This window comes from Chiloscyllium plagiosum, unplaced genomic scaffold (assembly GCF_037043375.1).
Source record: "Chiloscyllium plagiosum isolate Xiang-an unplaced genomic scaffold, Cpla_swu_hap1 HiC_scaffold_9, whole genome shotgun sequence".
Classification (NCBI taxonomy): domain Eukaryota; kingdom Metazoa; phylum Chordata; class Chondrichthyes; order Orectolobiformes; family Hemiscylliidae; genus Chiloscyllium; species Chiloscyllium plagiosum.
The window spans coordinates 44,518,038-44,662,216 of record NW_028270147.1 but is presented as its reverse complement, the minus strand read 5'-3'; the positions used below and the strand labels follow the sequence as shown (position 1 = coordinate 44,662,216).

The window sequence follows — 144,179 nt, the reverse complement described above, 5'->3', positions numbered from 1 at the left end:
ACAGTTTGATGAATGCATGTCATAGAAATCTGACATGATTAGTAATAAAGTCAAAGATTTTTTGAAGGGTGGATTTGCAAACAAAATCACAATTCTTTAATGTGTTCAGTTTTGGTTAGTTTTACTGGCAAGCTATCCCAAATTGCTAACTTACTAAAATTGCCAACTTGTTAATGGTGAGGTGGTGCACTGAGCAGTAAATTGCCATTGATGTCTCACTTGGGATCCAATTCCAGATAAAGTGCTAGAATTAAGATTTCTTTCTGATCACCACAAAGACCTTAAACAAAATGACCCAGTAATTTCTTGAATCTCTTGCCAGATTTCTTTAACTTTGTCCGAACTTACTAGAAGCAAAACAGGAACACAGCTAGACTGAGACTGTGGACTGGATTTTATGCGCTGAAATTGACAGCCCACTCACCGCTCAAACAAGAATTAAACAGCCAGTCTGGCTGCCAACATGAGAAATTACAGCATAATATTAGCATCTTGTTGCAAATAGCGAGGCAAACAGGTTTCATGCCTTCTTAAATGACCTTCAAATCTCAGGGTCGGTGTTTTTAACAAGCCAATTGATCCAAACCTTATACTGCCCGTGCACAAGTAAGGTTGGCACATAAGTAGGAGTTGGATTTCAGCTTTTTTTGACCCACTGGTTAAAAGATTGGAACAAAAGGACATGGTAGTGTTATATCATTTGGGGAATTTTCTGTGTCAACTGCGGGCACTCATTCCCCCAACTTCCAAAAAGATGTTACTTTTCCCTTTGTCACCTCCCACCTGCTCACTAAAACCGATCTCCCCACAGCCCACACATATCCCACCCACAAATCTTGGGAGTCACCTGGGTCCTGGATCTAACTGATCTCCATGGACTCCACATGAAGTCTCCATGCAATGAAGTCTGGAGAGACTTGGACTGCTAGAGTTTCTGGCCAATCAAATTGGCTGGCAGAACTGTCTCCCACTAAGGGATAAAACTCTGCCCTCCATCTTCTCATGATCCTCACAATGTGTTACGGCTGAAGGACAGTCTTGTTTAGTGTTTTGTTTTGTGACCAACTATTTACTGGTGGAGAGGGCAAGATCTTGTCAAATTCAGTCCTGTGTCAACTCAGATATTTTAAAGTCACCCTAGGAAGGGGTGAACCCTCTGTATGGCCTTCCATTTGCAAATTTTTCACAGCGGACAACGCTATAATCATCCCAAAGATATTAGATAAACAACACAGTATTGGGAGGACAAGTCTTATAACAGTCTCTATCACTAGGAATAAAATATTTGACAAACTAATGGGGCTGAAGGCAAACAAATCACAAGGACCTGATGGCTTACATCCAATGGGTTTCAAGGGAAGTGTCTACAGAGATAGTGGAGGCATTGGTTGAAATATTCCAGAACTCACTGGACTCCAGACGGGTTCGAGTTGATTGCAAAACCACTAATGTGAACGCTCCCTGTTCAAGAAGGCAAGGAGACAAAAAGCTTGCAACTATTGGCCAGTTAGCCAGCAATCTGTTGTTTTTAAAAATGTTCAAGTCTATTATTAAAGAAGCAACAGCAAGACATTTCGAAAAGCTTAATACAACAGGATCAGCAACATTTGGTGAAAAAGAAATCATGGTTGACAAATTTGCTAGAGTTTTTTGAGAATGTAACAAGCAGAGTTGGTAAAGGGGAAACCAGTTGAGGTTTTGTGTTTGGATTTTCAAAGGGTATGTGATAATGAGCCACACAAAAAGAGATTGCACAAAATAAGAGCCCATAGTATTAAATGTGATGTGTTAGCATGGATTAAGGATTGGTTAACAGAAGAGAGAGTTGTGATTAACATGTTATTTCAGTTGGAGGAGGAGGCAGAATGTGATATAGCCAAATTTTCTGATAACAGAAAAGTAGGTGTGAGGGCAAATTGTGATGATGGCATAAGAACCTGCAAGAGAACACAGGCTGGGGGAATAGGCAAACCACTTGGTACATGGAGTTAATGTAGGAAGATGTATGTTTATAATGTACTTTGAGTTGTCTAAAGGCAGATTATTATTTCAGTGGGGAAAGCCTCCAAAAATGTGTAACGCTAATGGTTCTGGGTGTTCTTGAAATTTCAAGAGTTAGTGTGCAGGTGCTACAAGTAATTAAGAAGGCAAAGGTATTTTGGCCTTTATTGATAAGGGGTTGCTGTTTAAAAATAGGAAAGTTTTATTACAACCATATAGGGTGTTGGTGAAGCCACACCTGGAGTACTGTATACAGTTTGGTCCCCGTAATTAATAATGGTGAGTTATTCAAGAGTAAGTCATTTGGCTGATTCCTGGGTGACAGGATTGACTAATCAAGAATGGCAACACAGGTTAGGTCTTTACTCATTAGAGTTTACAAGAATGAAAGGTGATCTTACTGGAACATACAAGATTTCGAAGGGTCTGGGGGGATATAGTTACAGGATAAGTGGGTGTACATTTAAAACTGAGATGCAAAAGAATTTCATCACTTAGAGGATAGTGAACATAAGGAATTCTCTATTCCTGAAAGTGGTGGAGCCCAGATCATTGAAAACATTTTAAAAGGAGAATCTTGAAATATCAGAGATATGAGGTCTATGGAGAACAAAAGTGGTGAGCACTGCTGCCTCAGAGCACCAGGTATATGGGTTCAATTCCACCCTCAGGCAACTGTCTGTCTGAAGTTTGCACATTCTCCCCATATCTGCACCAGTTTCCTCCAGGTGCTCCAGTTTCCTCCCACAGTCCAAAGATGTGCAGGTTAAGTGGATTGGCCATGCTAAATTGCTCATGGTGTTCAGGGATATGCAGGACAGGTGGGGTAGCCATGGAAATGCAGGGTTACAGGGATAGGGTAGGGGTTGGGTCTCAATGGATCCTCTTTGGAGAGTCAATGTGGACTTGATGGACTGAATGGCCTGATCCCACACTATAGGGATTCTATGAAAGAGTACAGAAGAGGAGTTGAGTCCTAAGGCAGGTTAGACATGATATTATGGAATGGTGGGACAGGCTGAGTCCAAATAGCCTACTCCTTCTCCTATTTCTTGTGTTTTCTTTCCCAACTCAGATTACACCTGGAGTATTATTAGAGGCAGCATACCATGGCCTTTAAATGAGTAGAAAATAGGTCTCACTGATGGAAATGAGGAAAGTACAAAGAAGAAAAGTTAGAGCTTTTTAACCGATTCATTTCCACTCATAGAAACCTACTCCATCATTCACACTGTACAATCTGGGAGAGGCAGTCTGTCAAATGTAAGAGTTCGCATTTCACACAATGACCTCAAAGAAAATTAAATTGCAAAGGAACATGTCTTCATTCACCATGAGTTGTAAACATAAATGTTGTTAGAATTAAACAGCTTTGCATGTAGATCTTGTTTATACAACATGACAATAACAAGAGTGGATGTTAGCTGATGGTTTATTTGCAGTGGAAAGCGGAAGTAGGACAGTTAATATCTTATCAAGAAGGGGTAGTCACAGAAAGGTCGCAGGTTGGAACCAGTGTGTTTTTCAGATGAAGTCAGGTTGACCTTGCATCCTCTTTAGGCTGTTGTTACCAATGGTTTGATCTTATTCCTTGTTTGTGAGTTCCTTTCCTCTTTGGAAGCACAATGATACCCCTTTGTGATGTAAAATTCTGCGACAGACATTACGTCAATACAGACCAAAGCCTGGCGATACTGATATTGGACATGAATCCTCAGAATTCTTGATATTTGCTCTGAGTCTCTGAGTAAAGACACCTCATTTCAGTGATGTGCAGTTAGTGTCCTGGTAAAACCACAGACATTATTAGTCAAAATTATTATTTGTAGAAACCACTCAGTGACTGGACTCAGTGGAATAATGATGGCTTGATTGAATATAGCTGTCAGAAAAGTGAAAATTCATTTCCAGGGGAATGGAGCTATTCACATTGAGAGAATGGAATCCCTTTTATTGACATCATGATGATTTTTAACAGTGGGCCATAATATTAAATCTGTGGCTCCTTGGGAGTTCTCTGGAACATTGCTATTATGTTGCCACTGGGCGCAGGGAAGCTGGTGAACTGACAAACAGGAGGAGAAAGTGAGGTCTGCAGATGCTGGAGATCAAAGTTGAAACTTTATTGCTGGAACAGCACAGCAGGTCAGGCAGCATCCAGGGAACAGGAGATTCGACGTTTCGGGCACAGGCCCTTCTTCAGGAATGAGCAGAGAGTGTTCAGCAGGAGAAGATAAAAGGTAGGGAGGAGGGACTTGGAGGAGGGGCGTTGGAAATGTGATAGGTGGAAAGAGGTCAAGGTGAGGGTGATAGGTCGGAGTAGGATGGAGGCGGAGAGGTCAAGAAGAAGACTGCAGGTCAGGAAGGCGGTGCCGGGCTGGAGGGATCCGGCTGAGACAAGGTGGGGGGAGGGGGGATGAAGAAACTGGTGAAGTCCAAGTTCATCCCCTGCGGTTGGAGGGTTCCCAGTCGGAAGATAAGACGCTCCTCCTCCGACCGTCGGGTTGTTGTGGTTTGGCGGTGGATGAGTCCAATGACCTGCATATCCTCGGTGGAGTGGGAGGGGGAGTTGAAATGCTGTGCTACAGGTTGGTTGGGTTGGTTCGTCCGGGTGGCCCAGAGGTGCTCTCTGAATCGCTCCGCAAGTAGGCGGCCTGTTTCCCCAATATAGAGGAGGCCACACCGGCTGCAGCGGATGCAGTAGATGATGTGGGTGGAGGTGCAGGTGAATCTGTGGCGGATATGGAAGTTTCCTTTGGGGCCTTGGAGAGAAGTGAGGGGGGAGGTGTGGGCGCAAGTGTTGCACCTCCTGCGGTTGCAAGGGAAGGTGCCGGGAGTGGAGGTTGGGTCGGTGGGGGGTGTGGATCTGACAAGGGAGTCGCGGAGGGAGTGGTCTCTACGGAAAGCTGATAGGGGAGGGGAGGGAAATATATCCTTGGTGCTGGGGTCTGTTTGGAGGTGGCGGAAGTGACGGCGGATGATGCGCTGTACATGGAGATTGGTGGGGTGGTAGGTGAGGACCAGTGGGGTTCTGTCCTGGTGGCGGTTGGAGGGGCGGGGCTCAAGGGCGGAGGAGCGGGAAGTGGAGGAGATGCGGTGGAGGGCACCGTCGACCACGTCGGGGGGGAAATTGCGGTCCTTGAAGAAGGAGGCCATCTGTGTTGTACGTATTTTGAACTGGTCCTCCTGGGAGCAGATGCGGCGGAGACGAAGGAATTGGGAGAATGGGATGGCGTTTTTACAGGGGGCAGGATGGGAGGAGGTGTAGTCCAGGTAGCTGTGGGAGTCGGTTGGTTTGTAGTAGATGTCCGTGTTGATTCGGTCGCCTGAGATAGAAACAGAAAGGTCTAGGAAGGGGAGGGAGGAGTCCGAGACTGTCCAGGTGAAAAACTGACAAACAGAGCATCTCCAATTGCGGTGTGAAATCAATGCACAACTGTTTATTGCATTCACTCATGGGATGTGGGCATTGCTGGCTGGGACAACATTTGTTACCCAGCCTTGGTTGCCTTTGAGAAAGTAGTGGTCACTAACATCTCAGTGACAACTTGGATTGGCACTGTACTGCACACATTCAGGAGGTAGGGAATCAGCTGTGTTGAGATATGTGGCATAATAGCCCCTGGAAGCATGTACCTCAATCCGTTGGAGTTAGGAGCCAGCTGTTCCTTTCTTCATCCTCCTTTCTAAATAAAAATGACCACAATGGCTGAAAAATAAACATTTAATGGATCTTTTAATCATATCTGCCAGGTCCTTTAGTCCTTTTCTGGCTTTGCATCAGAGTCCACCAAAACTGGATGTGCATTTCAGATGGAAATGATGAATGGTCAGTGTAACCGTGGTGGTAATGATGGAAAATGTTTTCTGCACCATGTCATTAATGCCTCTTCCACCAAATGTTTCCTACAAAGTACCTTGAATATTTTTATTTTGTTAAATCCAAGTTTTGTGGTGTCCTTTAAATGCCACCACCCTCATCCCACTCCCCTCCCCGCCCTCCCCCACCCCCCACAGCTATCAGTTTAGGGCTGCCACTTTACCCTCTCAAAATGATGGGGGAAACATTGTTGGACATAAAATGGAATGTGAACCAATCTCGCAACCCTGTACCTGACAGCAGGCATCCTCCAGGCGGGTGCCTGCCCTCTGTCCCTCAGCAACTCTCAGCTCAATCTCATATTATTTTTAATCTTCTCATATTTTTGAAGATATTTCTCCACATTTTTGCTCCCTATTCTGTTCCATTAAAATCTTCTGCATCATCTGAAATTATTTAAGCAGTATCTACAGATCCTTGTCAATTATCGAGTATTGAATTTGTAGAAAAAAATTAATGGTTTATTTGTTTAAGGTGAGAAATTTCCAAATTCTAGCTCTTGTTCCCTCATTATATTTTCCTTTTAAAAAATCAGATTTTTTGTTTTCTTGTGCAACAGGGTAGATTTTAGAGAACTGTGTTGCAGAATGTCCCCAGACTTCTATTGAAAATCTCTACAAAGCATACCAAAATATTTTTATCATTATCTTTATTCAGGATCCATAATGAATCCTTTTAATTGCTAATCTTTTCCCATTTTAGGTTTCTGATTCATTCTGTTTGTCAGATCCCCATGTACATTTAAGAGTTCAGTACGGTTAGCAGTGAATATTCCCATCACCATCGTCAATTCGACACTGTTGTCATATTCTGAAAATGCTTGAGTACAGGACTTGCAAGTCTGCACCTTTCTTCATGTCACTTTTCAAAGCAGAGCATTAATGGTTATGAAATATTCCACTGAATGAGCCGACAGATCATCTATGTGTCATTGAAATCTCTCTGTTAACTTGAAATTTTGCGACTGGAGGTCCAGTAGCTATGAGGCTACTAGAAACTGCACTTTTTTTTATTATGAATAATGGGATAACTCAACTTGTGTTCCAATGTAATAAAACTCAAAGGAAAAACCACATTGTGTTCTCAACCGACAGTGTTAATCAGTAGCAAACTAGAACTGTAGATTGCATCAGTTGCCTAGTTGATTAACACAAACCTATTTATCAAAAATACAAGGTGAACATTGATTGAAAAAGCCCCATAAGATATGCAGTGTTTAGAAATCATTGATGTAATTAAAGACTTATTGTAATCTGCTTTTTCTTATGAAACAACATGACCTAGACTGTGTGTTGTATATTGAACCTGTGTGAATGATGTAATCAGTTTCATCCCAAATGATTACATCAGTTGCACCACAAGCCTGGCCAAAATTCCACAGTCATGAGCAATACAGAAAAGGGAAAATATATTTTTTAAAGATCATGGCGAAAGTGATACAAATCAATGGAATCTGAAAGGTAATTAAATCCAACTTTAGTGCTGGAAATTTCTGGTCTATAACTTAAAGGTGCTGTAAAAAACAGTGCTAGTCTGATGTTTTGACCATGCCTGCATGGGAGTCGTAGAGCAATTCATGCTAAAGAAAATCCAATTAAGTTAAATGTAGCTCCAAGGGTTTAAATTTGTAGAACAGGAAGACTGGTATATCCAGGTTAGGATTCGAGCAAAATGTTTGAATCAGTACTCTTTAGACAATGAAGTTTATGTTACAGATACCGCATATACTCCCAGTTATTGAGATGGAAATATTTACAATCATATGAGCCTATCATGAGGTGGGAATACAATCCAGGTGTAGGAGATATCCAAATTGATTGCTGTAATTTAGATATTTTTTGGTTGAATGATTTGGTGTGATTCTCAGATTGGGGAAAGAATTGAAGGCACTTCCTTTCCCTCAATACATCTGTACCTTTGTAACTTTCTCTTCTCAGATATTCAACATCTGCCACCCATCTACCATTTCCCACTGACAGTAGCATGGGGGAGATGAAGTCCAACAGGAGTAGGAGATTGTTGATGATTGCAAACTCACAGCTACCAGGTCAGATTCTGGCACAGTATGTTCTTTAGAGGACAGTATAGAGGCAGGATCTGCACTTAGTGGGATATTGGGCACAAAGTGCTTACACCCAAGGGGAAGGGAAAAGAATCATGCTAGGACCACATCCCATGGGGATAAGGTCATTCACATATTCAGCTGCAGGGGACTCTGATGAGGACTTCGATGAGGTAGTAAACTGAGTAAGATTGAAGGGCAATCACAGTGAAATGCTTAATGCATTGGCAAGCCTGTCAGGAAGTCTATTGTTAATATTAAGGAGCACAGAGGACACTAGCACCAATTTGGCATGGGCTTAGAGCCCATCCTTTTCAGTGTGGAAGCGGAGACCAATTCCATGGCACCACTTCCAGACTCGGTCATGCTACATCATGTGAATGCTGATGTTTCATTTTCTATTAAAGCATGTGGAACCCACCCATCTGCTGCTGTTTGGTGGAACATGAGATGTAGGTCATGGAAGCTTAACCTGCTACCATGTGGGCTCAGGCTGCTGTTGCATGGCTCCATACATCAGAGGACCCTGAAGCAAGGAACTTCATGGCCACAGTCACCTTTGCATTCATTGGTCGAGCTGCCCATGCCATGTGCTCAAAGTGGAGGCCTGCCTGCTAGAGGTGATGCATCTCTGTGAGCACAACAGAGAAGATGTGCACACTGCTCTTTACTTGATTTGGAGGAAAGAGGTATGTTCCCTTGTGATGCTGGTTGGTGTATGCTTCTTTTGAGAATGCCAATACTCCTCCACTTCCCTCCCACTTTGACAGCAGCTCCCAGTTACCCAATTGCCCATTTCCCTCTTGCACTACAGACCATGCAGGCTAGTAACCACAACACCCATCTCTGGGAGTAAGTGGTCTGACCAGAAACCTTGCAATCAAAACCAAGGACCTCACTACATGCAACACCATTCACAGCATCAGCTTTTTCAACTTCAAACAGCAAGAGAAAATTTGCAACACTTATGCAAACTCAGCTAACAGCCAATGCAAATCAAACAGCAACTGACCTGTGGCTAGTTGGTGATCCCTTTATATTGTATTTGTTGTCAGAATTGGGGAGACCATTCTTGTTGCCACTGAATTATATTAGCCAGAGTAGTGAGGTTAAAAAGAGCCGCAGTGCATTAAATTTAGCATTACCAAAATTGACTCATGTCTAAAACTGAAGTTACATGCTTCTGGTATGCCCTCCTAACAACTGGGCATAGTCTTCAAAGAGGAATTTCAATTTAGATGTAGCATGGATGCCATTTTGCAACAGAAATAGCACCCATAGCACTGAAGCTGGCCACCACTGGGTTGAATTTTGCCATTGAGGAGAAAGTGAGGTCTGCAGATGCTGGAGATCAGAGCTGAAAATGTGTTGCTGGAAAAGCGCAGCAGGTCAGGCAGCATCTAGGGAACAGGAGAATCGACGTTTCGGGCATAAGCCCTTCTTCAGGAATGAAGAAGCCCTGTTCCCTGGATGCTGCCTGACCTGCTGCGCTTTTCCAGCAACACATTTTCAGCTCTGAATTTTGCCATTGTCCTTTTGTTGTGGAAGGTAGTGATTGTTACTATTGTTGTTACATGTATTCATTTACAGTGTAACATCTGGATCCAGGTAATGATTCTTCTCATGTTTTGCTGAAATATTTCAGTCTGCCTTAGAATGGCTGGAGAAGGGCACCATATGGAATTCAGATCATAAAGGATTAAGAGATGTTATCACACACTTCTGGAGCAGGTGGGACTTGAACCCAGGCTTATCTGGTCTAGGTGGTAGGGACAAGAGGGCCCTACCATAAAAGGATTATTGGTCTATCTGGAGCCATTTGATTGGATAATTAGACATTGGATAACATGGGAACTCTCTTAATGCTTGGACCATTCATAGAAATGACCAGTTATAATCGAGCAAATATCTAAAGAAGGTCTAAAACCTGTAACAGTTATCTTTGTACAAACTATCTCAAGTATTAGTTATTGAAGGGGAAAGTCACTTTTGCCAACATTGTCATTAATCACCATTACTTAATGCTCATGATAACTCTTACACTTCAAATGGATTAATGACTGTATTAAAATAAGGAGGATTGAGAAAAATGCCACCAATTATCCCACTCAAAGTATATATTAAGATGTAACAAAAATTGAGTGTAGTGAGAGGGATTTTAGTCCTATTCACAGACCTATGTTAGCGAATATAAGTAGATTTGAAATATTTTTAAAAATGATTTTATTAAGTCCTGGATTTTTTCCACACAAATTAACTGCCAATGAGGTCATCTTAATGCACACACTCTCGAAACCAGCATCGGCGTGAACAGTAACTGTTTAACCTTTACACTATATACAGTTTTCCAGAACTATTAGGAACAACAAAGGACACACACGCTCAAAACATGTATTTATATTATTTTGCTTCAAATTGCTTTGATGGGAATCTTAATAGTGGCTTATAATGTTCAAGATTTCATCGCACAACTATGTTAGCTACCCTGTCTCAACATACTTCAATTTCAGTTTCAGTTGGCTGCGACCAGATCCATTTGGAGTTGGTCACTGAATCCACTTTGTAATCTATTAAATTCTATATAATATTTTGTCAGTTTCCAAAAAGATGGTTAGATTTTTTAAATTACCTTTTTAGTTACTGAGATAGTGTGGGACATGAGGATGATTTTAAATTGTACACTGTGCAGTCCCCTTTGCTACACAAATGGTATAAACCATTGAATATCACCCAAGCTTGACTTCATACCCCAGATAATCCTAATGTAAAGTTATACCAGCCTGTAATTGATATGAATGGAATGTGGGAGCTAAAACTAATTTTGGCAGGTCTGTCTTTTCTGAAACAACATGCGCAAGAGAAATCTTCAGATATTCAAGCAAAATCAAATCTTTAGAAATCAGATTTAAAAGGGAATTGGTTATATATTTGACAAGGAGCAATTTGCTGGGCTTTGGGGAGTGTGTAGGAATGTGCAATAACTCATCACAGAGCTGGCACAGACAAAATGGACCAAAGGCTTCATTCTGCTCAGCATGTTTGAATACATTGAACGGAATTTTTCCAGCTCTGTGATATAGCCAGGATGGCAAGCTGGGAACATTAGCAGGGAACTGTGCCACGCTGGCTGCCTCATGCATTCCTGCGGTTGGAGAGCCTTCCCAGGAGCAGCCTGGGAAGTGGGTTGGCTGCCTGCTTCATGGAGGCAGGTGGCTAATTCACATTGTTAAGGCCCAATTAAGGGTAAGTTTGCAGCCTCCCCACAATTTTGCCAGTAAGCTGAGTGGGCCTGGCATGTGTGAAGGCTGGCAGCTTTGTGGGGGTGGCATGCCTCAAAGAAGGAACTGCCAAGATTCTTCTAGCTAAGGGATTTTCCCTCCAGTTTGATTCACTGACCAGTCTATATTTTAATGGTTGATTTTCAGGCCAGCTCTAGGAGGTCCAGAAGTACAAAAGAAAATTCTACCTAATTTCTAAATGTAATTATTTTCTAAATACATATGACTTGCAATCGGTTACCAATCAAATTGAATGACTAAACTCCTTCATTCATAATCAAGTATACTTAGGTAAATAAATGGCTTTAGATAAATGTTTGTTTGCCTAAGATATTATTGGAACATCAGCGTCGGCTCAGTGAAAATAGCACTGTTGACTGAAAGGCCATGGATTGAAACCCAACTCTGATCACCTGAGATGATGCAGGCTATGTTTAGTTATTTGTGACCCCTGTTTTGATTGCTTTGCATATGATTAAGTTCAGGGCAAAGTAAATGTTAACTTTCATCCTTAAAGTGCCTTGTATGACTGGTTGAAATGCTGAATATGTCTGTTGGGAGAATTTGCCATTTTGGCTGAGGATTTGTCAGATGGATTTCATTGTCAAATTTAGATGAAATTTGTAAAAGCTTATATTGATGCAAGTGTCAGAATTTTCTTCCATATGTCATATTCCAATGGGCATGAATATAGAAGTGAATTCCTACAGTGTGGAAACAGGCCCTTAGGCCCACAAACCCATACCGACCCTCCAACAAATAAATCCACCCAGACCCATTCTCCTATTACTCTACATTTACCCCTGACTATAATTTCCCTAACCTACACATCCCTGAACACTATGGGTAATTTAGCATGGCCACTTCACCCATCCTGCACATATTTGGATTGTGGGAGGAAACCGGAGCACCCAGAGAAAACCCACACAGACACAGGGAGAATGTGCAAGCTCCACACAGACAGTCAGCTGAGTTTGGAATCGAACCCAGGACCTTCATGCTGTGAGGCAGCAGTGCTAATCACTGAGCCACTGTGTTGCCAATGTTGAAGTTGCCTAACTGGAGTGGAAATTGCAGGGGCACTTGCCATAACCTTTCAAATCTCCCCAAACATAGGGATGGTGCCAGAGTACTGGGGGATTGCAAAAATCATGCCATTGTTCAAAACAGGTTGTAAGGATAAGCTCAACAATTACAAACCAGTCAGTTTAACCTTAGTGATGGGAAGGTTCCTAGAAACAATTATTCAGGATAGAATTAGGGGTCACATGGAAAAAACACGCTGAGTGGGAAGAACCAGCATGGACTTGTAAAGTGGAAATCATGTTTATCTAACTTTTTAAAGAAGTAACAGAGAGAATCGATGAGAATAATGCTGTTAGTATGGTGTATGTGGACTTTCAAATGGCATTTGATATAATGTCACACAGTAGACTTCTGAGGTAAGTTATGGTCTATGGAATACAGGGGACAGTAGCAACATGGCTACAAAATTGGCTAAGTAATAGGAAACAGAGAGTGCTGATCAACTGATTGTTTTTTGGACTGAATAAAGGTTTGTAGTGGAGCTCCTCAGGGTTTGGTATTGGGATCTTTGCTTTTCCTGATATCTATTAATGATCTGGACTTTGATGTTGCTGGTACAATTTCAAAGTTTATGGATGATGCAAAATTTGGATGCAATGTAAACTGTGAGAAGGACATTTAGAACTTCAAAAACACTGAAACAAGTTGGTGGAGTGAGAAGGAAAATGACTGATGAATTTCAATATGGAGAAGCATGAGGCGTTGAATTTTGGTAGAACATTATCAGATAAAATAAAACAAAGGGAACCATTCTTAACAGGGTACAAGAGCTGAGGGACTTTACTGTAAATGTGCGCAGACAAGTGGAGACCGACATAAACAGGGGCATGGAATACAAGAGCAAGGAGGGAAAAGGCAGGAGAATGGTACAAAGCCATGCTGCTCATTTGGAGAGCTAGTACAGACACAATAGGCTAAATGGTCTTCTTCTGCACATAAAAATTTGGGATTCTGTGCTGGACCCATCCACCAGCTGAAGAGTGAGTGGTCGCACTGGCACTGCCACTTGGCATCCCTTGGCTTATTTGATTGGAGTTGGGAGTATATTGTCTTCAGAGTAGATTTCCAATATCTTAGTGCTGCCAGCCACTCAGAGACTGGCAGATCTGCAGTACCTGCAGCGACAGACAGAAATATCCCAAAAAGGGCAGGTGTTGGTCATAACCCATGGGCAGCTCATTATTATTGCAGGTCTCTTAAGAGCCTCAGTTGGCTTCTTGGTCAAAAGGCTATCCTCAATCCATCCTGTCCTTGATTTTATGGGGATCTCCAAACTGATGTACCTGCCCATTGTAATGGACCTGCCAGCCTGCCTTCAAAAGAGACAAAAAAAGTAGACAGGCAGGAGGCTGGAAGAACACAACAGGCCAGGCAGCATCAGGAGGTGGAGAAGTCGACGTTTCAGGTGTAACCTGAAGAAAGGTTACACCCAAAATGTCGACTTCTCCGCCTCATGATGCTGCCTGGCCTGCTGTGTGCTTCCAGTGTCCTGCCTGCCTAGTCTGTCTTCAATAACATTTCGGCCCCAGGTTCATAGGATATCGGAGTAGAATTAGGTGATTTGACGTGCTGAGTCCATGCCAAAATTTGATCATGGCTAATATGCTCCTTACCCCCATTTTCCTGCCTTCCCTCCATATCCCTTCAACCCATTACCAATTAAAAATCTGTCTAACTGCTCCTTAAATTTATTCACTGTCCTAGCATCCACTGTGCTTTCAGATAGTGAATTCCATAGATTCACAACCCTTTGGCTCCTCAACTCTGTTTTAAATTTGCTACCCTTTATCCTAAGACTATGACGTCTTGTCCTAGAATGCCCCACAAGAGGTTGCATCCACTCCACATCCATTTTATCCATACCTTTTATCATCTTGAATACCTCAGTTTGATCTGCCATTATTTTTCTAAATTCCAGAGAGTATAGGCCAAAAATGATCAATCTCTCTTCATATGACAAACCACTCATCTCTGGGATCAATCTAGTCTGGACCAAACTTTTATTTACTGCTCATCATATCTGCTTCTTTGACATGAGTTTTGTTAGATTACACTTCTGCAAGTCACCTTGAAATATTATGTTATGTAAAGGCACTATGCTAGTGCTTCTTACTGTTCATATTGTAGTCAATTAGTTCTGATGACTACATTAAAAACAATATTTTGGAGTTTCAGCAACCATGAAAAGCAGAAATGAATGAATTACTCTATTTTCCTTATTCTTTATCTGAGTAAAATAAATGATACATTTTATTGACATTAAATCAATCAGTTCACAAAAAAATTCAAGTGAGTCATATAATAAAGTTCCAGTAAGTATATATTTTTTGCTTTAATGCCAAAACTGTCTGTTTTCCTTGTGTTCCTACTCAAGTTGTTTTCTGTTACAGTATTTGTATTTAGGGCAGTTTAATATTTATTTAAACAGATTTACTGATTTTACGATTTATAGTGTCTTCCCCTACTTAGATTTTTCTGACTTGTAAACATGGCTCCAGACCAATAAAAACTCACATGTTTTGGAAAACATTGGTTGAAACAATCAAACTACTTGAGAATTTGCAGGTTGTTATAATTATTAAAGCATAAACATTTTATAGAAGAAAAAGCCCCTGAAATTCTTTTATATACAAACATAAAATTTTGTTAGAACACTGACAGAAGCCTCTTGGACTATTCAGATCAAGAAAGCTTCCCAAATATTTACATTATTATCCTTCTGTTTCCAAACAATCATATTTAATGGTTATTAAATGAAGTGAGCTCTGATTTGTCACCACTAACACAAATACAGGGCAAAGTGGTGACTGTACTATTGGGATACCTGAGTCATCCTGAATACAGTATTCTTGTAACCTGCACGACTAATGAAGAAGAGAGAGTTTTTAAACTAAATAGTGGGAGATCAAATGTAGAAAGATGTAGTACATTAAAGACTAGGGAAAAGTTAAGAGACAAAAGCAGGAATATGGGAAATAAAGGTTGGAGAATGCCAGGAAGGGGCAGAGGAAAAGTACCAAGAAATATATAACAATCAGAACTACATGCCATAAAGATGACAGAGAGTTTTGAGAAGATTTGTAGCTCAGATTGAGGTTCTGGATGTGGGTTTGCTCGCTGAGCTGGAAGGTTCATTTCTAGATGTTTTGTCACCTTACTCGGTAACATCTTCAGTGGGCCTCAGGCGAAGCACTGCTGATAATTCCTGCTTTCTATTTATATGTTTGGGTTTCTTTGGGTTGGTGATGTCATTAACTGTGGTGATGTCATTTCCTGTGGTGAAAACACTTCCTGTTTTTTTTGTCAGGGGGTGGTAGATGGGGTCTAACTCTATGTGTTTGTTGATAGATAAAGATAACAAAATGACAATTCTGACAATCTGTATTTGAATGCGCATTGCATTCATAACAAAGTAGATTAATTGATGGTGTACATTGATGTAAATACTGTTAGGGAGACACAGCAAAGAGATGAAAGGATTGGGTCCTGAATATTGAGAAATAGATGACATATAATAAAACACAGGAAGCTAGGGAAGAGTGGAGAGCTGATATTGTTGAACAAAGATGGCACTTGTGCCGTTTTTAGAGATGACTTCAGGAGATCAGGATGTAGAATTGGTTTGAGCTAAGATGAGGAGAAAAAATTATGGGAGTGATCTACAGGCCCTTGAACGGTAATCGCTATCTATGATAAGGTATAAAGCAAAAAATATTGGTTGCTTTTGATAAAGGGACAGCATGAGTGATATTCATCTGTGTACATATACAGGAAGCTTCAGATCAGCATCAATTGTCTGGATAGCAGCTTGATAGAACACATTTGAGATGTTTTCTCAGAGCAGCACATTTTGGAATTGACCAGAGAGGTCATAGAGTCAGAGAGGATGTACAGCACGGAAACAGACCCTTCGGTCCAACTCGTCCATGCCGACCAAATATCCCAACCCAATCTAGTCCCACCTGCCAGCACCCGCCCATATCCCTCCAATCCCTTCCTATTCATATACCCATCCAAATGCCTCTTAAATGTTGCAATTGTACCAGCCTCCACCACTTCCTCTGGCAGCTCATTCAATACACGTACCAGTCTCTGCGTGAAAAAGTTGCCCTTTAGGTATCGTTTATATCTTTCCCCTCTCACCCCAGACCTATGTCCTCTAGTTCTGGACTCGCCCACCCCAGGGAAAAGACTTTGTCTATTTATCCTATCCATGCCCCTCATAATTTTGTAAACCTCTATAAGGTCACCCCTTAGCCTTCGATGCTCCAGAGAATACAGCCCCAGCCTGTTCAGCCTCTCCCTATAGCTCAAATCCTCCAACCCTGGCAACATCCTTGTAAATCTTTTCTGAACCCTTTCAAGTTTCACAACATCTTTCCAATAGGAAGGAGACCAGAATTGCATGCAATATTCCAACAGTGGCCTAACCAATGTCCTGTACAGCCGCAACATGACTTCCCAACTCCTGTACTCAATACTCTGACCAATAAAGGAAAGCATACCAAATGCCTTCTTCACTATCCTATCTACCTGCGACTCTCCTTTCAAGGAGCTATGAACCTGCACTGCAAGGTCTCTTTGTTCAGCAACACTCCCTAGGGCCTTACCATTAAGTGTATATGTCCTGCTAAGATTTGCTTTCCCAAAATGCAGCACCTTGCATTTATCTGAATTAAACTCCATCTGCCACTTCTCAGCCCATTGGCCCATTTGATCAAGATCCTGTTGTAATCTGAGGTAACCTTCTTTGCTGTCCACTACACCTCCAATTTTAGGGGTGTAATCTGCAAACGTACTAACTGTACCTCTTGTGCTCGCATCCAAATCATTTATGTAAATGACAAAATATAGTGGACCCAGCACCGATCCTTGTGGCACTCCACTGGTCACAGGCCTCCAGTCTGAAAAACAATCCTCCACTACCACCCTTTATCTTCTACCTTTGAGCCAGTTCTGTATCCAAATGGCTAGTTCTCCCTGTATTCCTGTGATCTAACCTTGCTCACTAGTGTCCCATGGGGAACCTTGTCGAACACCTTAGTGAAGTCCATATAGATCACATCTAACGCTCTGCCCACATCAATCCTCTTTGTTACTTCTTCAAAAAACTCAATCAAGTTTGTGAGACATGGTTTCCCATGCACAAAGCCATGTTGACGATCCCTAATCAGTCCTTGCCTTTCCAAATACATGTACATCCTGTCCCTCAGGATTCCCTCCAACAACTTGCCCACCACTGAGGTCAGACTCACTGGTCTATAAATCCTTGGCTTTTCCTTCCCATCTTTCTTTAACAATGGTAGGCAGCCTCTAGTCTTCTGGCACCTCACCTGTGACTATCGATGATACAAATATCTAAGCAAGAGGACCAGCAATCACTTCCCTACCTTCCCATAGAGTTTCAGGGTACACCTCATCAGGTCCTGGGTATTTATCCACTTCATGCATTTCAAGACATCTGGCACATCCTTCTCTGCAATGTGGAAATTTTTCAAGATGTCATCATCTATTTCCCTACATTCTATATCTCCCAAATCCTTTTCCACAGTAAATACTGATGCAAAATACTCATTTAGTATCTCCCCCATTTTCTGCGGCTCCACACAAAGGCCGCCTTGCTGATGTTTTGGGGCCCTATTCTCTCCCTAGTTACCCTTTTGTCCTTAATGTATTTGTAAAGACCCTTTGGATTCTCCTTAGCCCTATTTGCCAAAATTATCTCATGTCCCATTTTTGCCCTCCTGATTTCCTTCTTTAGTAGGTGCATCCACATACTGAATCAGAAAGTTTTCTTGTACATACTTAACAAATTCCTCTCCATCTAAACCTTCAACACTATGGCAATCTCAGTCTATGTTTGGAAAGTTAAAATCCCCTACTATTCCTACTAACCACCCTATTATTCTTACAGATAGCTGAGATCTCCTTACAAGTTTGTTTCTCAATTTCCCTCCGATTATTAGGGGGTCTATAATACAATCCCAGTAAGATGATCACCCCTTTCTTATTTCTCATTTCCACCCAAATAACTTCTCTGGATGTATTTCTGGGAATATCCTCCCTCAGCACAGCTGTAATGCTATCTCTTCTCAAAATCAACACTCCCCCTCCTCTCTTGCCTCCCTTTCTATCCTTCCTATTGTATTTGTATCCTAGAACATTAAGCTGCCAGTCCTGTCCATCCCTAAGCCATGTAATTGCTATGATATCCCAATCCCATGTTCCTAACCATGCCCTGAGTTCATCTGCCTTCCCTGTTTGGCCCCTTGCAGTGAAATAAATGCAGTTTAATTTATTAGTCCTACCTTGTCCCTGCCTGGCCTCACTGTTTGACTCGCTTCTGTTCTCAACTGTATCAGTCTCAGATTGATCTCTTTCCTCACTATCTCCCTGGGTTCCACTCCTTCTGCACTTTACAGTTTAAATCCTTCTGAGCAGCAGATTAGAATACAAAGAACAGAAGAGGATGACTAAAATATGAATCAGAAAGAAGATATTAGAGTATGTGAGGAAGCCAGAATGTTGAAACAGGTGGGAAGGGCTTTTACAGGTATTTACAAAGAGAAAATGTAATGTGGAAGATCACAAGGAAATGGTGAATAAAATGAATAAATATCTCATTCTGTCTTCATTACAAAGATCATTCCTATAATATCTGTAAATTAGGAGGTGGAAAGGAGAGGGAAACTTAGTGAAATTAAAATCATGAGTGATGTGGTTCTCCACATATCACATCTTAGCTAAACAAATGTCCATTTATGCATACTCTCCCTCTCTGCCTAGCACTTAGTGTTCTTTTCATGATAATGTTACCCCTATGCCATAAGCAAACTGATGGAAGTGCAGGCTGACAACGTTTTGGTTCAGAAGAGGGAAATTCTTAATGAGGGAGTAGATGTGCTGGTGTTAATTTTCCAAAATTTCCTAACTTCATGAAAAGTTTCAGCAGACTGTAAAGAAACAAATATTATCCCTCTATTCAAGAAGGGAGGAAACTGTGAAGAAAGAAATTAAAGGCCAATTAACTTAATGTCTGGGGCTACTGTTAGAATTGAGATTGTAGCTGTGCTCCTAGAAACACTTTTGGGAATATTCTGCACAATTTTGTCAAAGGGAAATCACATTTAACCCAATTTATTGGAATTCTTTGAAGGAATAACGTGCTATTGATGAAAGGGAAGCCTATAGATATATGTTAAGAATTCTAGAAGGCATTTGATGATGTTCCACATTAAAGGTTATTGCAAGAAATATTCATAGTGTAGGGATAACATATTGGCTTACAGAGAAGAATGAATGATGGGCAAAGAATGACAGTATGCATAAAGGGTTCTTTGTCTTTGGTAAGATATGATGATTGGAGTTCTACAGGGGTCTTTGCTGGGTCCTCAACCTTTTACAACTTGCATCAATGATTTAGATCAGGGAGTGAAGGCATAGTAGCCAAATTTGCAGAGAAGGCAAGTGAGTAAGAAAATATGTTGTCTGATTTCAGGATGACTGATCTATAATCCCTGGTTTTCTCCTTGTCTTCTTTTTTAGACAGTGGGGTTACATTAGTTACTGTCTAATCCATAGGAACTGTTCTAGAGTTTATAGCATCTTGAAACATGACCTTTAAATGCATCCAATGTTTCTAGGGCTGCTTCCTTCAGTAATCTGGGATATAGATTATCTGTTGCTGGGGATTTATCAGCCCTTAATCCAATCAATTTGCCCCAACACCATTTTCCTACCAATACAGATTTCCTTTAGTTTCTCTGTCTCACTAGACTCTATGTCCCATTAATTTTAGGATATTATTTGTGGCCTTCTTTGTGAGACAGAACCAAAGTATGTATTTAATTGGTCTGCCATTTCCATGTTTCGCATTATAAATTCTCCTGTTTCTGATTGTAAGGGATCTTTTCTCCACCAATCCTTTTCTCTTCACATATCTATCAGTTTACAATCAATTAGTATGTTTCCTGCAAACTTAATCTCATAGTCTATATGCCCCCTCTTAATCAATCCCTTTGTTCTCCTTTGCTGACAGTCCTCAGGTGCAATACTTTTTTTGTTCAATTCATATGTTCTTTTTTGGATCTAATACTATCCTTAATTATCCTTGTTAGCCACGGTTAGGCCACCTTTCCAGTTTTTTTTTATGATAGCGGAAAAGCAATTGACAATGCAGCTGAAAATGATCAGACTGCTACCCCAATGACCTCCTGCAGAGATGGAGCTGCGATAAATGCAGGGAGAGCTTTTTGTTTCTTTTTGTATCAAAACGATAAACAGTTTGTTTTTGATTTTACTTTAACTATTGCTTACAACTAATCGTCCTATATGAAGAATGACAAAGTGAAGCCAATATTTGTCACTCCATGTTGCAACCACTGCCAAATGGATCTCAACACAGTCTCTATACTTTACAAGCAGTGAAACAAACTGGAATTGGGCTTTGCCACTGCAGTTTCAACATTTGTCATAGCCACTTGACCCCCTCAGATAGGCTTTAGAATTAATTGTATCTTGGTTTTGGCATAATTACCGAAAATAAAATATTAATCTGTTTTACTAATCAATACGGAGACATGGCTAGAACAGGGACAGGATTGGCTGTTGCAGGTTCCAGGATTTAAATGTTTTAGTAGGGTCAGAGGTGGGGGTAAAAGAGGGGGAGGTGTGGCATTGCTTGTCAAAGATAGTATTACAGTGGTGGAAAGGACGATGGATGAGGACTTGCCATCTGAGGTAGTTTGGGCTGAGGTTAGGAATAGGAAAGGTGAGGTCACCCTGTTAGGAGTCTTTTACAGGCCTCCTAATAGTCCTAGAATCATTGAAGAAAGGATAGGGAAGGTGATTCAGGAGATGAGTGACAGTAATAGGGTGGTTGTTATGGGGGACTTTAACTTTCCTGATATTGATTGGGAAAGCTATAGCTCAAGTTCGTTAGATGGGTCAGTGTTTGTTCAATGTGTGCAGGAGAGTTTCCTGACACAATATGTAGACAGGCCAACAAGAGGTGAGGCCATACTGGATTTGGTTCTGGGTAACGAACCAGGCCAGGTGTTAGAATTAGAGGTAGGTGAGCACTTTGGGGATAGTGACCATAATTCGGTGATTTTTACTCTCGTGATGGAGAGGGATAAGTGTGTACTACAGGGCAAGAGTTATAGCTGGGGTCAGGGAAATTATGATGCGGTGAGGCATGACTTAGGATGTGTGGCTTGGAAAAGTAGACTCCAAGGCAAGAGTGTAAATGATATGTGTAGCTTGTTCAAGGAGCAACTATTGAGTGTCCTTGATAATTATGTACCTGTCAGGCAGGGAGGAAAGGGTCGTGTGAGGGAGCCGTGGTTTAATAAGGAATTGGAATCCCTTGTTAAATGGAAGAGGGCGGCCTATCTCAAGATGAGACGTGAAGGTTCAATTGGGGTGATTGAGAGTTATAGGGTAGCCAGGAAGGACCTGAAGAGAGAGCTAAGAGCAGCAAGGAGGGGACATGAAAGGTCCTTAGTCGGTAGGATTAGGGAAAACCCTAAGGCTTTCTATAGGTATGTTAGGAATAAAAGAATGACTAGGGTAGGAATAGGTCCAGTCAAGGATAGTAGTGGGAAGTTGCGTGTGGAGGCGGAAGAGATTGGGGAGACACTGAATGAATACTTTTCTTCAGTATTTACTCAGGAACAGGGCATTGTCGTCAATGTGAATACTGAGTCACAAATAAGTAGAATGGATGGCTTTGAGGTATGTAGAGAAGAGGTGTTGGAAATCCTGGAAAAGGTGAAAATAGATAAGTCCCCTGGGCCTGATGGCATTTATCCTAGGATTCTCTGGGAAGCAAGGGAGGAGATTGCAGAGCCATTGGCCTTGATTTTTATGTCCTCTTTGTCTACAGGAGTAGTGCCAGAAGACTGGAGGATAGCAAATGTGGTTCCCTTGTTCAAAAAGGGGAGTAGGGATAACCCTAGTAACTATAGGCCAGTGAGTCTCACTTCTGTTGTGGGCAAAGTCTTAGAGAGAATTGTAAGGGATAGGATTTATGCACATCTGGATAGGAATAATGTGATCAAGGATAGTCAGCATGGTTTTGTGAAGGGCAGGTCGTGCCTCACAAACCTTATTGAATTCTTTGAAAAGGTGACGAAGGAGGTTGATGAGGGGAAAGCGGTAGATGTGGTATATATGGATTTTAGTAAGGCATTTGATAAGGTTCCCCATGGTAGGCTACTGCAGAAAATACGGAGATATGGCATTGAGGGTGAGTTGGAGGTTTGGATTAGGAATTGGCTGGATGGAAGAAGACAGAGGGTAGTAGTTGATGGCAAAGTTTCTTCATGAAGTGCCGTCACTAGCGGTGTTCCGCAAGGATCTGTTTTGGGACCATTGCTGTTTGTCATTTTTATAAATGACCTGGAAGAGGGGTTAGAAGGTTGGGTGAGCAAGTTTGCGGATGATACGAAAGTCGGAGGAGTTGTTGACAGTGAGGAAGGATGTGGCAGGTTACAGCAGGATATAGAGAAGCTGCAGAGCTGGGCAGAAAGGTGGCAAATGGAATTCAATGTAGCTAAGTGTGAGGTGATTCACTTTGGGAAGAATAACAAAAAGATGGGGTACTGGGCTAATGGTCGGATACTTGGTAGTGTGGATGAGCAGAGGGATCTTGGTGTCCATGTACACAGATCTCTGAAAGTTGCCACCCAGGTAAATAGTGCGGTGAAGAAGGCATATGGCGTACTGGCTTTTATTGGTAGAGGAATTGAGTTCCGGAGTCCTGAGGTCATGATGCAGTTGTATAAGACTCTGGTGCGGCCGCATCTGGAATATTGTGTGCAGTTTTGGTCGCCATACTATAGGAAAGATGTGGAGGCACTGGAACGGGTGCAGAGGAGGTTTACCAGGATGTTGCCTGGTATGGAAGGAAGATCGTATGAGGAAAGACTGAGACACTTGGGGCTGTTTTCATTAGAGAAAAGAAGGTTTAGGGGTGACTTGATTGAGGTGTACAAGATGATTAGGGGGTTAGATAGGGTTGACAGTGTGAACCTTTTCCCGCGTATGGAGTCGGGTATTACAAGGGGGCATAGCTTTAAATTAAGGGGGGGTAGATATAAGACTGAAGTTAGGGGTAGGTTCTTCACTCAGCGAGTCGTAAGTTCATGGAATGCCCTGCCAGTAGCAGTGGTGGACTCTCCCTCTTTATGGGCATTTAAGCGGGCATTGGATAGGTATATGGAGGATAGTGGGTTAGTATAGGTTAGGTGGGCTTGGATCGGCGCAACATTGAGGGCCAAAGGGCCTGTACTGCGCTGTATTCTTCTATGTTCTATGTAATATATAATTCAAAAACGTTCAGTTGAACCTGCCTCCAGCATACTTCCAGGGAATGCATTTTTCACCCTAACTGCTCACTGTGTGAAGATGTTTTTTTCTCACATCACATTTGCTCCTTTGGCAAAACATTTGTGAATCTGTGCCCTCTTGTCTTTGATCAGCTTATGAATGGAACAATTTCCCCTTAACTACTCGAATAAGCAGACTTATGATTTTCAAAACCTCTATCAGATCTCTTCTTCGCCTTCTACTCTTCAATGAGAACAGTCTCAGCTTCTTCAATGTATTCTCATCAGTGAAATTTCTCATCCCTGGAACCACTCTCATAAATCAATCAATGTGCATAAATAATGTGCTGACCATGGAAAAGTAGTTTGCTGATTTTGATTTCTTGCTGCGACCTAGGTCCCATCTGAAAACTGTCATTCCAGCTCAAATATATCAACATGTTGAATAAATATTTAAGAAAAGAACAGTCAGAAGGCAAAATTGACAGAAACCCAGATGTGATGCAAGTGGAAGGTGACTTGTGAATTTTCATTTGTTGCATTGTCTGATCATTCTCATGACATGTCCATTTCATTTACGAACGTTTGTTGAAATTGGCGAGGAAGTAAAGAATTAAATTGATTTATTTGTTCAATATGAGATATCTATGGCCTTGAAATGTTGGGAATGTTCAAATTCCATGGACTTTGCTACAACTCCAGTTGAGCTGAAAGTGAAAGACTTTTGGTTTAAATCTCCAGGGCCCCAGACTGACTGAAATTGAAAACATTTCTTATCAACAGTGACTAAACTGAGCAGATCTATTAAATCTGAGAATTGGGGTATGGCCTTTTCCAGGTTATTGTGTGTTCTAATAAACTGGAACTGTTTTGATTAAAATCTTTCAGCACACAATAAGTGAACTTTTTGAATGATATATTGATAATTAAAACTGATTAATATTTTATTTTCAGTGATTATGCAAAAACCAAGATACAATTAATTCTACGGCCCATCTGAGGGGGGTCAAGTGGCTATGGCAAATGTTGAAACTGCAGTGGCAAAGCCCAATTCCAGTTTGTTTCACTGCTTGTAAAATATTGACACTGTGTTGAGATCCATTTGGCAGGCTTAACTCAATCATATTGGAGTAAGAGGGGGTTCTTGTTGAAGTGTTCGGGTCTACTGTATGCAAGCAGTTATGGGTTAGTAGCCAAATGACCATGAGATTGACCTGTAGAGTTCTTGCCCATTTATATATGCAATCTACAAGTTTGAGAGGGGTCAGTTTTAATCTGGCATAGACAGATTTCACATTAGAAGAACATCAACTGAAAATGTTGCTTTGTAAGTGTGCCGCCCATCTGTTTATTTAAGGTAAGTGTTTGCACCACGTTTCCATTATACCTGGACAAACAAATGAAAATAATAAATAAAGCAGGGGAGAAAGGTTGGCTAAACCAAGTGGATCAGTTCACTTTAACTATATATTAAAGTGTCTCAGTTTGCTATGATCTGCCATTCTCAATTGAACTTGTACTGTAACATCTCATCTGCCTTTTTCCTGGAGTTCTGCAAAGCTATACAATTTGGACAATTAATTAATTCTCTTTTGATGGCTGGATTTTAATCTACTTCCATCTCACTCTCATTTCACTTCAAATCTTAAGCGCAATGTACATATAAATGCTTTCCCTTGTGTCACCAGTGCCCCTTTTGTTGATCATTGTCCCCTGGTTCTTGACTCTACCATTGATGACAACAAGGTAAAAACAATGACTGCAGATGTTGGAAACCAGATTCTGGATCAGTGGTGCTGGAAGAGCACAGCAATTCAGGCAGCATCCGAGGACAGGCAAAATCGACGTTTCGGGCAAAAGCCCTTCATCAGGAAGGGCTTTTGCCCGAAACGTCGATTTTGCCTGTCCTCGGATGCTGCCTGAATTGCTGTGCTCTTCCAGCACCATTGATGACAACAGCTTCAATTGATTTGCTTTGTCCAGGTACTTCGTGACGTCTCAGTTAAAACTCCTCTAGACCTTCTCATCTCAAAGAAGAACTGCCCCACCTTTTCTAATTATTCCACATAACTGAAGTTCTTCACTTCTTGAATTATTTCTATCGGCTGAATCTTACTTCTTTTTGACCAGGTTCATATTACATGAATTCTTTAGTGGAATTCTTTAGAGGATCAAATATGAAGGTAGGCTAGCCAGTAATATTAGAAATAATAGTAAAAGTTTCTTTCAGTACATAAGAAACAAACGACAGGCAAAAGTAGACATTGGGCCACTTCAAACTGATGCAGGAAGCCTATTGATGGGAGATAAGGAAATAGCAGGAGAACTTAACAAGTACTTTGCGTCAGTATTCACAGTGGAAGACATGAGTAATATCCCAAAAATTAAAGGGTGTCACGGGGCTGAGTCGAGTATGGTTGCCATTACGAAAGAGATAGTGCTAGAAAAGTTAAAAAGTCTTAAAATTGATAAATCTCCTGGCCCCGATGGGATACACCCTAGAGTTCTGAGAGAGGTGGCTGAGGAAATAGCAGAGGCATTGGTTGAGATCTTCCAAGAGTCACTGGAGTCAGGAAAGGTCCCGGATGATTGGAAGATGGCTGTTGTAACCCCCTTGTTCAAGAAAGGATCAAGGCAAAAGATGGAAAATTATAGGCCAATCAGCTTAACCTTGGTTGTTGGTAAAATTCTAGAATCCATCATTAAGGATGAGGCTTCTAAATTCTTGGAAGAGCAGAGTCTGATTAGAACAAGTCAACATGAATTTAGTAAAGGGAGGTCATGCCTGACAAACCTGTTGGAATTTTTTGAAGAGGTAACAAGTAGGTTAGACCAGGGAAACCCAGTGGATGTGGTCTATCTAGACTTTCAAAAGGCCTTTGATAAGGTGCCACACGGGAGGCTGCTGAGCAAGGTGAGGGCCCATGGTGTTCGAGGTGAGCTGCTGGGATGGATTGAGGATTGGCTGTCTAACAGAAGGCAGAGAGTTGGGATAAAAGGTTCTTTTTCAGAATGGCAGCCGGTAACGAGCGGTGTCCCGCAGGGTTCGGTGCTGGGGCCACAGCTGTTTGCATTATATATTAATGATTTGGATGAGGGAACCGGGGGCATTCTAGCTAAGGTTGCCGATGATACGAAGTTAGGTGGACAGGCAGGTAGTACTGAGGAAGTGGGGAGGCTACAGAAGGATCTAGACAGGTTGGGAGAGTGGTCCAGGAAATGGCTGATGGAATTTAACGTGAGCAAGTGCGAGGTCTTGCACTTTGGCAAAAAGAATAAAAGCATAGACTACTTTCTAAATGGTGAGAAAATTAATAAAGCCAAAGCACAAAGGGATCTGGGAGTGCTAGTCGAGGATTCTCTAAAGGTAAACATGCAGGTTGAGTCCGTGATTAAGAAAGCGAATGCAATGTTGTCTCTTATCTCAAGAGGGTTGGAATATAAAAGCAGAGATGTACTACTAAGACTTTATAAAGCTCTGGTTAGGCCCCATTTGGAGTACTGTGTCCAGTTTTGGTCCCCACACCTCAGGAAGGACATACTGGCACTGGAACGTGTCCAGCGGAGATTCACACGGATGATCCCTGGAATGACAGGTCTAACATATGAGGAATGGCTGAGGATACTGGGATTGTATTCGTTGGAGTTTAGAAGATTAAGGGGAGACTTAATAGAGACGTACAAAATAATACATGGCTTGGAAAAGGTGGATGCTAGGAAATTGTTTCCGTTAGACGAGGAGACTAGGACCAGTGGACACAGCCTTAAAATTAGAGGGGGTCATTTCAGAACAGAAATGCGGAGACATTTCTTCAGCCAGAGAGTGGTGGGCCTGTGGAATTTATTGCCACGGAGTGCAGTGGAAGCCGGGACGCTAAATGTCTTCAAGGCCGAGATTGATAGATTCTTGTTGTCTAGAGGAATTAAGGGCTACGGGGAGAACGCTGGTAAGTGGAGCTGAAATGCGCATCAGCCATGATTGAATGGCGGAGTGGACTCGATGGGCCGAATGGCCTTACTTCCACTCCTATGTCTTATGGTCTTATGGTCTTATGGAATTTCTGCAGCCTCATGGGTTTTCTTGCCGTATCTTACCAAACATGACTTTACTACCTACTTACAGCACCTCAGTGGCATTCCTCAAGGCTGGTTCTGACCCTATAATTCCTGTCAAATTAATTAGAATTCTCTGAGGAGATAAGAAGGAGAGATAAAAGAGAACCAGAGGATGTAATATGTTTAGGTGTTCAGAAAGCATTTGATAAGAGATCACAGATTAGTTTACTTTATAAGATAAGAATGTGTGGTGTTGGATGTAGTACATGATCATAGGGGACTGACTAAGTGATAGAAGACAGAGAATTAGGATAATGGAGCCATTTTCAGGATAGCTATCTGTAATTAGTGGATTGTCTCAGTTTGTTGAAGACACTAAAGTAGATGGAAAGTCAAGTAGTCAGTGTAGTGATTATAACAAGGTCAGCCAGGTGGATGTCATAGAATATAAGTTCCTTGATTGGGGCTGTTAACCTGGTCAAATCAGGAAAGCCCTGGCTGACTGATATAAACAGGAGATTCAGAGTCCCCTCAGTTTTGGGGATTGACTCTGTCCTGGCTGGTATTATAGTCAGTATGTTACTGTTGGTTTCTGCTTTTTTTCCTGAGGTGGCAGTCCTGAACTGGCTGAATTATTTAGCCAGTTTGTTAACTGACATTCCTTTTAGTGAGAACTGATTGTGTACATCAGGAGTTTAACAATGTGTTTCAGGTGAAACTCAGTTCATCATTAGGGGATGTGCAGCAGGTCAGGCAGCACCCAAAGAGCAGGAGAATTGATGTTTTGGGCATTTGCTGTATCCTGGAGTTCTGGAGGAAATCTTGCCTTCAGGAGTGGACCAAAAACCCCTGAGTTAATTAGATTAGATTAGATTACATTACAGTGTGGAAACAGGCCCTTCGGCCCAACAAGTCCACACTGACCTGCCACCCACCCATACCCCTATATTTTACCCATTACCTAACTCTATGGGCAATTTAACATGGTCAATTCACCTGACCTGCACATCTTTGGGATTGTGGGAGGAAACCGGAGCACCTGGAGGAAACCCACGCAGACACGGGGAGAATGTGCAAACTCCACACAGTCAGTCGCCTGAGGCGGGAATTGAACCTGGGTCTCAGGCGCTGTGAGGCAGCAGTGCTAACCACTGTGCCACCGTGCCGCCCACGAGTTAACTGCACCTTTAAAATGTACTGTGTTCCTGTGAGTGGCCCTGGTTCCAAGGATGTGCCAGGACTCCATGGAGAATGAACACCTGTGCTGTGGGGTGTGCATTTTCTGCCTTCAGAAGTAGACTCTGCAGTTTGGAGTGGACTCAATTTTGGACAATGCACCTCAAAAACTGGAGTGGACTCAATTTCTGGGAATGGACTCTGTATTCTGAAGACTCTCCATTTGGACTGTGGACCAGAAAGGATGGTTTTTTACATAGTGGATGGTTTTTACGTAGTGGACGTCTATCACCTACACTGTCTTGTGTCCCTGGGTCTGGCAGGTCTTACTGTGAGCTGGGAGGCTCATGGGTCGTCCTGAAAGCTGTCACCCTGAGAGCCGGGGGGTGGGTAGGCCATCCTGTGAACCTGAAGGTCGGTAGGCTGTCCCAAAACCTAGAGGGTGGGTAGGCCACCCTGATGCCATTTGCCCTGAGAGCTGGATGGTGGGTAGGCTGTTCTGAGTGCTGTTGTCCTGAGAAGGGGTAATTGGGACAGGCTGTCCTAGAGGTGGTTGAAAGGTGTCCGAGCAGCTGAGCACCAGAAGGTGCATGGGGCAGACTGAGATCTGGAAGGATTGTGGGCTAGCCTGCATGCTGTGGTCCCAGGGAAGGGGACTGGCTGTCCTAGAGGTAGCAGGAAGGTGTGCGAGGATAGCCAACTGGCCAGATGGCACATCAGGGTGGGTGAGATCCCAATGGTACATAGGGGCAGACCAAGAGCCAAAAGGTGGGTAGCCATCCTCAGTGCTGTCACCCTGGGCAGGTACCAGGGCAGGTTGTCCGAGAGGTGGTCAAAAGGTGTCAGGGCGGACCAAGAACTGGAAGGGGTATGGGGTCCGAGAGTCGGAAGGTATGTAGGGGTGGGCTGCCTTAGTGGCTGAAAGGTGGGAGAGATGGGGGTTTGCTGGGTCTGTACTGTATGCACTTTTTTATGTAACTGGATTGTCCTTTTATGTACAAATGTTACTATCACTGTCTTTTATATGTGAAACTGGGAGATGAGGACAAACCTCAAATCCCTGTAAACTGGTTGAATGGTAGGGTTTGGGGCCTAGCTTTGCTGCTCCCCTCCCTTGTAAAATTGCTGTTGTATACAGCTGTAAGTGTTTACTGTTTTTTGTAAACTGTTTTTGTAATTTATTTAATAAAATATTATAAACAGGAGATTGTCTCCTCAGTTTAAAGTGTTGCCAGGGCTCTTGTGGTGCTGTGGTAGTATCCTTACATCTGAGCCAGGAGGCCTCAGGTCAAGTCTCTTCTGTTCTAGAAGTGTTATTACACCTGCGTAGGTTGGTTTTCTTTTTAAAAAAAATTATAAACAAGTGTCAAAGTTCTGTTCACTCTGAAAGCTAGCTCTGAGGGGGCTGGATCCGTGTCAGTGGCTTGCCATGTGTAAGTAAAGAGTAACTTAGTGATATACCGGCCTCTGTAGAGTGTCTTCACTGAAATAAGTGTCAAAAGGGAGATAGACTAAGTGAGTGGCCAAAGTCTCGACAGATGGACTGTCAGAAAATGTAAGGTTATGATGTACTTTGGCAGGAAGGGTAGAGGAGCTAAATTTTAGTTAAATGGAGAAAGTTTGCGAACAAAGATTTAGGAGATTTTGTGCATAAATCACAAAGCTAGCATTCAAGCTCAGCAGGTAGATTAGATTAGATTACTTAGTGTGGAAACAGGCCCTTCAGCCCAACAAGACCACACCGACACGCTGAAGCGCAACCCACCCATTCCCCTACATTTACCCCTTTACCTAACACTACGGGCAATTTAGCATAGCCAATTCACCTGACCTGCACATCTTTGGACTGTGGGAGGAAACCGGAGCACCCAGAGGAAACCCACAGACAGTGGGAGAATGTGCAAGCTCCACACAGTCAGTCGCCTGAGTTGGGAATTGACCCTGGGTCTCTGGCGCTGTGAGGCAGCAGTGCTAACCACTGTGCCACCATGCTGCCGACTAGGTAGTAGTCAGTCCTACAGCATGAAGACAGGCCCTTTGCCCAAACTGGTCCATGCTGCCCAAATGTCCATCTACGCTAACCACACTTCCCTGCACTTGGTCCATGTCCTTCTAATCCTTTCCTATCCATGTATTTGTCCAAATGCCTTTTAAATGTTAATGTATCCACCTCAAACACTTCTGCTGGCAGCTCATTCTGCATGTGTGCTACCCTCTGGAAAAGTTCTTAGGTTCTCCTTTATTCTTTCTCCTCTAACCTTAAACTGATGCCCTCTGGTCCTCGATTCCTCAACCCTGGGGAAAAAGACGGAGTGCATTCATGTTACCTCTCTTCCCACCTATTCATACCTCATGATCTTATACATCTCTATAAGATCCCTTCTCAGTCTCCTATGATCTAAAGGAAAAAGTTCTAGCTTGTCCAACCTTCCTCTATAATTCAGGCAACAGCATTGTCAAGTTCTTCTGTACTCTTTCCAGTTTAATAACATCCTTCCCTTAACAAAGTGACCAAAACTGAATGCCATACTCCCAAGTGCGGCCTCAGCAATCTCCTGTATAACTGCAACATAACTTCCCAACTTCCATACTCCATGCTCTGAGTGATAAAGGCCAGTGTGCCAAAAGCTGTCTTCACTGCCCTGTCTACCTATGCCTTTACTTTCAGAGATCTGGGAACCTGAACTCCAAGATCCTTCTGTTCCACTACAGTCCTTAAGGACCTACTATTCACCATGAAACTCCTACCTTGATTTGACTTTCCAAAATGCAACACCTCACACTTTATCTGTACTAAACTCCACGTGCCGTTTCTTGGCCCACTTCCCCATCTGATCAAGGTCCTGCTGCAATTTCTGATAACCTTCCTCACTGTCCACGTTACCACCTAGATGTTGCCACATCTCAAGCCAGGGCAGAGGTTGAGAAAGAGAGTCCTCCATAGTAACTTCAGGCGGTATAGGAACTGAACCCAAGCTGTTGGCATTACTTTGCATTGCAAACCAGCTGTCCAGCCATCTCTTGAGGGCTGGCATAGGCTTGATGGGCAGAATGTCCTCCTTCTACATTGTAACATTTTATAATTCCATGTGGCTATTAGAGTTCAAGTTTGCAGTTCCATGTTTGTAATGCTTGGCTGTAATTATAACAGATGTGCTGAAGGAGCTGTGTGTGCTCCTGGAAGGACAATGGACATTTGACAGCATTGAGCTCTCTCATGAGTGACCCATTTTCTTCCCCAGGCAGGTATCAGCCCACAATACTTCTGTGTGGGCTCTACACTTCAAATGTTTAACTTGACTAGCTTTCTGTGGGGTTGCAAACCAGAAAGCAACAATCTCGGTACACCAGAACTTACCAAAAGAAACATATACATCAAAATGTCTTGGGGACCTTGTATGAGAATTGCAAACCCCAAAACACAGTAAAATAAACTCACTGTTCCCTTTCCAGAAAAATCAAACAAACTAGAAATTGCACTTATTTACTGTAGTTATTTTCCCCTCATAATATAACTGATCATATTTGATAGTTAAGCAAATGTCATCAATTTTATTTTGATTTGAAAGGTCATATCTTGCTGAATTTCTATTGTAAGTAATTATTATCATATGTTATTTCATAGGTTTCAATTTTCACAGAAAAACAAACTGAACTGAAGAATGTGATCCCAAAACTCTTTTTAAAAAATCCTAAAATCTGTTGTAATAAAAAGGAATTAAATGCGGTGAGTTGTTTGAAGCAACAGCCTTGGTTAGAAGCCTGTATTTAAAGTTATCTTTCAGTGGTATGTTGTGTTTTGAGTTGTCTGCTTTTTTTGAATTTAGTAGGTTGACATCCATGATTAGAACAGAATGCCATGACTCTCAAAGGGGAATAGAACCGGATACCAATCATCAGTATGATAAGTTTACAAGCAGCATTTTGACCTTTTAACAGGATTTGTCAATAAAATCATCTATTTTTGGCAAATAAATTACATTATTTTGGCAGTCAGTGTGACAGCTGCCAATACCAATGGATGTTAATTTTTCCAGCTGTTGATTTTGCATAATGTATAATGCATGGAAATTTTTATTACCCAACCTATTTAGTTTGTGAAGGTAGTGGAATGCATTCTCCAACTACTACAATTCCTCTTGTTGTGATTTGTCCACAACTACTCTTGAATAAAGTGTCAGAATTTTAAAGATCTCAATCAGATCTGCTTTTGGTTCTCTCTTCATTCCAGAGTCCAGAATCCCCAAAGAGCTGTGAATGTGGGAAATCTGATACAAAGACAGAAATTGTTGGATGAGCTCAATAGGTTTGGCAACAATGGAGAGAACAACAGTGTTAGTGTTTAGTTCTTCAGAAGAGTTCTGAAGAAGGGTCACCTGACCTGACACATTAACTCTGCTTTCTCTCCACAGACCTGCTGAGTTTCTCCAGTAATTTCTGTTTTTGATCCCATTCTGTTCCAACTGTCTTGATGGTCATGTCCTCTCAATCCAGTTAACATCTGGGAAGTTCCTTTCTAACAGCACTATGGGAGTATCTTTGCCACACACATTGCAGTGGTTCAAGAAGGCAGCTGACTGCTCCCTTCCCAATTATGGAGTTGCCCGTGATGCTCAAAACCCATGAGCAAATAACAATAAGGGTTGTGGAGCTGTCAACATTTTTACTGGATGCAGCTTTAGTGTTGTCTCATTTCACGTTTGAAAAATCTGCAGAACTGTACTTAAATTTATGAGAAGTTACAAAATGCTGTGAAATGACAGGGTAGCCCTCAAGCCCTGTTATTACTGGATCAAAATCCTGGAACTCCCACCCTACGGCATTATGGGTCTACTTACAGCAAATGTCCTGGTTCAAGAAGGCTGCTCACCACTACCTTCTCCAGGGCAAATAGGGACGGGAAATAAATGCTGGCCTCAGCCAGGAACATCCTCATCTCCGAAATGAATAAAATAAACCCTAGTGGTAAATTACTCCTTTATCTTCAAGTGTTTACTTTTCCTCAAAACTCTGAAAGACCTGTCGTCAGAACTGATCAAATTTTGGCTATCATTGATTTTGATGAAGCTGTCAGTCTGCTTTGGTAGCTTTTCATATGGTTTATATGCAATTCTGCCCCCTAAATAAAATGGGAACTAGCAAACTATTTTTGACTGCCTGCAATTTTCCTTGTCTGTGAATACGTTATTCTCATGTTGATCCAAAGACCGCAAAAGTTTGTTTAACTTTGTCCCCTAAGTTTGAAAGTATGTGGGACTTATTTAACTGAATTAGAATGTCATTGGGATTTAGCTGATCCACCTCTCCATTTATACTGGAAGGTGAGCAGAAATGCCAGAGACACAAAATAAGGAGCTGGTAACCCTGTCATTTCAGCTCCTCACCAGTTCAATCCTCACACCTCAGCCTGTTCAAAACACTGTGTCCCATATTCTCCACTGCATCTGCTCTGCACCCATCATTGCTGTGCTTTTTCATACAGAGACTGTTGTTTCCCAGTCACTCCAGTTAAAGATTCTCAGCTTTGTCTTTTGCTGAGCCTGTGCCGTCACCCCCACATTCCTTACCTCATTGCCCTCACCAATACGACCTTTTCCCTCCTTGTCTCCTTAAACTCACCCAGTCCTAGTACCCACTGCCCTGCCAACATTTCATTCCTGAGACTTTAGCCTCTGGTGTATCCATTTCTGCTTCAGTCCACACTGGTCATTGCAATATCGGCTGAGACATCCCTCGGTGTCCTGTCCCTAAACTCCTCCTCCAGCTTTCTATTTCTTTTTTTCTCCTTTAAGAACATCCTTAAAGCAATCTCTTTGACTAAAGGTTGGGCACCCTGCCTAAACTCTCCCACTTTGGCTCAGCATCTATTTTTCTCATCCCAGTGAAGCTTCTTGGTATGTTTTTCCAAGTGTAAGATATGGCATTTTCTCAGAAGATCATTCCTGGTACCTTTTGGTATTTGCCGTCCTGTCAGTGTGTATTACTGAGCAAGCATAGTTTGAGTTACTTTGCTGCTATTGATTCTTCTTTATCTTTACCTTGTCTTGGCGCCATCCAGTGATTCATTATGGAGGACATAGCATTGTGGAGTATCTTCAAAAAGGCACTGTCCTTAGTTTTTTGTGTGATATCAATGTGTAGAACCACATTAGATTAGACAATTACCAGGGCCTTAGGGAGCTGGAACAGATACATCTGTTCTCTTTGAAAGTTAGAGCAGAATTCCTTTCTCCACTCAAAGAATTTGTGAGGTATCAGTGGAATGGGTGAAACCAATGCAATGTGAACACTAACCCCTTCCTAACGAATACATTATACAACACAGGATGCTTTATAAATGAAACTTCTTGTCATATTGGCGAATGAATAATGTGGTAAAGAGAGAACTGAAAGGTTGCTTGCGGCAAAGAGAAGAAATTTAATTTTGCAGTTTGAATGAAGATGGAGTTTAGACACAGCTATGATTTCACCAGCATGCTGCATATAGGCTGATTGGTGCTATAGTCCATAAAAATCAAGGGAAAGGAAAGTATTTTTCCAAGACCAGCTCTTGTTTGTAATGGAAAGGTTGTGTGGTGCTGTCTGCTCAGTGGCCAAATGAATCACTTAAGTTGCAAATAAGGAATTTTCCAAACCATGGCTGGAATTTTCCCAGTGGCAGTGCTGTCTGCTGTGTGCAAATGTTGCTGGTAAACCCTGGAGGCCTCATGGCAGGCCCTGGAGGAGTGGTATCCTTGGATTTGTGCACCTTTTGGCACAGTGTGTGATAACAATTCTCCTTTCTCAGTTTGGCCAGATTTGCCACACAGTTCTCACTCATTTACCTGGTTGTGAGAACCACAACATTCTCTTCACTTTCCTCCTTCAGTGCAGCCACTGCCTCTGTTGTCACTCCTGAGGCTACTGAGCTTGTGAATCTTTGATTGGGGTGGCTGTCCTTAGTAGGGATGGAAGGACAGGGAGTACCCTGTTAATTAGTGGCCACTCGCAAGATGTATCCGTGGGTCCCTCATCACAGCTTTTAAGTGTGTTGGCAGGAACCCCAACCCCATCATCAAATTATTGCCCTACATTTCTTAATTGGCAGCATAATGTTGGTAATGAATGCAAAAAGTTAGAAACTGTTCTATTTATTCATCATCAATCTCTCTCAGGGTACTCAATTTGCAAAAAATATTAAGTTGCTGCCATTATAGTGAAATTGAAAATTTTTTGTTTCTCTTTTAAAGTGAAACAGAGATTTGACTTTGATGTTTGCTATTCAGTGTAGTTCTATTTGATCTTTTGACTTGGAGACCCGTTGCATGAGATAATAACACAAAGCGTTACTTTGGAATTGTAGTGAATCCTCCAATACTTTATCAGTGTTTTCTCCTGGAATTACTCCTTTGATAGTATATTTACACAATTTTAAATCTTCAAAGAGCTGGCAGCACTGGGAGTTGAATGCATGCCATTGGATTTTCATGCCTTAGTGTTCAGGTTGATTTGACTATACGCAAACTCTTTGAACTCAAAGCCAGTACTTTTGGTTCTTGTGCTCTGAGATAACATGGGGCTAGATTTTCCACCAATTGACTACAAATGGGCAGAAAATTGCTTTAACATCTATTTAAAGTCAACTAATTTGAAGTACAGAATTTAGCTCAAAACTCTTTCTGCTTAATATTAGTCATAATATTCTGCCTTTTATTGGGTGGTCAAAGAACCAATCAGTTTACAATGCCTCATATCACTCTACTAAAAGCAGCAGCAGCAGGTGCACAATTCCATAAAGTCAAACTGTTTTCTTTTCAACTATGTCACAGAGAGTGGTGTCTTTCCAATCCAAATGCTTAGTCTAAAATTACGAAATCTTTTTCCATCTGTTAGTAAAGTTTGATCATATTACTGAGAGTCAATTCGCAATCCAAGATATCAACTCTTTCACTTGGCAGACTGAATATTTGATCAAATTAACACAATATTTATAGATCAAAGAACTACCACAGGGTTTGTGGAGTAGCATCATCAACATGGATTAAAAATATTAGGTATTTATGCGGAACAACAAACCAAAATGCAAAGAACAAGTTGGAAAGCAGTAACATGTGACACTCATATGCTACATATGAAATGAGAGATTTTATGATAGAAGAATGATTTACGAATGTTGAAAGAATGGATGGAATATGACATGAGAGGATTAAAGCACTAGTCCAAAATATTATGTAGACCCCCACAACTTGACAGCTGCCGAACACCGTAAGTGAGCAAATTCTGGCAATCATGTTCTGACTGACTTCCAGATTCAGATAAAAATCTTGGATTAAGATTTATATATGATATCATTAAGTGACAGAATACAGACAAATGAAGTTCATCAGAAAATAGCCTGACAATAAGAGAATGTGTGCCCAAATTCTCATGTAAGAACTATTAAACGCAACGTCGACTTGGTATTTTTGTCTCGAGCCACAGTAAACTAAGTTCAATCTTCAGACACCAGACTGCAATTGTGGGGAGGTGATGGCCTGACGGTGTCATTGCGAGGCTATCAATCTCGAGACCCAGGTAATATTCTGGATTCGAATATCAAAATAAGATTCTGTGCTACAATCTGAAATAAATCTACAGAGGTCAATATCCTATCACCAAGTCACTTTTAATTTACAAGTGGAGAGTCCTTGACCCTTATCCATCTCCCTCAGAGCTGGTTCTCAGAGTGAGCAGGATGTCTGATGCTCCTGTTCTTATCTGTCAGTTAGGGCTTCCTGATTGGACCAGATTAACAGCCCCAATCAGGGAACTCATATTGTATGAGGCATACCCTCATTCCTGATGAAGGGCTTATGTCTGAAACGTTGATTTTCCTGCTCCTGGGATGCTGCCTGACTTTCTGTGCTTTTCCAGCACCACACTCTTCGACTCTGATCGCAGCATCTGCGGTCCTCACCTTCTCCTACCTTGTTACACTGTCAGTCACCTCTAGCGCATGGGAAAATATTTCCATAGATTATAGAAATTCACCAAGGAAATATTGATTTGGTGGCTATTAACTTCATTACAATCCTTAATAATCAATTTAATCAACGAAGGTTGCAAGAGAGCTCCAAGCGGTTCACAGAGATACGTTGATAGGTTAAGTAAGTGGGCAAAACGTTTGCAAATGGAGTGTAATGCAGGAAAATGTGAAGTTGTTCATTTTGGAAGGAAGAACAAGAGATCAGAGTATTATTTAACTGAGGAAAAGCAGCAGAAAGCTGCAACACAAAGGGACTTGGGGGTACATGTGCATGAAACACAAAGCTAGCACATAGGTGCAGCTGGCAATCAGGAAGGCTAATTAAATGTTGTCCTTCATTTCAAGGGGGTTAGAGCATATGAATGGTAAGTCTTACTGCAACGGTACAAGGTGCTGCTGAGAGCACAACTCAAGTACTGTGAGCAGTTTTGGTTCCTTTATTTAAGGAAACATATATTTTCATTGGAGGCAGTTCACATGAAGGGATTGACTTATGATCACTGCTGAAGCGGTTGCGACTCTACTCTTGTAATTTAGAAGAATGAGAGATAATTTTACTGAAACATACAGGATTCTTAAGAGGAGAAAGTGAGGACTACAGATGCTGGAGATCAGAGTCAAAAAGTGTGGTGCTGGAAAAGCACAGCAGGTCAGGCAGCATACGAGGAGCAGGAGAGTTGATGTTTCGAGCATAAGCTCTTCATCAGGAGCCCCCTTGGGCCACCCCTCATTCCTGATGAAGAGCTTATGCTCGAAACATTGACTCTCCTGCTTCTTAGATGCTGCCTGACTGGCTGTGCTATTCCACCGCCACACTTTTCGACTCAAGGATTCTTAAGAAGCTTGACAGGGCAAATGCTGGGGAGATGCTTCCCCTCGTGGGAGAATCTTGGAGCAGAGAGCATAGTCTCAGAATAAAAGGGTGCCAATTCGTAGAATCCCTAAAGTATGGAAGAAGGCCATTCAGCCCATTGAGTCTACACCAACCCTCCAAAAAGCATCCTACTCAGACCCACCTAACACAGGTTAGTGTCATTAGCAATTGCTAATATATTTAATGATAGCTGCTCTTCGGACAGAGTGTCTGGCTTTAGCCATGTTCTTTTTGCGTACCATATAGATTTTCTTCCTACTCTTCAGTTTTTGTATTTTTGGCATATATTATTCTTGTTTCTACCTCAAACACGCTCATCCAATGTGCCTTTTTTTGCTGCAGTTTCTGCATAGCTTCTTTTATACAAGTAATTTGCTGCTGCATGACCTGTTTTTCCAAACCAATGACATCGGTTCTCATCTCTCAGCTACCACTTTGTGAATTCTCATGTTTGATCTTAGTGGTTGAGTTTTCCTGGCTGCTAGTTCCATCGATAGTGCTATTTCCAAGTCTTTCTCTAAGTCTAGATTCCATTCCATCAGTAATCTCTTCTGGATTGCTTCACTTCTTAAACCATGCAACAACATCAATGATGCTGGCTCTGAATTCGCAAAGTTCTGCTAACTTCTTTAAAATTGTTTCGAACTGGGAGGTAGCTTCACCAACTTGCTGCTCATGCGTATGGAATCTAAACATTTCAGCAATCACCAGTAGTCCTGATGAAAAATAGTTTCATTGGATTCCTATTATTTCTTCATACATTTTAGAACTTGGCTTTTCCGGCTATGGTAGACACTTCAGCAGTTTCAAAGTCCTTCTCCCCATAATGGTCAGGAACACAAGAACAACTTTATGTGCTTCAATTTTGTTGAACTAAATATGGGTATCATTCAGTGTTGGAGTTACAGTTTCTATGTTTTCATCATATAGTCCCATGGCAGCATAATTTCCCACCATTTTATACATTTTGTAAAAATCAGAAGTGGCTACATAGCACGATGTATGACATATATTTTAGCACTCCCTTACTTCTTCCTGTTCAAAACAATGGTCGCCATAAGGTGGAGGAGCTAGTGTTGGACTGAAGTGGACAAAGTTAAAAATCACACAACACCAGGTTCTAGTCCAACAGATTTATTTTTGAAGCATTAGCTTTTGGAATGCTGCACCTTCATTAGTTTAAAGCAAGCTCAAGGAACATCACCACAGCTTTCAACATTTACTCTGCAGACTTCTGGATTCAATATTAATTCAGTTGGCTGAATGACTAGTTTGCCATGTAGTGTGATGGGCTCAATTCCCGCTTGAGCTGAGGCTGCCGTGCAACACTTTTTAACTTCTCAACCTCTCCCCTTACCTGTTGTGTGGTGACCCTCAGGTTAAACCACTGCCAGTTGTCTCTCTCTAATGAGAAAACAGCCCTATTGTCTGGTAGGATTATGGGAGTCTTACAGAGGCATGAGTCAGATACAATTGTCTGCTCTCTTGAACGGAAAATAGGACATGTGAAAGAGAAATGAACAACTGAATGTAAAATATTTAAATCTATAATAGTAACCAAGGACTTGTTAATTCAGAATGCCACGATTAACTTTTCTTACAGCTTTATCTTCTGTCAAATTAACACATTGTCTAAGTATGCACAACAAATTCAGATTTCACCATTTCATTTCTTTGGTCTATTCGTATCACCTTGCGACTTTATCAATATAAATGTAAGGTAAAGTTAAATTTACGATATTTTTATTACTATATGATTTTTCTTAATTAAAATGTGTAATGACTTTTACTTTAAAAGTAAACTTTTAAAGGGAAATCATACCTCACAAGCTTGATTGAGTTTTTTGAAGAAGTAACAAAGAAGATTGATGAGGGCAGAGCAGTAGACGTGATAAATCTGGACTTCAATAAGGCGTTCGACAAGGTTCCCCATGGGAGACTGGTGAGCAAGGTTAGATCTCATGGAATACAGGGAGAACTAGCCATTTGGATACAGAACTGGCTCAAAGGTAGAAGATAGAGGGTAGTGGTGGAGGGTTGTTTTCCAGACTGGAGGCCTGTGACCAGTGGAGTGCCACGAGGATCGGTGCTGGGTCCTCTACTTTTTGTAATTTACATAACTGATTTGGATGCGAGCATAAGAGGTACAGTTAGTAAGTTTGCAGATGACACCAAAATTGGAGGTGTGGTGGACAGCAAAGAGGGTTACCTCAGATTACAACAGGATCTGGACCAGATGGGCCAGTGGGCTGAGAAGTGGCAGATGGAGTTTAACTCAGATAAATGCGAGGTGCTGCATTTTGGGAAAGCAAATCTTAGCAGGACTTTCACACTTAACGGTAAGGTCCTAGGTGTTGCTGAACAAAGAGACCTTGGAGTGCAGGTTCATAGCTCCTTGAAAGTGAAATCGCAGATAGATAGGATTGTGAAGAAGGCGTTTGGTATGTTTTTCTTTATTGGTCAGAGTATTGAGTGCAAGACTTGGGAGGTCATGTTGCGGCTGTACAGGACATTAGTTAGGCCACTGTTGGAATATTGCGTGCAATTCTGGTCTCCTTCCTATCGGAAAGATGTTGTGAAACTTGAAAGGATTCAGAAAAGATTTACAAGGATGTTGCCAGGGTTGGAGGATCTGACCTACAGGAAGAGGCTGAACAGGCTGGGGCTGTTTTCCCTGGAGCCCTGAGGGGTGACCTTATAGAGGTTTACAAAATTATGAGGGGCATGGATAGGATAAATAGGCAAAGTCTTTTCCCTGAGGTTGGGGAGTGCAGAACTAGAGGGCATAGGTTTAGCGTGAGAAGGGAAAGATATAAAAGAGACCTAAAGGGCAACTTTTTCATGCAGAGGGAGCTGCCAGAGGATATGGTGGAGGCTGGTACAATCGCAACATTTAAGAGGCATTTGGATGGGTATATGAATAGGAAGAATTTGGAGGGATATGGGCCAGGTGCTGGCAGGTAGGACTAGATTGGGTTGGGATGTCTGGTCGGCATGGACGGGTTGGACCGAAGAGTCTGTTTCCGTGCTGTACATCTCTATGATTCTATGACTCTATATTAAAAGTTTAATTACTAGCTGATCCTTTTGGTTAGAAATACCTGCTGAAACATATGCTTGTCAAACAGGATTAATTCTGTTCTGGTCCTGTTGAAGTCTACTTGGTAGTCACTTATTTAAAACAAGGCCGAAAAGCAGCCCCCTTTAACATTTCTTATCGCACAATGGCATTTCCTTTTCAGCTGAAGTGTTAACAGCGTGTGTCACAAATGTTAGTGAAGTACTGAAACACTTATAACGCTTACTTTAAAAAGCAAACCCTAGGGACCTACAAATATGCAGCAAGCTAATATATATTAATGACTATCACATCTCTGCTCAGGTTGACATATATCATATAATGTTAAAGAATTCTGCAGGAACTACAGCATCCCAAAAGGATTCAGGGTAATAGTTTGAAAAGCTCATGATTAACCATTACATAAAGGTAAAGCTGTTATAAGGACATGTTTGATGAATATTAATATATGGAACATGCATGCATTAGACTGCTAAACAATGACCTAAACACAAATATATTTTTGAATTATTTGTTCTTCTGACTGTTGCTGCAAACCTTTGATAAGTTCTAAAAATGAGTACTAAGATTGCCATGCATGATTATCCTGTGCCCATTCCTTCTGATGTCAGCAGCCTGCAGTCTGTGTAAAGCTTGCTCATTACCTCAGTTGCAGCATGCAGTTTGTGCTGAATGTATTGCAGAGTGGCTGCATTCCTGTATCGCAGAGTGGCTGCAACAAAATCATGACAGGCAAGTATCACTTAAAGCCAACCTGTGCATTTTAAAGGGGAGGTGCTTTTCAATTGGAGCAAGTGTAAGAATTGCAGAGGAAGAGTTTACAAGTAGCAATAATAAGGAATAATGGAAGAAGTGTTGTTTTGAGGGACAATATCAATGCATAGTGAAACACCAAACCCCGGGCCTCTCTGAGGATGATAACTTCCATTCTCCCAAAACTGCTTCTCCACCAGTGCCCCTGCTGTTGTTCGTCAGACTGTTAACCTGGTTTGCTGCCATCCAGGGCTGATGTGGTGCAACCTGTGGCCAGGCTTTCTCCATTGAAAGTTGTGTGAGGTTATTACCTGTCGGCTGCACCAATGAAAGTCATCATTCTTCCAGCTCCATTGCTGCATCACTGGGGTAGCACTCCAGAGGAACATCAAACCAGAGAAAACCCATCACAAGGTGGACACTTTGGAGATGTACAAGAGAGGATCTGTTGACTTTTATATGGATTAGTGGATAGTTAATTTGTTAAAGTTAATTTGGAATGGTTGTTTTATAGTGGCTTTTATTTCAATATAGTGATGAAGATGTTGTGATGGTTCATCACAGAGGGATGGGAAACAAAACGCGAACAAACTATGGATGCTATAAATCAGAAGCAAAAAACTAAAGTTGCTAGAAAAGCTCAGCAGGTCTGGCAGCATCTGTGAAGAGAGATCAGAGTTAATGTTTCGGGTCTGGTAACCCTTCCTTAGAACTGCCAGCAATTTCTGCTTTTGTTGCAGATGGACGGTAAGTTGCGTGACTAGATCATTGGGGCTTGTGTTCACTGGGTCAAGAGTTAGATGAACTGATCATGAACAATCTAGCCAGAAAGCAAATATACTGACTGTGTATCTTTTTTCTCTTCCACTGCTGATCAGGAGCAACACCCCAACACCACCCCCACCCCTCCACCTACTGCTGACATCAATGGCTTGAGGTATACATGGTTACAATGTTTGTGTCCTCATGGTGATAAGATTGTAGCCGATGCAGCAGACCATAACAAATCATGAGAAACCAAGTGGTCCAGACAGTGCACTACTTTGTTGAAGTATTCTAGTGACCTAGCCTTTTGTGTGGAAGTATGGTTCTCACAATGTGCCTATTGTCCATATGTACATGGCTTGTGCATTGGGATGGTAAGCAATATGCTCAGCACATAGTGCTTTTTACTCAGTAGTCAGTCTTTGTTTTCTAGTTTAGGTTAAAATTCTGATGATATAGGGGTTCTATGAAACCACTCTAGTGTGGAAGCAGGCCATTCAGCCCACTGCGTCTGCACTGACGCTCTGAAGAGCATCCCACACAGATCCAACCCCCATCCTATTCCTGTAACGTTGCATTTCCCATGGCTAGTCCAACTAGCCAACACATCTTTGTGAAAGGAAACCAGAGCACCTGGAGGAAACCCATGCAAACATGGGAGAATGTGAAAACTCCACACAGATAGTCAACCGAGGCTGGAATCAAATCCTGTTCTCTGGCACTGTGAGACAGCAGTGCTAACCACTGAGCCACTGTGCCATCTTGGATTAGTACAGGCTAAAATTATTATGGCTGCCACCAGGATAAAGAACATGGACTTCTGTGATATGTTGAGTATCATCACACATCAGTTGGATATTGAGGAAGCAGAATCCCTTCCAGCAGTAGAACCTCTCCAGATTGGCAAGTAATGTTCACAAAGTGATGTGTGTGCAGACAATAGCAGCCTGCACTATAAGGAAGCTTGCTGTCCTAGTCGAGCTGACACAGTGAGAATGCTATGTATACACCTCTTCTCGCATACAGTGTATCAATGATCTCTGATTTACAGCAGTGGTTAATGAACTGTGAATTGTTGGAAATGTTGCCTACTTTACCTTGGACAGAGCGTTATACAAAGAAGATCATGTCACTTTCACCATTACAGAAACTGGCAATGTTGGCCTTGCCTCACTCTGAGGTTACAGATCTGCCCTGCAATAGGTAGCACCTTCAGTAAGCTCCTCCTTAGTGAAACGGGGATGTTTAACATTCTGTTCATAGCTAAAGTTGAGGTAACAAAACAATTCTTAAAAAAATCCAAGAGTTTTTACCTCCTCCTCCGCCTTCTCCCCTTCACTGTTTGAGCGGCTTGTCTTCCTCTCAGTTGCCTCTCTTCATTCTTTCTGTCATACTGCTGACCATAGAGTATATCAAGGACCACCCAGGACTGGGAACATATGGTTTGAGTAGAACATTTGGAATGAAAACTAACACATTCACTATGTGCCACAGCACTACCAGCAGATCTCTTGATCTTTAAATAAACCTCCACATGTTTCTGCTAATTCCGCAATAACTGGTAGAAAACAAACAGCAACTGATCCATAAGTATTTGATGATCCCTTTGTGTGGCACTGTTTGGTGAGTGGAACTTTCTTTCCTGCCATTTAATGCATGTTCAACTGTGTGAAATTTAGGAAGGGCATTGGCTGGTACATTGGAACTCATAGGTCAAAAATGTCACCTCTGGTGTCAAGTCAATATTACATGCTGATGGATCACAAGATCTGCATACTCTGTGAACTTGGGCATGCATTTACAAAGCCCAAGCTGTAGATCTAATCAAAATGGCTTGCTATGAAGTACATGGTGCAATTGGCATACATCATGGATGCAAAATGTCATGTGTAACGATGAAAGTATGGGCACTATGCAGATGAATTTTGAGATTTGTTATAGTGTATTGCTTCATTTGGGGCTTTCTTCACAAGTTTGTAGGTGTCCAACCCATGTAATAATTTTGGTAAAGTTTGCTGAAGGATCTCAATGCCATCATAAATATTACAGTTTTATGTAGAATGGTTCCCTTTATGATGCTTTGTAAGAAATTAGAGCTATGAAAACAAAATTAGTATTTACCTTTTGTTGAAAAATTAACTGTAAATGATCCTAAGAAATTGAGGTGAGGATACAAGGCCTATAGTCCAGGACAACATGAGGTTTGAAAAGAATAACAGAAAAGACAAGATTTATTGGGAAGAATGATCAGAGTAAACTCAACTGATGGAAAATCACAGACTCTCAAATTGGGTAAGTCTTGTATTACTACTCTGCGTCTCCTTGGTGCTATGTATGTCACAGGCACTGCTAAAGGTGAACCATTAGCTCTAGATAATGCCAAGCTTCAAATTTTATAGGAGGAAACAAGGGGGGGATGTTGCAAAGACAGAATGAATTGCATTGGGGCAATGCAAATTTTAAAATTTGAAGTTTTATCTTTCATTTACATAGTATTTTTGACATAATAAAACTTCCCAATGTCCTTCAAAAACATGCCATTCTTTAATTTTTTTTATGGTATCTACCTCATTGATTCAGCATTTGATCAACTCTCCTAATATCTCTTTACGTGACCTGGAGCCACATTTTCTCTGAAAGTGCTGCTACGAAGGACCTTGGCAGAACTTGCTAAAAGAAAAGCATATTATAAATGTAAGTTATTATTGTTGCATGTTATAAACAATTTCTTCTACTCACAAATTTGGTAAATAAAAGTGTTTGCCAGCAGATATTGCCTCTAGACCATGTATGTCAAGTCAATATCCTTGGTTAAGTACTTAAATAATATCATGTTTATTTACAGCTTGTTTGGTTTTGAATTCCAGTCTATTTTTCAAACATTTGCTGTTTATTTCGGGCACCAGAAAATCTGTTCCAACAGTAATAATTTCAAATAGTGATAACATATTTCAGGACCAGTCACAATTGTTTTCGTGACAACTACAAGAACAAATTAAATGTTTAGCTCACCAGCAAGCTGAAGCCAAATCTTGACTTGACAACTAAATAACTTTACGCTTCCCTTTTCACAAAGACTTTCACAGAGAACAATATCTCCCCCAAGGTGCCACAACAAGAAATTGTTGAGAAAATGTATGCAGAACCACAAAAGGAATTTTAGGAAGATTGGCCCTCAAGGTGGAAGATAGAGAGACAAAAATGTTTAGGGTAGGAACTCCTGAGCATGGGGCATCGGCAGCTGAAGCCTCATGTGCTGATGGTGCAGTGAAAGTAGTTGGAGAAGATGTAATGCCAAAGGCAGAGGAATGGAGAGTTTGGATGGCAATGGGTTGCTGCTATAAGAGAACACTGATATAGGAAGTTAAAAATCACACAATACCAGGCTATAGTCCAACATGTTTAATTGGAAGCACTACCTGGTGTTGTGTGATTTTTAACTTTGTACACCTCAGTCCAACACGGGCATCTCCAAATCATGACAGATATAGGAAGGGACATTGTCTTGGAGAGTTTTAAAGAAGACAATAAATATTTTCAAATGAAGGTATTAGGTCAACTAGGATCCAAAGTAGATCAGAATGATCAGAAGTAATGAGTGACTGGGACTTGGATAGATCATGGGAAGCATAATATTGGATGAGCTGAAGTTTATACTTTGTGGATGTGCATTTGGGAGAATAGGGGAATAGTCAAGATAGGAGGTGAGAAATATGTCAGGGTTTTAGCAGGAGATGGGCTAAGGCAGGTAATGTATGCATATGATCTTTGTGATAGAGAGAATGGGGTAAGAAGCCTAACTCTTGATTAAATAGAATATGGTAAAGACAGTAAAAATAACAATAGATTTTAAACGTGTGATCTTTGAATGTATAGTACAAATTTAGAGAAATTTGGCATTGTATTTGCTTTTTTTATAATTGCTGTACCTAAGAGATTTGGAACTGGAAACAATTAAAGATTAAACTAATGACCAATATGAATGGTTTCCACTATTTAACATGCCCTCAAACTATTTTATAAATAATGTAATTTGACTGCCATTTTAACACAAGTCCTGGTATCTCTTTATGCTACTTGATGTCAAATTTTCTCTGATACTGCTGCTATCACCTCCCATCTTGACTGTTCCCCTTTTGTCTACTAATTTTTGGTAAAGTGTAAAAAGTGACTTCCCACAAGTTTTTTTATATCCACTTTTTATTAAATTTACCAAAATCAAAATTTTAATCACATACCTTCACTATTTTGGAGCAGTACTATATTGTCATAGTACAGAAATTGTTTAGATTTAAAATAATCTATTTTGACATATTTGTTAATATATCTATTTCTGGTTAAAAACAGAAATATGATCTAAAACATGTCAATACTGTTACTTTGCTGTTTCTAAACTGTGGTTTATGAACAGAATGGAATATGTAATATTCCAGTCAGCAGCTTCAAAGACTGGTGCATGTGGAGCAGACCTTGAACTTCTTCCAGCTGCTTTTGTTCTCTCCATAGCCAGTATTTCTGAGGATCTTGCTGACTATGATATTTCACAATTCTCACTTCTGTTGGGGCACACCCAGAACATACATTAGCATTAAAGCATTTTTTTAGTTCTACCCAATTTGCCTGTTAGTTTCATAATCTTAATATGTAACTTTCTTTTGTAGAATTAATATTGCACATGATTAGTTCTTATCTGTTATTTGCTTGTCCTTGTGCCTTATCCATTTTTGTTCTTTGAACCCGTATCCAACACGATTATTCTTTATATGCAATTAACTCAAATGCTTGGGTGTGTAGGAGATTGCTTTAAACAGCTCAACTATCTTCTTGATGCATTGAAACATTAATGTGTCTTTCTTTGTGGTTTGTCCCATAGTTTTTCTCTCTCTTCTGTTGAAGGTGGTGATTTATTCATGGCAATCATGTTCTTCTTGCTTCTCCATCCAAGTTGTTGTCTGTGATCTGGACAGGAGATAATGTTTTATTACAGTTTGCCGCTACTGTCACATAATCTCACAGACATAGCTCTCCTATATGATTCACTGAATGACAATGAGGATTGGGAATCCTCAGCAATCCTTTGAACAGGCCAAAGCACACATGTTCATATTGAGCAAAGAGATAATGGCAAGAGGAGACAGCCAGGCTCACTCTCCCAAAGGCTACCATTGAAATAAGGGGTGAACAGTTAAAATATGACAATTCTTTAAACTGCTGGAATGTTTCTCACCAAGACTGTATCATAACACTGTAGGGAATGTTTGATATTACTTGGTAAGGAGTGGAAACAAGGATACATCAGAAGATAGAAACAATGTGCACAACGGATTGGAAGATAACAATAAAATTTGAGTAAGAAATAATAATGTATTAGATAGGCTCAGATTTAGTGGGTTAAAATACATTAAAATAGCTTTATATTATATGTGTGTAAATATACAAATTGTGCTAAGTATGATGAGCTGCAAACACAGATAACTATATGGGACAATTTGCCATGGTGATAATGGAAACTTACCTCAAAAAAGAACAGGACTGAATGCTAAATATTCCTGGACACAAGGGACTGAATTTCCATCTGGCTGTGGTGATGTGTTTCAGTTTGCAAAAAGTCCAACATAGAGAATTTATCAGAGGATTTCCTCCGCATTCCCAAGCTCTCACTATTTTCTGTCATTTTTTCACACAATGTGAATACTCTTGTATGGAATGCATATCCTCTCTGGCTGGCATCAGTTCCCTCGTATGTGAGGGTGAGCAAGATCAACTTTCCCAATGTCTGCTATTTTTGTTGGGCTCAGTATGTCTAATGATTTGATCAAATTTATGCCTCCACTGTTGAGCTGAGAAAGGCTTTGTGACTAAAGTGCAAAAATGTGCCTCAGTGACATTTTTGCAACTTTTAAACCACCAAAATATTCACTGCAAGTTTTACTGGAAAGAAGGCTCCCTTAAAAACCACAACCATCACAACTGAACAGCAGCACTTCAAGCTCAGTGTCCTGAGTGTTCAGAAAAATCCTGTTAAAATTTACAATCCCGAACGACAGCAGATCCATCCAATCTGCACTACATATAAACTCAGGTGCAGCAGCAGCATTGGCAACACAAGGGCATCAAGAAGAGATACAGTGTTACCATGTGTCTGTGAGAATGCTGAGGAATGACCATCTGAGAGTCAGTCCTGGAATGGGTTAACTTGCCTTGATATGGTGAAGAGGCAATGTTGGAACATGGTACATCTGTTTTGAGAGGTGGTGGTTTGCAAACAGGTCTTCAGCCAAGGTGAAACCAAAGGTATGTACTCACAGTGAGCTTGAAGGTAACTGTGAGCCCTTGAGCTCTTGTGACCTGCTCTGTTGCAAGTTCCACATCTGACCTCTATGGGATTTCACAGCCTGCAACATGTGACAGTACATCCAACCCATGCCCTTGTTTCCAGTGTAAGGCATTTCAACTCCTTCAACACAGATACTGCAGTAGTGGCATATTCATTGACAAAGTTTGTATCAGTTTCGGGTCTCCCACAGGTGCAGAGGGTACTCGGTGGCACATATATGGCAATAAAGATACCCTGCTGAATGCTGGTTTCTCACACATTCAAAACACCGCCAGACCCAACCACAATGAAGGTGCAATGACAGCCACCTTCACATGAAGATCAGCATTTAATAGACAATTGACATTCTGAAGATATCGTTCTGGTGATTGCACTGCTCATGGAGTGGGTGCAGAGTGAGCAGCCATGGGTATGGGTAAGGGCATGGATTGCATAGAGGGAACATGGGGAGTGGGTGATGGAGTGAGAGATTGTGATTCGTGAGGGCTACAGGGATTAATGACATCTTAAACAATTGAGATGACATTCCAGAGAACTGAGCCGGACTTTCTAACCAATCCGCCTTGACACTCACTTGCTCTCCATGGCCACCATTGCTTCTGGGGTTGGTGAACACAACCATACCCACAACACCAACCTCCCTGGCGCAAAAATGCAGAGTAATGAGGCCTTTTAAACAGAGGTCAGTCAGCAAGGCGTAAACTTTCCCAACTCAAGTTACCACATCATGAGCAAAATTGTGACCCATAGGGTACAATAAAAAAAAAGTGTGCAGCATCTCCTCTGAGCTGGATGGGTGACGTGGCAATGCAACTGCTCCAATGTCCTGCAAAGGTGCAGTATTACATCCTGGTTCCAGACCCCAGTGCACCTCGGAGGTCCATGCAGCAGAAAGGAAAGTTGGCAGGAACATTGGCCGTATTTCCAAACTTTAGAAGACACTGGTTTGACGTCAATTTGAATTTGTGTACAATCACCAGTATTGAATGCCCTTAGAAAGCATGCAGAAAAAAATTACAAATGTGGTTCCAAGGATGAGGAATGTTAGTTATGTGGAAACACTGGAGAAGCTGTGCTTGTTCTCCTTTCGGATGATTGGAAGGAAAATTGATAGGAATGTTCAAAATCATGAAATGTCCTGATCTAGATAGGGAGAAACCTTTCCGAGCAGGGTTGAGAAAGAAAGGACTCCAATTGAAGGTGATTAGCAGAATTAACATTGGTGACATGAGGAAGGACAATTCCATGCAGTGAATGCCTAAGATCTTAATTGCACTGCCTGAGATTGTTTTGGAGGAAGATTGTGGCTTTCAGAATGGAATTGGATAAGAATCTGAAGATAAAAAAAATTACAGGAATAAAGGGAAAGGAGTGAATTTAATTGGCTCTGTTGTTTTTGTAGAGAGCTGCTGGGAACTAAATGGCCTCCTGTAGGGCTGTAATCTTTCTGTGAATCTGTGTACATAAAGACTATGTGCTTGAACAATGGCCATGGAATATTCAACCCCTATTTTAAACAAAATAGCTATATTGAGTAGATAGAAACTGGAATAGCTAGATGGAACCAACTATAATCATTCTTGAGTAGTGGCTTCTGAGATTTCTACAGAACTGAAGAACCCAGGTCTCTGCCCTAGTACAAATAGGCCCAGTGAAGTTAAGATTTCACTCCTTGGAGAGGTCAGGGTATACCCTATTAGTCGAATTATAAATGATGGTAAAGAGCAGTTGCAAGCTGCACAATGTTACTCAAGATTGTGGATCTAGTGCAGGTAATAGTGTATTTGTGGCAGTACAGACTTGGTGGGCCAAAGGACCACTTCTGTATTGTATGATTCTGTGATTCTGTGGTGAGGAAGCCCCATGCAGCAATTAGGCAGCAATCCTAAAAAACGTGATGACAGTGAGCCTGACGCCAAACTCAAAGGTAAATCCTGCAACATCTAACAGATGATAATTGCGGTTAAAATGCAAGGGTCACCACAGTACAGTTACTGAACTGACTGATAAATCTCCATGGCCAATGCATGATGAGTTGTGCCACATTTAACCAGTGGAAAACAGTTGTATCCTCTAATGGCCTAAAAAACTCTTTTACAAGAATTTTTCAAGTGAACTCATTATTTTGTCTTTGTTCTTTCATGGAATGTATGTGTTACTGACAAACAGTTGTTCCCCATTCTAATTGTCTTGGAAGAGAGTGATTTTTTTTTATTATTTCAGAAGGCAGTTAAGAACCAAGCATGTTGCTTTGGGTCTGGAGTCACATGCAAGCTAGATGAGGTAAGGACAAGATCAGAGAAACAGATGGGTTTTTATAACATCCAAAGACAGTTCTCATGGTCAACATTCTTCTCCAGCTTTCAATTCCAGATTTTACTGAGGAATTTAGAATTTCATCAGATGACTTGGTGGGATTTGAACCTATGTTTCCCAGTGACAGAACATTTGCACATCCAGGGATGAAAACCTGTACAGAAGGATGGAAACATGGAATTGTCTATGACTGGGGAGGTCGGGGGTGGGCAGCAACACATTCAAGGACTTTGCAGATGAAAGGGCGAGGGATGGCAGTTTACGAGGTCAGGGGTCGGCAAGGAGAGATTATTTGAAGACATAATATTGGGGTTTTGGGTAGGAGAACAATAGAGTCTGAAGAGAAAGGACAATTTGAATGGTCAACTGTCATGGGAATCTGGAAGAGGGCATGGACAGTATGATGTTAGAAATGATATAGAAAAGAATCCAAGAAATATTTTTAAGAGCAATACCAAATATGGCATAAAGACGGTTTCACCATAATACTGATTAAATTGCTCATTTAGAGAGCTGGTGTAGTCAAATTACCTTCCTCTGTGCTGTAACAATTCTTTGAATCTGTTCTTCTTTGGCTACATTTGTGTGAACATAATATTTCAATTAGACAGATCCTGTAAATATCCCTGAGGAAAAAATACTAATGGTAAAGAGGGAAAATGGTAAAACTATGTACATATCGCTACACTTCCTGTCAGTAAGATGCATATTAGTACAAGCACTTACCAGTGTGTTTTTGCTGTTTCTATCTCCTGTGAACTTTTTTCTTTGCCGTCTTTTACTAAAACAATTTTTAATCAAAAGTTACAATGAAACATATCAATTACAGTTTCTCTGGAAAAACCATATCTTTAAGTTCCAGGAATGAATTCAAGCATGTAGCAGTGCATTCAGGCTTCAGCTTTGTCCATTCCAGCACATTCTCCATCATTTCCGAGGTCTCTCAGGTCAACAGTTTACTGCTGCAACCATCACATAGTCCACATTTGTGCATTGGTTGATGGCTGTGCAAGAATGATGAATTGTGTGTCTGACAAATTCCCGTTTTCAGCTTTATATAAACCTGACACTTCAATGCTGGTAACTGAAGAAACTTAGTCTGTGTGTTGAGCAAATATTCACTTAATGGAAACATAACTATTTATTCATTTTAAAGTAAAACAGAAATGCTTGATAATGGAATCTAAATAGCTGTGGTGATATTATCTCTAGATAGAATACTTCTTACATCAATTGTAAATTTGTATTTTACTACCAGAGCGGTTTTCTGTTATGCTTCTTCATATTAGTGATAATCTCACAGGGTGTTCAGGTTACTCCAGGCCCAGAATCTTAGAACTGGTTGTTAGGTTCCTAATATCTTATATGGCTTTTTTCCAAACTCACGTATGAACCAAAAGAATGAAGTGGAACATTTGCTTCCTGTAATTTAAAAAAAAAGTCTTTCCATTTTGCCTTTGGAACATTTATCAAATGACATTTTAAGCATTCCATTTCTCAATTCATGCACATCGTTTAAGTGCAACACTTTCCTTGAAGAGTGAATTGGCACACATCTCCTCTGAGGTAAATAGGAACAGAATAAACCGTTCAATTAATTCCATTCCATTCTCATCATATTCCTGTGAGAAATGGAAAAATCTGTACAATAACTCAGGTTAAAAAAATTTGGATTGCATGGATTCTAATATAAGATCTGATTATGTGTTGGATTGAATGGATTTTATTAAGAAAAATATGCACCTGCTAAAGACTGTCCAGCGTAAGTTTATTTTGCATTGTTGATGTGACAATGACTCATAGACTAATGGACATAACATGAGCAGAACCTGTCTTCATAAGCAAAGGAAGATGGATGTGGAGGGCACATCTCCAAAAGGTTAAGACATTGCCATTATCTTGCAAGGTTCAAAGGCAATTAGGAAATGCTCATTTATTTATCAAATAATACATTAAAATATTGTGATAAACAACAAACTTCTGCTTTAAAGAAGGCTTCTGGATTTAGCAGGCAGTGCATTTATTTCTCAGTGTATGTGAAACTCAGTAGAATCACCAAGGCAAGCACAGAGTGGCAACAGTCTCTTCAGTGAAACTGACAGCTTGAAAGCCTTCGATCAATGAAAGGTTGTCGCCATTCCTGGGTGAGAAGCTGCTACCTATGGCAGTCCTTCTATTCGAAGGGTGACTGCCAACCCTTTGGAAGTCTCTTTATGAGTCTTGTAATTCACCGATCTTCAGTTACATTTTCCTGTTGCCAGCCCTTACTACAGCATGCAAACTCAACCTCCGATGAGAGACAGGAGGAGTGGCAACACCAAGACCAACAAGCTAGGCAAATGTGTCTTTAGGCAGTGAAGAAGCCCTGAGGAGTGTGTGAGAGGGTGAGAGGGTGAGAGACTGAGTCTACCCATGTCTACAGAAATCCAGGCCAAATGGCAGGACAATCCTGGAAGATTTGGATGGTTAGTCACTCTGTGGCTGTTTGGACTGAGGGTGCCAAGTGCCCAGAGAGAAAGGAAATCCAATCCTGTAGCTGGGCATTCAGCTTAAAATGACAGAAGTAGGAGGAGTATCCTTCCCAGAGATCCTCTCCATGGCTGTAGTTTGCCCAGCCTCAAATATCTATGCACAAAGTTTGTGAGAAGATTTGTAGCTTGGGTGCTCGTTGCTGTGGTTCTGTTCGCTGAGCTGGAAGTTTTTGTTGCAAACGTTTCGTCCCCTGTCTAGGTGACATCCTCAGTGCTTGGGAGCCTCCTGTGAAGCGCTTCTGTGGTGTTTCCTCCGGCATTTATAGTGGCCTGTTCCTGCCGCTTCCGGTTGTCAGTTTCAGCTGTCCGCTGTAGTGACCGGTATATTGGCCACAAACTCCATCAACAAACACATAGACCTGGACCCAATATACCGGCCACTACAGCGGACAGCTGAAACCGACAACCGGAAGCGGCAGGGACAGGCCGCTATAAATGCCGGAGGAAACACCACAGAAGCGCTTCACGGGAGGCTCCCAAGCACTGAGGATGTCACCTAGACAGGGGACGAAACGTTTGCAACAAAAACTTCCAGCTCGGCGAACAGAACCACAGCATCTATGCACAAGCTAGCCATTGTAGCACTTACCATGGCCCATGTTATTAGAAATCCTTCATTTGACAGTTTCAGTGAGCCATCTGACCTGTATTCACCATGACAACAATCTACCAATCAGACTCCACTTTCCAACCAATCAGCACTCTCCATTCATATACAATAGATGTTGGTTTTCTCCTTACATTGGTATTTTTGCAAATTATCCTAACGATTGTATGATAAAAAGTTTCAAAAAATGTGACATTATTTCACCAATACACCAGGTTAAATCTATTCTAATGGAGAGAGAAGTCTCACAGTCTGTTTATTTTATACTCATGTTCATACATAATTAATCACTTCATAAACGTTTACCAAAGGCAACTGTGTTCTGTTGTTAATTGTTGTAATCAGAATGCAAAAGCAACTGATAATTGTTTGACTTTTAGACCCTTATTTGTTAAGTTAATTTGTGCTTCCTATTTTAATGTCTGATAACAGCAAGCCAGATACTAGCTGTGGCCAGGATGGGGGGTGAGTGACTCCCTCAAAATCCTTTGGCAATAAAATTCCAAAGCCGAGACATGAAGTATTTTTGATTGCCTGGGTGATGGCTCTCCCTCTAGCTCTTCCTTCACTGTGAGGGCTTGAGCCTGGATCTCACTCAGCAATTCTTACATTGCCAGGAATACACAAATGTTATTTTAATGAGACATAAACTATTCCAATGCACAACAGGAAAGATAAGAACAACACTCCCATAGAACTGAAACACAATGGTTGTAAGTTGATATTTAATCCTATAATCGGTGATCCCAACCTTAATCAACTGTTCTTTGATGTACAGTTTAAATTAACTTTTCTGGATTTCATTGTGGGCAATTTCAAGATTGCACAGTTTTTTAGTTCCCTCTTTCCCTCTTCTATAGATTTCAAATCCATTGAGCAAACAAAGGAATATGTAAAATAATGCTTTTACAGTCAGTCTGCAATGTATCTCTGTTTCATTAAATAAATGTTTGTGGGGCAGCGAGAGAAGAAGATTCTCTATCATCTCAGTTGGCTGAACTGGAGGGAACGGGTATCAACTGGGTATGATTCTGGTTGGAAAGGATCATTTAAACGATTGTTCTTAGTTAAAAATACACATGTGCTAAGGCACCATCCACAGGTACAATCATATGGCATCAAACTGACTTTTTCATATTGTTACTTCACTCCATTGCCTCAGTTCATGAATGTTTTTTCAGGAAAAATAGACACTGTCAGTAGGAATTCTCTAATATGTATATGCTTGACTCTATAGAAATGCAGTTTAGTAAAGTGATACCATAGGAGTAAGTGGCTTTCAACCTTTGACCAAGACAGGATATGAGACTGTATGGAACATGCTCTGAAACTGCTGTTTAAGCTGCACTCACGTTCAACATGCACATGAAATCATTCACAATACCACATTATTCCTCAAATAAACACCACGTTGTGAAGGATATTTATGTGCTGACCCTGGCCTGAATACTTAAGTCAGAATATTTAATTAGCGTAATATTTGCCAATTTCTTTCTCAGAATTGAGTCAGAAAGCTGTGCATTAACCCTGTAAGTACTGAAACCAGGTTGCAGCTTTCAGATGGTGTATCAGTTTGCTGGAGCATTCTGACACTGGTGACTTGAAAGTGGTCTGCTGCATGCTGTTGCAGAACAGTCACTGACGTCGTACCAACTGACTACACTGCTTCTACTCTAAAGCTATCTTCAGGTGCTTACAAGCTTTTCCATGTCTTTGTGTTACATGAGACAGACAAATTGTAGGCTATGTCTGTTTCTATAATGGTGTTTAGTTCTGAAAGGGTTAATGCTGAGGTGCACATTATGCACTTCCTAAAATGGTGACGTTATATGGACTTGGGTGTTGGAATAGCTCTTGATCTTGAGAGAGATTGATCTACTATCCAGGTCTCCTCAACGTCTTAGCAACAATATTATCAAATAAATTGTACATGGTTGCTATCTTGCAACTAACTACATCTTTTCCAAGATGAAGCCACTTTTCATTAGACTATCCTCTATCACACTAGAACATGTGGAAACTGTAGATTCCACCTTGCAGGTGAATTGTGGCAACAAATCTACTTCATGGTGCCCAATAGTCTAGATATCTCATACAACCTAACATTGAACGGTATTATCTTACAATGTGGTGGATAATGGCCAGGATTCCAAAGAATGCAAAGGATCTTTAATCAGCAGCTGGAAGAGCTGAACATTCCAGAAGCTTGTGGAAGAGTTTATGGCATCATTCAATAAGATAGGAGCTACGGTCAAGTGAAAAAGCATTTCAAACCTGGTAAGAGAAGAACAGTAGCGAGTGTGAGTTAAAACCTACATGGAGCTGAAGGACTAAGTACACCTGGCAGTTCCAGATTGCATTGTGTGCTGGTGAACTGCAGAAGCAGTCTGGAATTCCGCTGGAAACCAAATGAATATTGAAGTAAAGTTAAATTCCTTGATGGGTCAGGGGAAAATAAACAAAAAAAGGCACAGTTACAGGCTGAGAAAGATAGAAATGAGTGAAGTACTTACACTCAAATTGAACATTGTCCCGTAGAGCGTGGACACCACGAGGAATGGCTCGAGTAAGGAAAATCTACAATTGTAGATAGATTTTTAAGAAGTTGTAGTACTGGGAATATCACAAAGCCAGCAATAAAGGGGTAATTTTGAAGCCCAAGCAGATAAAGTCTAATGGATGGAAAAAGTAAGGAGACTGTTTTGGCTACAGTAAGAGTGAGATACAATATTTAAATAGTGGATAAAGGTGGGAAGAATTCATCAAGGTCGCAATTGCAGGAAAATCTAGGAAGAAAAAACAATGGGCATTATTATTATCACTGACAATGTTAATCATCTATGGGAATAAGTTAAAGGAACAGGATCCACCTGCAGGCAGTGGAAGTCATTTAATAAAGCTGCAGGAGAAAGGGAATGATCTTTAAAGCCACAGACATTGGGATTCCATTGGCAAAATGAATCTTGCTCAGAAAAGGTCAGGAATCGTCCATTTTATTTACATAAGGTAGCAGTCCTCTATTTTGACTGGTTAAGTTCAGGAAAACCCTCCAGTACAGAAGTACAAAGCAGCTGCATTGCTACACTGTAGAATCAAAAGGAAGAGAAGTAATTGATCATATTAGGAAGACATTAGCAGCAGAAATAATATCACCTGGGAAATCGAACCTCACATGGGTCCAATAAAACACCAAGCTGCACATCTTGGATCAAGCAGTACTGAACACAGAATTGTTTCCAAGCTACACATTAAATTGGAAAGTCAATATGCATTTATATTCAACTGGGACTAGAACTGATGACATAGCTTGTCGAAGCATATAAGAATGCACAAATACTTTTGATTAAGTTCTACAAGCTTTTGACAATTACTTTAACGTTAGAACTAATAAAATTCTTGAAAAGCAATGTTGACTAGAAGCCTTCAGCATCCAGGAGAATCCATAGATTCATAGAAAACTGTGACTATGGAGCTTTAAACTCAGAATTTGTAAGGGACAGAATTGCTTTTGAATTATGTTCAGTCTTCAACAGTTTTATTATAGTCTAAAGAAAATTTGACTTTAATGAAAGCCATTCAGATGGTGAGTGAAATGGAAACCTTGCAGAACGCAGATGAATCCTAAAAGGAGAGGATGCTCCTGTCGACTTCACCTGCAGGAAGTGCAGCCAGCTCCAACTCCTCACAGACCGTGTAAGGGAACTGGAGCTGGAGTTGGATGAACTGAGGATTATTCGAGAGGCTGAAAGGGTGATAGATAGAAGCTACAGGGACATAGTTACGCCAGAGAACAGAGGTAGCTGGGTAACAGTTAGAGGTGGGAAGGGGAGGAAGCAAGCAGTGCAGGGATCCCCTGTGGTCGTTCCCCTCAACAATAAGTATACCGCTTTGCATACTGTTGGGGGGGACGGCCTAGCAAGGGTAAGCTGCAGTGACCGGGTCTCTGGCACGAGGTCCGGCTCTGAGGCCCAGAAGGGAAAGGGGGAGAGGAGGAGAGTGCTAGTTATAGGAGACTCTATAGTTAGAGGGACAGACAGGCAGTTCTGTGGACATGGGCGAGACTCTTGGATGGTTTGTTGCCTCTCGGGTGCCAGGGTCCGAGACGTCTCGAACCGTGTCTTCAGAATCCCTAAGTGGGAGGGTGTGCAGCCAGAAGTTGTGGTGCACATTGGCACCAACGACATAGGTAGGAGGAGGGTGGGGAGGTCATTCAGGAGCTCAGGGAGTTAGGCTGGAAGCTAAAAGCTAGGACGGACAGAGTCGTCATCTCTGGGTTGTTGCCGGTGCCACGTGATAGTGAGGCAAGGAATAGGGAGAGAGTGCAGTTGAACACGTGGCTGCAAAGATGGTGTAGGAGGGAGGGCTTCAGATATTTGGACAATTGGACTGCATTCTGGGGAAGGTGGGACCTGTACAAGCAGGACGGGTTGCACCTGAACCAGAAGGGCACCAATATCCTGGGAGGCAGGTTTGCTAGCACTCTTCGGGGTGGGGGACGGGGTGGTTTAAACTAATTTGGCAGGGCGATGGGATCTGGACGTAGTCCAGCAATAAGGTTAGCTGTTTTTCAGGATGCCCAAGAATGTAGGGAGGCTGTGGAGAAGATAGCACTGACAGGGAATACTTGCGGACACAGAGATGGGCTCAAGTGTGTATACTTCAACGCAAGGAGTATCAGAAATAAGGTGGGTGAACTTAAGGCGTGGATCAGTACTTGGGACTACGGTGTTGTGGCCATCACGGAAACGTAGATAGAAGAGGGACAGGAATGGTTGTTGGAGGTTCCTGGGTACAGATGTTTCAGTAAGATTGGGGGGAGTGGTAAAAAAGGAGAGGGGGTGGCGTTGCTAATTAGAAGTGGTATAATGGCTGCAGAAAGGCAGTTCGAGAGGGATCTGCCTTTGGAGGTAGTATGGGCTGAAGTCAGAAATAGGAAAGGAGCAGTTACCTTGTTGGGTGTTTGCTATAGGCCCCCCAATATCAGCAGAGATGTGGAGAAACAGATTGGGAAACAGATTTTGGAAAGGTACAGAAGCCACAGGGTAGTAGTCATGGGCGATTTCAATTTCCCAAATATTGATTGGAAGCTCTTTAGATCAAGTAGATTGGACGGGGTGGTTTTTGTGCAGTGTGTCCAGGAAGCTTTTCTAACTCAGTATGTAGATTGTCCGACCAGAGGGGAGGCCATATTGGATTTGGTACTTGGTAATGAACCGGGACAAGTGATGGACTTCTTAGTGGGTGAACATTTTGGTGATGGTGACCACAATTCTGTGACTTTCACCTTGGTTATGGAGAGAGATAGGTGCGTGCAACAGGGCAGGTTTTACAATTGGGGGAAGGGTAAATACGATGCTGCAAGACAGGATCTGAGGAGCATAAATTGGGAGCATAGGCAGTCAGGGAAGGATGTCGTTGAAATGTGGAACTTTTTCAAGGAACAGATACGACATATCCTTGATATGTATGTACCTGTCAGGCAGGAAAGAGATGGTCGTGTGAGGGAACCTTGGTTGACGAGGGAGGTTGAATGTTTTGTAAGGAGGAAGAAGGGGGCTTACATAAGGTTGAGGAAACAAGGTTCAGACAGAGCATTGGAGGGATACAGGATTGCCAGGAGGCAGCTGAAGAAAGGGATTAGGAGAGCTAAGAGAGGGCATGAAAAGTCTTTGGCAGGTAGGATCAAGGATAACCCCAAAGCCTTTTATGCGTATGTGAGAAACATGAGAATGACGAGAACGAGGGTAGGTCCGATCAAGGACAGTAGTGGGAGACTGTTTATTGAGTCGGAAGAGATAGGAGAGGTCTTGAATGAGTACTTTTCTTCAGTATTTACAAATGAGAGGAACCGTATTGTTGAAGAGGAGAGTATGAAACAGACTGGTAAGCTAGAGGAGATACTTGTTAGGAAGGAAGATAGGTTGGGCATTTTGAAAAACCTTGAGGATAGACAAGTCCCCCGGGCTTGACGGGATATATCCTAGGATTATGTGGGAAGCAAGAGAGGAAATTACAGAACTGTTGGCAATGATCTTTTCGTCTTCACTGTCAATGGGGGTGGTGCCAGGGGACTGGAGAGTGGCGAATGTTGTGCCCCTGTTCAAAAACAAAGGGAATAGGGATAACAGGCCAGTTAGTCTTACTTCGGTGGTAGGCAAAGTAATGGAAAGGGTTCTGAGGGATAGGATTTATGAGTATCTGGAAAGACACTGCTTGATTAGGGACAGCCAGCATGGATTTGTGAGGGGTAGGTCTTGCCTTACAAGTCTTATTGAATTCTTTGAGGAGGTGACCAAGCATATGGATGAGGGTAGAGCAGTGGATGTAGTGTACATGGATTTTAGTAAGGCATTTGATAAGATTCCCCATGGTAGGCTTATGCGGAAAGTCAGGAGGCATGGGATAGTGGGAAGTTTGGCCAGTTGGATAGAGAACTGGCTAACTGGTCGAAGTCAGAGAGTGGTGGTAGATGGTAAATATTCAGCCTGGAGCCCAGTTACAAGTGGAGTTCCGCAGGGATCAGTTCTGGGTCCTCTGCTGTTTGTAATTTTTATTAATGACTTGGAAGAGGGAGTCGAAGGGTGGGTCAGTAAATTTGCGGACAATACGAAGATTGGTGGAGTTGTGGATAGTGAGGAGGGCTGTTGTCAGCTGCAAAGGGACTTAGATATGATGCAGAGCTGGGCTGAGAAGTGGCAGATGGAGTTCAACCCTGCCAAGTGTGAGGTTGTCCATTTTGGAAGGACAAATAAGAATGCAGAATACAGGGTTAACGGTAGGGTTCTTAGTAAGGTGGAGGAGCAGAGGGATCTATGTTCATAGATCTTTGAAAGTTGCCACTCAGGTGGATAGAGCTTGTAAGAAGACCTGTGGTGTATTAGCGTTCATTAGCAGAGGGATTGAATTCAAGAGTCATGAGGTGATGTTGCAGCTGTATAGGACCTTGGTAAGGCCACATTTGGAGTACTGTGTGCAGTTCTGGTCGCCTCATTTTAGGAAAGATGTGGAAGCTTTGGAGAGGGTGCAGAGGAGATTTACCAGGATGTTGCCTGGAATGGAGAATAGGTCGTATGAGGGTAGGTTGAGAGTGCTGGGCCTTTTCTCATTGGAAAGGCGAAGGATGAGGGGTGACTTGACAGAGGTTTATAAGATGATCAGGGGAATAGATAGAGCAGACAGTCAGAGACTTTTTCCCCGGGTACGACAAGGGGACATAAATTTAAGGTGAAGGGTGGAAGGTATAGGGGGGATGTCAGGGGTAGGTTCTTTACCCAGAGAGTGGTGAGGGCATGGAATGCGCTGCCTGTGGGAGTGGCAGAGTCAGAATCATTGGTGACCTTTAAGCGGCAATTGGATAGGTACATGGATAGGTGCTTAAGCTAGGACAAATGTTCGGCACAACATCGTGGGCCGAAGGGCCTGTTCTGTGCTGTATTGTTCTATGTTCTATGTTCTATTTATCACAGGTGATCAGCAGGATCAATTCATCTCTTATGGCACAAACACTAAAGAAATATGCAAGAAGCTAGTACAGAGAGTAGGCTGGACAGTAGATCCTAAGAGTCGATATCAGCATTGTAGTGTCGGGAAACCTCACAGTCAAATTAGATCCCAGATATTAAAAGAAAAATGCTTCATGTGTAAAACACTCGAACACTTTCAGAGGATGTGCACAATAGGACACCATTACACAGTAGCAAGTAATCAGATAACCACACATATATAGGTGCTAATAAGGTAGAACAAGTTACAATCCAAGAAATACCAAAGTATTCCTTGGAGAAATAGGTAATCAAAGGCAAATCTTTGGTGAGAATGGGGCTGTATTATCAGACAATGTTCACAGCATTTAACAGTGAAACCAAATTGCCCAGGAGGTGTAGCTCTCGAGATTAAAGATATGCTACAAGCAATTCAGAAACACAAACAGTGTCTGATAGTGGAGCATGGATGCATGCTTACAGTCAAGAATTCTCACTTGAGCTTGAATGTGTTGGTTGACTGTTCCAGTGTGAGCAATGCAGGCCCCTTTACGATTAAACCAGACATCTCCAGGTAATGTATTTAATAGTGAGGTTCTTCCCACAGAAGAGTGGGAGTTGACTTCTAGACAGGGAAAGGATCCAGAGGAGAGAGTAAAAACTGGTGTTTGTGCTAAATTATTGACTGACAATCAAACTCTTGTAAATCTTTTCTCAGTCTTTTACTGTCTATTTCAACATATGGACATTGGTGTATTAAACATTGACCTTATTCTAATTATGGGAGACATCTAACTTGATCCAATTAAGAGAGAACTATTGGAGGAGCGGCCAGACATGCTGCAACTGTTCAGAAATAGACAGGCGTGGATGTAATGTTCAAGGAACAGCAGTCATGGAAACGCAGATCAAGTAAATATTTTGGCTGAGTAATCAGTCATGGAGCAATCTATCATCAAGCAACTGGTCAAAAGACAACCAGTAGAAGATTTCATATGGCTTCCTCGACTCATGGCAGAATGCAAAATACAGGACAGAATCCATTGGCACACAAAATTATTTCATACACTCAATAGGATGGAATTCTGGCATTAGTCGGGATTGGCATAAATGTTTTCACTCCCATCAACATTGAAGCGTGTTTATACAAGAACAAGCCAAGTTTGTGAGGATAAGTAAATGAATTGAAAGATAATGCGTAATATAACCTACTTAAGCTTACTGATGAATCTTTAGCTGAAGTGGTTCAGACTGTAATACAGCTTGGTTAACAGACTTGGACTTGATGTCAGTGACTGAGAAGGTGCAAGGTCAATTAAAACATTTTATTTCATCAGTACGAGTGACAGACATTATGCTAAGTAAACAGCAATACTCAATTAGCATGACTGAAGAGCTAAACATGTTGGTTTCACCAATTTTACAATCATTGATGATGGTTGAACTCATCTAGTTTAGTCAACAAGTTGAAGTATGGAGTCTTTGGACTTCAGCACAGATTTGGCGGCAGGTTGAAAATATAGGTTTGCTCATGCAGTTTGAAAATGGACGACATACAACTTCATGTAAGATGGATGATCGATATCCTCAGATTCATGACATGTGACTAGTCTCAGAAATCCAGGGTATCTTCATGTGAAAATGTCCTATTTCCAAGATCCAGGACACTGTCAAAAGAAGAAAGTTGCCTTGTTCAGAAATCCAGGATACACCAAAACAGAAAGTGCCTCTTTTGAAAGGGCAGCAATCCTTGGTGAAGGAAAGTCATGAGATGAAATGCGATGGAGCAATTTCCACGACACAAGAACGATGGCCTCTTGAAGGAAATTCACAATATAAAATAACCTCCATTTTAAAGGGACAGTACATTACACTGTCAAGAAGAAAATCAAACTTGACAGTCTTCAGGCCAAAGACTGATCAATCTTCCAAGTCTGAAGAGAATGTATTCTGACAGATCAGTGAAACCACCAGACACACTGTTTTGTGAAGTCAGAGACTTGGAGAGAGATGGGTCATGGTAAATGTAAATACACACATGAGTGCATAATGGGTAAAGAAGCTTGGCAGGTGATATTGTAGACGGTGTTAGGTTTGAAAGGATTAGTGCTGAGAAGTGAATAAAACATAATGCAATATCATATGTCATATGGATTTGGGCAGGGGAAAGCTTTAGGACTCTGGAAGGACACAGACCTACCATTGGGTCAACCTCACAGCCTAAGTAACAATGTTTACCATACCAATCTAATGTGACAGACTGTTATTATGCAATAAACAATACCTTGTTTAAGAAAATAACATCTTATAGAGTCATACAGCATGGAAACAGACCCTTCAGTCCAACTAGTTCATGCTGAACATAATCCCAAATTATACTAGTCCTACCTGCCTGCTCCTGGCCCGTATCCTTCCAAGTGTTTCCTATTCATGTACTTGTCTAAGTGTCTTTTAAACAATGTAACTGTGTCTGCATCCACCACTTCCTCAGGAAGTTCATTCTTTGTTAAACTTGGTTGCTCTGTGCCAAATAGATCAATAATGCCACATACATTTGAAGTTAAAAAGTGGTTGTGGCTAATAGTCCAGGCAGCTTGTATAACATGATGACCAATGATGAAGAATCATCATATAACAGTTTCCAAGGCTAGTTCTTTCTAGAACAAAATGCCAGCCTGTCGCTACAGGCTATAGCACGATGGGTGCCAATCTGCATGATGCATGGCTCAACAGAAGGCTGCCATTGGCATAACAAATTGACAAAGAAGCTAATAATCTACCTGTTCAGCCAAATTATGAATGCATTTTCTATGGCCATCAAGTCCTTGACTGAGAGTTGTACCCAGAGTTTCTGGCTTGGATTAGGGACCCTAGCTACTGTTACATAATATCACCTCTTCCTCAAATGTCTTCATTGAGGGCAAAATGCCCATGATTTCTGTTAGTATCGAGCAATGTGCATTCCAGGGAGCAATCGATCTTCATACTCCAAGGAAAGTGAATATAGCCTTGACAGCATATTGGAATTGAATTCCAAATAATCCACAGGAACAGTGGGAACATGCACAGGACGTGCTCCTATTGTACTTTTGAACTGCACCTGCATGAGTTCTATTTTATATCAGTCCTGTTTCCTGAAAGCCTTGACTTCCTCACTTAATGAATTACTGGAAAGGCACTAGAATGGCACTTTCACCCAGCAGTGTTACATTGCTAAAGATCAGGAGGAATAAAAGGCATAATTTGAAATAGGAGAGCTTGGTGATAGAACCGAGGGAGCTTTGTTATGAAAGCTTCATTTGGCATTAGTTCAATCTTTGATAGCAGAAAATCTCCATTTAGAGCAATGCTTGTCGCTGGCATAGGTCAGAAAGGAATTATGGTCACAGTGCAGTAACTGCAATCGAGTTTTAGAGAAGCATCTATTCCTGTTCTTAGTTGTTTTCAAAACTCTCATGGTTGTGGCCTACCAAAAGTGCACAATGTCTCCTTCACTGAGATGTCCTTTACTACTTGCAAGTCCTGAGCAAGTAGGGGCTGAAATGTATTCTGTCACTTACCCACTTGTTATAATTTATATGTGGAGAGTGGTATGCTGGAGGGGAAATATCCATACCACTTTCTTGAATTGGCAGGGGTGGTGGGGTGAATGAGAAACTCTCTAGTACAAATCAGGCCCATGATTTCAATCTGTTATGATTTGAATAAAGATGATAATGTATATATATATAGAATATATATAGAATCTAAAAGCTCAGGTATTTAGTAAAAGACTGAAACCTTAAGGTTCCCAGTTGAAAATAAAAGAATGATACTACACAAAAATGGAAGAACATGAATTTAAATAAACACAGCCTCCCACATACAGTTATATTATAGAAAAACAATGACTACAGTTATTGTACACAAACTTCATAACTCAACTTTCCTTTTACACATATTTGGACTACATATCTACAGTTCAAGTCGGATAATTAGAATTTGAACATTAATATTAAAAAAATCCCTTATGGGAGATCCAAGATGGCAATGACTCAGCAAGTCTGAGTCTCTTGTGCTCCTCCCAAGACTTGGGCAAAGTGGGCCACCCGCCTCTACCACACTTACCAAATCATTTAAAATAGTTTTTACTTAATGTAGTTAGTTGCTCAGTACTAAATTTAAACAGTCTAGTCTCCTGTAAAAATGACTAAAGGGAAAGGAGCCCGCAGTTCTCAGCAGGCAGGAGTCCCTCCCCCACCCTCCCCAGCTTCAGCAGAGGCGTCCGCAGCCGCCCCGGGGGACTTACCTACAGTGGCGAGCCTCGTGGAAATAATCTCCAAACTCGACGCGAAGATCGATGCTTTCATTGAAGAGTCCTGGAGCAGATGGAATTCACTCTCGGCTGCACTACAAAAGCACAACCGAGTCATCGAGGAAATCGAGCGCCGAGTCGGAGAGGCGGAGTTAAAGGCCGCGACCTCTGAGACTATAGCAGAATCGGCCGTGGATCGGGTCTGGACTCTCGAACAGCAAGTCCGGACCTTAGAGAATCACATCGACGACCTCAAGAATCGAGGTTGTTGAAAAAATATTTGTTTACTAGGAAGAAGAAGGCCAGCTTACAGTGTTTCTCGAGCAGTGGCTTCCACTGTTGTTAAATCTAGAGGCTGGATTAGTCCATGGTAGGGGTGGAATGGTCCTACTGGGTTGCAATGCGCGGGCCCGGCTCGAACCAGCGCTCCCGCCCGGTCCTGTTCCGGCTGCAGAGCTACAAGGAGAGGCAGATGCTCTTGGAAGCTTCCAGAAATCTTGGGAAAGATTTCCAAGCCATGATTTATAAAGGATCCAAGATTATGTTATCCCAGGACTTTTCCCCAGCTTTAGTCCAAAAGAGGAAGGCGTTTGACAACTTCGGATCATCAGAGAAGGCCAAGGTATTTTTGGACTCTCTTAGATAAATTGTAAGAGTTAATTGATGTTGTTTTGCCCTCTCCCCACCCCGGTTTACCCTTTTTTTTCTCTTTTCATTACCTTACTATTTAATATTATCTCCGGGGTGGGGGTGGGGGGGTGTGGGGTGGGGGGTGGGGAGAGGGGTTTATTTATTTATTCTTCACTTAGCGATTTTATGCCCCCCTTTTGGCCAGGGGGTCTAGTTAATGTAGGTGGGGGGGGAGGTGGTTACCTTATCCTATTTTATCTCTGTCTTTAGGAGCGGGGTTGTTTTCCCCTGTTATTTTGTATTACTATATTTAATTATTATTTGTTGAGACTGTAATTTTATAGTTATATATGATCATACGTGGTATTAACATTACCAAATATATCCAGGTATGGGTGGGGGTGGGGGTAAGGTACTCATTATTAATTCTAGCTCAGTAGTATATTTGAATTTTCTTTATCCTATCGTGGGGTGCCTGGGTCAAGGGTGGGACACTGGTTGGGAGAGGATATGATGGGCTTTTGGAAAGGAAGTGATGCCCCCTGGGAACAAGGGGGAAAATCTCAGTTTAAATACGTTTTATATTTTTTTATTTAGAAATAGTTTTTTATTATATTGATCTGAGTGTATTAAAGAGCCTTTATTTTTGTGAATTTTATATGCTCTATGCTTGGGATGTTTTGGATAGGGTTTCTTCTCCCGGGGGGTCTGAGACTTGCCCGGTGATTATGGTTAATCAGTTGATTAAATGTTGCACCTGGAATGTCACAGGGAGTAATTCACCAATCAAAAGGAAGAAAATATTATCAAACCTCAAGAAAGAAAGGGTTGATATAGCTCTCCTATAGGAGACACATTTATTGGATATGGAACACCTGAAATTACGACAGGGAAGAGATTATTTTCCATTCTCTCTTTCTGTGCAAGGAAAAATATTTTGGTAAACTGGGTGGCTGAGGGCCCTCATTATTCATTTAAGATTTAATTGTACACCAATGTTTATACTTGGGTTTTTCTTTAGTTTTCTTTTGTAAACGTGTAAATACATGTTACATTTTCAATAAAAAATCTATTTAAAAAATCTCTTATTAGAACATAGAACATAGAACATAGAAGAATACAGCGCAGTACAGGCCCTTGGGCCCTCGATGTTGCGCCGATCCAAGCCCACCTAAACTACACTAACCCACTATCCTCCATATACCTATCCAATGCCCTCTTAAATGCCCATAAAGAGGGAGAGTCCACCACTGTTACTGGCAGGGCATTCCATGAACTAACGACTCGCTGAGTGAAGAACCTACCCCTAACATCAGTCCTATATCTACCCCCCCTTAATTTAAAGCTATGCCCCCTTGTAATACCCGACTCAATACGCGGGAAAAGGTTCATACTGTCGACCCTATCTAACCCCCTAATCATCTTGTACACCTCAATCAAGTCACCCCTAAACCTTCTTTTCTCTAGTGAAAACAGCCCCAAGTGCCTCAGTCTTTCCTCATACGATTTTCCTTTCATACCAGGCAACATCCTGGTAAACCTCCTCTGCACCCGTTCCAATGCCTCCACATCCTTCCTATAGTATGGCGACCAAAACTGCACACAATATTCCAGATGCGGCCGTACCAGAGTCTTATACAACTGCATCATGACCTCAGGACTCCGGAACTCAATTCCTCTACCAATAAAAGCCAGTACGCCATATGCCTTCCTCACCGCACTATTTACCTGGGTGGCAACTTTCAGAGATCTGTGTACATGGACACCAAGATCCCTCTGCTCATCCACACTACCAAGTATCCGACCATTAGCCCAGTACCCCATCTTTTTGTTATTCTTCCCAAAGTGAATCACCTCGCACTTAGCTACATTGAATTCCATCTGCCACCTTTCTGCCCAGCTCTGCAGCTTCTCTATATCCTGCTGTAACCTGCCACATGCTTCCTCACTGTCAACAACTCCTCCGACTTTCGTGTCATCCGCAAACTTGCTCACCCAACCTTCTAACCCCTCTTCCAGGTCATTTATAAAAATGACAAACAGCAATGGTCCCAAAACAGATCCTTGCGGAACACCGCTAGTGACGGCACTCCATGAAGAAACTTTGCCATCAACTACTACCCTCTGTCTTCTTCCATCCAGCCAATTCCTAATCCAAACCTCCAACTCACCCTCAATGCCATATCTCCGTATTTTCTGCAGTAGCCTACCATGGGGAACCTTATCGAACGCCTTACTAAAATCCATATATACCACATCTACCGCTTTCCCCTCATCAACCTCCTTCGTCACCTTTTCAAAGAATTAAATTATTGTCACATGTACTCCTGTACTTCTGTACCTGAGTACAGAGAAAAGTTTTACAAGGTCGCCTCTTATGGTGCCATCTTAGGTACAAAATACCTCAGTACAAATCTTAGAAATAAAAGAGGAATTAAAAAGAAAAGTAGTTGCATTACTTTATGATGATTCATAGTATAAGATAGAAATATGACGTAGTTAAAAGGATAGACATTACAGAGTCATTAGCAAATTACAAATGAATATTACATTGCAGGGGCTTCCACATGTGGTCTGACTGCCCACACCAGACCCCAGTATGACAACCATCCCCACTCCAGGCCTCCTGTCCACTCCTCACTGGCCATCAGCTGTTCCATGTAAGTTTTCTTACTCGCTCTCTGCACTGGCCTCTGCTCCGTTTGGTGTGGTACTGTTTGTTAGATTCATATAAAGATCAAGATTTCTTGGGCATTTCACTTACTACCAAATGGATTGTCTCTTTGAACTCCCCCAATCTGTTTGACAGTTTCAGACTCTCCTTCAACAAAGGCAGCATTAATGTCTTAAGTGTGGCTACCTCAGGTCAACACCCTCCTGTTCTAATATGTTTTAACTCTGGAATCATGCATCCAAAATTCTTTTGATCTCTTTTTAGTTTGGCTATCCATAGAAATCCAGTTTACTGTTAATAGAGTTGTTCAGTTAGTAAGAGTTTTAATCTCATTTGGACAGCACAACTGAACCCTGCAGCAAAGTGCTGATTCATGCATTTTGCTTGTGCTGAATGAACCTAAAACTAAACTACTTCAACGCAAAACCACACCCAGAAAAGAAGGATCAGAATTGAATAAAATGATGGGAAAAGGAGTAGAAAATTGGCAGAATTCCAAGATATTAAATCTTGGAGAGGAACACTGTAGGTCTCTATAAATCTCTCAATGTTGAATTACCACAAGTAAACCAGCTGCGAAAGGAACTAGGTATTTTTCTACAAGGATCAGGGAAGGAAAATAGAAGGGAAAATCTCTGCAATTCATGTTATCACACAGATCCTGCTGGTTACCTACTGGGAAACAGGGACCTGGGAACTTATGGCAAGAGGAAATAGTTAGAGAGAAAATAAAATGGAGGGTATTAATAGAATAAATTGGAACCTCACAACAAACCCATAATAACCGTAACTAATTGTTACCTAACTGGTTGACCTTGCAATAATAATCATTGAAATGAAGTTTTCTTGACTTACAGTCAAGTATGGAGACCCAACTTAGGTGATACTGTTAAATAAATGGCATTGGGCTGGCTGTTTATTGTGGACAGCACCCAATATTGAATTCCATTGATTGCATCTAAGAGATAATTTTAAATAAACTTAAAATACTTTAATAGAGGAACAGTTTTGACAATAGATACTTTAGTTATCTGTTTGCTAAATTAACATTGAAATACTGTGGAATGAGGGAGGTTGTGGAAAACATGAGGGCGAAACAATGATAACATCAAAATGGTGGAAACACCCTATGAACAAAGGTGAGCTGGAAATGTTTTGTGGACTGGTATCTCTCAATTTTCTCACTAGGGGAACATAAAGGTGTGTCAGAGACATATCTGTTTCCTGATGAGGGTGAAATTCTTTGTAATTATACAAGCACATTATCCAAAGTTAGAAAAAAAACACATCTGGTTCAAGTCAGAAACATAAAAACAGTTAAGAATCAGATCTGAAAAGTAACCACAGTTGTCATTTAAAGCACAGTTTTAAAGTGTATTTGATTTTTGAATATTTTCTGATTTCTAGTAAGAGTGTAATGTAAACAAATTCATTTCTCAATGTCTGCCTTGATCTTTGCAGTTATGATCTTGAAATGATTAAACATTTAGGTCATCATAGTGTTGTCTTAAGAATTTGAAAAATATTGGTAAAGGTTATATGATCTTAACTACAAATTCCATCCTCTGTCTAACATGTCTTGCCAACTTAAACTGTGCAATTGTAAACAACACTTGGTGGAAAGTATGATCATAATTTTCCCATTTTGTTCACTGAGATTCATTGTTCCTGGTCCACCATGGTTCAGAGCAACTTATATCTCTTGTAAACTTCTGCTCTTCACTACCTTAGTTATGCAAGTGGACTGTTGTGTGCCTTTCTTGGGGAATTACATGGCCGGAGAGGGGAAATGCTCACCACTGCTAAGATCATTCAGCTTTCACGCCCTGGAACTATATTTAAAAGTCAGCTGCACACCACTTCAGATGCCCCAAGCCAGGATCTGACCCTCACACTGTGTGGTGCTTGGCTGTTACTGTCAAACCCATGGCTCAGAGCAAAGGAAATCTTGCTCTCCGCTTTGTGGATAGTGACCTGGAGATGTTGGTAGATGGTGTGGTGGAGAGAAGGCCAGTCTTCTTTCCACCCAATAGCCAGAGGTATCAGTCCATCAAACCAAGCTGTCCTGGACTCAATCTGCCACCTGGGTCGATGGTGAAGCGGGAAACGCAATCGTGCAGGAAAAAATGTCAACGATCAGCGTCTTCTCTCTGCTACCTCGCACTAACAGCTAACTCTGCTACTGCACAGTCATCTCAGCATAGAACGTAGATGATACTCAGTATTGCAAGCATCATGTTAACTCAATGACTCTCACCCACATTGTCCTCCCAATCTACTAACCTTTCCTGCCCTTTTTTAGATTAGATTACAGTGTGGAAACAGGCCCTTCGGCCCAACAAGTCCACACCGACCCGCTGAAGCGAAACCCACCCATACCCCTACATTTACCCCTTACTTAACACTACGGGTAATTTAGTATGGCCAATTCGCCTAACCTGCACATCTTTGGACTGTGGGAGGAAACCGGAGCGCCCGGAGGAAACCCACGCAGACACGGGGAGAATGTGCAAACTCCACACAGTCAGTCGCCTGAGTCGGGAACTGAACCCGGGTCTCTGGCGCTGCGAGGCAGCAGTGCTAACCACTGTGCCACCGTGCTGCCCGCGAGGTGCCCTCTGCACTTCCTATTCATTCATGGCGGACACTGTACTGCCTCTTCAGCTACTGCATTCCTAAAGCTCTCCCATCCACTTCCCTCATACTCGTTCCCTCCCTTTGTCTCTCAGGGCAACAGGGTGATGCCAGCAAGCACCCTCAGTGAGAAGGAGTGACATAAAAGGTGGCCAGAAGCAGCTTCTCAGAATATTTCAGAGGTGCCTGGCACCTTTATATCCCTCCGTAACCAAACCCCCCCCCCCACCCCCCCCACCCCCGCCTGTGATCTCAAAGCCTCAAGCAATTCAAGCTGAGGAGGGTGACCCAGCATCTGGGGTGGGGCTGTTAGGCCCTGGGCCCCCTAGGCCCTGACAACGCTAAACATGGCTAATGACATAGCAGGCTCCCTTCTCTCCAGCTCCAGAGGTTAGGATTGCACTTAGATATAGTGGAAGGCAGGGGAGGAAGAATAAAACTTACTGAGGTACATAAGTACCCCTCGCTTTTGCACATTTATGTTCACTTGCAATAGATTGGCCATGCTAAATTGCCCTGTAGTGTCCAGGGATGTGCAGACTAGGTGGCTTAGCCATGAGAAATCAGGGGTTATGAGGATCAGGTGGGTGAGTGGGTCTGTGGGATGCCCTTCAGAGGCTCAGTGCAGACTCAATGACCCAAATGGCCTCTATTTGCAGACTGGAGATTTTATGAATCTATTCTATGGTTCTATGCACTGTTAACATGTCTGCTGTAGTGTTATTTTCTTACTTAGATTACTTACAGTGTGGAAACAGGCCCTTCAGCCCAACAAGTCCACACCAACCCTCCGAAGAGCAACCCAACCAGACCCATTCCCCTGAATTTACACCTTCACCTAACACTATGGGCAATTTAGCATGGCCAATTCACCTAACCAGCACATCTTTGGACTGTGGGAGGAAACCGGAGCACCCGGAGGAAACCCACGCAGACACGGGGAGAATATGCAAACTCCACACAGACAGTTGCCCAAGGCAGGAATCGAACCTGGGTCTCTGGCGCTGTGAGGCAGCAGTGCTACCCACTGTGCTACTGTGCCGCCCATGCATTTTCATCCATTTAAAAAAACATTTCCCCAGAACATTATGGGAAGCTAGGGAAAGGATTGCTGGGCCTGTTGCTGAGACTTCTTGTATCATTGATAGCCACAGTGAGGCACCAGAAGAATGGAGGTTTGCTAACGTGGTGCCTTATTTAAGAAAGGCTGTAAGGAAAAGCCAGGGAACTATAGATTGGTGAGGTGGGTAAGTTGTTAGAGGCGACAGGATTTACACGCATTTGGAAAGACAAAGATTGATTAGCGATAGTCAACATAGCTTTGTGTGTGGGAAATTGTGTCTCATTAACTTGATTTGATTTCATTGAAGAGGTGACAAAGAAGATTGATGAAGGCAGTGTGGTATACATTCTGTATATTATCTTCAGCAAAGCATTCGACAAAGTCCCGCATGGTAGACTGATTAGTAAGGTTAGATCTCATGGGATCCAGGAGGAACTTGTCAACTGGATACAAAATTGGCTTGAAGAGACAGAGGGCGGTGGTAGAGGGTTGCTTTTCGGAATGGAGGCCTGTGACTAGTGGTGTGCCACAAGGATCGGTACTGGATTCATTGCTTTTCATCATTTATCTAAATGAATTAGATGTAAATTTAGGAAGCATGGTTAGTAAGTTTGCAGATGATACCAAAATAGTTGGTGTAGTGGACAGTGAAGAAAATTACCTCAGAGTACAATGGGACCTTGATCAGACTGGCCAATGGGCCGAGAAGCAGCAGATAGAGTTTAATTTAGATAAAGTTGAGGTTTTGCATTTTGGTAAAGCAAACCAGAGCAAGACTTATCCAATTATTAGTAGGCCTCTGGGGAATGTTGCCAAACAAGGAGACCTAGGGGTGCAGGTGCGTAGTGTTATGGACTAGGCCAGACTCCCTCAAAACATTGCAAGATGATAGCCCAACCCTAACTTTTTTACCAGATATAAAGTGCACATTCTAGGAGTAATGCAGCTCATCAACCACTCAGTTTTAAATAAGACAAAATTTATTTATAGACAACCAAATGAAACATTAGCAAAAGCAAACAGAATTTAGAATAACAACTATTTGAAACCCCAACAGGCATTATATCCCCTGCAACTTAACAAAGGGCTGTTCTGATTTCCTGCAACATCCTTTAAACACAGTCCTTGGCAAAAAGGTAGATTCAAACACAGGTTCTTACAGGAGAGAGAGATTGCAGAAAGAATCAGCCAGGGATCATTGGTTGAAACATTGAACGTCTTTTTTTCCCAGCAGATTCTTGGGGGTCCCCAGCTAAAACTAAACCAAACTAGAAAAATCCCTTAATTGGGAGAACTGGCCACTCCCCTTTCATTACACAAGTATTTAAAAAAAACCCTGAAATCCTTTTCCCTGATTATTGCCTTAGGCAATCTCTGTTAGCTATAATCAAAGAGGCCTAAATCCAAACAAATTAAAACCTCTGCCTTTTACACCCTCTTTTGAAAAAAAACCAAGGACAACAAACCTTGTTAAAGGAACAGCATTGTCACAATAGTTCCTTGAAAGTGATGTCACAGGTAGACATGAAGGTGAAGAAGACATTTCACATGCTTGTCTTCATTGGTCAGAGCATTCAGTTTGGGAGTTGGAACATCATAACGTGGCTTTACAGAACATTAGTGAGAAACACTTTTAGAACAATTTTGGTTTACCTTCTATAGGAAGGATGTTGTTAAACTTGAGAGGGTATAGAAAATATTTATGAGAATATTGCCAGGACTGGAGGGTTTGAGTTAGAAGAAAAGGCTGAATAGACTGGCACATTTTTTAACTTGGAGCATTGCACACTGAGGGGTGATCTTATAGAGGTTTACAAAATTGTGAGGGGAACAGATAAGGTGAATAGCTAAGGTCATTATTTTAGGGTGGGGAAGTCCAAAACTAGAGGGCTAAGCAGATGACTGAACCAATTCCTAAGAGCTATATTTGCTATATCTTTTAATAGGTTATGTTTTTTGATTTAATGTATAAGTTATAATTTATAATCAACAACAATTAGCCTGTTAATTCATGTATAACTTATGTTTAGTTAATGTTTAGTGTTTGCTTACTTGTATTTTGTCTATTAAACATTATTTTGATTTAAAGAATGGAATCTTGTGCCTTTCTTCTGGTAATAACTGGGATTCTGGATTTTGATCTCTCATTGACCTTGATGAAGATTATAGCATTACTCTTTACAAGTCCATGCTGGCCCTTTCTGATCCACTGAAAATGTTCAAGATGTTCAGTTACTCTACCTTTAATTACAGACTTTAGTAATTTCCAACAACAGGTGCTGTCATGTCCAAACAGTGGGAAGATGTATTAGACAAGTGAACAGAATGCACAGTGCGATAGAGAACTTAGTTCAGTTCAACTTTCTATCGGCCATGCTAGACCCAGCATAATGCAAATTGCTGTGATCACCAGAGGCAATGCAATGGGAAGTAAAAGGTTGTTTCCTGATGTCTGAGCAAAGAGCAATAGTCAGAAACTTCATTAGCTGAGATTCCTCAGCTTTAGAGAAGGATATTTCATGGCAATGTTTTAGAGGTAAAATTTCTCAACAGAATAGAGAAGGTAAACCCCATAGCAATCCATCCCAAAGCAGAGAAACAAAGAGGCACAGATTTCAGGGTGTAGAATATGGATTTAAGATCGATTTCAGGAAGTCTTTTTTTACAAAGTGCGATCAACACATGCGATCAACACTTGGGGGAGGGGTGTTGGGAATATGATAGGTGGAAGGAGGTTAAGATGAGGGTGATAGGCTGGAGAGGTCAGGAAGAAGATTGCAGATCAAGAAGGCGGTGCTGAGTCTGAGTGTTGGGACTGAGAAAAGGTGGGGGAAGGGGAAATGAGAAAGCTGGAGAAATCTGCATTCATCCCTTGTGGTTGGAGGGTTCCTAGGCGGAAGATGAGGCGCTCTTCCTACAGGCGTCTTGTTACTATGGTCTGGCGATGGAGGAGGCCAAGGACCTGCATGTCCTTGGCGGAGTGGGAGGGGGAGTTAAAGTGTTCAGCCACGAGGCGGTTGGGTTTGTTCGTGCGGGTGCCCCAGAGGAGTTCTCTGAAATGTTCCGCAAGTAGGTGGCCTGTCTCCCCAATGTATAGGAGGCCACATTGGGTGCAGCGGATGCAGTAAATATTCTGCCTACTTGTGGAACATTTCAGAGAACACCTGTGGGACACCTGCACCAACCAACCCAACCGCCCCGTGGCTGAACACTTTAACTCCCCCTCTCACTCTGCCAAGGACAAGCAGGTCCTTGGCCTCCTCCGTCACCAGACCATGGCAACACGACGCCTGGAAGAAAAGCGCCTCATCTTCTGCCTAGGAGCCCTCCAACCACAAGGGATGTATGCAGATTTCTCCAGCTTTCTCATTTCCCCTCCCCCCACCTTTTCTCAGTCCCAACCCTCAGACTCAGCACCGCCTTCTTGACCTTCTTCCCGACCTCTCCACCCCCACCCCCTCTCCGACCTATCACCCTCACCTTAACCTCCTTCCACCTATCGTATTCCCAACACCCCTCCCCCAAGTCCCTCCTCCCTACCTTTTATCTTAGCCTACTTGGCACACCCTCCTCATTCCTGAAGAAGGGCTTATGCCCAAAACATCGATTCTCCTGCTCCATTGATGCTGCCTGACCTGCTGCGCTTTTCCAGCAACACATTTTTAAGCTCTGATCTCCAGCATCTGCAGTCCTCACTTTCTCCTAATATGTTGAAGGTGTTAGCCCCATGTGTTCTCTGTCTATGTTTAGATTGATTCTAATCTAAAAAGTGAGATAACAGAGTTTTACATGAATTCATGCAGTTTTTGAGCAAAGTACAATTTAACCCTGCAAGTACAAATTCACCCCACAAAATACATGTGTGCATGTGGGTCTTTGTCTGTCTGTGTGTGTCTGTCTGTCTGGGTTGGTGGTTGTGCTGAGAAGGTGCGATGAGGTATGGTGGAAGTGATGATCATATGGTTAGTCTTAAGGTGTCAATATCTTTGAGGAGTAGTTCTCACCAATATACATGGAGTCACCTGTCAGTCAGGAGGTCCCAGAAAGGGCAGTCTCTCATACAAGAGTATTAGGCATATTAGGGATCTGCTTGGGATGGTCTTGGGTCAGGGGGTCCGGGAGTGAGTCATGGGAGTGATCCTGTGGCTCCACAGTGGCCAATCTGGGGCAGGGGTGGTAGTGGAGTGTTGTGTGTTATGGCAATTGTCACTAGGAAGATCTACAGGCAGTCCTCAATATCTGAGTGTGTATTGTGCAGGACTGTCTGGTTAAGTTGAGAGAGTGGGCCATGGTCAGTCTGTCAGACACATGCATAGAAACTAAAGGGGAAGAGGGTTGGAGGGTGGAAAGTGCATCCTATGCCATGGCTTTGAGCCTTAGTGTTTTCGCATTGGGACTGGGGGTTGCAGGCACTGGGCAAGGGCACAGTACAATTGTGAATGGGGCATTGGGATTTGCAAGGACGTGATACTGTGAAACATGTCTGGGAAGGGTTTATTCCAAAAGAGAGCTTGTCCATGGTTAGGAGCAGAATTCAAGTTAGAGTTGGAGTATCCTGGTTTAATAGGGTGAAGGAACAATGAATGACTCCACCAAGCATGCTCACTTCATAGCCAGGGTCGAGGTAGACAAAGTAGGCAATTGTATGCTGCTGCCTTCCATCGTGATGGAGATTAAAAGTGTGCAGTAGGAAAGAAAATGGTTGAGACTACACTTGGCCATCCTGCATTGCTTATGACACTGTCATATTGGTCAGTTGCAATGTAACGAACTAAGATAATATGTAATAACCTATTTATTGTTCATTAAGATTTAACATTCCTCCTATCAAAGAGTTTGTGTGGGCAGTGTTCCTCATATTGTGTCAGTAGCTCAGACTGATACCAGCAAAGAGGTTTGGGGGCAGTACATTGAGACATGTAAACATAGAAGATAGGAGCAGGAGGAGGCCATTTGTCCCTCTGAGGCTGCTCTATCGTTCATCACAATTATGGCCAATAGCCTCATCCTGCTTTCTCCCAAAAACCTTTGACCCCATTTGCCCCAAGTGCTACATCAGCCACCTTTGAATACATTCAATGTTTTGGCATCAACTACTTCCTGTGGTAATGAATTCCACAGGCTTACTGCTATTTGGATGAAGAAATGTCTCCTCATTTCCACCCTAATTGGTCCAACCTGAATACTGAGACTGTCAACCCTGGTTCTGGACATATTCAACATCAGGGACATCCTCCCTGCATCTACCCTGTCTAGTCCTGTTAGAATTTCATAAGTCTCTATGAGACACTCCCTCATTCGTCTGAACTCTAGCAAAAACAATCCTAACCTACTCAATCTCTCCTCATACATCAGCCCTGCCATCCCCAGAATCAGCCAGGTAAGCCTTTGCTGCACTCCCTCAAGAGGAAGATCATCCTTACTCAGATAAGGAGACCAGAACTGCACACACTATTGTAGGTGTGGCCTCACCAAGGCCCTGTATAACAACAACACATCCTTGCTCCTGTACTTGAAATCTTTCATGACATATCATTTGTTTTCTTTACCACCTACTGCATCAGCATGCTTACCATGTGCAAGTAGTGCATAAGGACACCCAGGTCCCACTGCACTCTCCCCTCTCCCAAATTACAGCCATTTAGGTATTAGTCTGTCTTCTTGTATTTGGTTCCAAAATGAATAATCTCACATTTATCCAAATTATATTGCATCTGCCATTGATTTGCCCATGCACCCAACCTGTCCAGATCATGCTGAGGGATATCTGCATCCTTGTCACAGTTCACCCTCCCATCCAACATGGTATCATCTGCAAACTTTGAATTGTTACGTTTTGTTCCATCATCCAAATCATTAATACATAACGTGAATAGCTATGGCACCCCACAAGTTACTGCCTGCCAATTTGAAAAGGACTCACTAATTCCTACACTCTTTCTTCTCTACCAACCAGTTTCCTTTCTATCTCAATACACTTCTCTCACTCCCATGCACTTTAATCTTGCACAATAATCTATTATGCAGGACTTTGTCAAACGCTTCCTGAGAAACCAAATGTAACACATCAGCTGGCTTCATAAATCCATAGTGACTCTGCCTGATCCTGCCACTGTTTTCTAAATACTCTGCTATAAAGTCCTTGATAATGGATTTGAGAATTCTCCCCACTATCGATGTTAGGCATACTGGTCTATAATTCCCTGGTTTCTCTCTACCTCTCTTTTTGAATATTGGAGTGACATTAGACTCCCTTCAATCTGCAGGGACTCTTCCAGAATCTATAGTAACCCATAAGATGACCACCAATGCATCCACTATTTCTACAGCTGCTTCCTTAAGTACTCTGGGATGTAGATTATCAAGCCCTGGGGATTTATCTGCCTTCAATCCCCTCAATTTTCCCAGCACTATTTTTCTACTAATATTGATCTCCCTCAGTTCTTCCCTCTCATTAAATCTCACACGGTATCTGATTTGGGCCCTCTTTTGTGAAGACAGAACCAAAGTATGCATTTAGTTGCTGAGCCAGTTTTTTGTCCCCTACTATACATTCCTCTGTTTCTGACTGTAGGGGACCTACATGTGTCTTTATCAATTTCTTGCTCTTCACCTATAGAAACTCTTAGTGTCAGACTTCATGTTCCCTGCAAGCTTACTTTCATACTACATTTTCTTCTTCTTAATCAATCCTTTTGTCCTTCTTTGGTGAATTCTAAACTGCTCCCAATCCACAGACTTATTACTTTTCTTGGCCAATCTGTATTCTTCTTCCTTGGATCGAATACTATCTCTAATTTCCTTTGTATGCTATGGATTGGCGCTCTTACGAATTTTACTTCTGTGCCTGACAGGAATAAACTGTTGTTGCAGCTACCCTCGTGTTCCTTGAATGTTTGCATTGCATATCCACTGTCATCCCTTTAAGTAATTCTCCCTAATCTATCAAGACCAACTATGCTTCATATCTTAAATAGTTTTCTTTATTATGATTCAGCACTCTAGTTTCCGAATCAACTACCTCACTCTCAATCTTGATAAAAGATTCTGTCATGTTATGGTGACTCATCCCCAAGGGGTCTCACACAAATCTACTCAAGGTATCCCAGCTGATTCAAACAGGTGCCTACAGAAATAAGAAAAACACCCCTTTCCAAAAGCAAAATTGCAAATTGCTCCTTGTTATTATCTTTCAATCTTCCTGCTTCACCTTTTTACCCACTCAAACACGGAACTCCTCATATCTCTTACACATTCCTTCTCATTTCTGTCTCTTCCTGTTCAGTTGCTCTAATCTCCACTCTGCTATGATCTGCTCTTCAATTTTTTTTATATCTTATCTCTTTGCTGCCCTGATGCACTTTTTCAAGTAGGTATCCACTGAAATAGCTGTAGACAATCACAACAGCGATTGGATCAAGCTACCTTCATATAAAATAAGTTGTGCTGGTAGTATCTCTTTCACACAAATGCTGAACATCTCAAATGCTGTTCAGTGACCCTTTTATGGAGCAATCTCACAACTTAAATGTGGTTTTGGCCTGTGGTGAACCAAGTCCACAGTAGTTACAGAGGTCCTTAATGCCACAATGACTTCATTGCATCTTCTCCTGTACCTTGCCAGACCTCAACCATTTAATCCTATAATGCAGGTAGCTGCTACCTAATATGTAGCTGATCACGTTAATATTTTATTTTATAATTAAGACTGTGTAGCAATTGGAAGGCACTTTGTTCACTCATTTTGTTTAAGGAATGGAATAAGGCTACATTGTTCACAAAGTGCAGGCCTTTTCTGGCTTTCCTATTCAACTTAATTAAAAAATCATCAATAAGTGTGGCCTGCCTGAGTCTTTTTAATCAAATTTAGCAGTAGTATTTTCCAGAAGCTGGATCAGTTATTCAGCTGACTCATGCTGCTGTCTTTTTAAATATAAACAAAAACTTTCTGCAACACCACTAAATGTAATTCTTGGAATTTGTGCTGGGCTATTGATTAAAAGAGGGGGTGAATTACAGTGATTATTTGAAAACCAACACTTAATAGTTCCATGGTACCGTCTCCAAAAAGGATGGGTTGTTTGCCAATGAACTACAACTGTGCTTGCTTTTATTCTGCATCTTATTGCTTTCTGTTATAGGTCTAAGTGATTAAATCATCTATTATTAAAATAATCTGTTATAAGCACTAATGTAATGGCATAGTTGTACAGTAGTTGTGATTTAAGGCTGTATTTCTATAGCATCACAGAGCCAGTGGTGTTGAAATATGCTGCTGATTATAGGTTATTTTTTTCCCAAGGGAAGTGAAGCAGCTTCTTGCTCAGTTCAGCAGCATCCAAATGTCTGTCAAAATGCAACAACCAAACAACTGGCTGACTATTATCTAGATTAAAACTAATATTTAAACATTTTCTCTTGCACTGGTAATAAGAATGAAACTGACAAAGAGATTGCATATATTATGAAGCATAAATCATCTCAGTTGTGTGGGACAGGCTTGAAGAATCAGAAACAATAAACTGTCTGCTCATTTTTGTATGTTCCTAATCATTGGGAGGAATATTCAGCAACAATAGAGATGATTGAAGCTCAGATGATTTAGAGTCCATTTGGCAAGAAGTAAAAAACAGCAAGGGAAATAAGACATCGGTAGGAGTCGTGTACATATCCCACACAGTAGCCACTCTGTGGGAAAGGCTATGAATTAATAAATAATAGGATCATGAAAAGAAAGAGCAATAATTATGGGTGACTTAATCTTCATGTTTTTTTAATAGATATTTTTATTGGAAATTTAACATTTTTACAAGTTTACAAAAATAAAAAAAACTCAAGTACAAACATTGATATATAATTAAATCTTAAATAAATAATAACCAAAATTTAACACAAGAAAAATACCGAGAGAAAAAAAACAAAACTCAACTAACTACTAATCTAACCTACAACTAACCAGAGTGTATAATTAAGTTTCTTACATTATTCAAATAAGAGAAAGAAAAAAAAACGGGTAACACAGAAATTGGGTAGTGAGATACATGCTCAGAATGTGTTAACATCAAATGTAACAAAACCCGTATTCGTGCGGGATTCCTCTTCCAAGGGGCCCCGGACCAGCCAGGTTCACAATCTCAATTAAATAAAAGCCCTTGTTAGGTTAGCTGAAATATCTATATTTATATAATTCAAGAAGGGCTGCCATATTTTATGAAATAATTCGGTCTTTCGGTGCACCATATTTGTAAGGAAGTCAAGGGGAATACATTCCATGATTAATCTGTGCCAATTTGAAAGTCCAGGGGGCCCTCAGTCACCCAGTTTACCAAAATATTTTTCCTTGCACAGAAAGAGAGAATAGAAAATAATCTCTTCCCGTGCATATCCAAGGAGGGTAAGTTCGAAAAGCCCAAAAGGAGAGATACAGGGTCCACTTTAATTTCCATTCCTAAAATTTCTGTCAGGGTACTTGCTACTTTAGTCCAATATCTACGGATCTTATGACAGGTCCATAGGCAATGTATAAGAGTGCCCACCTCTATTTTACATTTGGGACACATTGGAGATGCTCCAATTTTGCCAATCGACCCGGTGCTATATGGGCCCTATGAAGTATCTTCAGCTGGGTAGCCTGAGTTCTGTTGCAGATGGTGATTCTTCTGGCATTTTCCCAAATGTCATTCCACATTCTATAGAGATTTCTCGTCCCAAATCCTGATCCTATGTTTTAAGCAGATTGTCCATATCTCCCAATACTTCATCATGTAGTAAATAGTACTGACGGAAGATACCCCCATTGGCCGTAGCACTCTACATTCTCTATCTGATTTATAAAGACTATCTAATAACGTAGTCTTCTTCTGTATATAATCTCGAATTTGGAAGTATTGAAAGAGGTCTCCATTAGGTAATCCGAATTTCTGACGCAGCTGTTCAAAAGACATCCAGGACCCCTTCTTTAAATAGGTCCCCTTGACATGAGATACCCCTGGATCTCCAGAGTTTAAAAGTGGCATCTGTAAACCCCGGTTGGAATCTCCATGCTCCCACTATCGGAGCATAGGGAGATGTTTTATGTGAGTTGCCCTCATTTTGCCGCATTATATTCAAAGCTTTAATTGTGGTTAGTATTATAAGGTTTTTACAGTGATCCGTAATGATTTTCCTCTTGTTTGAAAATAAAAGGTTAATAAGTGGGCATTTTACTTGAGAAGCCTCGATGTCCAACCAGATTGATTGTGGATCAGACAAGACCCAATCAGCTATGTAACTTAATAGGGAGCTTAACTGATATTTCCTAAAATCTGGGAAGTCCAATCCTCCCCTTGCCTGTGGAAGCTGTAGCTTCTTCAGCTTAATGAGGGGCCATCTATGATTCCAGATAAAGGAACCCAACCAGCCATATAATTTACGTAGTGCCAGCCTCGGCAGCATCACCGGAAGCATTCTCATAGGGTATAGGAGACGGAGCAGGACATTCATTTTAATTAGTGCTATTCTACCCAGCCAGGAAATTGGGAGGTCACCCCATCGCTGGAGGTCCTGCCTTATCCTTTCCAGTAAATGCACAAAGTTAGCCTTGTATAACTGACCAAATACTGGGGTAATAAAAATGCCTGAATATAAGAAACCCTCCTGGGACCACCGAAAGGGAAAGTGGGATCCGTCCACTAAGTGGGGTATCATAGCAAGGCCACCCATTGGCATAGCCTCCGATTTTGAGAAATTAATTTTATAGCCTGAGAATGCACTAAATGTATTAATAATTTGGATTAAGCAAGGCACAGACATCAGAGGATTACTGAGGAATAGAAGAACATCATCTGCATAAAGGGTAATTTTATGTTTACCTGTACCAATCCTCGGGGCTGTTATATTAGGATCAGCCCATATAGCTTCTGCTAGTGGCTCAATTATTAGCGTAAATAACAACGGCGAGAGAGGACATCCCTGACGGCAGCCCCTACCCACACTGAAGCTATCCGAACCTAATCCATTGGTAACCACAACTGCTTTGGGATCACTATACAATGTTGAGACCCATTTGGTAAACACCTTTCCAATGCCAAACCTTTCCAATGTGTAAAACAAATATGACCATTCAACCCTGTCGAATGCCTTTTCCGCGTCTAATGAGACGACTACTCCTGGTATCTTTCCCTGATGCCAGGCTTGAATCACATTCAAACCATTCTAACATTATTGGATGATCTACGGCCCTTAATAAACCCCGTCTCATCCTCTTTTATGATATGTGGCAATACCCTTTCTAGTCTCAATGCTAACGTTTTAGAAAGGATTTTAAAATCTACATTTAGCAAGGATATTGGTCTGTATGACGCGCAATCTTCTGGGTCCTTTCCTTTTTTAAGGAAAAGAGAGATACTTGCCTCTTTAAATGAAGGCGGGAGACAGCCCTGACTGTATGAGTAGTTATACATGTCCATAAGTGGACCAGCCAATATTCCTGTAAATTCTTTATAGAATTCAGCTTGAAAGCCATCTGGGCCAGGTGCCTTACCACTCTGAAGTTGCCTGGTTGCGTCAAGTATTTCTTGGATTGTTAGGGGAGCATTGAAGACCGATACCTGTTCTGGAGTTAGGCCCGGAAAGGTCAAATTTTTAAAAAATGATTGCATCCTCCTAGTCCTGTCTTCACAATCCTGCGATTTATATAAATCAGAATAACATTTTCTAAAGATTGCATTAATCCTTTTATGATCATGAGTCATAATACCCGTACTTTCCTTGATAGACGTGATAGTTTGGGGGCCCTTTTTTTTCTTTGCAAGAAATGCTAAGTATTTACCCGGTTTATTGCCAAATTCATATAACCTTTGTTTTGCAAATAATATTTCCCTCTTAGCCATTTGTGTAAGCGTGGTGTTTAGAGCTGTCCTAAGGCCATAATCCTTTGAAATTTGATAATAGAAGTTTTGTCAGCGTGTGCTGTTTCAGCTGCTTTTAAGCGAGCTTCAAGCAGACGCTGTTGTTCTCCCTTTAATTTTTTCTGGGTCGCAGAGTATGAGATGATCAAACCTCACGCATAAGCTTTGATGGTCTCCCACATCATTGATGGGTTGCTAGCAGTACCTAAATTAATTTCTAAAAAAGTTTTAAATTCTTGAGAGAAGTGCCTTACAAATTTACTATCTTTCATCAGGAAGGGGTCCATACGCCAATGCCGAGGGGATGTCTCATTGTTCCTTGCCCTGATTTCCATATATATAGCAGTGTGATCGGAAATTGCTATACTACCTATTTTACAGGATGATATGGAATTTCAAAAAATTAAGGGGGCAAAAAACATATCAATTCTGGTATGACATTTATGTGGATTGGAGTAAAAAGAAAAAATCCCTGCCCTGTGGATGAAGACATCTCCACACATCTACTAATCCTAATTCTTTATTCAGATCCATCAATTGTCTAGATCTGGGAGATACTCCTGCAGTACTCTTGGGAATCCTATCTATTTCCGGATCCATAATACAATTAAAGTCTCCCCCTATAATTGTATGACGGGCACCGAAAGCCATCAATTTTGAGAAGGCTTCCATTATAAATTTAAAAGGATGTGCCGGTAGGCAATACAAATTTAAAATCCCATATTCCTCTCCATTTATAACGGCTTTAAATAGAATATATCGTCCAGATTCATCTTTTATCTGATTTAGAATTTTGAAAGGGAAATTCTTCCGAATAAGAATAATAACTCCCCTGCTTTTTGAGCTAAAAGAAGAAAAAAAAAGCCTGATCAAATCCACCCTGTTGTAATTTGAAGTGTTCTTTATCCAACAAGTGTGTCTCCTGTAGGAGAGCTATATCAACCCTTTCTTTCCTGAGATTTGATAATATTTTCTTCCTTTTGACTGGCGAATTACTCCTCTTGACATTTCAGGTGCACCACTTAACTGACTGATCAACCATAATCGTCCGGGCAAATCCGAGACCCCTCGGGAGGGGAAATCTTATCCAGAACATCCTGAGCATAGAGGATATAAAATACACAAAAATAAAGGCTCTCTAATACGCTCATAGCAGTATAATAAAAAACTATTTCTAAATAAAAAAAAATAAAACGTATTTAAATGGAGATTTTCCCCCTTGTTCCCGGGGGTATCACTTCCTTTCCAAAGGTCCATTGTATCCTCTCCCAACCAGTGCCCCACCCTTGACCCAGGCGCTCCTCAATAGGATGAGGAAAATTCAAATATACTACAGAGCTAGAGTTAACAATGAGCATCCTACCCCCACCCCCCCACCCACACCAATACCTGGATATATTTGGTAATGTTAATACCATGTATAAACATATATAACTATAAAATTACAACCTCAACAAATAATAATTAAATATAATAATACAAAATAACAAGAGAAAACAACCCCGCTCCTAGAGATAGAGGAAAAATAAAATAAGGTAACCACCTCCCCTCACCAACATTAACTAGACCCCCTGGCCTATATATATATATATAGAATAATTAAAAAAAACAAGGGGGGAGAAAATCGTTAAGTAGAGAACAAATAAATAAATCCCTCTCCCCGTGTATTCACCATACCCTCTGCTCATGCCCGAAACGTCAATTCTCCTGCTCCTTGGATGCTGCCTGACCTGCTACACGTTTCCAGCAACACATTTTCAGCTTTAAAATCTAGTAGTCAACCAAGCTAATTTATTCTGAGTAATTTTCACTGTACACTTACCGAAACAAATTGCAAAGTTATGGTCTGGGGCTGGCTGCTTAAGAATGTTTTGAGTGGTCTGGCCTAGTTCTTAACAAAATGTTTCAAGGAAATCTCAACCATCGTGGATAGAGGAGAACCAGTAGATGTTTGTATTTGGACTTCCAGAAGGCATCCATCAAGGCACCTCACAAAAGGTTAAATCATAAGAGTGCTCAGTGTTAGATATAATATATTGGCATGGATAAAGAATGGGCAGAAAACAGTGAGTGAGGATAAGAGGTTCTTTTTCAATTTGCCATCCCATACCCAGTGGGTGTTCCACAGCGATCAGTGCTGGGAACATAGGTGTTTACAATATATATTAATCACTTGGGGAAGGAAATGAATGTACTATAGTCAAATGCCCAGAAGACACAAAAATAGGTGGAAAGGTAGGTTACGAGAGGGATAAAAACCATTGGCAGAGAGATATTTGTAGATTAAGTAAGTGGGTAAAATGTTGCCACATGGAATATGCAAAATAGTTCATTTTAGAAGGGAGAATGAAAGAACAGACTATTACTTAAATGGAGAAAAACTGCAGAAAGCTGCATCATAAAGGGAGTTGGGGGTATTTGTGCACAAAACACAGAAAGCTAGCACACATGTGCAACAGGTAATCAGGAAGACTAATGAAATGTTGGCCCTTATTTCAAGGGGGTTAGAGCATAGAAGTCAGGAAGTCTTAGTGCAACTGTACAAGGTGCTAGTGAAACTACATCTGGAGTACCTTGAGCAGTTTTGATCCCCTTATTTAAGGAGCGACATCATTTCACTGCTGACAGTTCAGAGAAGGCTCACTGGGATATTCCCTGTTATAAAGGGATTGTCTTATGAGCAAAGGCTAAACAGGCTGGGCCTCAACTCACTGGAGTTTAGAAGAGTACGAGATGATCTAATTAAAACATTCTTGATTCTTAACTGGTTTGACAGGCTGGGAGGATGTTTCCCCTCATGGGACAGTCTAGGACCAGAGGCATAGTCTCACAGTGTTGTGTGTCTTTGGAAGCCCTTGCCCTAGAGAGCTGTGGGGGCAGAATCCTTGTGTATATTTAAGGCTTATCTAGGTTGATCACTAAAGGAATCAAGGGTTATGGGGAAAGGACAGGAAAGTTCAAAGTGAGGAATATTGGATTAGCCAATAATTCTATTGAATGATGGAGAAGCTTCATCGGGCCTACTCCTGTTCCTAATTTTCATGTTCTTATTATGGTCTTCATGAGCAGGTAAACCTAGATCACCTTGGTATCCATAACAGCTAATGGTTGATCATACAACCACTATGTTTGTTTTCCTGTAACACCAGGGTGAGCACATGTTGTAAATGCACAATTGTAGTGTCGTGGCTTGAGGCAGACTAACAATAAAATTAAAGCTGCTCTTGACCAAGTACAAGTTCTTCTTTTAAGTCTACACATTGATATGTCACAATTTGTTTTATAAAAATATACACCTGATGATTCAGTAAATGTTGGAGATACATAATCAGAACATTTCATTAAATGAAGCCCCTACTTTCCAATTAACTGAAAGAGTAGAGAACTGATAGTAATATCTAATTTAAGGATGTATTTTGATACAATAAAAATCAACAAAACAGTATTTTGAGTAAAATATTTCAGGAAAATTCCATTACCCAATGTGAGACTTGAAACCATAATTCTGGAATTTAAAGTAGCAGTATCAACCAACTGAGTTACTTCAGATACACAGGAGTACGCTGGGCAAAGGCTGAAAACTCTGTAATGACCAGTCCCAAGGAGATGGTATGTATATGAAATGCCATTGAGGTTGAGATCTCATCACAGATTGGGAAGTACAATGAATAGTCATGCTACAAATGGTGAGGTTTTACAGTTGTTCCTGGCAAATCAAATTTTTCTTTTGTTTTCATTATTTGCTACAATTAAGTTGAAGGTGATCACATAAAATCCAAACATTAGTCCATCCAGAAGGATGTCAAGAACTGTTGTGCATGTGTCAATGGCTATAGTGTGAGCTGAGTGTGCATGTGTAACTGTTCCTGATGTCCTTCTGGTTCACTGCAGGATTCCTGGATGCAATGGTGAATTCTGAATGGAATTTATAACACGAATTGGGAGTAAGACCTGGGAAGAATTTAATAGAACATTGAACATAGAACATTACAGTGCAGTACAGGCCCTTCGGCCCTCGATGTTGTGCTGACATGTGGAACCAACCTGAAGCATATCTATCCTACGCTATTCCACTTTCATCCATATGTTTATCCAATGATCATTCAATGCCCTTAAAGCTGGCGAGTCTACTACTTTTGCAGGTAGTGCGTTCCACACTCCTACTACTCTTTGAATAAAGAAACTACCTCTGACATCTGTCCAATATCTATCACCCCTCAATTTAAAGCTATGTCCCCTCATGCTAGCAATCTCCATCTGAGGAAAAAGGCTCTCACTGTCCACCCTATCTAACCCTCTGATTATCTTATTTGTCTCTATTAAGTCACCTCTCAGCCTTATTCTCTCTAATGAAAACAGCCTTAAGTCCTTCAGCCTTTCCTCATAAGACCTTCCCTCCATACCAGAAACATTCTAATAAATCTCCTCTAAACCTTTTCCAAAGCTTCCTCATCCTTCCTATAATTCAGTGACAAGAACTGTACGCAATAATCCAAATGCGGCAGCACCAGGGTTTTGTACAGTTGCTGCATGGGCTTGTGGCTCTGAAGCTCAATCCCTCTACCAATAAAAGCTAACACACTGTATGCCTTCTTAACAGCCCTATCAACGCACGTGGTAACTTGCAGGGATCTATGTACACGGACACCGAGATCTCTTTGCTCATCTACACTACCAAGAATCTTACCTCATTAGCCCAGTACTCTTTATTCCTATTGCTCCTTCCAAAGTGAATCACCTCACACTTTTCCACATTAAACTCCATTTGCCACCTTTCAGCCCAGCTATGTCCTTCTGTAAGCTATAACATCCTTCAGCACTGTCCACGACTCCACCAACATCATTGTCATCCGCAAATTTACTAATCCATCCTTCAACGTCCTCATCTAGGTCCTTTATAAAAATGACAAACAGCAGTGGCCCAAAACAGTCCTTGCGGTACATGACCAGTAACTGAACTCCAGGATGAACATTTACCATGACCCTCTGTCTTCCTTCAGCTAGCCAATTTCTGATCCAAACTAGTAAATCATCCTCAATCCCATGCCTCCGTGTTTTGTGCAATAGCCTACTATGGGGAACCTTATCAATTAATCTACCCCATTATAACAGGAACAACAGTGGCCAAGAGATGCATTATAACTGGAATTAATATGTTAATGATGATGATATGGATGATGATATAACTCTGATTTCAACAGTCACATGTTGTCAACACTCTAAGAAGTGAGAAATGGAAGAACTGTAGAGAACTGCAATCAGCATGATGTATATCAGAATGTTAGTAAAGAGTTTACTTCTCCGGAAGTAATGCAGTCCTTACTCTGAGAGAAGGTAAGCACAGAGCTACAGGAGACTCAGAGTAGGCAATTTAACTAAATGGAGCAGCCTCAACAATCCTGTACAGACACGCAACACCCATATCTTATAGTTAACATAATTCACAAGGGGAGGGTAATATAAATTGTCGACCATGAATGCAGAACAGTCCACGGTGACAGCAACATTAGCACAAATATGGAGAGGCCCCATGTCCATCTCCTGGTGATGACAAAACTCCATCGCTTAAGTCAGATGATGCTGATACAGGGTTCCCAACCACCAGTGTGAGATGTTAATTCAGCTCAGTAATGAGCCAAGTCACATCCAGTATCCCTGAGATCACAATATTTTAGCAGTGCCTCATATATTAAATGGGATCTGCACAAGTTTCCTGTATTTCCTGTTGCTCATTGACGTCATGTGTCAATATCAGACAGCTGGAGAAAGTGAGGTCTGCAGATGCTGGAGATCAAAGTTGAAACTTTATTGCTGGAACAGCACAGCAGGTCAGGCAGCATCCAGGGAACAGGAGATTCGACGTTTCGGGCACAGGCCCTTCTTCAGGAATGAGCAGAGAGTGTTCAGTAGGAGAAGATAAAAGGTAGGGAGGAGGGACTTGGAGGAGGGGCGTTGGAAATGTGATAGGTGGAAAGAGGTCAAGGTGAGGGTGATAGGTCGGAGTAGGATGGAGGCGGAGAGGTCAAGAAGAAGACTGCAGGTCAGGAAGGCGGTGCCGGGCTGGAGGGATCCAGCTGAGACAAGGTGGGGGGAGGGGGGATGAAGAAACTGGTGAAGTCCAAGTTCATCCCCTGCGGTTGGAGGGTTCCCAGTCGGAAGATAAGACGCTCCTCCTCCGACCGTCGGGTTGTTGTGGTTTGGCGGTGGATGAGTCCAATGACCTGCATATCCTCGGTGGAGTGGGAGGGGGAGTTGAAATGCTGTGCTACAGGTTGGTTGGGTTGGTTCGTCCGGGTGGCCCAGAGGTGCTCTCTGAATCGCTCCGCAAGTAGGCGGCCTGTCTCCCCAATATAGAGGAGGCCACACCGGCTGCAGCGGATGCAGTAGATGATGTGGGTGGAGGTGCAGGTGAATCTGTGGCGGATATGGAAGTTTCCTTTGGGGCCTTGGAGAGAAGTGAGGGGGGAGGTGTGGGCGCAAGTGTTGCACCTCCTGCGGTTGCAAGGGAAGGTGCCGGGAGTGGAGGTTGGGTCGGTGGGGGGTGTGGATCTGACAAGGGAGTCGCGGAGGGATGGTCTCTACGGAAAGCTGATAGGAGAGGGGAGGGAAATATATCCTTGGTGCTGGGGTCTGTTTGTACCCCCCACTCCACCGAGGATATGCAGGTCATTGGACTCATCCACCGCCAAACCACAACAACCCGACGGTCGGAGGAGGAGCGTCTTATCTTCCGACTGGGAACCCTCCAACCGCAGGGGATGAACTTGGACTTCACCAGTTTCTTCATCCCCCCTCCCCCCACCTTGTCTCAGCCGGATCCCTCCAGCCCGGTACCGCCTTCCTGACCTGCAGTCTTCTTCTTGACCTCTCCGCCTCCATCCTACTCTGACCTATCACCCTCACCTTGACCTCTTTCCACCTATCACATTTCCAACGCCCCTCCTCCAAGTCCCTCCTCCCTACCTTTTATCTTCTCCTACTGAACACTCTCTGCTCATTCCTGAAGAAGGGCCTGTGCCCGAAACGTCGAATCTCCTGTTCCCTGGATGCTGCCTGACTTGCTGTGCTGTTCCAGCAATAAAGTTTCAATATCAGACAGCTGCTCAATTAAAGGGTCTAGCATAGGGAAGGAAAGCTGTTGAAGCCACATCCACTTCCCTCTTCTCTGAATCCCCTTTCTCCTGTGACCTCCTGGTGTGACCTCCCCCTGTGATCTCCATCCTGCCTTCACTCATCTATGGACAAGGGACTCTCTCACTAATCCCAGGTCGAGGGCATGTGGGCTTTGCTGGCAGCTGACACCGTTCCCACTGGTGCTGACAACAATGAGGAGCTGCTGGCCTCGGGAATAAAAGCAGAGGGTGCTGGAGAAATTCAGCAGATATGGCAGCAACTATGCAGAGAAAAAAACAGAGTTAACATTTTGAGTCTGATATGTCACTGCTTTGGAGCTTCAGTGCTGGCCTCTAATTGGTCAGCAACTCTCAGCAGGTGGGAATTCTGCTTCTGGGGTTCTGATTCCTATGGAAGGTAAGATGACTGTGTATGTGCTGTGACCTTTCCACCTCCTCCATGGAACTGATGGAAGTTCCCCATTGGTTCTCTGAGTAGTGGGTGAGAACCCCAATGGGTCAATTAAGTCTCAACCTTGATTCTGTGTGGGTCCCTACTGAGACTGTAAAGGAACAAAATTAGATTAAGAGATAAAACTGTAAACACTTCATCTTTGTCATCAATCAATACAAATTCATGTCCGATCTAAACGCTTTCTCATTAATAGCCCAGTTACTGGCCTGAACTAATCTCTCCTGATTCCCATGGGACTATAGGACCAAGATTATTCCTCATGTCTGATGATGCTGTGACCAATGCAGTCTCTCACAATTCTTTATGGGTGAATTCTGACAGGGTGTTTTGGGAAGACTTCCTCAATCCCTGAGCTCTTATGGAGTTATGGAGCCATAAAGATGTATAGCACAGAAACAGACCCTTCAGTTCAACTTGTCCAGGCCGACCAGATATCCTAACCTAATCTAGTCCCATTTGTCAGCACTTGGCCCATATCCCCCTAAACCCTTCCTATTCATACACCCATCCAGATGCCTTTTAAATGTTGTAATTGTACTAGCCTCCACCAGTTCCTCTGGCAGCTCATTCCATACACGTACTACCCTCTGCGTGAAAAGTTGCCCCTTAGGTCCCTTTTATATCTTTCCCCTCTCACACTGAACCTATACTCTCATATGTCTCTTTCACCCCTAAATGCAAATATTTTACTTTTAGCCTTTTTCTTCCATTATTGGGCGGCACGGTGGCACAGTGGTTAGCACTGCTGCCTCACAGCGCCAGAGACCCGGGTTCAATTCCCGCCTCAGGCGACTGACTGTGTGGAGTTTGCACGTTCTCCCTGTGTCTGCGTGGGTTTCCTCCGGGTGCTCCGGTTTCCTCCCACAATCCAAAAAAAGATGTGCAGGTCAGGTGAATTGGCCATGCTAAATTGCCCATAGTGTTAGGTAAGGGGTAAATGTAGGAGTAGGGGTATGGGTGGGTTGCGCTTTGGCGGGGCGGTGTGGACTTGTTGGGCCGAAGGGCCTGTTTCCACACTGTAAGTAATCTAATCTAAGTAATCTAATCTAATCATATGTAGTGGGGTGACAAGATCCTATTCCCAGCAACTCTTGGCATTGCTTCTCCTGTGCTTCTGGTATTAAGCCATTCTCTGCACACCCTCATGCTAACATTACACTCTCTGGCCCAAGTTCTAGCTTGTCTTGACAGATTGTCTCTTTCTTGACATTTACTCTGCTGATCCCAGTCCCTCCTTGCCTGGCAACTTTCAGGAGGTGTGGGAAATCTGTGTAGATCCAATTTAATCCCTGAGCCATTGCTAAGATCCTGTGGTCTCAGGGACAATGGGTATGAATTGTCTCATTCACTGCTCCTATTCACTTTGTGCCTGCCCTCCAGTGTTTTGCCATTTACTTCCCAAGTGACTGGGTGTAGTTTGCACTCTGCTCGGCTGTGATGCCTTCAACTCTGCTACTGATGTCAATAATATCCTCCCTTTGCTTTATCATTGCCAAAATGACTCAGGTGCAAATTTCACTGCCTTACCTGGACTCAATGGGTGATCTGTAAATGGTGTCAAGTAATTTACTAGCTTCAGTTACATTGGCACTCTACCACTGGCATCTTGGATTAGGTCCACAACTGTGCAGTCAAACTGCTGCATGGAGTGAAGGTGCCAGATGATGATCAAGTGCACTCATTGAGAGTCTCAACATTGGAAAGACAGAGGCCCAATGAGCACCCCCCGCCATTGTCTGTGCTGTTGATCCCACCTCTACAGAACTCATCCCATGATCACGAACCCTTAAAACTCTTCCTGATTTTACTCCATGATCCATGAGACTCTGCTGTCTGTCATTCTGGCAATAGCTGTCATCTCCTCAGTGGTGCTGCTGAACAAAAGAGCTGAAAGACCCAATACTGGTCGTGCTGCTACCTAATTGACTCTTGGTTTGGCAGATCAAACTAAGGATCATCTAAGAGTCTTTGGTGAATTCTTGCAGTGCATCTTGTAGATGGTACAACTACTGCTACTGAGTGTTTTGTGTTAATTGCTAAGATTTCATAATGTCAATGACTTGCAGTTTATTTAATAAATCTTTGTGTTGCTAGCAGAGATGGCTAAAAGCCTATTATAGGTTGTGGACAGATGTAGCTTATTTCCAGGCTGTCTTTGTCCGAATGTGCCTTAGAAATTAACATAACACAGAGGAAATAATTTCTTTTAACAGTGGGATGAAGAAACACTGTCAACATTGTCACAGGAAACTAATGGCATTACCATGACTTTGATAAGTATGCTAGGTCCTTATGCTGAATAAAACATGAATGTGACTTTGTGCTATGTAAACTTTGATGCTGACTAGAATGTTTGGAATCATTTATGCCACTTAAACAGCCCTACAGTAACATTGCAGTCCTTTTAGTCATACTGCCTGGACTTTGCTGGGAAACAAATTGAATATATTGGGTTTGTTATGACATGGGGTAAACCCTCCTGCTTTATTTAAACCAGCAACACAGTAAAGATTTATCCAATGCAGTAATCTGTGAAAATTTGAGAGGCCAAGAACTATTTAAATTAAAAATTAACAACTTTATTCTCTGTTATACTTTAAGAAATAATTAACTATTTACAATTCCTTCCTCTAACCTATCTTGTACCTTCCCTTCTATAATACTAGTCCAATAAAACACCCCCCATTAAGATTTACCAAAAATTCAAGTTTTCAAAACCAGCCAGCTGTCAGATCTTCTATTTGGATCTTCCTGTGTCTTCTTTTCTTCTGCATAGGGATTATGCTTCACAGGTCACGGATCAATAAAGGTACCTATAAGAGAGCTATTTTTCAGCAGTCTCTACATGTTGGTGACGTGGCTGTTCTCCTCCCAACTGCTCAATTTCCCCGGTGTTATACCCCCAAAGCATCGGATTGTGTCATTGGCTTTTACAACTGTCAATGTACTAAATTCAAACTTGCTTGGAATTTGGTATTTTTTGCCGTATAATTTAAACTGATTGGCCAAATTTGAATCTGGACCACATGCTACATTGTATCTTGTTGAGAACACTTGGTGCTGTCAGGTAGTTCTGCTAGCTTTTAACTTTCTTAAAGTTACAGTACACCCACATCTTCATAACACCTCCCCCTTTAAGAAAAAAATGAACCATCATAATGAAAAGATGACTTCAATTTTTCTCTAATCTTTAAACACATTACCCTAACATACAGATAACTTTAATCTAAATTCACCTTAATTTCTTCTGGTATAATTGTATAGATATATAAAATTAAATAAATACAAATCTCATCTAAACTTTATCAATTAAATCCGCGATAACGCACCTGCGATTGCATTCTGCAACATGTGCAATTTTTAAATTAAAAGTCTGTAACATAAAACTGCAATGAAATAGTCTTCTATTCTTGTCTTTAAAGGATTCTAAGGCATAACAGGATTGTAATCCATGTACACAACTGTCTCCGACATTGTTCATGACATACACATTAAAATGTTGTAAGACCAGTACCAATCTCAATAGTTCCTTTTCAATTGTGGAGTATTTACTCTGGTGGATGTTGATCTTCTTCAAAAAGTAACCAACTGGCAGTTCAGCGCCATCCTCATCATCCTGTACGAGTACAGCTTCAACTCCTATGTCACCAGCATTGATGGCAACGTTAAAAGGTTTTGAAAAGTTTGGTATAGCTAAAATGGGCTTGGTGGTTAATATTGATTTCAAATGGTCAAATGCCACCTGGTATTGCTCTGTGCACTGAAACTTTGGGATCTTCTTCAGCAAATTGGTTAACGGTGCCACTACACTGCTGAAGTTTGGAACAAACTTCCGATAGAATCTGCTGAGTCCTAAGAATCGACGCACCTCTTTCTTCGAGGTTGGTCATGGAACTTCCTTGATGGCCTTTACGTTCTGTGGGGTCAGCCTTCCATGACCGATGTTATGTCCCAAGAACATCACCTCTACTTTTGCAAATTCAGTTTTGTTTAAGTTTATCACCAGTTTTGCTTCTCGTAGTCATTCAAAGAGCTCTGCCAACTGTACCAAGTAATCTTTCCAGGACTTACTAAAGATCACTACATCATCCAAATAGACTGCACAGTTTGTTAACCCAACCACAACTCTGTTCATGAGTTTTCGGAATGTGGCGAGTGTGTTCTTTATTCCAAAGGGCATCACTTTAAACTGATTTAGCCCATTTGGGGTTACAAATGCAGAAATCTCTTTCGCCGTCTCTGATAAAGGTATCTGCCAGTAACCACACATTGAGTCCACCTTGGTGATGTAACTCTCTTGTCCAACTTTTTTGATTCAATCCTCGAATCTAGGAATTGGATACAAGTCTGATTTTGTAATGGCGTTGACTTTCCAATAATCCACACAGAATTGTTGAGCCCTGTCTGATTTGGGAACTAAGACGATCGGCAAACTCCACTCGCTCTGGCTTGATTCGATGATGTTCTCGTCGAGCATGGTCTCCACCTCCATCTGGACCTGTCTGGATTTCAGAGCATTAAGCTGAGAGGGGTGTTGTTTTATCAGAACAGTACGTCTACTTCATGTACAATAGCATTAGTCTTCCCCATCTGATTCTTACGTATGTCCTTATTCTGCAGCAACAAATCTGTCAACTGAATTCTATGTTCCTGAGACAGATAGCTTACTAACCTATCCCATTCCTCAAGGATTTCTTCATTTTATAATCTATTTTGAGGCACATCAAAATCCACATCATCTGGATTTGATTCTTCACTCTGTGGGGCAGTAACTAACACCTGTTTCTCCAGTTCTTTCTCTCTAGTATAATTCGGTTTCAACATATTCGCATTGACATATTCAATTCCTTTTTTCTATCTGGCATCTTTACTAGACAGTTCACCTGACTCAACTTTTTCTCAATTTGATAGAGACGACTAAACCTTGCTCTGAAGGGATCTCCTATCACTGGTGACAGTACTAACATGTCATCCCCTTGGGACAACGTCCGAGTCATAGAGTCATAGAGTCATAGAGTCATAGAGATGTACAGCACGCAAACAGACCCTTCAGTCCAACCTGTCCATGCCGACCAGATATCCCAACCCAATCTAGTCCCACCTGCCAGCACCTGGCCCATATCCCTCCAAACCCTTCCTATTCATATACCCATCCAAATGCCTTTTAAATGTTGCAATTATACCAGCCTCCACCACTTCGTCTGACAGCTCATTCCATACACGTACCACACTCTACATGAAAATATTGCCCCTTAGGTCTCATTAATGTCTTTCCTCTCTCACCCTAAACGTATGCCCTCAAGTTCTGCACTCCCCCATTCCAGGGAAGAGACTTTGTCTATTTATCCTATCCATGCCCCTCATGATTTTGTAAACCTCTATAAGGTCACCCCTCAGCTTCCGATGCACCAGGAGTCTCAGAGCTTTTATCTGCCACCTGCTTCATTCTACACTGTGCCTTCTTTAGATGCTGTTTAGCTAACTCACCCATCCTATTTAATCTCTCCCTCACCTCTGATACATAATCTAAGTGTGAGATCTCTGACTTCAAAGGGCCTCTCACTTCATGACCGGATATTAACTGAAGGAGTGAACTGAGTAGGTTCTTTTGGGGCATATCTAATGGTAAACAATATGACTGGAATACCTTTATCCCAATCATTTGGGTAATCCTGATAGTATGCTCTCAACATGCCTTCAGTGTCTGATGCCACCTTTCTGAAGCTCCCTGGGATTCAGGATGATACACACTGGATTTAAAGTGCTGCATACCAAAGCTATCCGTATCCTCCTTAAAAAGCTGAGCAGTAAAAATTGACTCTTGGTCTGACTGAATCTCTCTAGGTAGCCCAGACCGTGTGAAGAAAGCTACTAACTCCTGTACTACCCTTTTTGCCTTGATACTCTGTAATGGAATTACCTCCAGAAATTTGGTAGACACCTCCATTATGGTTAACAAGTACTGGTTCCCACTTTTAGTTCTCAGGTGGGGACCTACACAATTAATTATAACCCGAGTGAAAAGTTCTTCAAATGTGGGAATTGGCAACAAAGATGCTGATTTTATTACTGCCTGTGGCTTACTTACCATTTGGCATGTATGACACGTACGGCAAAAGTTAACCACATCCTTGTGCACTCCAGGCCAATAAAATTGTTTTTGTCCCTTAGCCTGAGTCTTTTGTATCCCTCGGTGACCTCCTACAGGTAGTTCATGTGCTATCCCTAACACATCCTGTCTGTATGCTAGCGGCAACACAATCCAATGCACTTCAGCCCATTTCTTCTCTCCACTTACCTGCCATGGTCTCCATTTCCATTTTAGGATTCTATGTTTTAGATAATAACCCTCCAGAATATTCATCCCATTTTAAATGGGAGATTCCCTTACTTTCAAACTGTGCCTCTTAGTTCTAGATACCCATAGACCCATCAGAAAATTATATCGATAAACCCACTTCTTGTTTTTATAAACTCCAATGTGTATCAGCCTAAGATATTTCCAAAGTAAGGAAATCAAAACGTTGCATAATAATCTGTATGTGGTATGAACAATGCCCTGAACATATGTAGCAAAACTTTTACACCCCAGACCCTTCCAATAGGCAGCATGCCATTTAACTTCTTAATTATTTGCTGTACATGTGTGTTAACCTTTATGATATCGGTCTGTACTGCAATATTCTGCAATCTCTGTCCATTTAAACTATATTCCGCATTTCTATTCTTTCTGCCAAAGTCAGTGGCAATATCTTGGCAATATCCCAAAGTGTGGGATAATTTGAAGTGGGCAGTCAGGGTTGAGCAAGGTAAAAAAGGTTATGGAATCTCTGGTGGGATCTTTGATATTTTTCCCATGTTATGCTCCATCTGCTGATGTTTTTCCAACTCAGTGAATCCTTTGCAGTTTCTTCACTTGGAATCTTGTGGTAATCTTCTCCCAGTGAAATCTGGGAGAATCACATGGGAAGTCTAGCAAAGCCAGGATCTATTATTTGCATTTTAACTAACTCTGGGCATGGTGATGCGATTCCCAGTAAAGTGGTAGCAAGATGCCTGTTAAAGAGGAATATTGCTTTTTATTGACCTTACTAACTACACTTCTCACCTCATTAAGATGCAAGTTCCTACATTACCAATCTTTGAGAGGAAAGAACATTCTGAGAATACTTGATATGAATTCCAAGTCTGCCTCACCACTCACGCCTTACCATCGCCTTGACAACTAGCAATGATGTCTCAGGGCTTGCTCCATGGGATATGGCCACATGGCACCCTCATTTATGGACACTGCCATTTGACAACAGCCAGCTCCTCAGAACCTTGATGGCACGTCTCTGATCTGTAAGATGCGTCTGCACTTTAAAGTTGTACTTTACAGCACACTGACAACTAGCATTGAAAGGCTGCAGCAAGGACACTTTGCACATAGGTCCAGGCAGCCAGTTGGTGGTTTTGGTTAAATTGGGGCTGGGGCTGGGGTGGAGGGATGTGATAGGGGCTGAGTGCATTCACCACCAGAGGGAAAAAGCCAGAAATATAAGTTGAGATGGGGATAAAGACAGTGGTGAAGCCTAGGCTATTTATGAGGGAGGTAGTACAGAAAGGGAGGGCATGGATTGCTGGCTACGTGAGGGGGTTCAGTTGGCAGAGGCCATGCTGTGGATCCCATGGGGGTGGGTACACGACCATGGTTGGCATCATCAACTTGCAAACCCAGAGTTCAGGGGTGAGGAGTAAAGTTGATGGTGGAGTTCTATGTGATGAGTGTATACATGAAAGGGGTTGGTGTGGGATAATTTGAAGTGGGCAGTCGGGGTTGAGCAAGGTAAGAGGGGATATGGAGTCTCTGGTGGGGTCCTTGAGAATGAGACTGAGCCCAGTGCTGAGAATATCCACCAGGAACTTCTGTTCAGAATCACAGAATTGTGGCAGAGCAGAAGGAGGCCATTTGGCCCATTGTGCCTGCACTGGTTTTATTAACTGCACTTATCATTTGCTAGAAATAACCTGCTAGAAAATGACTGGGCCAACATCCATGGTGGACAAAGTCAGTGTTATTGTCACTTTGGTGGGCAAAAGCTTAAGCTTCACTTCTGCTTGTCAGGAAGATATTGAGGGGACAAACACATCAATCATGCCCTTGCAAAAATGCAGCTACATTTCATTTGCAATCATCTCATTGTGCATGGGGAATACATGGAGTGCAGTTCAAATGCTGACCAATAATGATATCCACCATGTTACTGGTCCTTGAAAATTGCACATAGGCAACCCAATGAAACAGAACATATTGCCACTGACTTTATAAGAAGCAGATACTGGTCTCAACCAATATAGTTCTTGTGCCACTCCCACTTCTGTGGGGCACAGAACACAATCCCTCTCTACCTGCTATGTGAGTATTATGCTACATGCTACTGTGTGCAAAGATGACATTCATAGTTGATATGGGGCTGGGATGGAAGGGTACGGAATGCATGGAACAATTCCAATGTACTACGACGTATTAGTCACTCAGCTGGTACAACATCTCTTCAAAGTAAGTGGCTATCCCAAAGAGCCACGATAATCGAAATGTGGCTTTTATTGTTCAGACACTGTAATCTCGAGAATCTGGAGAAGTGGAGGAATAGGATGAAGCTCATCAGATCTGGGCACTTGTCAGCCTGCACTTCCAACAACTTATTTCACCACACTTCTCTGGTAAGTGTGATTTTTGTGAGCTCCTCCCTTGCTTCTATTTTCTGATTTATTGCTGCATTTGGGATGTTCGTTGTATCCTCTAAAGTGAGCATTTCTGTTCAATCATTTGTTATTTCCTTATTTTCCATTATTAATTATTCAGACTTAACAAAAGGGAGTTTGCATCCCTAAAGAAATTAATTCTCTTTTAAAAATGATCATAGAAAATCTTACTGTCAGTGCTTATATTTAGAGTCATAGAGATGTACAGTACAGAAACAGACCCTTCGGTCCAACTCATCCATGCCGATTAGATATCCTAACCAATTCTAATCCCATTTGCCAGCACTTGGCCCATATCCCTCCAAACCCTTCCTATTCATATACACATCCAGATGTCTTTTAAATGTTGCAATTGTACCAGCCTCCACCACTTCCTCTGGCAGATCATTCCATACACACACCACCCTCTGTGAAAAAGTTGCCCCTCAGGTCTCTTTTATATCTTTCTCCTCTCACCCTAAACCTATGCCCTCAAGTTCTGGACTCCCCCACTCCAGGGAAAAGACCTTGCCAATTTATCCTATCCATGCCTGTCATGATTTTATAAACCTCTATAAGGTCACCCCTCAGCCTCCGACGCTCCAGGGAAAACAGCCCCAGCCTATTCAACCTCTCCCGATAGCTCAAATCCTCCAATCCTGGCAACATCCTTGTAAATCTTTTCTGAACCCTTTCAAGTTTCACAACATCTTTCCGGAGACCAGAATTACCACAATATTCCAAAATTGGCCTAACCAGTGTACTGTGTAAGTGCAACATGACCTACCAACAACTACACTCAATGCTCTGACCGATAAAGGAAAGCATACTAAACGCCTTCTTCACTATCCTATCTACCTGCGACTCTGCTTTCAAGGAACTATGAACCTGCACTCCAAGGTCTCTTTGTTCAGCAACACTCACCAGGATCTTACCATTAAGTGTATACGTCCTGCTCTAGTTTGCTTTTCCAAAATGCAGCACCTCACATTTATCTGAATTAAACTCCATCTGCCACACATCAGCCCATTGGCCCATCTGATCAAGATCCTGTTGTACTCTGAGGTAACCTTCTTCAGGGTCCACTACACCTCCAATTTTGGTGTCATCTGCAAACTTATTAACTATACCTCCTATGTTCACAGCCAAATCATTTATATAAATGGCGACAACAGTGGACCCAGCACCGATCCTTGTGGCACTCCTTTGGTCACCGGCCTCCAGTCTGAAAAGCACCCCTCTACCACCACCCTCTGTCTTCTTGCTTTGAGCCAGTTCTGTATCCAAATGTCTAGTCCTCCCTAACCTTGCCAACCAGTGTCCCATGAGGAACCAAGTCGAATGCCTTACTGAAGTCCATGTAGGTCACGTCTACTGCTCTGCCCTCATCATTCCTCTTTGTTACTTCTTCAAAAAACTCAATCATGTTCGTGAGACATGATTTCCCATGCACAAAGCCATGTTGACGATCCCTAATCAGTCCTTGCCTTTCCAAATGCATGTATATCCTGTCCCTCAGGATTCCCTCCAATAATTTGCCCACAACAGACATCAGGCTCACCGGTCTACAGTTCCCTGGATTTTCCCTACCACCTTTCTTAAATTGTGACACCATGTTAACCAACCTCCAGTCCAACACCTCACCTGTGACTTCTGTGATTTCTGGCAAGCTTTCTCTCATGCTGTAGTGCTAATAATATTTTGGCAATTCTGGTTTTTTTTGCATATTAACAAATCTGCAAAACCATATTTTTACCTTTGGATGGACATTAACTTTAACTTTGCTAGTTGATGACTGTAGTGATAGGAACAATGGACTAATAGATCCTTGAATGGGGCTGTTAACCTGGGCCAATCAGGGATTCCTTGCTGACAGATATAATCAGGAGATCCTACCTATACCTGGGCCCCACCCGTACCCAGGACCGCTTCTTCTGCAAAAAAAATCAGGAGATGGGGTATGGGGTTTGGCTTTTTTGTCCCTTCCCCAGTATACAGTGGCTTTTCTTGTGAACTGTTGTTTTCTGTTTATTGTCAACTGCATTTTGTACTGTTTAATAAAATTTTAAAAATGGAAAAAAAAAATGACCAGGAGATGTGGACACTCTTCATTCTAGGGACTGGCTCTGAGCTAGCTGGTTAGAGCCTATGTAGTGTACACATGTAAATAAAGGATGACTTGGTGATGGGATACAAGTCTCTGTGCAGTTATTTCAATCACAAAAAGTGGATTTATACCTTGGAAGTATTCTTATTCATTGTTACATATCTGTTTATTTTGAAACATTCCCTTCAATTCCTGCACCTTTATTGACATATACTTTAAACTAATTTGCCAAATCACTTTAGGCAGTTCTGCTTTCATGCCCTCATAACTGTCCCTATTTAAAGTTGACAAAATAGTAGTAGACCTCACTCCCTCAAACGAAGTGTAAAACTCAATCCTATTGGAGTTGCAGATTCCTCAGGATGACTCCACATTAATATAATTACTAAATTTTATCTCATTGCAAAATGGTAGGCTTAGTATTTCCTGCTCTCTGGTTGGCTCCAGAATATGCTGTTCTATGAAGTTATCCCAAAAACCTTATATGAATGTCTCATCTATAATACCTTTGCCTATTTGACTCTTCGAGTTGAACTATAGATTAAAATCTCCCATGATGATTGCTTTCCTTTCTGACATAGGCTCTCATTATTTATTTCTTTATGCTCCATCCTCAGTGTGGTTGCTGTTAGGGGGCCTGTATATCACTCCCATACGCAACTTTTGCAATTATTATTTTTCACCTCTATCAAGCCTGTTTCTATTTCCTGACTTCCTGAACTTAGGTTATCCCTCTTTGTAGTGCTAATCCCATTATTAACTGACAGAGCTGGCCATCCATATGTTTGTACACTTGCATCCTTCTGAAATGTACCATATCTTTCAAAATTCAAATCCCAATCATGTCATCCTGTATCCATGTTTCTGCTTGGATTAGCAGATCATGCTTATTGATTACTATTTGTGCTCTTAGTTAATCAGACTTTTTCAGTTAATCAGACTTGAAATATAGAGCCTTTAGTTTCATTCTTCTATTTTTCTTGTTAACACAGTTCCTTTAGTTGAAGACACTAGTTTAAAACACAAATTTCTCATCCACAGCTGAACGTGAAACTCCATCATGTTATAGTCACTTTTGCCCAAATGTTCCATTGCTTTATGCTTTCATCAATCCTTGAGTACACTGTCATGTCTAAATTAGATTGTTCCCTGGTTGATTCCAGAATGTATTGTTCTAAGAAACTGCCTCAAATACCCTCTATGGCTGGCATTCCCCTCTCTAGAAGTGACTGGGAAGGTAGTGGGAAGGGCAGATAATCTGGTAAATTGGCACCAGAGAGATACCAACCCCTTCCTACAATGTCAGGAATTGAGTTCTAGACTGGATGCCCATGGCTGATCTCCCAGATCTTTTCGCAATTTAAGCTCTTAACTGGTCAATCAATGACCATTTTAAGGGCTTAACCCAATACCAGCCTGTTCAACTGTTTCCAGCAATTGAGAGAAGGGACATCTTCCCGATTTTTATAAGAGTGTCCTGCCTCTTGGGTTTTGTGGAGTCTCAATTTGCCCCAGTGCGGGTCAGTCAATGGTGTGGATGGTTGGGCAGGGGTACCCTTGCCTTCAAACCCTCTGGCACCTTCTCCCCATGTCTTCCACACAGCGATGCCCCGACCACCATTAAAGCGAAGTTACTTACCTTCCCACTGCTCCTGGTCTTCAGCCATGCTGTACAGTCTGGATGTGGAAGCAGTTTAGGTCAAGATGAGAAATGATAAAAGCAAAAAGTCACTTGAGTAGTGTGCAGGGTCCCAACAGTAATTACATGGAGCATAAAGGAAGAAATATCTCGTCATGAATGCTCTATGCGTTCAGGTTTTAATTCTAACCCTTTACTATTTTGCCTCCCTCTAACCTTATTTGTTGACACATATTATATTTATAGACTATGTCTGTCCTTCTCACAGCCTGGTTATCAGAGTAATTTGTTCAACAGGTTGAAGGATAAAGGTTTCTGAGAATCTCTGGAGAACCCATCAGTCCTTCCTCCAATGTTGTCATAGTGTCTTTTACATTCATTTGGAGCACAGATAAGATCTTGGTTTCACATCTAATCTCAAGTATGACACCTTTGACAATGTAGCACTCTCTCAGTACACCAACGTAAGAGGGTGCGGTAAACCTGAAACCGCCTATAACTTTTATTGTTACAATGTGTGACTTAGTTTCAAAAGGTGGTTCTATAAAAGATAATATTAGCTCATAGACATCATTAAGAAAGGAGCAAAAGATCATCACAGAGGTCAGATCAGTTGGATCAGTTTTTCTGGTAAACAGTGACATTATCTGCGTGTAGACTGGCAGTGAGTCTTTTATATGCTTTGAACACTAGATAAATGTTCAGGTATTCCTTAGGGTTGCTGACTGGAGCTCCCAATGATGTGGAGATGCTGGTGTTGGGCTGGGGTGGATAAGGTCAGAAGTCACATCACATCAGGTTAAAGTCCAACACGTTTATTTGAAATCACAAGCTTTTGGAGTGCTGCTCCTTCGTCAGTATGCAATCTTACACTGATCACCTCATTAATTACTTGTCCAGGCCCCATGGTGTCCACCTCATTGAAGTGCGCAGTCATGGAGTGAAATTACTCACTGCTGCTAGGACCTCTCGGCGGTGACACCATGGGCATCATTTTAAACCTTAACTGGCCACCATGTCAAACATCGCAAGCCAGGAGCTGCCATTAAACTCTGCTGCTCGAATGCTATTGTGTGGGAGATGGTTGTGAAAGTAATATTGGCTCCCCAGTTCATGGACAGAGACCTGGAGAGGACTGCTGCTCATGACCACCAGAGGCTGCCGGAAAGAAATCAGATAGTTGCCCAGGTCAGTGCAGTGTCCATGGGCAGCAGAAACATGCAGCGATGCCATAAGAAGGTCAATGACCTGCCATTTTATGTAACAGTAAGTGCCAATCTCCTACCTCTACTACCTCCCATTCACTCTAACTGTGCCATTTCACCCAGCTCTCTTCAAGACTAATGGAAAAGATATAAAAGCAGAAAGTGCTGGAAGTTTTCATGGCAGCATCTGTGGTGAGAAATGAGAATGGTGCAGTATTAATGGCACTGAACTCTTCATCCAGAAATACAAGTTAATATTCGGGGGACATGTGTCCAAATTCTAGCCCCCGCCCTTTGGCAGCTGGTGATATTTAAATCCAAGTAGTAATTCTGGAATATAAACCTAGTCTCAATAATAGTGACCATGAAACTAACATTGATTATTGTAAAAAAATCCATCTGGTTCACTAAAATTCTCAAGCGAAGGAAATCTGTTACCTGGTTTTCCTTACTTGTGTGTCCAGCAAGGATGTTGATTCAGTACCATTCTCTTAAATGGCTGAAGAAGAAACTCTCAGCTCAAGAGCAATTCAGGGCAGGCAACCGATGCTGATCTTGCCAGCGAAGCTCACACCTCATGAACCAATAAAATAAAACAGCTAATATTTCAAGTCAGCCACGACTTTTTCTTTAGGTCTGAAGAGTCATAGTTGACATGAAACATTAAATTTGTTTCTCTCTCAACAGCTGCTGCCAGACCTGATGAGTATTTGCAGTGGTTTCTGATATTGGTTCGGATTTTCAACATCCAGCTGTATTTTGCTTTTAATTTAATGAAGAGTGTTCTCTTCTGCCTTAAGATCCTGAATTTAAATCTTGTGCTTGTAAATTAGTGCTTAATTTCACAAAACTCCTTTATCTGTTAGAAGCCTAAGTAATTTCCAAATTCATGACAGATGAACAAGTACAAGCAAGCTCACACAGCCTCAGTGCACTCTAATCTCTTGCAATTAGAAAAACACATTTTTAGGAAGGGCTTTTCTGTTGATATAAATTCAAAAGTGCTGTGTTTTTGGGCTCAGCAAAAACTCCACGTTGTCCAGCTCACTCAAAATCTCCTGTGAAATTATTGTAATGCACATTTACTGATGAAGGTACAATATTTCTCTGTCCTGATCTACCAAGAACTACAGAAAATTTAACAATAAGTCACTCACATTCTTTGTCTTTTATAAGATCAGAGGTCTGATCTAACAGTTGCAGAATCAATAAAGAAGTCGGTTTGGCCAGTTTCAATTTATATTCCTCAGAACAAAATAGCTCTCTAGAGCATTGGTAAGACAAAATAAGGAACAGAGGAAATGGCCAGACAGCCCCTATCTATTCTATATTCAGATCACATTGTTTCCACTCTAACATGGTGAATTTAAATCACCCACAAAAAGCCTAAGGCAATATTTTGTAATAAATATTCACTGAACTTGAAAGATAATCATGTGAAATCTATTGCATATCTATACTCTCCACAATTGTGGTTGGATACTCTCCACAATTCCCATCTTCATAATCTACAGGACTAGAGCCATCAAATTTGCTGAGTTTCAAAAAAGCTCAACTATCACAATCTTTGGCAATGTATTAGCAGCGTCACTTAGAGAAATGTGCTGGTGAGCCCAGGAGATGTATTACTTGTCACAAGTTGGCACATAGGGACATTGACAGCATTGTCAACAGAAAAGAGTAACACTTTGTCTGCATTTTAGCCTGGTTTTGGGAGTACTTAATGTCACTTCTGAACATAAGGTAGAGGATTCATCCGCTCTGAGTTCTGTTATTACTAATTCTCCTAAGTAAAAATACATAGATAAACAAACTTAACAACATGACAAAGATGCATTAGTGTCATCAACTCTGCAGTAAGTAGCTAATATGCTCCTTGCTGTGTGATAGATGCTGAGATGGCTAACTCATTCATTATTGGCTTACACTCTCAAACTTTTCTGGATAAAATACCTTCAACTCAAATCCTTTCAAGGAAAACAAAACCAAGACATTCCTTCTGTTCCAGTTTTGTTACATTATGTCACCCCAAATAGCCACAAAGGTGACCTTTTATTGATGTACATCGGGGTTCACGGGGATCTCTCCCTGGTTGAAAATCCTTAGCAAGTTCACTTGTACTAATGGTCACGTGGATAAAATGTCAAAGGTACCAGTACACACAGAATCTTAACTCAGCAAGCAAAGCTTCAAACCTAAATACCACATTTTTGTTTTTATTCATTCAGAAGATGTGAAGTTTGCTGGCATGGAAAACATTTATTACCCGTCTTTATTTGCCCTTGACAAGTTGATGGGGGTGAGTTGCAGTCTGAAACTCTTGTAATCCATGTAATGTAGGCATTATGAAATTCCAGGTTTTGATCCAGTGACCATTGAAGTAACAATGATATAGTTTAAAGTCTGGATGGTGTGTGCCTTGAAGGGGAAATTGCAGATGTTTATATTTCTATCTATCTGCTGCCCTTGTCCTAGGTGGTGGAGGTGACCGATTTGGAAAGGGAGGTTGGCGAGTCGCGAAAGTCAATATGGATGGGGTGCCTATCAGGCAGACTGTTTTGTCATTGTCATTGCTGAATGTTTTTGCTTATGTAACCAATTCAACCATTTGGATAATATTCAATTACGCTGCTAATTCATGATTCATAGATGAGGGACAGGCTTTGGGGAGTCAGAAAATAAGTTAGCCACAACAAAATTCTCAGCTTCATTTGTAGCCACAATATTTCAATGGCTGATCCAGTTAAGTTCTTAATCAATTGTAATCCCTTGGACTTTGATGGTGGGGAATTCGGCAATGGTAATGCTAGTTAACATCAAGGGGAGGCAATATTGGAAGTGTTCACTGTGTGGCACAAATGTAGCTAAAAGGTATCTACTGCTATTACAACCAGATCCCAGACGAGGTGCCCAAATCATTCTGGTTCCAGAGATAATGGCTAAATGCTTAAGCTCTCGGGTGAGGAGAGATGAATTGCCCCCCATTTTTATTCACTCACTCCCTTTATTGATTGCAACAAGGTTAATTTAGAAATAGATCCCTGCTCTTGTGGATACCTTCGTCCTAAATCCCTTTCCCTACTCCAGACCTGAACCCCTTTCTGCCTGCTCTGGATTGCACCCTCCTTTTCCCTCAGGGTCTGACATGCCTTCACCCATTCCAGTTCCAACTCCCTTCCATCCACTCAGTAACCAACCCTACCTCATTCCTTGGTACTCAACCTTCCTTCCCCTATTCCAGACCTGACTTTCTTTCACCTGCTCTGGGCCCAATCCCCATTCTCTTGTTCCAAGTCTGAAACCCCTTCACCCGCTCCAGACATGACCCTCCACTCACTCCATTCACCCATTGGCACCACCTCCAATTCACCTTCTCTAGACCTGACCTTCTACTCACCCACTCCAGATCCAACCCACTTCACCCCTTGGTAGTGGATACATTGATTGATAGATATATTGTTGTCACATGTATCGAAATGCAGTGAAAAATATTGTTCTGTGTGCTATACAGGCAGATTGTATCTTACAAAATGCATGGTGGAATACAGTGTTACAGCTGCAGAGAGAGACATCTGGATTAACATTTGACAGCTCTGTTCAAAAGTCTTATAACTGTTGTGGAAGAGAGTATAATCAGCTGGGAGGGATCTTTGATTGTGTTGGTTGCTTACTTGAAACAGTGGGGGAAGTATAGATGGAATTGATGAATGGAGGGCTTGCTTTTGTGATGGACTGGGCATTGTAGCTCCTTGAGGTCTTGCGAAGATCAGTTGCTATACCACACTGTGAGTCATCCAGATAGGATGCTTTCTATGGTGTATCTATAAACGTTAGTAGGACATGCTGACTTTCCTTCACCATCTGAGGAAATGGAGATATTGTTGTGTCATCCTGACTGTGGGTGGGCCACGACAGATTGTTGGGGATCATCATTCCCAGGAACCTGATGGTTTCAACCATCTCCACCTCTGGGGAAAGGGCGGGCCCTCCACTTCACTTCCTGAAGTCAATGACCAATTCCTTCATTTTGCTGATGTTGATGGAGAGTCAACCCTCCTTCCACTGTCACAAACCTGACTACCCTTCATCACCCTGCATCTTTTCACCTCCTCTGGACCTGATCCCCCTTTCACCTCCTCCGGACCTGATTCCCCTTTCACCTCCTCCGGACCTGATTCCCCTTTCACCTCCTCCGGACCTGATTCCCCTTTCACCTCCTCTGGACCTGATTCCCCTTTCACCTCCTCTGGACCTGATCCCCCTTTCACCTCCTCCAGACCTGATTCCCCTTTCACCTCCTCTGGACCTGATTCCCCTTTCACCTCCTCTGGACCTGATTCCCCCTTTCACCTCCTCTGGACCTGATCCCCCTTTCACCTCCTCCGGACCTGATCCCCCTTTCACCTCCTCCAGACCTGATCCCCCTTTCACCTTCTCCGGACCTGATTCCCCTTTCACCTTCTCCGGACCTGATCCCCCTTTTACCTCCTCCGGACCTGATTCCCCCTTTCACCTCCTCCGGACATGATCCCCCTTTCACCTCCTCCGGATCTGATCCCCCTTTCACCTCCTCCGGACCTGACCCCCCTTTCACCTTCCCCGGACCTGATCCCCCTTTTACCTCCTTCGGACCTGATCCCCTTTCACCTCCTCCGGACCTGATCCCCCTTTTACCTCCTTCGGACCTGATCCCCTTTCATCTCCTCTGGACCTGATCCCCTTTTCACCTCCTCCGGACCTGATCCCCTTTTCACCTCCTCCGGACCTGATTCCTCCTTTCACCTTCTCTGGACCTGATTCCCCCTTTCACCTCCTCCGGACCTGAACTCCCTTTCACCTCCTCCGGACCAGATTTCCCCTTTCATCTGTCCCAGACCTGAACCCCCTTTCACCTCCTCCGGACCTGATTCCCCCTTGACCTCCTCCGTCCCTGATCGCCCTTTCACCTCCTCCGGACCTGATTGCCCTTTCACCTCCTCTGGACCTGATTCCCCCTTTCACCTCCTCCGCTCCTGATTCCCCCTTTCACCTCCTCCGCTCCTGATTCCCCCTTTTACCTCACCCGGACCTGATCCCCTTTCACCTCCTCCGGACCTGATTTCCCCCTTTTACCTCACCCAGACCTGATTCCCCTTTCACCTTCCCCGGACCTGATCCCCCTTTCACCTCCTCCGGACCTGACCCCCCTTTCACCTTCCCCGGATCTGATCCCCCTTTCACCTTCCCCAGACCTGATTCCCCTTTCACCTTCCCCGGACCTGATCCCCCTTACACCTCCTCTGGACCTGATCCCCTTTCACTTTCTCTGGACCTGATCCCCCTTTAAACTTCCCCGGACCTGATCCCCCTTTAACCTTCCCCGGACCCTATCTCCCTTTCACCTTCCCCGGAATTGATCCCCCTTTAACCTTCCCCGGACCTGATCCCCCTTTCACCTTCCCCGGACCTGATCCCCCTTTAACCTTCCCCGGACCAGATCCCCCTTCCACCTCTCCGGACCTGATCTCCCTTTAACCTTCCCCGGACCTGATTCCCCTTTCACCTTTCCTGGACCTGATCCCCCTTGCACCTCCTCCGGACCTGACCCCCCTTTCACCTTCCCCGGACCTGATCCCCCTTTTCCCTCCTCCGGACATGATCCCCCTTTCACCTCCTCCGGACCTGATTCCCCTTTCACCTCCTCCGGACCTGATTCCCCTTTCATCTCCTCTGGACCAGATTCCCCCTTTCACCTCCTCCGGACCTGACCCCCCTTTCACCTCCTCCGGACCTGATCCCCCTTTCACCTCCTCCGGACCTGATTCCCCTTTCACCTTCTCCGGACCTGATTCCCCTTTCACCTTCTCCGGACCTGATTCCCCCTTTCACCTCCTCCGGACCTGATCCCCCTTTCACCTCCTCCGGACCTGATTCCCCTTACACCTCCTCCGGACCTGATTCCCCTTTCACCTCCTCCGGATCTGATTCCCCTTTCACCTCCTCTGGACCTGATTCCCCTTTCACCTCCTCTGGACCTGATTACCCCTTTCACCTCCTCTGGACCTGATCCCCCTTTCACCTCCTCTGGACCTGATTCCCCTTTCACCTTCTCCGGACCTGATTCCCCTTTCACCTTCTCCGGACCTGATCCCCCTTTTACCTCCTCCGGACCTGATTCCCCCTTTCACCTCCTCCGGACCTGACCCCCCTTTCACCTTCCCCGGACCTGATCCCCCTTTCACCTCCTTCGGACCTGATCCCTCTTTTACCTCCTTCGGACCTGATCCCCTTTCACCTCCTCCGGACCTGATCCTCCTTTTACCTCCTTCGGACCTGATCCCCTTTCACCTCCTCTGGACCTGATCCCCTTTCCACCTCCTCCGGACCTGATTCCCCTTTCACCTCCTCCGGACCTGATCCCCTTTTCACCTCCTCTGGACCTGATTCCTCCTTTCACCTTCTCTGGACCTGTTTCCCCCTTTCACCTCCTCCGGACCTGAACTCCCTTTCACCTCCTCCGGACCAGATTTCCCTTTCATCTGCTCCAGACCTGATCCCCCTTTCACCTCCTCCGGACCTGATTCCCCCTTGACCTCCTCCAGACCTGATCGCCCTTTCACCTCCTCCGGACTTGATCGCCCTTTCACCTCCTCCGGACCTTTTCCCCCTTTCACCTCCTCTGGACCTGATCCCCCCTTTCACCTCCTCCGGACCTGATTCCCCCTTTCACCTCCTCCGCTCCTGATTCCCCCTTTCACCTCACCCGGACCTGATCCACTTTCACCTCCTCCGGACCTGATTCCCCCTTTTACCTCACCCAGACCTGATTCCCCTTTCACCTTCCCCGGACCTGATCCCCCTTTCACCTCCTCCGGACCTGACCCCCCTTTCACCTTCCCCGGACCTGATCCCCCTTTCACCTTCCCGGGACCTGATTTCCCTTTCACCTTCCCCGGACCTGATCCCCCTTACACCTCCTCTGGACCTGATCCCCTTTCACTTTCCCCGGACCTGATCCCCCTTTAACCTTCCCCGTACCCTATCTCCCTTTCACCTTCCCCAGACCTGATCCCCCTTTAACCTTCCCCGGACCTGATCCCCCTTTCACCTTCCCCAGACCTGATCCCCCTTTAACCTTCCCCGGACCTGATCCCCCTTCCACCTCCTCCGGACCTGATCCCCCTTTAACCTTCCCCGGACCTGATTCCCTTTTCACCTTTCCTGGACCTGATCCCCCTTTCACCTCCTCCGGACCTGACCCCCCTTTCATCTTCCCCGGACCTGATCCCCCTTTTCCCTCCTCTGGACCTGAGCCCCTTTCACCTTCCCCGGACCTGATCCCCCTTTCACCTCCTCCGGACCTGATCCTCCCTTTCACCTCCTCCGGATAAGATCCCCCCTTTCACCTCCTCTGGATCTGATCCCCCTTTCACCTCCTCTGGATCTGATCCCCCTTTCACCTCCTCTGGACCTGATCCCCCTTTCACCTCCTCCGGACCTCAATCCTCTTTAGCCTCCTCCGGACCTGATTCCCCTTTCACCTCCTCCGGACCTCATTCCCCCTTTCACCTCCTCTGAACCTGATCCCCCTTTCACCTCCTCTGGACCTGATCCCTCTTTCAACTCCTCCGGACCTGATTCCCCCTTTCACCTGCTCCAACCTGATTCCCCCTTTCACCTCCTCCGGACCTGATCCCCCTTTCACCTGCTCCAACCTGATTCCCCCTTTTGCCTCCTCTGGACCTGATCCCCCTTTCACCTGCTCCAACCTGATTCCCCCTTTCACCTCCTCCGGACCTGATTCCCCCTTTCACCTGCTCCAACCTGATTCCCCTTTTTGCCTCCTCTGGACCTGATCCCCCTTTCACCTGCTCCAACCTGATCCCCCTTTCACCTCCTCCGGACCTGATCCCCCTTTCACCTGCCCCAGACCTGATCCCCCTTTCACCTGCTCTGGAGCTGGTCCCCTTTCACCTCTGGACTTGATCCCCTTCACCTTCTCTGGAGTTGATCCCCTTTCACATGCTCTGCCAAGCTGCTTGATGCTACCCTTGATTAAATGCAACCTTGAGATCAGAAGGAGAGTGGAGTTAGACACATTAGGTCAACAGGTAAGAGGCATAGCCTGTTTCTGTACTGCTAGTATGGAAGAAATGCAGCATTCAGGAAGTGGAAAAATATAATGTGAGAAAATGACAAGTAAATTTCCTTGTGACTTCTATCCCTCCTTCAGCCTTATTCGGTCAAAATTGTGGAATTTACTCCCTAATGGCATTATGGGTAATGTTTCTTTTTAGCTGTGCAGTGAAACGTGCATGCAGCCACGCTGATTTTTCACATATGGCAATCTGTGTCAGCACATTGATTGTAGCAATGACTTTTGCTTCTGGGTGCAGCACCAATAACACTCAAGATGCTTGACACCATCCAGGACAGCCAATTTGATTGGCATCACATCTACAATATCCACTCCCTCCACAACCCCAATGGTCAGTAGCAGCAGTGTGTACCATCTACAAGATGCACTGCAGAAATTCATTAAAGATCCTTAATAAGTGCTTTTCACACCCACAGCCACTTCCAGCCAGATGGACAAGGGCAACAGATAATGGGAACACCACCACCAAGTTGCCCTCAAGCCATTCACCATCCTGACTTGGAAATATATCACCATTCCTTCACTATCACTAGGTCAAAATCCTGGAATTCTTTCTGTGAGGGCACATTGGGTCAACCTACAGCGCATGAACTGCCATGGTTCAAGAAGGCAGTTCACCACCACCTTCTCAAGGGCAACTAGGAATGGGCAATAAATGGAGCCCTAGCCAGTTATGTCCCACATTCCATGAGTGAATTAAAAAAAACTCCACAGATGTGTGAACTCTGAATATATGCATTAATGTGAATTCTATTGATGTTGTGGTGATTTAACAAGAGAAATCCTGAGAAAACTCAACCCCCAAAGAATGTCCATGCTCAGAACCACTTTTTGGGGTTTGATTTTCACACCAAGGGCTGCTTTAGCTACGAATCATGGTGTGACCAGGAAATAACAAATAAAAGGCATATTTTTCTTAGGCATTTTAACACATTAGGGATGGTTTTGGCAGGATGCCGTCTGAGTTTTAAAATAGTTACATATGTGGTGAAACGTGTCCTTGTTTTAGTTTTCTGTTTCCCAAGTCCACACCCAGTGGATTGATAACTTGCCAATTAAAAAAAAAACTTAATGACTGACTCTAAATCATATTAATCAGATAAAGGGGAAGTAACATTTGAAGCAAAGTAAACAGAAATTGCTAGGAAAAATCAGCAGGTCTGGCACCATTTGTGCAGAGAAAGCATAGCTAACATTGAAGGTTCAGTGACCCTCTTTAGAACAGCATACTGAAGCATATATAGCTGTTATTTGTCAGGAATTTTGTCTGTTTGGGGCTAGGGTGCCTCTGCAAGTCATAAGGATCTAACTTACAGGGATCACTTTATTTAGAATTCGAGTTTGAACATCAGAGAAAAGTCCATTATTTTGAAAGAAAATTGGCCAAGTCTGTTGAATGGCACATACTCCACATTCCTCAAAGACTTTTGAATTCCATTGTGGAAGTTCTCTGCAAGAAAATGAAAGACAAGAAAGAAGATATTTGGAGCAGACAGATGGGTCCGAAGGCCAGATTCAAACAGGGATGTTGCCAGGGTATGCAAGTTCAAAGACATCATACCTAGTTATTTGCTATTCACTCACAGAATGTGGGTGTTGCTGGCTGGACCAGCATGTATGGCCTAGCCCCAGTTGTCCTTCACAAGGTGTTGATGGGTGGCCATCAATAGGGAGGGAGTCCTGGGACCTTGACCCACCTACACTGGCACAACAGAATATTTTCAAGTCAGGATGGTGAGTGGTTTGGAGGGATACTTGCAGGTGATGGTGTTCCCATGTTTCTGCTACATTTGTCATTCTAGATGGAAGTGGTCATGGGTACAGAAGGTGAATTTCTGCAGTGCACTGACCTCAGATAGTGCAGATAGTACAAACTGCTGTTATTAAGCATTGGTGGTGGGAGGGAGTGGGTGTTTGTGGATGTGCCATCCTGACACACAATCATTTGGAAGGGTGCCCAGGTATATCTTGTCCACAAAAGCAGGTCAAATAAAACCCAGTCAATTACTACCCCTTTGGTCTACTCTTGATCATCAGTAAAGTGATGGATGCTGTCATCAACAATGCTATCGTGCAGCATCTACTCAGCAATATCCTGCTCAGTGATGTCCAGTTTGGAATTCCCCAGGGTCACTTAGCTTCTGACCTCATCACAGTCTTGGTTCAAAAATGGACAAAAGATCCGAATTCCAGAGATGAGGTGAGAGTGACAGTCCTTGACAACACGGCTGCATTTGACTAAGTGTGCTTTCAAGGAGACCGAGCAAAACTGGAATCAATGGGTTTTGGGGCAAACTCTCTGCTGGTTGGAGTCATACTTGGCTCATAGGAAGATGATTGAGGCTTTTGAATGCCAGTCATCTCAGCTCAAGGACTTCCTCAGGGTAGTCGTAGGCCCAACTATCTTCAACTGCTTTTTCATAAGATCAGAGGTGGGGATGTTCACTGATGATTGCACAATGTTCTGTAATGCTTGCGACTCCTCAGATACTAACGCAGTCCATGCCCAAATGCAACAAGAGCTGACAATATCCTAGCTTGGGCTGACAAGTTGTTAAGTAACATTCATGCCATACAAATGCCAGGTAATAACTACCTCCAATAAGAGAGAAGCTAACCACCACCCCATGACATTTTCTATTAACATCCTTGGGGTTACCAAAGCTAATTTGTCCTTTCTGCTTTACCTGGTCTCGAATGAGACAGCACTAAACACCCTGGAGTCAAGAAGAATGGGGTTTGCAATTTTAGAACATAGAACATAGAACATTACAGCACAGTACAGGCCCTTCGGCCCTCAGTGTTGTGCCACCCTGTGAAACCCATCTGAAGCCCATCTAACCTACATTATTCCATTCTCATCCATATGCCTATCCAATGACCATTTAAATGCCTATAAAGTTGGCGAGTCTACAACTGTTGCAGGCAGTGTGTTCCACACCCCTACTACTCTCTGAGTAAGGAAATTACCTCTGATATCTGTCTTATATCTATCACCCCTCAATTTGAAGTTTTGCCCCCTCATGCCAGCCATCACCATCTTAGGAAAAAGGCTCTCACTGTCCACCCTATCTAAATCCCGGTTATCTTATATGTCTCAATTAAGTCACTTCTCAACCTTCTTCTCTCTAACGAAAATAGCCTTAAGTCCCTCAACCTTTCTTCATAAGACCTTGCCTTCATACCAGGCAACATCCTAGTAAATTTCCTCTGAACCCTTTCCAAAGCTTCCACATCCTTCCGATAATACGGTGACAAAAACTGCATGCAATACTCCAAGTGCAGCCACACCAGAGTTTTGTACAGCTGCAGCATGACCTCATGGTTCCGGAACTTGACCTCTCTGTTAATTAAAGCCAACACACCGTATGCCTTCTTAACTGCTCTATCAACCTGGGTGGCAACTGTCAGGGATCTATGTACACTGGCACTGAGATCTCTCTGCTCATCTACACTACCAAGAATCTACAATTCACCCAGTACTCTGCATTCCTGTTACTCCTTCCAGAGTGGATCACCTCACACCTCTCTGCATTAAACTCCATTTGCCACCTCTCAACCCAGCTTTGCAGCTTATCTATGTCCCTCTGTAACCTATAAAATCCTTTGGCACTATCTACAACTGTACCGACCTTAGTGTCATCCGCAAATGTACTAATCCATCCTTCTTTGCCCTCATCCAGGTCGTTTATAAAAATGACAAACAGCAGTGGACCCAAAACAGATCCTTACAGTACACAACTAGTAACTGAAATCCAGGATGAACATTTCCCATCAACCACCACGATCTATCTTCTTTCAGCTGGACAATTTCTGATCCAATCAGCTAAACTGCCCTCATTCCCATGCCTCTGTATTTTGTGTAATAGCCTACTGTGGGGAAACTTATCAAATGCCTTACTAAAATCCATACACACCACATCAACCGCTTTACCCTCATCCACCTGTTTGCTCACCTTCTTAAAGAGCTCAATAAGGTGTGAATTTTGTAATTCTTTCATGACTGCAGGACATCCCAAAGCATTTTACAAACAAATGATGTATTTTTAAAGTGGTCACTGTAATAGGAGAGATCAATGATAGGTCCCAAGTCCTCAAACCTGAGATCATTCAATCCCCAAATGTTTCCTGACAATCCCACTGACTCATTCCACCCTGGAGTAGGCACTCATGCGTATCATGGGCAGAAAAAGAGGGGGTTAGACTTACCAAAGTAGGAGATTATTTGCCACATGTGAGTTCTTTGTAATGTCCTTATTTTTTTCTCTTTGTTAATGTCAATAAACCTCAGATAGGACCTCAGCAAAACTCTTGTAGCAAATGAATGTGAGCTCTGGTCCTTGCCAAACTGCTTATAGCCTCTCTTTTGTTTTCCCGTTTAGATTATACAGAATAGCATAAAATAAACATCACAGTGGCTGGCTATCTGACCGACATGATCTGTGTCAGTGACTTTAATGCACATGAAATTGTTCTCATTCTAATGTTTTCCCATTTTGCACCCAGACTGTCATATCACTTCATCCATATGCATGTGTCAAACCTTTTCTTAAACCCGTTACTTAAATCTGTTTGCTCTCTTCACAGCTCCCTGAATAAGGATGCAATGGATCCGCCAAACCAAGATGCCTCAGCAACTTCAGCTCTCCATATTCACTCACTTCATTCTTTCATAAAACTGCCCAAAATGGATTTTGGGGGACAGGAGGAGAGGGTATGTGCTTTGTGGATTTGATTGTAAGAAAAAGAGAACAGTAAGGGGTGGTCAAAGACAGATGGACATATAAGTAATGAGTGGCAACACACAAGGAGAATGACATTGGTGCTTATTGGAAATTAAACTTCTGAGCTGAGGAACCTGGAAATTCATAGTTAATGGATTCTGCTTTGAAGAGCGAAGCAACCTAGTTTTTTTTTTAGCATTGGCAGATGATTGACACTCTTTACAAGTTGGCTGGGAATTTGACATCACTGTAATACAGCAATAAGATAAGTTGGCCACTTTTCCCAGATTGCTGCCTTGCCAAAGGTCAGCGCACATTTGATAACACTTAAGTAGTTTTGTGGGCTGCTACATTAAAACCCCTCAATTAGTTCAGCAGAAAATAACTTCCCCGTCGCTGACTGTCTCGAAGCTGAGTCACAAGTTACATTGCCCACTCCTTACATGACTTTAGTTGCTTGAGTTAGAAATACAACCTTTGATAGTCTGAATGTGAACCTGAATAAATGTGATGAGGATAATCATTTAAGACTGTGTGTCAAGTGTATTCAAGTCAGAGATTTGGGGTTTAAACCTTTTGGCGTGGAAGATAGGGTTTCTGGGTTTTCCATAAAATAATTGCTATATTCATCTAATTGTGTTTGTACTAGAATCATAGAATCCCTACAGTGTGGAACCAGGCCATTCAGCCCATCAAGTCCACACTGACCCTCCAAGACAATCCCTCTAGACCCACACCCCTTACCCTATCCCTGTGACTCAGTTTTCCTATGGCTAATCCACGTACCCTTCTCATTCCTGGACACTATGGGCAATTTAGCACAGCCAGTCCATCTAACCTACACACCTTTGGACTGTGTGAGGAAGTCAGAGCACCCAGAGGAAACTCATGCAGACACAGGGGGAACGTGCAAACTCCACACAGACAGTTGCCGAGGCTGGAATTGAGCCTGGGCCCTTGGTGCTGTGAGGCAGCAGTGCTAACCACTGAGCCACTGTACTGCCCATACTTTCAGATCCTACAACATTAGTCCCCTTGCACACTGTGCTGATAGCTGCAAATTACCAGTGTTTCAATGTGTTACTTTATCAACTTGCTCAGGTCATTGAAACTTTTGCAATATTGGTTTGCAATTCTGTGGTTGATGATATTCTCCAACTGTATGGGTGGACATTATTTCAGGGAGGGATTTTGACACAGTTATCTATAGTCAGGGCCAGAGGTGCACTGGGGCGTCAAGTAGGCATTCAAGTCAGAGTGGATATCATTTCTGGGTTGGGTGGGGGAGAGAAGTCTGAGGTCTGTTGGAGGGTGGTGGGTTGGCAGATAAGGATTTGGTGGCTCTGGGGCTCTGAGGTAGTAAGGACAAAGGTCAGTGGTTAATTAGAGGTGGGGGGGAGGAGTTTGGCAGGGAGGGAGTGGTCAGTTTATAGGTGGCCAAGATTCAGAGCAGGTTTTAATACTTTTAACTTTCCCTGGCTAAATATTACATTAAGTAAGAATACTATCAAGTTTCACACTCTAACCTAGAGCTGTGGACTGTTTTGGATGTTTACAGATGCTGGGTAATTGCCCATTGGAAAATTCAAATTCCTTTGGAGATAGCTACATCAAGGCTTTCACGTGGTCCCAATACATAGCTGCATAGTTTAACAACCTCTATATTCTTATCAGTAGCTCCAAGCCATAGTTAACCATTCAAGTCCAATTTGTTGCTTCTCTAGAAATATAGCACTTCTTTACATTCCAAAGAAGATTCACGAACACTCGAAATTTTCATACTGTTTCACTCTCCATAGATGCTGCTAGACTTGCTGAGTTTCTTCAGCACTTTCTGTTTTTTATTTCAGATCTCCAATGGTATTTTACCTTCAATAGGGTGGAGGATATTTGAGTGTCAGAATCTGTGAAATTAGAACAGATTCCATACAGTGTGGAAGCAGACTTTTCAGCCCAACAAGTTCACACCGATCCTCTGACTAATGCACCTAACACTATGGACAATTTAGCATGGCTAATTCTTGATGAAGGGCTTTTGCCGGAAGCATCGATTTTCCTATTCCTTGGATGCTGCCTGACCTGCTGTGCTTTTCCAGCACCACTTTGATCTAAATTCTGGTTTCCAGCATCTGCTGTCCTCACTTTTGCCCAATTCACCTGACCTGCACATCTTTGGACTGTGGGAGGAAACTGGAGCACTCAGAGGAAACCCACACAGACACAGGGAGAATGTGCAAACTCCATACAGACAGTCACCCAAGGCTGGAATTGAACCTGGGACCCTGGTACAGTGAGGCAGCAGTGCTAACCACTGAGCCACTGTGCCACAAGTTGTAGAATCTGTTTCTCGCATTTGTGGCTGTCCTTGCTTGTCTGCTGATGACAGCTGCTCCAGGATTCCGGGATACTCTGGCAGCCAAGCATTCCTGAGGTGTCCAGTCAAGTTAGCTGACAGTGAAGTGTACTGTATACTGACCCTTACATACCTTCTGCTCCTTCGCTCTGCTTAATGATTAGCTGAAACTGGCCTTTCAAAAGCTGAATTCTAATCTTCTCACATCCCAGAAGATTGCTTCTGTTTTACATGAGTTTTATTGCAAACTCTACTCCAATGGATCTGCAAATAAATTGATCCAGGATAATATTGTGTGAACACTTCATCTGAATATCAGTAGGTGCAGTGTTTTCATTTGGTATAAAAGTGGTGTACAACAGCTTGAGGATATTGAGGACATGACTCGTCAGTGATAGTTAAGGACTTTGCGATCTTTTTGTTTCCTCTGAGACCGCTTAAAAACCTACCCCCTGCCGCCCCTCCCCAGCAACAATCTGAAGCACAGCTTATTTCCCACTAACCTTTATCAAGTAGTAAATGCTAAAAGATGGTTACTTCAAACTTCTTTACATTATACTGATCCACTTACTGTGAGCATTGTTTTGGCCTGAAGCATGATGACAATGAATTTAAGGTCCTTGTTGATGGGTTTGAAACTTGATTTTGATAATGTGAGCCTTGCAACTCTCGTTGAATGGAATAACAACCACTGAGTCCTGTGCTTGTTGGACATGACTGAACTGAGGTAACCCCCAAGCAAAATAATGTTCCCAAACAAAAACAAATTCTGGAGATTCCTCTCAACTATCTCTTTCCTCCAGCCAAAGACATTGAAGAAAATAATTAGAGTTATAGAGTCATAGAGATGTACAGCATGGAAACAGACCCTTCAGTCCAACCCGTCCATGCCGACCAGATATCCCAACCCAATCTAGTCCCACCTGCCAGCACCCGGCCGATATCCCTCCAAACCCTTCCTATTCATATACCCATCCAAATGCCTCTTAAATGCTGCAATTGTACCAACCTCCATCACTTCCTCTGGCAGCTCATTCCATACACGTACCACCCTGTGTGTGAAAAAGCTGCCCCTTAGGTCTCTTTTATATCTTTCCCCTCTCACCCCAGACCTATGTCCTCTAGTTCTGGCCTCCACAACCCCAGGTCAAAGACTTTGTCTATTTACCCTATCCATGCCCCTCATAATATAAGGTCACCCCTCAGCCTCCAACGCCCCAGGGAAAACAGCCCCAGCCTGTTCAGCCTCTCCCTATAGCTCAAATCCTCCAACCCTGGCAACATTCTTGTAAGTCTTTTCTGAACTCTTTCAAGTTTCACAACATCTTTCCAATAGGAAAGAGACCAGAACTGCACACAATATTCCAACAGTGGCCTAACCAATGTCTTGTACAGCCGCAACATGACCTCCCAACTCCTGTACTCAATACTCTGACCAATAAAGGAAAGCATACCAAACGCCTTCTTCACTATCCTATCTACCTGCGACTGCACTTTCAAGGAGCTATGAACCTGCACTCCAAGGTCTCTTTGTTCAGCAACACTCATTAGGACCTTACCATTAACTGTATAAGTCCTGCTAAGATTTGTTATCCCAAAATGCAGCACCTCGCATTTATCTGAATTAAACTCCATCTGCCACTTCTCAGCCCATTGGCCCATCTGGTCCAGATCCTGTTGTAATCTGAGGGAACCCTCTTCGCAGTGCACTACACCTCCAATTTTGGTGTCATCTGCAAACTTACTAACTGTACCTCTTATGCTCGCATCCAAATCATTTGTGTAAATGACAAAAAATAGAGGACCCAGCACCGATCCTTATGGCACTCCACTGATCACAGGCCTTCAGTCTGAAAAACAACCCTCCACCACCACCCTCTGTCTTCTACCTTTGAGCCATTTCTGTATCCAAGTGGCTAGTTCTCCCTGTATTCCATGAGATCTAGCCTTGCCAATCAGTCTCCCATGGGGAACTTTGTCAAACGCCTTACTGAAGACCATATAGATCATATCTACTGCTCTGCCCTCATCAATCCTCTTTGTTACTTCCTCAAAAAACTCAATCAAGTTTGTGAGACATGATTTCCCACTCACAAAGCCATGTTGACTATCCCTAATCAGTCGTTGCCTTTCCAAATACATGCACATCTTCTCCCTCAGGATTCCCTCCAACAACTTGCCCACCACCGAGGTCAGGTTCAGCGGTCTGTAGTTCCCTGGCTTGTCCTTACCACCCGGCTTAAACAGTGGCATCATGTTTGCCAACCTCCAGTCTTCCGGCACCTCACCTGTGACTATCGATGATACAAATATCTCAGCAAGAGGCCCAGCAATCACTTCTCTAGCTTCCCACAGAGTTCTCGGGTACACCTGATCAGATCCTGGGGATTTATCCACCTTTACCCGTTTCAAGACATCCAGCACTTGTCACCATCTATTTCCCTGCATTCTATATCTTCCATATCCTTTTCCACAGTAAATACTGATGCAAAATATTCATTTAGTATCTCCCCCATTTCCTGCGGCTCCACACAAAGGCCACCTTGCTGATCTTTGAGGGGCCCAATTCTCTCCCTAGTTACCCTTTTGTCCTTATTTGTAAAAACCCTTTGGATTCTCCTTAATTCTATTTGCCAAAGCTATCTCATGTCCCCTTTTTGCCCTCCTGATTTCCCTCTTAAGTTTACTCCAACTTCTTTTCTACTGTTCTAAGGATTCACTCAATCTATCCTGACATATGTTGAAAAGTGTGGTGCTGGAAAAGCGCTGCAGGCCAGGCATCATCCGAGGAGCAGGAGAATCGACGTTTCGGGCATAAGCCCTTCTTCAGGAATGAGGCTGGTGTGCCAAGCGGGCTGAGATAAAAGGTGGGTGGGGGGGGGGGGGCGGAATTTGGGGGAGGGGTGCTGGGAATACGATAAGTGGAAGGAGGTGAGGGTGAGGGTGATAGGCCGGAGAGAGGTTGGGGGCGGAGAGGTCGGGAAGAAAATTGCAGGTCAAGAGGGCGGTGCTGAATCCGGGTGTTGGGACTGAGATAAGGTGGGGGGAGGGGAAATGAGAAAGCTGGAAAAATCTACATTCATCCCGTGTGTTTGGAGATTCCTAGGCAGAAAATGAGGCGCTCTTCCTCCAGGCGTTGTGTGGCCAGGGTCTGGTGATGGAGGAGGCCAAGGACCTGCATGTCTTTGGTGGAGCGGGAGGGGGAGTTAAAGTGTGGGCCCCAGCTATGCCTGCCTCTTCGTCGGATATGTGGAACAGTCCATCTTCCGCAGCTACACTGGCACCATCCCCACCTTTTCCTTTGCTACATCGATGATTGTATTGGCACTACCTTGTGCTCCCATGAGGTGGTTGAACAGTTCATCCATTTTACTAACACCTTCCAACCCGACCTCAAATTTACCTGTACTATCTCAGACTCCTCCCTCCCCTTCCTAGACCTTTCCACTTCTATCTCGGGCAACCGACTCAACACAGACATTTACTGCAAACCGACCGACTCCCACAGCTAACTAGATTACACCTCCGCCCACCCTGCCCCCTGTAAAAATGCCATCCCATATTCCCAATTCCTTCGCCTCTATCACATCTGCTCCCAGGAGGACCAATTCCACTACCGAACAACCCAAATGTTGTTCAAAGACTGCAATTTCCCCTCCGACGTGGTCGACGATGCTCTCCACCACATCTCCTCCACTTCCAGCACCTCCACCCTTGAACCCCGCCCCTCCAATCGCCACCAGGACAGAACCCCACTGGTCCTCACCTTCCACCCCACCAACCTCCGGATACATCGAATCATCCTCCGTCATTTCCGCCACCTCCAAACAGACCCCACCACCAGGGATATATTTCCCTCCCCACCCCTATCAGCATTCCGGAGAGACGACTCCCTCCGCAACTCCGTCAGGTCCACACCCCCCACCAACCCAACCTCCACTCCCGGCACCTTCCCCTGCAACCACAAGAAGTGCAAAACGTGCGCCCACACCTCCCCCCTCACCTCCCTCCAAGGCCCCAATGGATCCTTCTACATCCATCGCAAATTCACCTGCACCTCCACACACATCAATTACCTCATCCGCTGCACCCGATGTGGTCTCCTCTATATTGGGGAGACAGGCCAACCCAACCGCCCCGTGGCTGAACACTTTAACTCCCCCTCCCACTCCGCCAAGGACATGCAGATCCTTGGCCTCCTCCATCGCCAGACCCTGGCCACACGACACCTGGAGGAAGAAGGCCTCATCTTCTGCCTAGGAACCCTCCAACCACACAGGTTGAATGTAGATTTCTCCAGTTTACTCATTTCCCCTCCCCCCATCTTATCTCAATCCCAAACCCCGGATTCAGCACCGCCCTCTTGACCTGCAATCTTCTTCCCGACCTCTCCGCCCCCAACCCCTCTCCGGCCTATCAACCTCACCCTCACCTCCTTCCACCTATTGTATTCCCAGCTCCCCTCCCCCAAATTCCTCCCCCCCCCCCACCTTTTATCTCAGCCCGCTTGGCACACCAGCCTCATTCCTGAAGAAGGGCTTCTGCCCGAAACGTCGATTCTCCTGCTCCTCGGATGCTGCTTGGCCTGCTGCGCTTTTCCAGCACCACACTTTTCAACTCTGGTCTCCAGCATCTGCAGTCCTCACTTTCTCCTATACCTGACACATACTTCCTTCTTTTTTCTTAACCATTCCCTCAATTTCTTTAGTCATCCAGCATTCCTTCTCCCTACCAGCCTTTCCTTTCACCCTGACAGGAATATACTTTCTCTGGATTCTTGTGAACTCATTTCTGAAGTCTTCCCATTTTCCAGCCGTCCCTTTACCTGCAAACATCTGCCTCCAATCAGCTTTTGAAAGTTCTTGCCTAATACCGTCAAAATTGGCCTTTCTCCAATTTAGAACTTCAACTTTTAGATCTATGTTGAAATGCTGACATTATCTAATCTGACAATGAACAGTCCACAGGTTACGTTCTGCCAGTCCCAGCTAAACATGACCACAGTGTTTCACTGTGAGTGGCTGTCTAGTTAGCTTATGCCTTGCATTGCTGTTTTGGAATCCAATGCCCATATCTTCATGCCTATGGCTGTGTCAGAAAAGAGTCAGGGTGATTTTATAGCAGTCAGGACCCAATTCCAGGACTTAAGTCCCATTTCTGGCATTAGGTGTTTGAATGCTCCCTCCATTCGTGATCTGGATGGTTCCATTGTGGAGTTAGCATCACATTTCTGTATTTCTTAGACAATGTACCAGCTTCTCCATGACTTCCAAATCATAGTCAAGATTCAAGAAAAGCTTTAAAATGTCTTACTAATGCCAATTCCCTGTCCCTTTCATGTTCTCCATTGTCCTTTCATTTTCACCTACCCACCATGCCAAATGTATAAAACCAACAAATTATACAAGAACAGTGGTCAATGTGTGAACACCTGAGAGCAGAGCACAAAAGTCTAGGTCAACAGTTCACACAGTGAGAATATTGCAACCTCACAGGTGCTATCTTTCGGATGTCAAACTGAGGCCCTGTCAACTTTCTCCAGTAAGCATGAAAGATTCTGTTGCAAAGAAGTGAAAGGTAGTTATCCCTGCTGTTCAGGTCAACCGACATCACGAAGGCAGGTTATCTGATCAATGTTGCATTGCTTTTAGTGGAAGCTCGCTGTGTGCAAACTGCTGTTGATTTCCTACATTAGATGATGACTACACTTCATAAAGTAATTCATCGGCTATAAAGCATTTTGGGGCCACCTGAGATCACAAAAAACATTGTATAAATTTAAGACTTTCAGTCTTTCCTCGAGTTCTGCTTTGGGCTGCATGCTGCAAAATCTCAAACTCCAGGCTGGCAGGAAACCAATTACTGATGGCAGTGGTGGATGTCAAGGTGATCTGACTGCACAACTTATGATAGTTTATAGGAATGCTAGCCTGCCCCAGCACAAAGCTGGCAGTGATCCACAGATAAAGCTCATTCAGGTGCACTCCAGCTGAAAACTAAAATTTAAATAAACAAGTGTCTGCTCTTATTAAGAAGTCATCTTTGTGACAGACACATTAATCAGGGAAATGTCAAATACTGCTGCTAAGTAATCTATGATTTATTAAATACAAACAAAAAATACTGGAAACTCTCAGCAGGTCAGGCAGCATATGTGCAGAACGAAACAGAATTAACTTTTCAGGTCAATGACCTTTCATCAGAACTGGAAGAAATTGGAGGTCGAAAAAGTAACAATAGCTAAGCAAATTAGACTGAGGAAAAAGTGGAAGAGTAATGGAAAGAACAAAATGGAAGGTCTGTGATTGAGTGAAGGGCAAATGTTAATGTTACAATAATGTCACAAGGCCGAAAGGAGATAATAATAAGATGAACCTAAAGAAGGGGAAAATGTTTACTTCAGAACTGTTACTTACAAATACCATAATGGAAAATGAACTAAAGCGATTGAATTCTGTGTTACGTCTGGTAGGCTGGAAAGTGCCTATTCTTAAGGTGAGGTTCTGAGCTGTGAGTTTCTGTTTCTATAGCTGTGTCGGCAGCTGTGGATAGAATGGAAACAGAATGGAGGATTAAGCTGCCATGTGATCGACCAAAAGCTCAGAACATAAGGAGGTGTTCAACAATCATTCTTTTTTTGAATAAAGTATATATTTTAAATCTAATGGCAAGAGTTAGTGAGCTTTAACATTTGTATTTCTGTAGAGCATTTAAGGAAACACTTCAATACTGACAATATTTGACTTCCTGTATTTATGCCTTCTTTTCACCATTTTCTCAATTTTTGATGGAGCCTTAGTGAGGCCTCCTGACTCTGTGATTGTAGACAAACATGAAGCATTTCCTATTATAAAGCTAATTTGATTTTGCGGTTGGCAATGAATGAATGATATTCCATTCATTTGCTTACAGTGTGTCTTACAGATTTTAAAGTCAATACAGCACGGCACTCTCTGCAGGAGGTCGAGGAATTGTGGGAACAGGGTGAGGAACACCCTTACCTTAACCTCCTTCCACCTATCGCATTCTCAACGCCCCTCCCCCAAGTCCCTCCTCCCTACCTTTTATCTTAGCCTGCTTGGCACCCCCTCCTCATTCCTGAAGAAGGGCTTCTGCCCGAAACGTCGATTCTCCTGCTCCTTGGATGCTGCCTGACCTGCTGCGCTTTTCCAGCAACACATTTTTCAGCTCTGATCTCCAGCATCTGCAGTCCTCACTTTCTCTTAGAGGAACAGTGTTAACCAATCAGATTGAACAATCTTCATGGAACAGATAAGCCTCGAAATCTGGATCTGAAGTGTTTGGTTTCTCAGTGCTATGACCGCTATTTTGACTCCAAATGGTGTCTACAATGTGTAGGTACAAATGGAACAAGCTGCACCAGATGTCATTTTGCTGAAAGTGTTAGGGTGTGGGCAGAGGGAGTGTGTGCTAGGGATAGGGGTAGCTAGAAGGTGATGTTGTTGAAGGCCAGTGATGCTATTTTGGAGTTCAACATTCTAGTTAATATCCTGTCTTATTCCATGTGCACAGCTGAATATATGTGCTACAGCAGGATGGACCTTCCATCATCATTTAGAACAATGACCAACTGCTTTCATGTTAGTTGGTGCTTGTTTTATTGACTCTTGAAGTGTTTGGCTGTCTCTAGCAGAGTTTAAGGTTCCTGAAGACTACAGAGAATAATCTGGTTGGTGGGGAAGGATTCTGTGCAAATCACCTGTTCCCAGACAGAGTGTAGCAATCTGCATTCTCCTTGTGCAGCACATGACAGGCAGAAATGGCACACAATAGGCCAATCCCTTGGAAATGGCAAAAAGATGACTGGGTAAGGGGCCCTCAGTAGGACAGCATATCCATCCTGAGTGTTCATATTGCAATTCACCGACTTAAAACTCAGCAACAGCAACTCAGTAAACATTCCTGCTTTACTAAAGTTATTATCATTAAAATCTGACACCTTTTGCAGCCACAGTTATACCCTCACAACAGGGCAAAGATGGCAATGCCAGTGTCTGAAAGGGTAACTGAATTTTTATCTGCTGACTCCATCCAGGCAGGACTTGGCAATATTTGTTAATTTCTTCCAGTGCTGTATCAGGAATGTCATTGACATTTCTGTATTCTCTAAGAACTAAATATTGTTAATCTCCATTATCAGACAGAAATGAGTAAAATGAATATATATTTTTGTGAACACTGCATGCTTCCCCACTATACAGTATGCAATTGACATCATACAGTTTATTTAATGGACATAGCTGTCAACTCTGAGATAACCCACAGCCAAAAGGGATTCCTAACCTGCAATTGGTGGAGACCACATGTAGCATATCTTGCTTGTCAATACTTGATACCCTGTAAGGGGTTTGCTTGGATGATGTTTTGGATGAATTCTGATATGGATATGTAAAAATGCACATATTGTGGCATTGATTTAAGTTTCCCACTTAGTACCTTCTCTAAATAGCCAGGTCTCTGACAATGCAGCATCCCCTCAGTACTGATCTGAAAGGTAAACCTAACTGTTCTGCTCATGTGTTCCATCACACTTGAATCCACAACTTTCTGATTTAGTGGTGAGAGTCCTAGCCACTGAAGCATAGTTAACTAGCACAATTACTGGAGATCATACTTGAATAAAATTAATTCTGTCCTTATTCTTGTATTTCCATTATAAATTCTAATGACCATATTTACAATGCTAACTTGTTAGGTAAACTTGTCATGCTGCAATTGTATCCACCTGCCATTTCATTTCTTACTCAGAAGAAAATGATTGCTTTGCTTTACTTAAAAACTTGGTATTTTCAGGTGACATATAAAGAGTGATGATAATAAACTTGTGGGAGTCATATATTTAGATGAAAGGAACATGAAGAAAATCCAGACAGAAACTAGACAGAAATATGCTTTTGTACTTAGCATGAAAAAATATTGGTTTCAATATTAGATCTTGCAAGCTGGCCTGAATATGAGCAGCTATTTATCTCCTGTAATTTTGGAAACAATACAAGCCTCAGAGCTTAGAAACAATATCTGAAAGGAGGTATCAGAATTTTTAATAACTTAATTCAGCAATTTATCATCAAATCTAGAGTGGTTTGATTAGTCTCAGAGTGATACTTCTTTTCTTTCTGCAGCTGATGGATTGCTTCTCATTACCACCATTCATTTGCTTTTGTAAGGATAAAAAAAACAGAGATTGCACAAGAAAGAATTGTAACAGAAAGCTTACCTATTAACTGGCTCACCTTGGAACATAGTGATAGAGTAGCAGCATTGGTTTCACAGCAGTGCATATAAACATTGTGCAGTTATACTCCCTGCTCGTACTGTGTTCTGATAAGGCAAAGTATAACTCTGTGCAGCATATAAAGGTGACAGGAAGAATCCCTCTGGACAATGACAAGGTTGATCCATTCACAAAGATTTACTTTTTAACCAGCATTTTCCGTGAATTTGCAAAGACTCTTTTGTTTTAAAGTTTGAAAAGAACTGGACAACCTTCCAACTGTTTCCTATCAGTAGTTCATGATGTCACCAGAAGAGAATTCATGATGCCATGAAGGGAGAATTTGTATTGACCGGTTCTGGAGCAATGAGTAAACTCCTCTGTCCTCAGTCCTGAGGTTGATATGATAGAATATTGAACCTTTTTTAAAAACTGAAGCATTTTTCTCAATTCCATTTGCACCTGAACATACCTTAAAGCTGTTAAGAGATCTCCTTCAGTTAATCAGAATTACAATATTTAGTTTTTTGAACTCACTTAAGTGATGAATAAACTTTATTTAAAAGCTAAAAATCCATCCCAAATTCTATAGCATGAATACACACACAGACATACACAGTGTGAACGCAAACAAACTGAATGATGCACAGAGTAGAGGGAGGTGGAACTAATAAAAACACATTTACAGTTCTTTGATGAAGGAATTATGTGATAAATTTGTGATCTTCTAGAGATAGTTACTTGGTAGATTTCCAGATTTTTGAAAAGATTTAGTTTCTCTCAGCGAATCACTTTTGCAGAACTAGGTATCAATAACAAAGAGAGAGCGCAAGAGTAAAATAGAAAGTCCTTATTCTTGATATTATTGCAAATTCCTGGATGATACTCCAAATTTCTGGATGCCCTTATCTTCTGTAGCAAAAAACAACACCTTATATTATGGCTGCTCACAGGAGGTGGCTCCTATGTGTGAAAACCTGGCAATAATGACAGTAAAAAGTTAAAGGCATTTTGACAGACAAAATGAACAGGTAGAGAATAGAGGGATATGGACCCTGTGCAGGCAGATGTGATTAGTTCAGAATAGCATCAGGGTCAACACAGGCATGGTGGGCAGAAGGGCCTGATCCTGTACTGCACTGTTCTATCTTCTAATAAACCATATTTACAAAATGTTCTGATGGTCAATTGTCAGAGTTCCCTTGTTAGCCTTTGGTAGAGAGAGGGCAGTTTCAATCCTCCACTTTGCCTCATGAGTTTCAGATTTAAGTCTTTGTTCCAGCAAAGCTTTTAGTTAAGAATTCTTGGTTCCAGAGACAACTGTAATAGGGCAAGATTGAATAGGCTGTGGCTGTTTTCCCTGGAGCGTCGGAGGCTGAGGAGTAACCTTATAGGGGTTTATAAAATCATGAGGGGTATGGATAGGATAAATAGACAAGGTATTTTCCCTGGTTGTTGTGGTTCTGTTCGCCTTCCCTGGGGTGGGGTGTCCAGAACTAGTGACATAGGTTTAGGATGAAAGGGGAAAGATATAAAAAAGACCTAAGGGTCAATGTTTACATGCAGAGGGTGGAACGTGCATGGAATGAACTGCCAGAGGAAGTGGAGGAGGTCAGTACAATTGCAACATTTAAAAGGCATCTGAAGAGGAAGGGTTTGGAGGGATATGGGTCGGGTGCTGGCAGGTGGGACTAGATTGGGTTGGGATATCTGGTCGGCATGGACGGGTTGGACCAAAGGGTCTGTTTCTGTGCTGTACATCTCTATGACTCTCTGAGTCTATGTGACCTATACATTTCAGACAATGAATTTTAATGCCATGGTAATTTATCTCTTTGATAGCCTTTTCTGAGTATGATAGGCCAAGTCCTGAGACATTTCTTTGTATATTCCTGTGAATTTGGCTACTTTCAGGCCAGGTGACTTTGGTATTCATTTTCAACCAAGTTCACGATATTTTAAAGATTACTACTCTGCATTTTATCTTGATGACAAATGCTATATAAAATATTGTATCCTCAGATTTTCTCGTTTCAAATTGTATCCCAGCAAATTGTATTTGGGGTGGTAGTGTGGCCGAGCGGTCTAAGGCACTGCATTTTAGTGGGTGGCACGGTGGCACAGTGGTTAGCACTGCTGCCTCACAGCGCCAGAGACCCGGTTCAATTCCCGCCTCAGGCGACTCTCTGTGTGGAGTTTGCACATTCTCCCCGTGTCTGCGTGGGTTTCCTCCGAGTGCTCCGGTTTCCTCCCAAATTCCAAAAATGTGCAGGTTAGGTGAATTGACCATGCTAAATTGTCCGTAGTGTTAGGTGAAGGGGTAAATGTAGGAGTATGGGTCAGGGTGGTATACGCTTCGGCGGGTCGGTGTGGACTTGTTGGGCTGAAGGACCTGTTTCCACACTGTAAGTAATCTAATCTAATCTAATCAAATATTCATAGGTATCGAGAATATAGAGATGGAAATGCTATCCAAGCAACTTGCAAGCTGATGGACTGCTAAGTTCATAAGTTTATAAGATATAAGAACAGAATTAGGCTATTTGCCCCACTGAGTCTACTCCATTATTCGATCATGGCTGATATGCTCCTTGCTCCCGTCTTCCTGCCTTCTCTCCATATCCCTTCAACCCATTACCAATTTAAAAATCTGTCTAATTCCTCCTTAAATTTACTCACTATCTCAGCATCCACCAAATGTTAGGGTGACAAATTTCACAGATTCACAACGCTTTGGGAGAAATAGTTTCTCCTCAACTCTGTTTTAAATTTGCCACCCCTTATCCTAAGAATATGACTTCTTGTCCTAGATTGCCTCACAAGAGAATGCATCCACTCCACATCTATTTTATCCATACCTTTTATCATCTTGAATACTTCAATTTGATCTCCCCTCATTCTTCTAATGACGTCCTTGGTTCCCGGAATTATGAGCAGACTACTAATCTGAACCCCAGGGATAAGTTGGAGGAAAATGTGAATTATTTTGATGTATTCTATGATTCTAAGCAACAACACAGACACCAAAGGTGCATGTTACTAGCTTGGACCAGGCAGAAGGACAGGATCATGTTAGAATGGTGGACAGTGGCCTTCCATTGACAGAATATGATTGCACTTATGCTTGTTCCCCTAGGAGGTCTGTCTTGCTGTCTGAGTGGTTGTAGATAATAGTAGCAGCCCTGTTGTGAAAGCCTGAGTTTTGTGAGGCACTAGCATTCACACATATCATGATCGACTTCACTGGTTCTGGATGTGAGTTTGCTCGCTGAGCTGGAAGGTTTGGTTTCAGACGTTTCATCACCCTACTAGGTAACATCATCAGTGAGCCTCCAGTGAAGCACTGGTGTTATGTCCTGCTTTCTATTTTATGTGTTTAAATTTCTTTGGGTTTTTGGTGATGTCATTTCCAGTTCTTATTCTCAGAGGATGATAGATGGGGTCCAAATAGCTGTGTTTGTTGACAGAGTTCCGGTTAGATTACCAATGCTTCTAGGAATTCTCTTGCGTGTCTCTGTTTGACTTGTCCTAGGATAGATGTGTTGTCCCAGTCAAAGTGGTGCCCTTTCCTCATCTGTAAAGACACTAGTGATAGTGGGTCATGTCTTTTTGTGGCTAGTTGATGTTCATGTATACTGGTGGCTAGTTTTCTGCCTGTTTGTCCAATGTAGTGTTTGTTACAGTCCTTTCCAGGTATTTTGTAAATTACATTCATTTTGCTTGTTATCTGTATAGGATCTTTTAAGTTCATTAGCTGCTGTTTTAGTGTGTTGGTGGGTTTGTGGGCTACCATGATGCCAAGAGGTCTGAGTAGTCTGACAGTCATTTCAGAGACGTATGTGATGTAGACTAAAGTGGCTAGGGTTTCTGGGCGCATTTTGTTTGCTTGTTTGTGTTTGTTGCTGAGAAATCGACGGACTGTGTTCATTGGGTACCCGTTCTTCTTGAAAATGCTGTATAGGTGATTTTCTTCTGCTCTTCATAGTTCCTCTGTGCTGCAGTGTGTGGTGGCTCATTGATATAATGTCATTGTGGGTCATTGCAGCTTCATTTGTTGGTGTTGGGATGATTGCTTCTCTAGTTGAGTGCTTGGTCCATATGTGTTGTTTTCCTGTAGACGCTGGTTTGAAGTTCCCCTCTGACTGTTTGCTCTACTGCAATATCTAGAACTGGTAGTTCGTTGTTGTTTCTTCCCCTTTTGTGAATTTTATGCCAGTAAGGATAGTTAGATTTCACTAGTATCCAGATCTCCCCTCCCACCACCTCATCCCAGATCTAACCCTCCAAATTGGCACTGCCCTCTTGACCTGTCCATCTTCCTTCCCACCTATCTGCTCTATCCTTCCCACCGACCTATCACAAGCACCCCTCACCTGCATCTACCTATTGCCTTCCCACCCACCTTCCCATCAGCCTTCATCAGGAATGAGGGTTGTGAGCTGAGGGGGTGGAGAGGTAAATGGGAGAGGGGTGGGTCAGGGAGAAGGTTGCTGAGAGTGCAACAGGTAGACAGAGGTGTGGGTAATGGTGAGAGGTCAGAGAGGAGGGTGGAAAGGATAGTTGGCAAGGAAGATGGACAGGTAGGACAGTTCATGAAGGTGGTGCCGAGTTGGAAGATTGGAACTGGGATAAGGTGGAGGGAGGGGAAATGAGGAAACTGGTGAAATCCACATTGATGCAATGGGGTTGGAGGGTTCTGAGGCACAAGATGAGGCGTTCTTCCTCCAGTCGATGGGTGGTAAGGGAGTGGCAATGGAGGAGACCCAGGACTGGCATGTTCTTGGTGGAGTGGAAGTGGGAGTCACAGTGTTTGTCCACGGGGCGGTGGGGTAGGTTGGTGCAGGTGTCCCAGAGATGTTCTCTGAATCGCTCTGCAAGTAGGCGTCCTGTCTCCCCAATATAGAAAAGACCGCATCAGGAGCAACGGATACAGTAAATAGTGTGTAGAAGTGCAGATAAAACTCTGACAGATATGAAAGGCTCCTTTGGGGCCTTGAATGGAAGTAAGGGGGGAAGTGCGGGTGCAGGCTTTGCAATTTCTGTGGTGGCAGGGGAAGGTGCCAGGAGGGGAGGGTGGGTTGGTGGGGGGCGTGGACCTGACAAGAGAGTCGCAGAGGGAATGGTCTTTATGGAAAGCGGATGGAGAGGGGAGGGAAATATGTCTTTGGTGGTGGAGTCCATTTGTATGTGGCAGAAATTGCAGAGGATGATATGATGTATATGGAGGTTGGTGGGGTGGAAGGTGAGGACCAGAGGCGTTCTGTCCTCGTTGCGCCATGTGGCTTGATTCTGTTATCAGATCAGAACATTTGAACCCCAGTCTGAAAGGTTTTTGATAGATTCAGCATTTACAGCTTTTCCAAGTGAATAATTCCAGATTTTGATTGTCCTTTGTGTACTTCATTATTTCACCCCTAAAGTGGAAATAATTTACCCGCCTCTGTTCTATGAAATCTATATAACATGCTAACTACCTTGATTAGATCACCACACATCCTTCTTGTTTTATATATCTACAGTATCAAATATTTGTCAGTTTGGTAATGATATAGGCAAGAGAAAACAATTCTGAACCAAAAATACAGCCCATCCTGAGAGAACACCATTGTACCATTTCTCACCTAAGTTATAATTATGGTTAATGAGATAAACTAATTAGCACCAGCTGGATTACAGTCAATTTTATAAGTGCTGAATCTCTAGGAACTAGAGACTGACCAAAACCATTTTCTTTAGAACTGTGTAGCAAGGATTTCAACATCTTGATTAGTTTTAGACGGCACGTGAAAACAATGTCCTGAATTGCAATTCTCCAGTGAATCAACAAAATGGTTATTTTTAATTTTTAAAAAAATATTTTTGTACCGTTGGGTTTATCTCCTCAATTTAGTCCTCATTATATTTTAGAAACAATAAATAAGAGATGTGTCTCTGGCCTTGTAGGTGAAGATGAAGCTTTGTTAATTATCAACAAAATCACAAGTTGGTAATGGTCAGAGTCATGCATGGTACAAATACTGTCAGAAATTGGTATGAGTCACACAGGGTGTTTAACCCATCTGTCAGCAATATTCTGGTTTGTTACTTTCCAATAAAAATTGCATTGAGGATGAACTCACTTCTGCAGAAGGTGAAGTAATTCACTGTGACACTACACTCTGAACTTAGGCAATGTGGGGAGGCGTTGCCATGGTGAGATTCATCACCATGGAATGTTGCTGTCTTGGGTGGAGATCTTCAGGGAAGCTTTTTTTTTAAGCAAATTGCAATGAATTGGCATGTTAAATAGATTATTTGTGTTGCTAGGCTTATCCAAGGAACCGATTATGTCTGGAAGGCATGATTACATGTTACAAGTGGGAGCTGTCATATAGTTGAGTGACATAGTTAGTGCTGATCAGCTCACTCCTACCGAGATCTATTGGTCCATCATAGCCTGTCACGGAATCAGTATTGCAGATCTATTTGCCTAATTCACTTATGCCTGATTTCCCAACCAGTCATTTTATTCAGAAAGTGAATACAGATAGAAGTGAATAAGTACAATAAAAAAATCATGTTAACACTCAGAATGGGGGTAGCATCTAAAGTGACAACAAATGGCACTTTCACGGAATATTTATGATTTGGAGATGTCGGTATTGGACTGGGGTGTACAAAATTAAAAATTAACTAGGTAAAAACAATGACTGCAGATGCTGGAAACCAGATTCTGGATTAGTGGTGCTGGAACAGCACAGCAGTTCAGGCAGCATCCGAGGAGCTGCCTGAACTGCTGTGCTCTTCCAGCACCACTAATCCAAAATTAAAAATCACACACCAGGTTATAGTCCAACAGATTTATTTGGAAGCACTAGCTTTTGGGGCGCTGCTCCTTCATCAGGTGGTTGTGGAGTGTAAAATCATAGGACACAGAATTTATATCAAAAGTTTACAGTACGATCTAACTGAAATTATATATTGAAAAAGACCTGGATTGTTTATAGAACATAGAACATAGAAGAATACAGCGTAGTACAGGCCCTTCGGCCCTCGATGTTGCGCCGATCCAAGCCCACCTAACCTACACTAGCCCACTATCCTCCATATGCCTATCCAATGCCCGCTTAAATGCCCATAATGAGGGAGAGGCCACCACTGCTACTGGCAGGGCATTCCATGAACTCACAACTCGCTGAGTAAAGAACCTACCCCTAACATCTGTCCTATACCTACCCCCCCTTAATTTAAAGCTATGCCCCCTTGTAATAGCTGACTCCATACGTGGAAAAAGATTCTCACTGTTGACCCTATCTAAACCCCTAATCATCTTGTATGTCTCTCAGCTTTTAGAAAGGGCATGTTGGTTTCAGTTCTTTCATATGTAAATTCCAGAACTTTCTGAAAGTTACATTCTCAAGTGAACTTTAACAATTGGTGCCATGTTGGCCCAGATTATGCACTGAAAGTGTGAGGTGACTGTGTGAGGCTGTCTGTGACCTAGTGTTCAGACAGATTCTAATCTAAGAAAGAGATTTACAGAATCTTTCATGGATTCATGCAGGTTTTGAGCAAAATAAAATGTAATTCTGCAAGTACAAATCCACCCCACAAACATTTGTGTGTGGGTGTGTGTGTGCGAGGGTAATGAGTGTCTGTGAGAGTGTGTGTGTATGTGAGTGTGAGTATAAAGTAGTATAAGTCTGTGAGAGGGTGCTTGTATGAGTGTGGGAGTGTACATGTGAGTGTATGAGAGAGAGCTTGTGTATGAGAGAGAGTCTGCATGAGTGTATGGGTCTGCAGGAGTGCGTAACTTTAACTGTCTTTTTCAATATATAATTTCAGTTGCATCACACTGTAAATTTTTGCTATAAATTCTGTGTCCTACCATCTTGTACTCTGCAATCACTTGATGAAGGAGCAGCACTCCAAAGGCTAGTGCTTCCAAATAAACCTGTTGGACTATAAGCTGGTGTTGTGTGATTTTTAACAGAATATTTAGTATAATTACATCTTTATTAAAGGTTAAAAAAAACTCAATGGACATGAACTGTAAGTTCCTTCAACTTACAGAAATGCCGAGTATCCTTAAACCAGTCAAAACACACTTGTACGGCCATTTTGCTATGCTGATTATTTATTTCAACAAAACACATAACTCATGGCTTGAACTCAAATCCTAGCTATTATAAGGTAAGGCAAGTTGGTCAGGCTCCTTCCAATCAGATTGTCTTCATCTCCACGTTTTGGACTCTGGGGATCTTCTTTTGTGTGTTGGTTGTTCCAGCAAGTTGACTCTGTCTTTCTTCAGGTTATTGCTGACAAGGATGATATTCCTTCTTTTATGCAGGTTCTGTTGGCATTGAGTCATGATACACATATACAACTGCCCAAGTTCTATTGTCCAGTTGAGACTTAACCTCATCATTTGTTTCATCAGGCCTCAGTTAAACAACATTCCTGTCGCTGTCCATTATTCCTTGTTGTACTTCTGTTAGACTTAATTTCATCAATTCTTATGCTCCTTTTCCCATCATGTTTCATAGAAGTTTAGCTTTTAGCCAAACGGCTACAACCATTACAGAGACATTGCTACAGGATGACATGTGTTTGGACCTGAATTTTGAAGGGTACATGATATATAGGAAGGACAAGAAACTAGGAAAATGTAGAGGGGTGGCTCTGTTAGTTAATGATCGTATTAGGCAACAGAGAAGATTATCTTTTTCTAATTTTAGAAAACTAAAACAAGGAAACATTTGGATAAAAATTATAAATATAAAGACAAGAAGTCACCTGTGGGAATGGTGTGCAGCCCCCCCTCATAGCAACCACCTGTGGGATGGAACATAAAGGAAAAAAATAATGAGAGCCTGTCTAAAAGGAACTCAGAAAAATCACATTCACCAGAGACATGATAATGAGAAATCTATATGTCTTTGGATGTGGGCTTCACTGGTTGAGCAAGCATTTATTGCCCATCCCTAGTTGCCATACAGAAGGTGGTAGTAAGCTGCCTTCTTGAACTGCTGCAGTCTGTGTATTAGACTCACAATGCTGTTAGGGGGGGAAGTCTCAGCTTTTTTGACCCAGTGGCACTAAAGGGACATCAATGTCTTTCTGAGTCAAGTTGGTGAGTGACTTGAAGGCGAACTTTCAGGTAGTGTATTTTCATGTACCTGCTGCCTGTCTCCTTCTAAATGGAAGTCATTATGGGTTTGAAAGGTGCTGTCTAAGGATCTTTGGTGAGTTTCTGCAGTGCATCTTGCAGACAGTACACACTGCTGCTACTGAGAGTCAGTTTTAGCTGGACTAAATGTTTGTGAATGTGGTGCCAAATAAGTGAGCTGCTTTGTCCTGAATGATGTCGAGTTTCTTGAGTGTTGTTGGAGCTGCAAACATCCAGGCAAGTGGGAGCATTCCATCACACCCCTGACTTGTGTCTTGCAGATGGTGGGCAGGCTTTGATTGGGGTCATGAGATGAGTTACTCACTACAGGATTCCTAGCCTCTGACCTGCTCTGGTTTCTGGTTAGTGGTAACCTCAGGATGTTGATAGTGTGGGATTCAGCATTGGGAATACCATTGATTGTGAGTGGGTGATGGTTAGAATTTCTTTTGTTGGAGCTGTGTTTTGCCTTGCTCTTGTGTAGGGCAAGTGCGACTTGCCTCATCTTTCAGCACAAACCTAGATATTGTCCAAAACTTGCTGCATTTGAACATAGACTGCTTCAGCATCTGAGGAGCATTGAATAGTGCTGAATATTATACAATCATCAGCAAACATCCCCATTTCTGACCTCCTGATGGAGGGAGGTTCATTGATGACACTACCTTGACGAACACTTCTAGAGATATCTGGAACTATGATGCCTGACTTCCAGAAGTCACAACCATTTTCTGTTTTTCTAGGTAAGTCTCCAACCGATGCAGAGCTTTCCCCAAATCCCACAACTTTAGTTTTGTTTGAGCTTGTTGATGCAGATCATTTTAAATCTATGTCTCTTGTTCTTGCTTCTTTTATGAGATGGAACAGCTTCTCTCTAACTGCTCCAACCTGCCCGATCATGATCTTGAAACCCCCAGAAGAAGGGTCACTGGACTCGAAACACTCACTTTGCTTTCTCCCCTCAGATGCTGCCAGGCCTGCTGAATTTCTCCAGAAATTTCTGTTTTTGATTCTGATCAATAGTGATCTGGTTGAATGGCGGAGGAGGCTCGAGAGGCAACATGGCCTTACTACTACTCCTAATTTACATGTTCATAAGTGATTAGATTACACTATCAGCATAACTGCACTTTAACCATATTTAATCTTACTTTAAGTGAAATCCTTTCTTTTATTCATCATTGCAGGTGCAGAATTGGTATTCCCAATGCCGAATCCCACACTATCAACATCCTGAGCTGAAAATGTGTTGCTGGAAAAGCGCAGCAGGTCAGGCAGGAGCAGGAGAATCGACGTTTCGGGCATGAGCCCTTCTGCAGGAATGAGGAAAGTGTGTCCAGCAGGCTAAGATAAAAGGTAGGGAGGAGGGACTTGGGGGAGGGGCGTTGGAAATGCGAGAGGTGGAAGGAGGTCAAGGTGAGGGTGATAGGCCGGAGTGGGGGTGGGGGCGGAGAGGTCAGGAAGAAGATTGCAGGTTAGGAAGGCGGTGCTGAGTTCGAGGGATTTGACTGAGACAAGGTGGGGAGAGGGGAAATGAGGAAACTGGAGAAATCTGAGTTCATCCCTTGTGGTTGGAGGGTTCCTAGGTGGAAGATGAGGCATTCTTCCTCCAACCGTCGTGTTGCTATGGTCATCCCTTGTGGTTGAAGGGTCCTATCAACATCCTGAGATTACCACTAACCAGAAACCAGAGCAGATTAGAGGATAGGAATCAAAGCCTGCCCACAGTCTGCAACACACAAGTCAGGGGTATTTTGGAATGCTCCCTCTTGCCCGAATGATTGCAGCTCCAACAACACCCAAGAAACTTAACATCATTCAGGACAAAGCAGCTCACTTATTTGGCATCATATCCACAAACATTCAGTCCAGCTAAAACTGACTCTCAGTAGCAGCAGTGTGTACTATCTGCAAGATGCACTGCAGAAACTCACCAAAGATCCTTAGACAGCACCTTCCAAACCCACAATGACCTCTATCTAGAAGGAGAGGGCGGCAGGTACATGAAAATACCACCACCTGCAAGTTCACCTTCAAATCACCCATCCACTTAACTCAGAAAGACATCGCTGTCCCTTTAGTGTCACTGGGTCAAAAAGCTGAGACTTCCTCCTTAACGGCATTGTGGGGCTACCCATAGTACACAGACTGCAGCAGTTCAAGAAGGCAGCTCACCACCACTTTCTATATGGCAACTAGGGATGGGCAATAAATGCTTGCTCAACCAGTTCTTGTCACCCACTTTATCTCTCTAAGGGCATTGTGGGTCAACCTACAGCATGTAGACTGCAGTGGTTCCAAAAGGCAACTCATCACCACCTTCTCAAGGGCAACCAGGGACAGGCAATAAAATGCTGGCCAGTCAGCGACATCTACATCCTATGAGTGACTAACAAAAAAAAAGAATTAGTTATCCTTCAACTTGGCCTGCCAAAAAAAGACTGATTGTATTCACTTGAAGTTATTTTTTTTCACATTTGCATGTCAGCCTTGCATGAGTTGATTTTCCTGAGAACTCTGTTGTTTTTGTTTCGGTATCCTTTCATACTCGTGGTTCCTGAAGGTATTGAAGCAACTCATTGCAAAATACTAAATGCAGTCTTTCTTTCTGGATGTTTTAATCATGGCACAAGAAGAGAAGTCATGTGATCCCATTGAATGGAAAAGTAACGACAACTGAAATATTCTGTTACCATCTGGAACTATTGTCTATAGAAGACTTCAACAAATACCTGAACATGTCAGTAGACCTGCCTCCACCTCAGAAGTCTGCCATCTGGATGTATCATTTGTTGCAAGCTGACCTTCAGGCAACATCTGTCAAAAATATTTTTTCTCTCTGTGAAACTGAAGGCTAACATGATGAATTTCTCATGCTACTGGATCCTTGCAAAACAGCCCAAGGGTGTATAGTACATCATATCACATCAGTCTGAAGTGCATAACTGTGTCAGTTTAACAATGTTCACCCTTTTTTTTCACATACCTTCATGGCCTCGCCTCTCCCTATCTCTGTAACCACCTCAAACCCCTCAGCCCTTTGAGATATCTGCGTTGTTCCAAAAACTGATCTTTGCAAATCCCGCATTTGAATTGTTCCACCCTTGATATCTGTGTTTTCAAATGTCTCTGTTATACTTTCTGGATTTCCCTCCTGAATCTCTCCCCTTCTGTATTTCTCCTTCTTTTAAAGATGCTCATTAAAACCTGACTCTTTGACCAAGCACATGGGGCTAAATCTTGCCATATTTTAGCTTCTCAGTTTGTTAACCTTCATAATGGTTTCCCTCTGTGAGCTTTGGTGACTTTCCTCACACAACTCTCCATCTTCCTCACTTCATTAATTATGCATGTGGTCTCCATGGTATCCCTTTTGTGCCATCTTGCAGTCAGCGGACGAGCTTGTCCTGCGGCATTCATGTTATCGGTGTCAGACTTAAACCTCAGTTGCATACCAGTTGATATGCTGCAGACTAGGAGCTGCCCTTTGAGTTTTGCCACCCAATTCCAAACAACAC

General features: G+C 42.5%; 1 long non-coding RNA gene across 1 annotated transcript; it reads right to left on the bottom strand.

Annotated features, from left to right (window-relative positions):
* Positions 1–47,967: 47,967 nt before the first annotated feature.
* Positions 47,968–131,770, bottom strand: LOC148149134 (uncharacterized). Its single transcript, XR_015758036.1, has 2 exons — positions 131,533–131,770; positions 47,968–48,303 (listed from the first exon to the last, which is right to left on the bottom strand). It is a non-coding gene; the product is annotated as an uncharacterized LOC148149134 (long non-coding RNA).
* Positions 131,771–144,179: the final 12,409 nt, after the last annotated feature.